The 114,452-nt window shown below is 46.4% G+C and overlaps 4 protein-coding genes across 4 annotated transcripts; 3 read left to right on the top strand and 1 right to left on the bottom strand.

Annotated features, from left to right (window-relative positions):
* Window positions 1–3,535: 3,535 nt before the first annotated feature.
* LOC144602587 (zinc-binding protein A33-like) lies at window positions 3,536–16,624 on the top strand. Its single transcript, XM_078415716.1, has 4 exons — window positions 3,536–3,946; window positions 4,024–4,119; window positions 9,248–9,475; window positions 16,100–16,624. Exons 1-4 carry the CDS (start codon window positions 3,536–3,538, stop codon window positions 16,622–16,624), a joined length of 1,260 nt encoding a protein of 419 aa, XP_078271842.1.
* An 8,885-nt stretch (window positions 16,625–25,509) lies between these two features.
* LOC144603018 (zinc-binding protein A33-like) lies at window positions 25,510–38,595 on the bottom strand. Its single transcript, XM_078416142.1, has 6 exons — window positions 38,179–38,595; window positions 33,580–33,675; window positions 33,256–33,489; window positions 31,373–31,395; window positions 31,171–31,289; window positions 25,510–26,523 (listed from the first exon to the last, which is right to left on the bottom strand). Exons 1-6 carry the CDS (start codon window positions 38,587–38,589, stop codon window positions 25,991–25,993), a joined length of 1,416 nt encoding a protein of 471 aa, XP_078272268.1. The 5' UTR covers window positions 38,590–38,595; the 3' UTR covers window positions 25,510–25,990.
* Window positions 38,596–48,999: 10,404 nt separating this feature from the next.
* Window positions 49,000–63,053, top strand: LOC144602586 (zinc-binding protein A33-like). Its single transcript, XM_078415714.1, has 4 exons — window positions 49,000–49,410; window positions 49,488–49,583; window positions 50,294–50,527; window positions 62,529–63,053. Exons 1-4 carry the CDS (start codon window positions 49,000–49,002, stop codon window positions 63,051–63,053), a joined length of 1,266 nt encoding a protein of 421 aa, XP_078271840.1.
* Window positions 63,054–69,739: 6,686 nt separating this feature from the next.
* LOC144602585 (E3 ubiquitin-protein ligase TRIM39-like) lies at window positions 69,740–112,837 on the top strand. Its single transcript, XM_078415713.1, has 13 exons — window positions 69,740–70,150; window positions 70,228–70,323; window positions 71,017–71,250; window positions 72,479–72,515; window positions 82,062–82,084; window positions 83,286–83,836; window positions 87,188–87,215; window positions 92,032–92,127; window positions 96,583–96,642; window positions 101,640–101,662; window positions 101,755–101,873; window positions 108,787–108,971; window positions 112,772–112,837. Exons 1-13 carry the CDS (start codon window positions 69,740–69,742, stop codon window positions 112,835–112,837), a joined length of 1,929 nt encoding a protein of 642 aa, XP_078271839.1.
* The last annotated feature ends 1,615 nt before the right edge of the window (window positions 112,838–114,452 follow it).

The raw sequence follows: 114,452 nt of genomic DNA, 5'->3' as shown, positions 1-114,452 counted from the left end.
TCTGCTTCTCCCCCCAGTCTCCGTCACCCTGGATGTGGAAACAACGCATCCGATAGTCGATGTGTCTGAGGATCGGAAGAGGGTGAGACGGACCGGGACCCGGAGGAGTCTCCCTGACACCGGGAAGTGGTTCACAAACATTCTGTGTGCGCTGGGATCGGAGGGATTCACATCGGGGAGACATTACTGGGAGGTGGATGTGGCGGGGACTACGTACTGAAGTCTGGGAGTCGCCACAGAGTCTGTGGAGAGGAAGAGACAGGTCGAACTGACCCCGGAGACTGGGGTCTTGAGCATCAAGCGGGATGGTAATGAGCTTAATGCACTCACCTTCCCTCAGTTTATCTCAGTTAGGAGTCCGGGACAGTTTCCTTTTACGACGCGGGCACCAAGTCCCATCTCCACTACTTCATCGGGAATAAATTCACGGAGAAAGTTTTTTCTTTCATTGGGCCTTGGCAAGAAACCTAGTGGCTGAGAATCTGCTCCGGTTCCGCTCCGGGTGTGTGAAATGGTCTGGTCCCGGGACCGGTGACAGGAGCGGCGCTCAGGGGCTGTGGGGCAGAAACCCGGTGGACAACAGGTCGGCGCTGAACGGCTCCCATTTAATTCCCAAATTCCGCGTCGTAAAACCCCAGTGAGCGCGGAAATAAAACCAGGGGGAATGTCAATGTGGGAAGAGTGAAATAAACAGCAACTGCGTTTAGAAGTGTTGATCCGCCTCTATTTTAAACGTGTTATCGGATCCCGTCAACTGAACTTTTATTTAAAAATCTAAGGATTGATACACTTGATACGCCCCGCTCATACTTGACCCATGGGATCTCGATCTCATCAGGATCATAAATGGTCGGAAATCTTCATCGGGACACGGAAAAGTTGGACATTGAACAAATTTGACATTGCAGTTGAACTTATTAGATGTGAAGAGAATCATAGGTGATAGGAGCAGGATTAAGCCATTCGGCCCTTCAAGTCTACTCCGCCATTCAATCATGGCTGATCTATCTCTCCCTCCGAACTCCATTCTTCTGCCTTCTCCCCATAACCCCTGACACCCGTACAAATCAACAATCTGTCTATCTCTGCCTTAAAAATATCCATTGACTTGGCCTCCACAGCACTCTGTGGCTAATAAATCCACAGACTCACCACCCTCTGACTCAAGATATTCCTCCTCAATTGCCTAAAGGAACAGCCTTTAAATCTGGGGCTGTGCCAGTCCAGTCCCAGTCGCTCCAGTTTTTCAACATATGACAGTCCCGCCATTCCGGGAATTAACCTAGTAAACCTACGCTGCACGCCCTCAAAAACAAGAATATCCTTCCACAAATTTGGAGACCAAAACTGCACACAGTACTCCAGGTGCGGTCTCACTAGAGCCCTACAGAAGTACCTTTTTGCTCCTATACTCAAGAGACGAAGAGCTGTTCCTCGAGAACCCATGGAAACGTTCATTGTCCGTGGGATTCGGAGAGTTCTCGGAGTTTAACTTCATGAAGTAGAAACAAGGAACCGCAACATGCTGGAGTAACTCGGCGGCCAGGTAGCGTCCCTGAAGAACATGGATAGGCGAGGTTTCCGGACGGGATCTTTATTGGGATAAAACATGGGTAGATGACGTTTCGGGTGCGGGTCCATCTTCAGACCGAAGATGGGTCCCAACCCGAAACATCACCGATACGTTTTCCAGAGATGGTGCCTGACCCGCCGAGTTACTCCAGCACGTTGTGTAATTCTGTGAATCTGTGTGGCTTCTCGTCAAGCTCTCAAACACCCGTTTAAACTAATCCCAGTTTAGCTTGCCCCGTGTTCCGCTAAATCCCTTCAATCGTTACCAAAGAACAGAAGCAACTGTATTTTTTTAGTGCGGCTAAACAGGAGTATCGAGGAGAGGTCCGCGAGGTTAGAGCGAGAACGTGCAAACTCCACACAGTGAGCACCAGTTCGAAGCCAACACTGGGTCGTTGTATCTGTGCGACAGCAGGTCATTTTAGCTGTACCACAATAGTGCCCGCATGCGATGGAAAACTAAAGGGCAGACAACGGGAATGTCACAGTCACCCCCGGTGATGCTGCCTGACCTGCTGAGTTACTCCAGAATTTTGTGAATAAATACCCAGCTAACAATGGCCTGTTTCCGTTAACACCCTAACTTTTTTTTGCATATTTTTCATTCATGTGTTCTACATCTCTCTGCATCCTCGTCTATATCTATCGTTTCTCTTTCCCCTAACGCTCACTCTGAAGAAGGGTCTCCACCCGAAACGTCGCCCATTCCTTTTCTCCAGAGGTGCTGTCAGACCCGTTGAGTTACTCCAGCTTTTAGTGTCTATCTTCGGTTTAAACCAGTATCTGCAGTTCCTTCCTACACGTGTAGATTACACAGAGAGACTGTGGAACGCCACATTTCACCGGTGTTCGCACGTTACCATTTAACAGTCGCTCTAAATTTATATGACACCATCGTTTCCCATCCACGTATGGCACCATTTTGGCCTTGACGCCCATGTTCTGCTTTACACTGTCCCAGGTCCATATCTCTGGTATGTATATACACTTTCAAGAACGAACGGCCCCTCCCTCCTGTGAGATTAGTTGCAGGTTTGCTCGGACAACTTCACAATGAACCCTTGCAGTTTAATGTGGATAAATGTGAGCTTATCCACTTTGGTGGTAAGAATAGGAAGACAGATTATTATCTGAATGGTGTCAAGTTTGGAAAAGGGGACGTACAATGAGATCTGGGTGTCCGAGTGCATCAGTCACTGAAAGGAAGCATGCAGGTACAGCAGGCAGTGAAGAAAGTCAATGGCATGTTGGCCATCATAACAAGGGGAGTTGAGTATAGGAGCAACGAGGCCTTTCTGCAGTTGTTCATTGCCCTAGTGAGAACGCACCTGGAGTGCTGTGTGCAGTTTTGGTCTCCAAATGTGAGGAGGGATATTCTTGCTATTGAGGTTGTGCAGCTTAGGTTCACTAGGTTAATTCCCAGAATTCTGGGACTGTCGTATGTTGAAAGATAGGAGCGAATTGACTTGTATACACTGGAATTTAGAAGGATGAGAGGGGATCTTATTGAAATATATAAGATTATTAAGGGATTGGACACGTTGGAGTCCAGAACCAGGGGCCACAGTTTAAGACTAAAGGGTAGGCCATTTAGAACGGAGATCAGGAAAAAGTTTTTCAGTCAGAGAGTTGTAAATCTGTGGAATTCTCTGTCTCAGAAGGCAGTGGAGGCCAATTCTCTGGATGCATTCAAGAGAGAGCTAGATAGAGCTCTTAAGGATAGTGGAGTCAGGGGATACGGGGAGAAGGCAGGAACGGGGTACGGTTTGAGAATGATCAGCCATGATCACATTGAAAGTTGGTGCTGGCTCAAAGGGCTGAATGGCCTCCTGCCGCGTCTATTGCAGTCAATTAACATTCATTATACGAAGTGGGAGGGTGGGGAGTGGTAAGGCGATACTGCAGGAATCCAGCCGCACCCAAAAGCAAATAGACTTCGAACCGGAAATTGCCGGGAATTAAAATGGCTTCGAAAGACCAGGTCGAGAGTTGGTCCAAGGAGGTAGTTTGTCCCATCTGCCTGGATTTCTTCACCGACCCGGTTACACTGGAGTGCGGCCACAACTTCTGCCACTCCTGTATCATACAGAGTTGGGGCAGGAAGGAGAGAATCTCCTGCCCGGAATGTAGAGAGGAGTTTACAGACCGCAGCCTCAGGGTAAATCGGGCCTTGGCGAGACTGTCTGAAAAAGCTCGAGCACTGAACCTGAATACAGAAGAGAAGGGAAGTAAACTTTTCTGCGAGGAACATCAGGAAGAAATGAAGCTGTTTTGCGAAAATGACAAGAAACTGATCTGTCTGGTTTGTCGAGATGCGCTGGAACACAGAAACCACAGCTTCAAGCCGATTAAAGAAGCTGTTGACATCTACAAGGTCAATGCAAACAGACTTGTATCTTTATTTACCTTGTTGATTCTTTGTTGTCTAACGCCTTTATTCTTTGATCCTAGGCTCGGGTAAAAACGGCCATAGATTCTGTCACAAAAAATAAATCTGATATCGAAGAAATAAAACAACAACAACTACGAAAGATTTCCAAAGTTCGGGTGAGGCCTTTCTTTTTTTTTAATGCTTATTTTTTTAATTTTTAATTTAATTAATTACAGTGCATATAACATCAACAGTAAACCCCATCCCTCCCCTTCCCTACATCATCATGAAAACAAACAAACAAAAACAAACAAATAAATAAATAAAAATAAATTTTAAAAAAACATAACTACAATGTGACAAAAAAAGGCAAAAGCACAAAAACATGAGGCAAGGTAATTTTCACAAGTCAAATACTTCAGTATTTTCACTGGTGGATTCAAAGAAGGTACAAAAGCATGTGGCATTGAGGGGATAGTTTTACTTGTCCTTAATATGCTGCAGCACTGGGTTCCAAATGTTGAAGAACTTTTGTGGGTTGCCAGACAATTCATATCTCAACCTCTCTACGTGTAAGATGCCCATTAATTCTCCTAACCAAGTCTCAAACTGAGGAGTAGAGTCTGATTTCCATAGTTTCAAAATACATCTGTTGGCAATTACCATACCATAAACCAAGATTGTGCGAGCATTATTGTCTAGCTTCTCAAGCGTTGTGGAATACCTGAATAGAGCAGTTTCAGGGTCCGGAGTTAAAGTGACGTTTAAAACAGTAGAGTACCATTGAAATAAAAGACACCAAAAGTTGTGAAGTTTTGGACAAGTCCAAAAGTGGTGAGCGAGTGTACCCTCAGCGGTCTTGCATCTATTACACAAAGGTGAGAGATCAGGAAAGATTTTGTGCACCTTAACCTTAGAGTAGTGTAATCTGTGTATAACCTTGAATTGAATCAGTTGTAGCCCAGAATTAATAGAACAGGATTTTATACTTTTCAGTACTACCTTCCAGACATCGTCATCAATTTCAATGTTAAGGTCTTCTTCCCAGGTTTGTTTTATTTTTAAAGTAGATTTATCTAGTTTGTTTGAAAAGATACCTACAAAAGATGAGATTAGGTTCTTTGCTTCCGGGGGAACCAGCAAAACTTTGAACAATGAATCGTCTTCGGGCAGGGACTCAAAAAGCGAATTGTTTTGTCGAACATAATTTTTCAGCTGTAAGTACCTGAAGAATTGAGTTTTGGGCAATGAGAACTTGGATTGCAGCTGATCAAATGATGCAAAGTGTCTATTTATGTAAAGATCTTTTATTGTAACTATCCCTTTACAGCTCCATTCTCTGAACGCTGTGTCTGTAAATGATGGGGGGAAAGCGTGGTTATGCCAGATTGGGGCGTGCATTGATGTGAGGCCATTCTATCTGGAATTTGTATGCAGCGTTGCTCATTTTAATGTGTAGTGGACATGCTGGATCAATTGACTGCTGAAATGAGGTGCGAAGGAAGGAACTGCAGATGCTGGTTTAAACCGAAGATAGGCACAAAAAGCTGGAGTAACTCAGCGGGACTGGTAGCATCTCTGGAGAGAATGAATGGGTGATGTTTCGGGACGAGACCCTTAGAAACATAGAAAATAGGTGCAGGAATAGGCCATTCGGCCCTTCGAGCCTGCACCGCCATTCAATATGATCATGGCTGATCATCCAGCTCAGTAACCTGTACCTGCCTTCTCTCCATACCCCCGATCCCTTTAGCCACAAGGGCCACATCTAACTCCCTCTTAAATATAGCCAATGAACTGGCCTCAACTACCTTCTGTGGCAGAGAATTCCACAGACTCACCACTCTCTGTGTGAAGAAATGTTTTCTCATCTTGGTCCTAAAAGACTTCCCCCTTATCCTTAAGCTGTGACCCCTGGTTCTGGACTTCCCCAACATCGGGAACAATCTTCGCGCATCTAGCCTCTCCAACCCCTTAAGAATTTTATATGTTTCAATAAGATCCCCCCTCAGTCTTCTAAATTCCAGCGAGTATAATCCTAGTCTATCCAGTCTTTCTTCATATGAAAGTCCTGCCATCCCAGGGATCAATCTAGTGAACCTTCTCTGTACTCCCTCTAAGGCTAGAATGTCTTTCCTCAGATTAGGAGACCAAAACTGTACACAATACTCCAGGTGCGGTCTCACCAAGGCCCTGTACAACTGCAGCAGAACCTCCCTGCTCCTATACTCAAATCCTCTTGCTATGAATGCTAACATACCATTCGCTTTCTTCACTGCCTGCTGCACCTGCACGCTTGCTTTCAATGACTGGTGCACCATGACACCCAGGTCACGTTGCATCTCCCCTTTTCCTAATTGGCCACCATTCAGGTAACACTCTGCTTTCCTGTTCTTGCCGCCAAAGTTGATAACCTCACATTTATCCACATTATATTGCATCTGCCATGCATTTGCCCACTCTCCTAATCTATCCAAGTCACTCTGCAGCCTCCTAGCATCCTCCTCGCAGCTAATACTGCCACCCAGCTTCGTGTCATCCGCAAACTTAGAGATGTTGCATTCAATTCCCTCGTCCAAATCATTAATATATATTGTAAATAACTGGGGTCCCAGCACTGAGCTTTGCGGTACCCCACTAGTCACTGCCTGCCATTCCGAAAAGGACCCGTTTATTCCTACTCTTTGCTTCCTGTCCACCAACCAATTCTCTATCCACCTCAACACTGAACCCCCAATACCGTGTGCTTTAAGTTTGAACCCCAATCTCCTATGTGGGACCTTGTCGAAGGCCTTCTGAAAGTCCAGATATAACACATCGACTGGTTCTCCCTTATTCACTCTACTACTTACATCCTCAAAAAATTCTATAAGATTCGTCAGGCATGATTTGCCTTTCATAAATCCATGCTGCCTTTGTCTGATGATTTCACCACTTTCCAAATGTGATGCTATCACATCTTTAATAACTGACTCTAGCATTTTCCCCACAAACGATGTTAGGCTAACTGGTCTATAATTCCCCGTTTTCTCTCTCCCTCCCTTTTTAAAAAGTGGGGTTACATTAGCTACCCTCCAATCCTCAGGAACTACTCCAGAATCTAAAGAGTATTGAAAAATTATCACTAATGCATCCACTATTTCTGAGGCTACTTCCTTAAGCACTCTGGGATGCAGCTTATTTGGCCCTGGGGATTTATCGGCCTTTAATCCATTTAATTTACCTAACACCACTTCCCGACTAACCTGGATTACCCTCAGTTCCTCCATCTCGTTAGACCCCCGGTCCCCTGCTATTTCCGGCAGATTGTTTATGTCTTCCCTAGTGAAGACAGAACCAAAGTAGTTGTTCAATTGGTCTGCCATCTCCTTGTTCCCTATGATCAATTCACCTGTTTCCGACTGCAAGAGGCCTACATTTGTCATTAACTAGTCTTTTACTCTTCACATATCTATAAAAGCTTTTGCAGTCAGTTTTTATGTTCCCTGTCAGTTTTCTCTCAAAATCTATTTTCCCTTTCCTAATTAAGCCCTCCTCTGCTGGACTCTGAATTTCTCCCAGTCCTCTGGTATGATACTTTTTCAGGCTAATTTATATGCTTCATCTTTTGTTCTAATACTATCCTTGATTTCCCTTGTTAGCCATGGATGCACTACCATTCCTGGATTGTTCTTTTGCCAAACTGGGATGAACAATTGTTGTAGTTCATCCATGCAATCTTTAAATGCCTTCCATTGCATGTCCACCGTCAACCCTTTAAGTATAAATTGCCAGTCTATCTTGGACAATTCACGCCTCATACCCTCAAAGTTACCTTTCTTTAAGTTCAGAACACTTGTTTCTGAATTGACTTTGTCACTCTCCATCCTAATGAAGAACTCCACCATATTATGGTCACTTTTGCCCAAGGGGCCTTGCACAACAAGACTGCTAACTAACCCTTCCTCATTACTCAATACCCAGTCTAGAATGGCCTGCTCCCTCGTTGGTTCCTCGACATGTTGGTTTAGAAAACCATCTCGCAAACATTCCAAGAAATCCTCTTCCTCAGCACCCCTGCCAATTAGGTTCACCCAATCTATATGTAGATTGAAGTCACCCATTATAACTGCTGCACCTTTAGTGCACACATTCCTAATTTCCTGTTTGATGCCATCCCCAACCTCACTACTGCTGTTAGGTGGCCTGTACACAACTCCCACTAGCGTTTTCTGCCCCTTAGTGTTTCACAGCTCTATCCATATCGATTACACATCCTCCAAGCTAAGGTCCTTCCTTTCCACTGCGTTAATCTCCTCTCTGACCAGCAACGCTACCCCACCTCCTTTTCCTTTCTGTCTATCCCGCCTGAATATAGAATATCCCTGGATGTTGAGCTCCCAGCCTTGGTCACCCTGGAGCCATGTCTCCGTAATCCCAACTACATCATAATCATTAACAACTATCTCCACATTTAATTCATCCACCTTATTACGTATACTCCTTGCATTGAGACACAAAGCCTCCAGGCTTGTTTTTATAACACTCTTGCCCCTTATATAATTATGTTGCAAAGTGGTCCTTTTTGATTTTTGCCCTGGATTTGTCTGCCTGCCATTTTTACTTTTCACCTTGTTACCTATTGTTTCTACCCTCGTTTTATACCCCTCTGTCTCTCTGCTCTTGTTCCCATCCCCCTGCCATATTAGTTTAAATCCTCCCCGACAGCACTAGCAAACACTCCTCCAAGGACATTGGTTCCATTCCAGCTCAGGTGCAGACCGTCCTGTTTGTACAGGTCCCACCTCCCCCAGAACTGGTTAGACTGGTTAGAGATAAGGGGAACGAGGGACATAGAGTAGAGGATGACGCAGAGAAATAAAGAACAATGAATAAAAGATATGCAAACAAGTAACGACGATAAAGGAAACAGGCCATTGTTAGCTGTTTATGGGGTGAAAGCGAGAAGTTAGTGCGACTTGGGTGGGGGAGGGATAGAGAGAGAGGGATTGCCGGGGCTACCTGAAGTGAGAGAAGTCAATATTAATGGGCTGAAAGCTGCCCAAGCGAAATATGAGATGCTGTTTCTCCAATTTTGCAATTAGCCTCCCTCTGACAATGGAGGAGACCTAGGACAGAAAGGTCAGTGTGGGAATGGGAAGGAGAATTAAAAGAGAATTAAACTTAGTTTCTGGAAAATTTGAGAGAATTTGATTGATTAGATAATTCTGAGAACCGGACGCTGATGGGCTAACTGGTCACTTATTCTGTAAGCAAACACAATACAGAAATATATTATGTTAATCTTCAGCATTCATTTGACAGGAAGAGTCACACAGCCTTCAGTCCCATGTCACATCCCAGTTTGCTGAACTGCACCAGATTATCACGGAGAAAGAAAAGTACTTCCTCAAAGATATACGCGAAGATGAGGAGCAGATTCTAAATCCAATGGAGAAAAATCTTCGGGAGATTCAAGAGAATTTAAATTCTATCCAGGAGGAACTCCTGCGTTTACAGGAACGGATGGAACAAAAAGACAGCGTGAAATTTCTAGAGGTAAGGAAGTCTATTTAAATTTGCTTCTATAAATGTGCACTATCACAAAATGGCGTCTAATATATTTGAAACAAATTCAACTATGTTGTCTATTGTCTATGCATCTGCAGTTCCTTCCTACATATCACTAACATCATATTCAATAGACAAGAGACAACAAGTGCAGAAGTAGACCATACAGCCCTTCGAGCCAGCAACTCCATTCAATGTGATCATGGCTGATCATTCTCAATCAGTACCCCGTTCCTGCCTTCTCCCCATACCCCCTGACTCCGCTATCCTTAAGAGCTCTATCTTGCTCTCTCTTGAAAGCATCCAGAGAAATGTCCTCCACTGCCTTCTGAGGCAGAGAATTCCACAGATTCACAACTCTCTGGCTGAAAAAGTTTCTCCTCATCTCCGTTCTAAATGGTCTACCCCTTATTCGGCTGAAACGCACACCCTGTCCAGACTATCCTGTCAGCATCGTGTAATTTTTAGAATAATTTTTATACTTCCTTCATCGGTTCTATGTCTGCAATATCATTATACTTCTCTGTGTGTCAGTGGGGGTGAGAGTGGAGAAATGGGATTTTTTAACACCTCGTAATAATCTGGGTGAAATTCGTGCTCTCAGTAGTTCCTTCTTGGTCAATTCAGTCTTGTGTTTTATTTATTTCAGGAGGAAGCTGTTCGCAAGCGAAGGTAGGGCATGTTCTTCACTGAAACTCTGCATGTAACATATTTCCTCATAAACATCAATGCACAATTTGTAATCAGCTATTTAATATTTGCAGGATTAGTGATGAGATCCATACATTGTCAGTGACAGATGGTGCCATAACGGCTGAAAAATTCAACCACCTCTTTTTGTTGAAGGCAGCGCTGATAGAAACGTTTGACTCCATTAAACAAGGTAAAACATATGGACTTATTTCACTTGGTTTGTGGGAACACATTGATGTTTTTATGTGATGCAAAGAGTGGAATTGTATAGACAATAGACAATAGGTGCAGGAGGAGGCCATTCGGCCCATCAAGCCAGCACCGCCATTCAATGTGATCGTGGCTGATCATTCACAATCAGTACCCCGTTCCTGCCCTCTCCCCACACCCCCTGACTCCACTATCCTTAAGAGCTCTATCTAACTCTCTCTTGAAAGCATCCAGAAAATTGGCCTCCACTACCTTCTGAGGCAGAGAATTCCACAGATTTACAACTCTCTGAGTGAAAAAGTTTTTCCTCATCTCCGTTCCAAATGGCCTACCCCTTATTATAGACAATAGACAATAGGTGCAGGAGTAGGCCATTCAGCCCTTCGAGCCAGCACCGCCATTTAATGAGATCATGGCTGATCACTCTCAATCAGTACCCAGTTCCTGCCTTCTCCCCATACCCCCTCACTCCGCTATCCTAAAGAGCTCTATCCAGCTCTCTCTTGAAAGCATCCAACGAACTGGCCTCCACTGCCTTCTGAGGCAGAGAATTCCACACCTTCACCATTCTCTGACTGAAAATGTTCTTCCTCATTTCCGTTCTAAATGGCCTACCCCTTATTCTTAAACTGTGGCCCCTTGTTCTGGACTCCCCCAACATTGGGAACATGTTTCCTGCCTCTAATTTGTCCAATCCCCTAATTATCTTATATATTTCAATAAGATCCCCCCTCATCCTTCTAAATTCCTGTGTATACAAGCCTAATTGCTCCAGCCTTTCAACATACGACAGTCCCGCCATTCCGGGAATTAACCTAGTGAACCTACGCTGCACGCCCTCAATAGCAAGAATATCCTTCCTCAAATTTGGAGACCAACACTGCACACAGTGCTCCAGGTGCGGTCTCACCAGGGCCCGGTACAACTGTAGAAGGACCTCTTTGCTCCTATACTCAACTCCTCTTGTTATGAAGGCCAACATTCCATTGGCTTTCTTCACTGCCTGCTGCACCTGCATGCTTCCTTTCAGTGACTGATGCACTAGGACACCCAGATCTCGTTGAACATCCCCTCTTCCTAACTTGACACCATTCAGATAATAATCTGCCTTTCTATTCTTACTTCCAAAGTGAATAACCTCACACTTATCTACATTAAACTGCATCTGCCATGTATCCGCCCACTCACACAACCTGTCGAAGTCACCCTGCAGCCTCATTGCATCTTCCTCACAATTCACACTACCCCCCAGCTTAGTATCATCTGCAAATTTGCTAATGGTACTTTTAATCCCTTCATCTAAGTCATTGATGTATATCGTAAATAGCTGGGGTCCCAGCACCGAACCTTTTGGTATCCCACTGGTCACTGCCTGCCATTCCGAAAGGGACCCATTTATCCCCACTCTTTGCTTTCTGTCTGTCAACCAATTTTCTATCCATGTCAGTACCCTACCCCCAATACCATGTGCTCTAATTTTGCCCACTAATCTCCTATGTGGGACCTTGTCGAAGGCTTTCTGAAAGTCGAGGTACACCACATCCACTGATTCTCCCCTGTCAATTTTCCTAGTTACATCCTCAAAAAATTCCTGTAGATTTGTCAAGCATGATTTCCCCTTCGTAAATCCATGCTGACTCGGAATAATCCTGTTACTGCTATCCAAATGCTCAGCAATTTCGTCTTTTATAATTCTCCAGCATCTTCCCCACCACTGATGTCAGACTAACTGGTCTATAATTACCCGTTTTCTCTCTCCCTCCTTTCTTAAAAAGTGGGATAACATTTGCTATCCTCCAATCCACAGGAACTGATCCTGAATCTATAGAACATTGAAAAATGATCTCCAATGCTTCCACTATTTCTAGAGCCACCTCCTTAAGTACCCTGGGATGCAGACCATCAGGCCCTAGGGATTTATCAGCCTTCAGTCCCATCAGTCTACCCAAAACCATTTCCTGCCTAATGTGGATTTCCTTCAGTTCCTCCATCACCCTAGGTTCTCCGGCCCCTAGAACATTTGGGAGATTGTGTGTATCTTCCTCAGTGAAGACAGATCCAAAGTAACGGTTTAACTCGTCTGCCATTTCTTTGTTCCCCATAATAAATTCCCCTGCTTCTGTCTTCAAGGGACCCACATTTGCCTTGACTATTTTTTTCCTCTTCACATACCTAAAAAAACTTTTGCTATCCTCCTTTATATTATTGGCTAGTTTACCCTCGTACCTCATCTTTTCTCCCCGTATTGCCTTCTTAGTCATCTTCTGTTGCTCTTTAAAAGAGTCCCAATCCTCTGTCTTCCCACTTATATGTGTGATACACATATATACCCAGAGGGAAATCAGCATCACTCACCCTGTCTCACCTGTCAGTGACCGCAGACTCATGTTAACTCAGGTCTGTCCCCTGTTGGACTCCTGGCTGGTGACCTTTCTGGCCCAGGTCTCCATTGTCAGAGTGACGCTGAACGCAAATTGGAGGAACAGCATCTCATATTTCGCTTGCGCACCTTGCAGCCCAATGGTCTGAATGTCGATTTCTCTCACTTCAGGTTGCCCCGGCATTCCTTCTCTCTCTATCCTTCCCCCACCCATGTCGCACTAGGTTCTCGTTGTCACCCGGCAAACAGCTAACAATGGCCTGTTTCCTTTATCATCGTTACTTTTTTTGCATATCTTCCATTGATTGTTCTTTATCTCTCCACGTCATCGTCTATATCTCTCGTTTCCCTTCTCCCTAACCAGTCTGAAGAAGGGTTTGGACCCGAAACGTCACCCATTCCTTCTCTCCAGAGATGCTCCCTGTCCGGCTGAGTTACTCCAGCTTTTTTGTGTCTGTCTTCGGTTTAAACCAGCATCTGCAGTTTCTCCTTCTTACACACATATATACAAACAGATCAATGCACAAACACGTCGAGGTATACAGAAACACAGAAACAGATTGTGAGACAAACGGACAGAGTGGGACAACTGGTCATAAAAACAGACACATGGTTCCAGTGGTAATATTGTGGTATGATGATGAAAGGGAAATAATTGGCGGATAATTAATGCAGCAAAGATTGACGTCTAGTTTTAAAGGTGATAATTTTGCTATATGAGGAGTGTTTGAGTGGCCTAGGCCTGTATTGCGGAGAGTTTAGAAGGTGTAAATCGTAGAGGGCATATGATCAAGGAAACAGTACGAAAATATAACGGAGGATTGTAAGGATTTTAAAAATACACGTAACATCTAAGAATATGCTTCCAGAGGGCACTGCAGTAGCAGCGATCACACCGATGTTTAAGAGTTATTTACACAGCCACTCCAGGGAACGTGGGATAGGCACGGGCAAGGAAAAGAGGGAAACGGGCCATGTGCAACCAAATGGGATTAGTTTATGTTCATAGGCATAATGGATGGCGCTGATATGCTGGGCCAAAGGGCGTGTACCTGTTCTGTATGTTTCTATTGGGGGAAGGATATTCTTGCTATTGAGGGCGTGCAGCGTAGGTTTACTAGGTTAATTCCCGGAATGGCGGGACTGTCATATGTTGAAAGACTGGAGTGACTAGGCTTGTATACACTGGAATTTACAACGATGAGAGGGGACGTTATCGAAAAATATAAGATTATTAAGGGATTGGACACGTTAGAGGCAGGAAACATATTCCCAATGTTGGGGGAGTCCGGAACCAGGGGCCACAGTTTAAGAAAAAGGGGTAGACCATTTAGAAAGGAGATGAGGACAAACTTTTTCAGTAAGAGAGTTGTAGATCTGTGGAATTCTCTGCCTCCGAAGGCAGTGGAGGCCAATTCTCTCAGTGCATTCAAGAGAGAGCTAGATAGAGCTCTTAAGTATAGCGGAGACAGGAGGTGTGGGGAGAAGGCAGGAACGGGGTACTGATTGAGAATGATCAGCCATGATCACATTGAATGGTGGTGCTGGCTCGAAGGGCCGAATGGCCTACTCCTGCGTCTATAGTCTATTGTCTATGTTCTATGTTAAAGAGAAAGTGAGGAGATCTCAGTGAAACACAAAGTTCTACTTGACTTAACAGGCAGCATGATGGAAGGATCTTTCCCTTTCCTGGGGTGTCCAGAGCAGAGGTTATTATCTCAGAATAGGAAGTAGGTTTTATAGGACAGAGATAAGGAGATATTTCCGCTCTCAGAGGATGGTAGACCTTTGGGATTCGCCACATCGGATGGCAGTAAAGGCTCAGTGATTCACTTCATTCAGTCCCAGTCTACTGCAGAGAAATGGACCCTTCGACCCACTATCTCTATTCCGATCTTATTACACACCTACATCAATCCCATTGGTTCACAACATGTCAACGCCCTTATATACCTCGTACAAGTGTCTGTCTAAATGACTCTTGAAATTAGTGATTCCACCTCCTCCAACGGAATCACGTTCCAGGTATCAACTACTCTCTGTGCAAGAGATTTATCCCTCACATCTATATACTAAAACTCTCGCTTGTTTGTTTGTTTGTTCCTGAACTACAGCCAAAACGGTACACGATAGCGCCCCAATTTGTGGCCCACCTTACTCACCGTCGTCCCTTTGGTGCTAATGGAAGAAGTTTCATTGAAATCAGTGTTATATTTTTAAAGTTATTCCCATTTTAAAGTTTAAATCTATCTCCTAGGGAGGGTGGAGGATGGAGGATAAGGGGGGTTGATGGGGGAGGGGAAGGGGAGAGGGGAGGGTGAGTGGAGGGAGTGGGGTGGGGGATGGTGGGTTGGAGGAGGGGAGCGGGTAGAGGGAGGGGGAAGGAGGGGGGAGGAGAGGGTGCTGCACCAATGCAGTATAGATTTGGGTCCAACGGGTCCACTTGGTCTATTCTTCTTTAAAACTCCTTCCTCTCAGTTTAAACCAATAACCTTGTTTTTGATACCATTAAGATGGAGAACTGAATCTGACTAACTAACCCCTCTCTGTTTCTCGTAAACTTGTAAAGTTATCCCAGGTCTCCAAATCAGCATTATTCAAGTCCTCCAATGGAGGCAACATCCTGGTGAATCTCCTTTGCACTCTCTCCAGCACAGCCACATCTTTCCTCATTTTTAATAACCTCCAGTAAACATTTAACTCCTCAACTGCCCCGCCAATCTAGCCCCCATTTTCACCACCATAAGCAAAAGCACTCAATATCACGCCCGCACACCCATCCGCCCACTATTTCTCCTATCTCCTCTCTCCCAATTCCATCTGCTTGCCCACGACATATCAGCATGGAGGCAACCAATGGAGGCAACTTCCCGGTGAATCTCCTTTGCAATCTCTCCAGCACAGTCACATCTTTCCCCCTGTATTACCAAAATATAACGACCTAATTTTTAATTACCTCCAGTAGACATTTAACTCCTCAACTGTCCCGCCAATCAAGCCCCCATTTTCACTCAATATCACGCCCGCACACCCATCCGCCCACCATTTCTCCTACCTCCTCTCTCACAATTGCATCTGCTTGCCCACGACATACCACAACTCTCGCCTCCACCTCACGAGAAAAATATCCGGGAAGGATTTCTGTTGTCCATCTTACGTGGTAGGGGGAGGGGGAAAGAAAACTCCGGACAGATTTTCAGTTGTCCGCCCGCCTGTGCCTGAGGCCGAGCGGCTTCTCCCCCGGTCCCGGGGCCGCGCTGCCCGAGTCTCCCCCCGACCCCCGGGGACTCTCTGATTCTCTGCTTCTCCCCCCAGTCTCCGTCACCCTGGATGTGGAAACAGCGCATGCGCGGCTCGAGGTGTCTGAGGATCGGAAGAGGGTGAGACGGACCGGGACCCGGAGGAGTCTCCCTGACACCGGGAAGAGGTTTACAGTCCAGGCGTGTGTGCTGGGATCGCAGGGATTCACATCGGGGAGACATTACTGGGAGGTGGAGGTGGCGGGGAGTGAGAGCTGGAGTCTGGGAGTCGCCGTAGAGTCTGTGGAGAGGAAGAGACCGGTCAGACTGACCCCGGAGAATGGAGTCTGGAGGATCAGGCGGCGGGATGACGCGTTTTTTGCATTCACCTCCCCTTCATCCCGTCTCCCCGCCCGTCCCATCCCCGGGAGGGTGGGAGTTTATCTCAGTTACGAGTCCGGGACAGTTTCATTTTACGACGCGGACACCAAGTCCCATCTCCACACCTTCACTAGGAATAAATTCACGGAGAAACTTTATCCTTTTTTCGGGATCTGGGATGTAAACCAGTGGCTGAGAATCTGCTCCGGTTTCGCTCCGTGTCAGTAATTAACAAATTCTATCAATCCTTCACCAGCACCTGGAATATAGTTAAATCACCTCTGTTCCGGGAATCGATGACCATAAAACTCCTGGACTGCCGCCTGTGATGATAATAATAATAATAACAATAATAATAAATTCATTTAATTGTCCCACACCGTGGAAATTTGCAGTGTTACAGCAGCAATGTGGATAACAGGAGACACTCATTATAAATAAAAAATAAAGACAAGGATAAATTGTCATCAGTTTATTGTGTATTCCTTAACTGTTGACTGGTCTGTTGGGAGCAGTGCTGGTTGTGCAGTCTCACAGCAGCGGGAAGGAAGGACCTCAGATATCTCAAGTTAAAGAGCAAATCGGAGCTCGGTGCCTCTGTAGTCACAAGAGACTGCAGATACTGGAATCTTCAACAAAAGACAAAGTGCTGGAGTAACTCAGTGAGTCACACAGCGTCTGTGGAGGGAATTGGACAGACGAGGTTTCAGATTGGGACCCTTCTTCAGCTTATCCGCCCCCTTGTACTCCGCCTTTTCCTCGTCCTCTTAGATTGCGTTATTGTCACAGGCGCTGCTCTCGGGTCGGTGAATTCACCCAGCATCCAAATCTGCTCGTTCTCTCGACCTAAGGCCCCGACCCCCCCCCCCCCTCACCCCGACGCGCCCCGGCAACTGTCCAACAACTAATAAGAAAGGCAATGGGATGTTGCCTTCATTACGAGAGGATTTGAATTGAGCAAGGAGGTCCTACTGCAGTTGTACAGAGCCCTGGCGAGACCACACCTGGAGTATTGTGTGCAAGTTTGGTCCCCTAATTTGAGGAAGGACATTATTGCTATTACCAGAGTGCTGCGTAGGTTCACCAGGTTAATTTCCGGGATGGCGGGACAGACGTAAGATGAAAGACTGGGCCGACTGGGCTTGTATTCGCTGGAATTTAGAAGAATGAGAGGGGATCTTACAGAAACATATAAAATTCTTAGAGGATTGGACAGGGTAGATGCAGGAAAAATGTTCCCGATGTTGGAGGAGTCCAGAACCAGGGGTCAAAGTTTGAGAATAAGGGGTCGGCCATTTAGTACTGAGATGAGGAAAAACCTTTTCACCCAGAGAGCTGTGAATCTGCGGAATTCTCTGCCACAGAAGGCAGTGGAGGCCAATTCACTGGATGTTTTCAAGAGAGAGTTAGATTTAGCTCTTAGGGCTCAGGGAATTAAGGGATATGGGGAAAAATCCAGAGTACTGATTTTGGATGATCAGCCATGATCATATTGAATGGTGGTGCTGGCTCGAAGGGCCGAACGACCTACTCCTGCACCTATTTTCTATGTTTCTATAATCGAGCAATTATTTCTTCATTGTCGCGAAGTTTCAAGAGTTTTATTGTCATGTGTCTAGCGACGGAATAAATATTTGCAGCAGGCCAACAGATATGTTGATATATTACCCTGTTAAAAAAAAACCATAATAAACCATGATGTACTTACTTCTGTGTTTATCTTCTTCTTACCATCCGCCAAGAAGCAAATGGCCCTTCCTGATGGAGCAATGACTCACTTGTGACGTCTCCTAATTCCGTGAGCTGCCAATAGACAATAGGTCCCGGAGGAGTACATTCGGCCCTTCGAGCCAGCACTGCCATTCAATGTGATCATGGCTGATCATTCTCAATCAGTACCCCGTTCCTGCTTTCTCCCCATACCCCCTGACTCCGCTATCCTTAAGAGCACTATCTAGCTCTCTCTTGAATGTATTCAGAGAATTGGCCTCCACTGCCCTCTGAAGCAGAGAATTCCACAGATTCACAACTCTCTGACTAAAAAAGTTTTTCCTCATCTCTGTTCTAAATGGCCTACCCCTTATTCTTAAACAGTGGCCCCTGGTTCTGGACTCCCCCAACATTGGGAACATGTTTCCTGCCTCTAACGTGTCCAACCCCTTAATAATCTTATACGTTTCGATAAGATCCCCTCTCATCCTTCTAAATTCCAGTGTATACAAACCTAGTCGCTCCAGTCTTTGAACATAACCTAGTCGCTCCAGTCTTTCAACATACAGTCTTTCAACAGATGAGCATTTTCAGTTGACAACGCACTGAATGGAAAATGATTAATAGAACTTTATGTATAGGTCTTTAGAACAGATGTAACCCCCTTGCCAATTAGCTTATTACTACTTGAGCTCTATAGCTCTTCCAGTGTTCATTCCTATCAACTTGCATTATACTGTGTAACTAAAAATTATGACTGCAAAAAAACATTGAGGATACCAGATAAAGTTTATCAATTAATAAAAGAAATGCCCCCACCACTCACAGATGTGAAATAATTCCCTCTGATCCAATTATATTGACTAAAATCAAAGGTACATGAAAATTTATTTTCTGCTCACTTCACTTGAATGTTATTGGGTTATAATTTGTATTTTTCTCATTCTGAGGATAGAACATGCGATCATAGTTATTCTTTGCCCTATATTTCATTTTCCTGATCCAAAACTATGTCCCTTGAACTCCTTTAATATCCAGGAATCTATGAAACTGCATTTTGAATGAAGTCAGCGGGTCAGACTGCATCTCTGGCGAACAAGGATTGGTGATGCTCCAGGTCGGAACCAGACTGATTGTGGTGGGGAGAGAAAAATAGAAGAGAGGGGAGTAGTTCAAGGGCTGGTAAGATAGGTGGATATAGGTGAGGGGGGGTGGCGGGGGGTTGATAGGCAGATGGTTGGACAAATGCCAGAGTTCAAAAACAGATTGTGAAGTCAGAGGAAGGAATGCAGGTGGAGGGGATGTGGCAGTGGAGAAATGGGTGCGAGTAGTCCAGGTGGGGCACAGGGGAGAGGGGAAAAGGGAAGCAAAAAAGGAGTTGTATGTAGGTTGGCTAAATAAGATTAGAGAATTCAGTGTTCATAATGTCAAGTTGTAAGGTACCCAAGCGGAATATAAGGTGGACACAAAATACTGGAGTAACTCAGCAGGTCAGACAGCATCTCTGGAGAAAATGAATCGTTGACGTTTCAGGGGACACACTCCTTCAGCAACGGAATATAAGGTGCTGCTCCTCCCTTTGCATGTGGCGGCACTCAGGCAATGGAGGACAAACCAGCATCTGCAATTCCTTTGTCTATGCTAAACCTGCACAGCCCTCCTGGAGAGATAATTCCAAGGATTTGAATTCTGAAGAATTCTCCCCTCCAGCTCTTCAAGAAATAGAAACATTGAAAGTAGGTGCAGGAGTATGCCATTCGGCCCTTCGAGCCAGCACCACCATTCAATATGATCATGGCTGATCATCCAGAATCAATATCCTATTCCTGCTTTTTCCTCATATCCCTTGATTTCATTAGCCCTAAGAGCTATATCTAACTCTCTCTCTCTCTCTCTCTCTCGAATGAATGAATGAATGAATAAGTGTATTGGCCAGGTACGTACACATACAAGGAATGGGTCTTGGTGCCCTGCTCACAAGTAATAACACGAACATACAGTAAACAATTAAGAATAAAGCATAAAACATTAAGACTACAACATTACGGTTTAAACATGTGAGTGAAATAAACCAGAGTAAAAAGAGACTACTGACTTTTGGTTATTGAGTAGAGCTACTACTCACGGAAACAAAGCTGTTTTTATGTCTGGCTGTGGCTGCTTTGACAGTCTTGAATACATCCAGTGACCTGGCCTCCACTGCCTCCTATGCCAGAGAATTCCACAGATTCACAACTCTCTGGGTGAAAAAGTTTTTCCTCATCTCAGTCCTAAATGGCCTACCCCTTATTCTCAAACTATGACCCCTGGTTCTGGACTCCCCCAACATCGGGAACATTTTTCCTGCCCCTAGCCTGTCCAATCCCTCAAGAATTGTATATGTCTCTATAAGATCCTCTCTCATCCTCCTATATTCTAATAAATACATGCTTTTGGTTCTAATAAAGGACTTCTGAATGGATTGTATTTTATAGATTATGGGAGAAGATGGATATGATCGAGAACAAACTGGTGATTTAGCATATTCCAGTCATGCTGTTAGTTGGCCTTTGTCAGGTTGCAACAGGGAACTTTAACTGAGTGCAGTTGGCATTCCCAATTGCTGAGCAATAACTCCTGCTGAAATTCAATGCATGTAGAAACCAGGATGGTGACACTCAGACGTGAATAACGGCACTAAACGTTATTCATGTTTATCATGTATCTGCACACTTTGGATGGCTCTTTCCACTGACTGGTTAGCACACAGCAAAAGCTTTTCACTGTACCTCTGTACACATGACAATAAACTAAACTCAGACTTAGACTCAAACTCAACTGTGACACCTTCGACAATTAAATTAAGATTCACTTATGTTTTGTGTTCTGCCTATTAGCCTTATTCTTTTCACTGAAGAAAAGAATCTCGAATTTGAGTTTTCTTGGGTTGTCTGGGTCCATATGCCTGTGTTGCTGCTGCAAGAAAGATTTTCATTGTACCTGCACCCGACCTTGCTTGTGCGTATGACAATAAACTTGTGAAGACAGGTATAAGAATATGAACCGTTACATTTAGAAAAGGTGCATGGATTCAAGTATCGGTGCAACAGGGACTGCAGTCCTTGAAGCAAAATATATTTGATTTCCAGTTGAGTAGAAGTAATTTTTTTGTTGTTGAACGGCATCCAGGCCATGCTGACAGCTTGCCAAGCAAACCGATTGTGTTTCTAATTGCCAATCTGTTGATGATTGCAGCTGGTCAGATCTGCTTGCATTGTCAGAGAGGATTTTGAGGATAAGCTTGAGTGATTCCACAGCTCAGGTGTCACTCGGTGTCACAATGACTCAGCTTGGGAGGATCCAGGGAGTTACATCCAGAAAATAGCTTTTGGGCTCTATCAATATTTAATCGGTGAAATCCAAAGCCAGCATTCTTTTTTATCAAGGAACTGCGAAGTGGCACAGTGAGGAGGGCCACTCACTCAGTGCTGGAGATAAGGGTTTGATCCTGACCTTGGGTAATGCCGAGTTTGGAGTTTTGCATGTTCTCTCTAAGACCACATGGGTTTCCCCTCGGACCTAGGGTGGTCGGTGTATGAAATGAATTGCCAGAGGTGGTATTGTAGGAAGGAACTGCAGATGCTGGTTCAAACCGAAGATAGACTGAGTCTGAAGAAGGGTCTCGACCCGAAACATCACCCATTCCTTTTATCCAGAGATGCTGCCTGTCCCACTAAGTTACTCCAACATTTTGTGCCAGAGAAGGAAGTTGAGGCAGGTACTATTGCAAGATTTAAGAAACAATTAGACAGTTACATAGATAGGGCAGGTTTAGAGGGATACGGGCCAAATCAAGGCAGGTGGGACTAATGTAGCTGGGACATGTTGGCCGGTATGGGCAAGTTGGGCCGAAGGGCCTGTTTTCACACTGTATGACTCTTTGACCATGACTCTATGACACGAATTCCGATTTTGTTCCCACATCCCAAAGACATGTGGGTCGTAAAGTTAAATGGCCTGTGTAAAATTCCCCCAACATGTCGCTGAGTGATAGAATCTGGGGGGGGAGTTGATGACAAAGTAGTGGGTAATAAAAAAAGGATTAATGCAGGATTAGTGTAATTGGATGGCTGGAGAGCCTGGAAACATACTGTTTTACTCTGACTCTATATCGCTTTAAAAATATTGACTTGTTTCATTGAAAACTAGTTAAGTAAGCGTCACATTTTCCAATAAGCTCCAAGGTATGTGAAGCAAATGGTCTAATTCCAAGTAGTGCTGGATATTTCATCTTAGTTGGGGCATCACAAAAGACCTCAGGTCAATAGACAATAGGTGCAGGAGTAGGCCATTCGGCCCTTCGAGCCAGCACCGCCATTCAATGTGATCATGGCTGATCATTCTCAATCAGTACCCCGTTCCTGCTTTCTCCCCATACCCCCTGACTCCGCTATCCTTAAGAGCTCTATCTAGCTCTCTCTTGAATGTATTCAGGGAATTGGCCTCCACTGCCCTCTGAGGCAGAGAATTCCACAGATTCACAACTCTCTGACTAAAAAAGTTTTTCCTCATCTCTGTTCTAAATGGCCTACCCCTTATTCTTAAACTGTGTCCCCTGGTTCTGGACTCCCCCAACATTGGGATCATGTTTCCTGCCTCTAACATGTCCAACCACTTAATAATCTTATACGTTTCGATAAGATCCCCTGTCATCCTTCTAAATTCCAGTGTATGCAAGCCTAGTCGCTCCAGTCTTTCAACATAGGACTCTGTAAAATTGCCGATTGTGTAGAGAATGGATGAGGACATCAGATAACATAGAACTAGTGTGATCGGGTGGTCGACCGATGGCATGGACTTGGTAGGCCGAAGGACCTGTTTCCACACTGAATCTCTAAACTGAACTCAATTAGTGCGATAAAATAAATCTCTCTGTGGTTGTTGAACGGCAACAAAACCATGCTCTCCCACGGCAATGTGATGTGAGGAAAATCACGTGGCTCAGTACCACGGATTGAATTTTACCTGGTTCCCCCACCTGTAAGCCAAGAAACACACTCACTTCCAAGTTAAATGAATGATAAATATGGGCCTTGAAGCATCTCCAGCCATTATTGTGGTTGGTAAACTCCAGAGGACATGTTTGAACATATCCCTTTTAAATACAATGCCAGCCCGCATGGCTTAGTTTACATGACATCAAATCTTTCTCTCATGATCATTACCATATAACCCTGGTAATATTCAGACTGACACATTTTTGGGTTGAAAAATAATTAAGTGAAATTCATTTTAAAACTGAGTTCAAAGCATTTTTCAAAATTATACATAAATCCAGTGTGGAAAGATCTGTTATTTTATTTTAAACCGAAGGGTCTGTTTCCATGCTGAAACTCTAAAATAAAATAAAATGAATAAAGAATGAACAGAAATATATATAATGGTTGCAATTAGACTGCTTGTGCTTTTTGAATTGCATCACTGCCTGGTACATTTTATTTTTCTGCAAAGAAACAGCATGCAATCTGCTGTCTGAAATTAAACAAAATGTGATCCAAAGATGTGAGTCATAATGTGAAAATTCTGAGGAAAGAAAAAGAACTTTTCAATCTGTATTTGATAATCCGAGTTCTTTACCTTCAGCCTGAATAACATGCGTATACTGGATGAGTACAACAGATTTATTCCACAGTGGGGTTCTTCCCGTGAGGATCTCCAGATACAATGCTGTGTCTGAAAAGATCTCAACTGGGGAGAGGGAAAGAACAACTTTTCCACGATTGTTTACTTTTTATACAGAAAGGAAAAAGGGGCGTAACAGATAAAATCAAGGACCAATTACAATTCTAATACAATTCCCATGGTTACAGAGAAAACAAAACCATTAATACAAGTCACATACTTTTGGGGAAACACATCAATTTACCTAGAGTGGATTCAAAACTTTTCCTACTTTCACACGCACCCATATAAGGAGTTGTTAATGAGAAATAAACTTTTCATCTACTATATAGGAGCAATCTCGCAGCTGCACGACCTTGCTTCTAACTGTTTTAGTACACAAGCTAACACTATCAGACAATGGAGTACTTTAAGAACAAAGAACCCCTATACTCCTCTGTCTACTCCCTATCACTCGCAAAGGGACAAACACATTCCATTCCCAATGATAACATTTCTGCCACAAGCATCCATCTTACTGCTTTCTACTGAAAATAAGCATTCATTTTATATTAGCTAAAACAACAACAAAATAAACCATCTTCGACCATCTACAACAAAATATCAATATCTCTAATTAACTATATCAGCTAACAGCATAGATTCTCATTTTGATCAGCTTTATCATTAATGGGTTCCACCCACGGCATAGTGCATGTGGCTATTGTTGCCTGACGACAACAGTAATCCAGCTGTGACCTTGGGAAGCATCCCCAGACAATAGCACATCACGCAGTGCATTTAACATTACATCACCACAGTTAGTTACTCCATCCCAGCATTCACACAACTTGTCCGCCCTGCAGCGCCTTCACGAGTTGGCAAGCTCGCACCCGTGCCGACGTCCCGCCACGGGACATTCCGCCCGCACGGGCTATCGGCCCTCCGGGTTTGCCCCTATACTTTCCAGTGCCGTGACGCCCACCAGGCACCGCTCCAGAGGCCGTATGAGGGCCCGTATCGGGTGCTGGAGCACGGGCAGACAACCTTTGTGCTGGGCATGGGGGGGGGGGGGGGGTCGTGTCGACTGACCGCGTAAAGCCGGCACATTTGGACATTGACCAGCCTGGGCTGATTGCCCAGTCTCGGCCGCGAGGTCGCCCCCCCCCCCCTTCGCGGCTCCCTCAACCTGTGCCTCCGCCGGCCGACATCCGTACGCGGTCCGGTCGGGATGTGCGCCCGCCGGTGCGTTTCGTGCCTCCTGTTCTGTGGGGGAGGTGGCTCCCAAGGGTCGGGCCATATCACTATCGAGCACCTCGGTACGGACCAGTCCGGGAGCGGCCCTTAGCGACAGGGATAAAGGCCAGGGGGGGTTAGGGCACGATCGTTCCCTTGCAGACCCGACTGGACAAAAGATCAACAGCTAATAAAGTCCCTCCCGAAACACCTGGCTCCTCGCCTTCATTTCGGGCTTATCGACGCGCCACAACTTCAAATATTTTCTGTACCTTCCCATTGCCAGCGTTCATCTTTATTCTTCTCACTCCATGTAATTTCTCACTCCGTTCGTCCTTCCTATCTACACCTCGAATGTATCGCAAAATGCTGGAGTAACTCAGCAGGTCAGGCAGCATCTCAGGAGAGAAGGAATGGGTGACGTTTCGGGTCGAGACCCCACTTCAGACTGAAGGATCTCCACACGAAACGTCACCCATTCCTTCTCTCCTGAGATGCTGCCTGACCTGCTGAGTTACTCCAGCATTTTGTGATACCTTCGATTTGTCCCAGCATCTGCAGTTATTTTCCTATTTACACCTGGTCAGTCGGACCTATACCGCCCTCTCCCGGATAAAATCAGCGCCACTTCATTATACCACAGACGGGCATTAGAATCAGGGGGAGCCCGGAGCTCAGGACCCGCCGCCCGCGGCCGCTGCCGAACCCGCGGGAAGGGCGATGGTTTCAATCTTTATATTTTCACAAAAGTAATTTCTGTTCCGTTGCCGGACGCACTGAACGCGTTAAAATGAACGGATCGACAGTTCTGATTTCAGTAGCACTTTATTTCTCTCTTCCCACCTTTACATTCCCCCTGGTTTTATTTCCGCGCTCACTGGGGGTTTTTACGACGCGGAATTTGGGGATTAAATGGGAGCCGTTCAGCGCCGACCTGTTGCCCACCGGGTTTCTGCCCCACAGCCCATGAGCCCCGCTCCTGACGCCGGTCACGGGACCCGACCCCCTTCACACACCCGGAGCGGAACCGGAGCAGATTCTCAGGCACTGGTTTCCAACCCACGTCCAGAAAAAAGGATACAGTTTCTCCGTGAATTTATTTCCAGTGAAGGTGTGGAGATGGGACTTGGTGTCCGCGTCGTAAAATGAAACTGTCCCGGACTCGTAACTGAGATAAACTCCCACCCTCCCGGGGATGGGCTGGACGGGGAGACGGGATGGAGGAGAGGTGCCTACGTTAACGTCATTACCATCTCGCCTGATGCTCCAGACTCCAGTCTCTGGGGTCAGGACGCCCGCACCTTTCCTGTCCACAGACTCTGTGGCGACTCCTAGACTCCAGCCCTGATTTGACCCGATCCCCACCTCCCAGTAATATCTCCCCGATGTGAATCCTTCCGATCCCAGGACGCACATATTTTGCATAAACCTCTTCCCGGTGTCAGGGAGACTTCGCCAGCCACCGTCATATTGCATGCTCTTGCGATCATCAGACACTTGGAGATACCGATGCGCTGTTTCCACATCCAGGGCGACGGAGACTGGGGAGAGAAGCAGAGAATCAGAGAGTCCCCGGGGGTCGGGGGGAGACTCGGCCTCGGGCACAATGGAATGTTGGCCTTCATAAGAAGGGGAGTTAAGTATAGGAGCAAAGAGGTCCTCCTGCAGTTGTACAGGGCCCTCGTGAGACCGCACCTGGAGTACTGTGTGCAGTTTTGGTCTCCAAATTTGAGGAAGGATATTCTTGCTATTGGTAGCGTGCAGCGTAGGTTTACTAGGTTAATTCCTGGAATGGCGAGACTGTCCAATGTTGAAAGACTGGAGCGGCTAGGCTTGATACACTGGACTTTAGAAGGATGAGACGGGATCGTATCAAAACATATATGATTATTAAGGGGTTGGACACGTTAGAGGCAGGAAACATGTTCCCAGTGTTGGGGGACTCCAGAACCAGGGGCCACAGTTTCAGAATAAGGGGTAGGCCATTTAGAACGGAGATGAGGAAAAACTTTTTCAGTCATAGAGTTGTAAATCTGTGGAATTCTCTGCCTCAGAAGGCAGTGGAGGCCAATTCTCTGAATGCATTCAAGAGAGAGCTAGATAGAGCTCTTAACGATAGCGGAGTCAGGAGTTATGGGGAGAAGGCAGGAACGGGGTACTGATTGAGAATGATCTGCCATGATCACATTGAATGATGGTGCTGGCTCGAAGGGCCGAAAGGCCTACTCCTGCACCTATTGCCTATTGTCTATTGAATCGAATGCCCTCGTCTACACCTGATGGGTTTGTGTTTGGTGTAGATGTGGTAATCTACGTCGAGCCGACCATTTAACATTTTGTAAAAACAGGTCAAACAGTGGGCTTTACGTCTGTCTTGGAGAGTGTTCCCCCCAATGAATTTAGAAGTTCGGTAACACTCGCTTCTCTCTCATAGGTATTTGTAACAAAACGAGCTGCCTGTACCTTTGGACACGTTCGATGGAAGAAATGTTTTTATTTGTGTATGGGTCCCATGCTATTCACGTTGTTCCCTTTATCACGCATCTGTTCACTATGGGTGGCTGGATTGTAATCGTGTATTGTCTTTCTGCCGACTGGTTGGCACACAACATAAGCTTTTCATTGTACCTCGGTGAGCCCGGTGATGGGGGACAATGAGCCGTGTTAGGATGAAGAGGAAGGAACTGAGTGGGATAGAAAGACGAGGAGGAGGAGTTTCGGGATTGCGGGAAGGAGAATCGGGGATGGGAATGATGGACTGCGTTGACTACAAATTGGCATCAAGAACTCCAACAACATCAAACCAGCATTCGGATTGAGCGGATGTGGAGTGGATGTTTACCTAGCAGGACAGTCTGGGATTAGAGCCAAAAGCTTCGTAATAAAAGGACAAATGTTTTGAATGTCTTCAGTCACAGGGTGGCGAATCTGTGGAATTCATGGAAGCAAAAAGCTGTGGAGGCCAAATCGATGGATATTTTTAAGTCAGAGAACGACAAAGTCTTGATTAGTAATGTGGTCCTGATAAGGCGTGGAAAAAGGACCTTCGGCTCAACTTGCCCATAGCATCCGCCATGTCCCAGCTACACCAGTCCCACCTGCCTGCGTTTGACCCATATCCTTCCAAACCTGTCCTATCCATCTACCTGTCTAACTTTCTTGAACGTTGGAATAGTCCCTGCACCAACTACCTCCTCTGGCAACCCGTTCCATACACCCATCACTCTTTGTTAGGACTCAATAGACAATAGACAATAGGTGCAGGAGTAGGCCATTTGGCCCTTCAAGCCAGCACCGCCATTCAATGTGATCATGGCTGATCATTCTCAATCAGTACCCCGTTCCTGCCTTCTCCCCATAACCCCATACTCCGCTATTCTTAAGAGCTCTATCTAGCTCTCTCTTGAATGCATTCAGAGAATTGGCCTCCACTGCTTTCTGGGGCAGAGAATTCCACAGGTTCACAACTCTATGACTGAAAAAGTTTTTCCTCATCTCCGTTTCTAAAGGGCCTACCCCTTATTCTTAAACTGTGGCCCCTGGTTCTGGACTCCCCCAACATTGGGAACATGTTTCCTGCCTCTAATGCGTCCAACCCCTTAATAATCTTATACGTTTCGATAAGATCCCCACTCATCCTTCTAAATTCCAGTGTATACAAGCCTAGTCGCTCCAGTCTTTCAACATATGACAGTCCCGCCATTCCGGGATTTAACCTAGTAAACCTACGCTGCACGCCCTCAATAGCAAGAATATCCTTCCTCAAATATGGAGACCAAAACTGCACACAGTACTCCAGGTGCGGTCTCACTAGGGCCCTGTACAACTGCAGAAGGACCTTTTGCTCCTATATTCAACTCCCCTTGTTATGAAGGCCAACATTCCATTGGCTTTCTTCACTGCCTGCTGTACCTGCATGCTTCCTTTCAGTGACTGATGCACTAGGACACCCAGATATCGTTGTACATCCCCTTTTCCTAACTCAGATTCCTATTAAGTCCTTACTCCCTCATCTTAACCCGATGTGTTCTGGTCGCCGATTCACTCACTTTGTTTGTTGTTAAACAGGTTTCAAAAATGCAGTCAACGCTGCCGCAATCTCTTCGCTTGCCACGCCCAATATCCTGGAATATGTTGCAACAGACATGGCGAAATACCACTTGGGCATCTTACAACTCAGCGGTATGAATATTAATCTCAATATCTTCAAGTAACCCTTGCGTAGGAAGGAACTGCAGATGCTGGTTTAAACCGAAGATAGACAGAAAATATTGGATTAGCTCAGCGGGACAGGCGGCCTCTCTGGATAGAAGAAATGGGTGAGGATTCGGGTCTAGACCCTTCTTCAGACTGAAGTCAGGGGAGAGGGAGATACAGATATAAGGTAGTGTAAGGTGTGAAAACGAGACAAAGGGGTTGGAGATCAAGGAATATGTGGAATCAAAGCAAACAGAGACAAAATGTAATCGGAGACAGTCAGACTGGTTGGAGAACTGGGAAGGGGTAGGGTTCGAGAGAGAGGGGGAAAGCAAGGGTTACTTGAATTTAGCGAAGTCAATATTCATACCGCTGGGGTGAAAGCTGCCCAAGCGAAATAGGAAGTGCTGTTCCTCCAAACCCTCACTCTGACAGTGGAGGAGGCCCAGGACAGAAAGGTCAGAGTAGGAATGGGAGGGGGAGCTAAAGTGTTTAGCAACTGGGAGATCAGGTAGGCAGAGGCGGACTGAAGAAGGGTCTCGACCCGAAACGTCAGACATTCCTTCTGTCCAGTGATGCTGCCTGTCCCGCTGAGTTACTCCAGCATTGTGTGTATATCTTCGGTTTAAAGCAGCATCTGTAGTTCCTTCCTCCACATCAGTTCAGATATTGAACCTTTGTTACCACCGTACTCTATCCGTACTCTATTGCCTCGTCAGTCTAGGATAATCTCTCTCAGTGCAGTTGCGACATTTTCTATCATCAGTGGCACAGTTCTTTAACATCCTTCCCTATCACATCGGAAACACCTGGATCCTGATTCGTTGAGCTATCTGTCCTTCGCCTCTTATCAACAATGTCTTTGCAATGCCTTCAACATCAGAGATCCCTTTAGTAATCGTGACCATACATTCACCCGCTTCACTGCATTGAAATCAGTAGCTTTTAGCACATCAACCCCATTCATGAAACCGGCCTTGCGTGTCCGTACTTTCAAATGCATTTGATCCACTCTCCACATTGTCCTCAATCTCCCCCTTGCTGACCTACAAGGTTCCTTGGCGAGTAGGGCTGAAGACAATTCGAAAGTGTGTTATACATACGTTGAATCAAGAGGGTATCAATGGAGAGAGGGTAACAGCTGTTGGACAAAGGAAGTAATTCGTGTCTGAAGTGCCTCACCAGTCCGGTATTAAAGGTATCACAAAATGCTGGAGTAACTCACCGGGTCAGGCAGCATCTCTGGAGAGAAGGAATGGGTGACGTTTCGGGTCGAAACCCTTCTTCAGACTAATGATTCCTTTCCCCTGCAACCGCAGGAGATGCAACACCTGTCTCTTTACCTCCCCCCTCAACTCCATCCAAGGACACAAACAGTTTTTCCAGGTGAGACAGAGGTTCACCTGCACCTCCTCCAATCTCATCTATTGTATCCGCTGCTCTAGATGTCAACTTCTTTACATCGGCGAAACCAAACGCAAGCTCGGCAATCGTTTCGCTCAACACCTTCGCTCAGTCCGCCATAACCAACCTGATCTCCTGGTGGCTGAGCACATCAACACCCCCTTCCACTCCCAGTCTGACCTTTCTGTCATGGGCCTCCTCCAGTGCCATAGTGAGGCCCACCGGAAATTGGAGGAACAGCACCTCATATTTCGCATGGGCAGCTTGCAGCCCAGCGGTATGAACATTGACTTCTCCAACTTTAGACAGTTCCTCTGTCCCTCTCTTCCCCTCCCCCTTCCCAGTTCTCCCTCTATCTTCCTGTCTCCAACTTTATCCTTCCTTTGTCCCGCCCCCCCTGACATCATGTCTGAAGATGGGTCTTGACCCGAAACGTCACCCATTCCTTCTCTCCTGAGATGCTGCCTGACACGCTGAGTTACTCCTGCATTTTGTGAATAAATACCTTCGATTCCGGTAGTAAATAGACCCTTTACATATAACTGATACTTCAATATCTCCAATGGGGTTTTTTTTTTAGGTATTACCTCTTGTAATGCCATCGGGCACTTCCGTGAACACCGTGTTCAACAAAAATGGGTGATCGAACTTTTCAACGGCCAGGGCACCCTCTGCTACTGACAGCGTCAGGGCTTCATCACTCACCCTGCATTAATTAAACAACTAGTTAGAAGACCAACGTCCAACGTTTCCTGAGTTATATTCCAAAAACAACACAGCGAGCCTCACCTCCTCTTCCGAAGAGTTTCCTCCTGAAATACATAACAACAGAAAGACCAGTTAATTTCCACATCGTGACAGCAGGAAGTTCAGCCAAATTGTTACAATTTGCCAACAGATCCTGGCTTCCACTGCTGGTGTAGCTTCTCGACCCAGAACATCTACCAACCTTTACCCCCACCTCTTTGTATTCACTGGAGTTTAGAAGAATGAGAGGGGATCTTATAGAAACATGTAAAATTATAAAAGGACTGGACAAGCTAGATGCAGGAAAAATGTTCCCAATGTTGGGCGAGTCCAGAACCAGGGGCCACAGTCTCAGAATAAAGGGGAGGCCATTTAATACTGAGGTGAGAAGAAACTTTTTCACCCAGAGAGTTGTGAATTTGTGGAATTCTCTGTTTTTGCGGTTGCAGCTCCTAGACTATGGAACAGCATCCCTCTCCCCATCAGAACTGCCCCCTCCATCGACTCCTTTAAGTCCAGGCTCAAAACCTATTTCTACTCCCTAACGTTTGAGGCCCTCTGAGGGGGCGCTGTGAACTGTTTATGTATGTGCTGCTATGTTTGTGTGCCATTGTATGTTCGTTTCTTAGTACCTCAACTGATGTGCGGCACTTTGGTCAATGTGGGTTGTTTTTAAATGTGCTATACAAATAAAATTGAATTGACTTGACTTGACTTGATCGAGGGCAGTGGAAGCCAAATCACTGGATGCATTTAAGAGAGAGTTTGATAGAGCTCTGGGAGCTAGTGGAATCAAGGGATATGGGGAGAAGGTAGGCACGGGTTATTGATTGTGGACAATCAGCCATGATCACAATGAATGGCGGTGCTGGCTCGAAAGGCTGAATGGCCTCCTCCTGCACCTATTTTCCATGTTTCTATGCTTGCAAAAGTTATTTCGCCAGCTTGTGAGGAGATATTACGTGAGTCTGCGTGAGAATTAGGCCCAGTTAACATGGAAAGATATTACTAGCTCAGTGTCATAACTGCTGATCCAGAGTAGAGTGCAGCTGTGCTTGTGTAAGGAAAGCAGTAACTATGGCCCTGGAACAAATGCACCATTTATTCAGAGACACAAGACATGGCGGATTCGGGAGCAGGCATGTACCGATGATGCTTCGGTACTGGAGCCTTCTTGTGTCTTGTGGAGTAGAGGGGGTAGAGCTGGAAAAGAGGGGCAAGGGGAAGGACTCAGGGCAAGTATTGGCAATTGACAGGTGGATTCGGCTGAGGAAGGACGTTGATGAGATGGGCGGAGATATCCACCGCCGATGGAGATAGGGACAAAGATGGCCTCAGGATTGGAATATGTTCAGGATGAAAGATGGTGAATGGAACAAAATGCTTGTCAAAATGTAACGTTGGAATCACTCCCATTCTTGACTGAAATGGCACAGAGGCTTAGGGTAGGTAATGACTGTGTCAAAGGAACATTGAAAATATGGTCAGAAGTACAAAAGAAATTAAAACTGTCGAATTCCATTCGTACGGCCACTAAAATAGTGATAAACCCAGATTTTTTACCTTCTACTATGGACTCAGGGTATAACAATTGGTCAAACAAGGGGTTAATATATATCGCACAAGTGTTTAATGGACAGATCACGAAGTCATTCGAACAACTTGCACAGGAATTTAATCTACCAGCTCATGACTTTTTATAAATTCCTACAACTACGACATTACCTTCAGAAACATAAGGAATGGGAGAATATTTGTAAAAAAACATCCTAATTAGAGGAACTGTTAAGTATAAGAAAATAACTGCAGATGCCGGTACAAATCGAAGGTATTTATTCACAAAATGCTGGAGTAACTCAGCAGGTCTGAAGAAGGGTCTCGACCCGAAACTTACTCTAAACCAAACTGAAAATGTAACCCCTTACCTTCAGAAACATCAAACTGTCCGTTAGGTTCAGCTGATCCTGTAGCTTCAAGCATTTCTCTGGCATAGAGTTTATCTCCTCTTGAATCGCTCGGAGATTCTTTTCCATTGGATTTAGAACGCTGTTCTCTTCTTCCAGAAGATCCTTGAGAAAGAGCAGCTCTTTCTCATTGAGAATCTGGCGCAGTTCAGCAAATACCGATGTGATGTAGGTCACCAGGTTCTGATACTGTTCCTGTCAAATGAAAGGTGAAGGTCAATATTATCGAGCCTGGAATCTAAGACAAATAGCACAAGATCAGAGAAGGGAAACTGGAAACTTTACCTGGACTCCAGAAATCTTCTCTTTCTGTTGCTGCTCCATTTCCTCCATCGCTGATTTATTTTTTGTGAGAGTTTCCAAAGATGTTTTAATCTTCTCCTGGGATTGAGGTTCAGATTCAGTCAGGAAAAGAATTAGACCAGACGGAAACAATGAACTGCAGACACGGAACTGTACATGAACGTTTCCAAAAAGACACAGACTGCTGGGGAACTTGGCGGGTCAGGAAGCATATCGGTGGAGAGCTCTAGGCGACATTTTGGGTCAAAATCTTTCTTTGGACTGATTGGAGTAGGTGGGAAAGATGGGCCAGGAATACATCTGGCCAAGTGATGCCCCCATCACTTGTATCCACCTATCACCTAGCAGATGCATTCCTGGCCCATCATTCCTCCCTCTGGGGAGGAATCTATCTCCGAGGGAGGGAGGGAGGTGGAGGGAGGGAGGGAGGATAAGGGGGTTGAGGGGGATGCAGTGGGGGAGGGGAAGGGGAGAGGGAAAGGGAGGAGGGGTGGGGAGGGGGAGGGGGTTGTGAGCTGGGGCAGGGAGGGGGAGGGGAGGAGGGAGGGAGGGAGGGGAGGCGGGGGGGAGGGGGAATAGGGGGATGGGGAGAGGAGAGGGGGAAGGGGGCGAGGGATGGAGGAGAGGGTGCTGCACCAATGCAGGACAGGTTTGGGCCCATTAACTCGGTCTAGTAAGGCAAGGCAAGTTTATTTATATAGCACATTTCAATAGACAATAGACAATAGGTGCAGGAGTAGGCCACTCAGCCCTTCGAGCCAGCACCGCCATTCAATGCGATCATGGCTGATCACTCTCAATCAGTACCCCGTTCCTGCCTTCTCCCCATACCCCCTCACTCCGCTATCCTTAAGAGCTCTATCCAGCTCTCTCTTGAAAGCATTCAACGAACTGACCTCCAATGCCTTCTGAGGCAGAGAATTCCACACCTTCACCACTCTCTGACTGAAAAAGTTCTTCCTCATCTCCGTTCTAAATGGCCTACCCCTTATTCTTAAACTGTGGCTCCTTGTTCTGGACTCCCCCAACATTGGGAACATGTTTCCTGCCTCGAATGTGTCCAATCCCCTAATTATCTTATATATTTCAATAAGATCCCCCCTCATCCTTCTAAATTCCAGTGTATACAAGCCTAATTGCTCCAGCCTTTCAACATACGACAGTCCCGCCATTCCGGGAATTAACCTAGTGAACCTACGCTGCACGCCCTCAATAGCAAAAATATCCTTCCTCAAATTTGGAGACCAAAACTGCACACAGTACTCCAGGTGCGGTCTCATGATGGCCCTGTACAACTGCAGGAGGACCTCTTTGCTCCTAATAATAATCTGCCTTTCTATTCTTACTTCCAAAGTGAATAACCTCCCACTTATCTACATTAAACTGCATCTGCCGTGTATCCGCCCACTCACACAACCTGTCCAAGTCACCCTGCAGCCTTATTGCATCTTCCTCACAATTCACACTACCCCCCAGCTTAGTATCATCTGCAAATTGGCTAATGGTACTTTTAATCCCTTGATCTAAGTCATTAATGTATATCGTAAATAGCTGGGGTCCCAGCACCGAACCTTGCGGTACCCCACTGGTCACTGCCTGCCATTCCGAAAGGGACCCATTTATCCCCACTCTTTGCTTTCTGTCTGTCAACCAATTTTCTATCCATGTCAGTACCCTACCCCCAATACCATGTGCTCTAATTTTGCCCACTAATCTCCTGTGTGGGACCTTGTCGAAGGCTTTCTGAAAGTCGAGGTACACCACATCCACTGACTCTCCCCTGTCAATTTTCCTAGTTACATCCTCAAAAAATTCCAGTAGATTTGTCAAGCATGATTTCCCCTTCGTAAATCCATGCTGACTCGGAATGATCCTGTTACTGCTATCCAAATGCTCAGCAATTTCGTCTTTTATAATTGACTCCAGCATCTTCCCCACCACTGATGTCAGACTAACTGGTCTATAATTACCCGTTTTCTCTCTCCGTCCTTTCTTAAAAAGTGGGATAACATTTGCTATCCTCCAATCCACAGGAACTGATCCTGAATCTATAGAACATTGAAAAATGATCTCCAATGCTTCCACTATTTCTAGAGCCACCTCCTTAAGTACCCTGGGATGCAGACCATCAGGCCCTGGGGATTTATCAGCCTTCAGTCCCATCAGTCTACCCAAAACCATTTCCTGCCTAATGTGGATTTCCTTCAGTTCCTCCATCACCCTAGATTCTCCGGCCCCTAGAACATTTGGGAGATTGTGTGTATCTTCCTCAGTGAAGACAGATCCAAAGTAACGGTTTAACTCGTCTGCCATTTCTTTGTTCCCCATAATAAATTCCCCTGCTTCTGTCTTCAAGGGACCCACATTTGCTTTGACTATTTTTTTCCTCTTCACGTACCTAAAAAAACTTTTGCTATCCTCCTTTATATTATTGGCTAGTTTACCCTCGTACCTCATCTTTTCTCCCCGTATTGCCTTTTTAGTTAACTTTTGTTGCTCTTTAAAAGAGTCCCAATCCTCTGTCTTCCCACTCTTCTTTGCTATGTTATACTTCCTCTCCTTAATTTTTATGCTGTCCTTGACTTCCCTTGTCAGCCACAGGTGTCTCTTACTCCCCTTAGAGTCTTTCCGCCTCTTTGGGATAAATTGATCCTGCAACCTCTGCATTATTCCCAGGAATACCTGCCATTGCTGTTCTACCGTCTTCCCTGCTAGGGCCTCCTTCCAGTCACTTTTGGCCAGCTCCTGCCTCATGCCTCTGTAATCCCCTTTGCTATACTGTAATACTGCAATGGTAATTCAAAGTGAGCATAAAAATACAGAACAAGGAGAAAAGGTAGGAAAACACAGATAATAAGAGTAAGAAGATAAATAAATAAGTTATAAGTAAGATTAATAGAGGAATGATTAATAGAGTAATAGTTGGGAATTAAAGTGTTGTGGGTGGTGTGGGTTTGTTATGTATGGATGTAGTTTGGTTACCTACAAACTGTAAATGTTAATGTTTATGCTGAAGGAATTACACGAGAAATTCCGAGCTTCACAAGCGGAATTTGAGGCGCTATTCCTTCAGTTTGCAATCAAGCAAAACACAAGCCCAGGGCAGAAAAGTCAGCGTAGGAATGCAAAGGAGAGTTGAACTGGTTAGCAACCGGTAGATCCATCGGGGCTTGGCAGGGGTACTCGCGGAACCGGTGGCTCAATCTACCCTCTCGCCTCGCCGGTGTAATGGAGGCCTCGCCGGGAACACGGGATGCAGTGGGTGAGGGTCACAGGTGGTGCACGAAAACCCCTCTCTCTCTCTCTCACTGTCAGGGGTCCCTTGATGGGTGTAAGACAGACAGAAAGCAAAGAGCGGGGATAAATGGGTCCCTTTCAGAATGGCAGGCAGTGACTAGTGGGGTACCGCAAGGCTCAGTGCTGGGACCGCAGCTATTTACAATATACATTAATGACTTGGATGAAGGGATTAAAAGGACCATTAGCAAATTTGCAGATGATACAAAGCTGGGTGGCAGTGTGAACTGTGAGGAAGATGCTATGAGGTTGCAGGGTGACTTGGACAGGTTGTGTGAGTGGGCGGATGCATGGCAGATGCAGTTTAATGTGAATAAGTGTGAGGTTATCCACTTTGGTGGTAAGAATAGGAAGGCAGAGTATTATCTGAATGGTGTCAAGTTAGGAACAGGGGACGTACAACGAGATCTGGGTGTCCTAGTCAGTCACTGAAAGGAAGCAAGCAGGTACAGCAGGCAGTGAAGAACGCCAATGGAATGTTGGCCTTCATAACAAGAGAAGTTGAGTATAGGAGCAAAGAGGTCCTTCTGCAGTTGAACAGGGCTCTAGTGGGACCGCACCTGGAGTACTGTGTGCAGTTTTGGTCTCCAAATTTGAGGAAGGATATTCTTGCTATTGAGGGCGTGCACCGTAGGTTTACTAGGTTAATTCCCGGAATGGCGGGACTATCATATGTTGAAAGACTGGAGCGACTAGGCTTGTATACACTGGAATTTAGAAGGATGAGAGGAGATCTTATCGAACCGTATAAGATTATTAAGGGGTTAGACACATTAGAGGCAGGAAACATGTTCCCAATGTTGGGGGAGTCCAGAACAAGGGGCCACAGTTTAAGAATAAGGGGTAGGCCATTTAGAACTGAAATGAGGAAAAACTTTTTCAGTCAGAGAGTTGTGAATCTGTGGAATTCTCTGCCTCAGAAGGCAGTGGAGGCCAATTCTCTGAATGCATTCAAGAGAGAGCTGGATAGAGCTCTTAAGGATAGCGGAGTCAGGGGGTATGGGGAGAAGGCAGGAACGGGGTACTGATTGAGAATGATCAGCCATGATCACATTGAATGGCGGTGCTGGCTCGAAGGGCCGAATGGCCTCCTCCTGCACCTATTGTCTGTTGTAAGGGAGAAGGTATAGCCACAGGTGTCTCGTGTCTTACTGTAGGTGGGGCGGGTACATGGGGAAGGGGTGGTTCGTGTGGGAAACTGAGTGCAAAACAGCAGTCGCCGAGGGTGCGGTCTCTGCGAAAGGCGGAAATGGAAAATCACCAGATGCTCTTTGCTTTTTTTACCTTGAAGATTTCCACTGCTTCTTTAATCGGCATGAAGAGGTGCTCTCTGTGTTCCCGCGCGTCTCGGCAGATCAGGCAGATTAGTTGTTTGTCTGTTTCGCAAAACAGCTTCAGTTCTTCCTGGTGTTCCTCGCAGTGAAGTTTACTTTTCTTGCTTTCCGTTTTCGGGCTGAGTGTTCGAGCTTTCTCGGTGATACTCACCAGGGCCCGATTCATCCTGAGGCTGCGGTCTGCAAACTCCTCTCTGCACTCCGGGCAGGAGTTTCTCCCCTCCCTGTCCCAACTCTGCGTGATGCAGGAGCGGCAGAAGTTGTGCCCGCACTCCAGTGACACCGGATGGGTGAACAAATCCAGGCAGATGGGACAAACCACGTCCTCGGTCCAACACTCGGACTGAGCCATCGAAGCCATTTTCAATTCCCGGAACTTCCTAATTCACGCCGAGCCCTGGAGTATCGCGAGTGTTCAAATGTGCGCTGGCAGCAAAGGCTGAACAATACTAATAAACCACACCAAGCACACCACCGCGTGTGGGCGGGGCCATGGAGCGGTTGGAGCAGCGTGTGGGCGGGGCCCAGGAACGGTTGGAGCAGCGTGTGGGCGGGGCCCAGGACGGTTGGAGCAGCGTGTGGGCGGGGCCCAGGACCGGTTGGAGCAGCGTGTGGGCGGGGCCCAGGCGCGGTGGAGCAGCGTGTGGGCGGGGCCCAGGAGCGGTGGAGCAGCGTGTGGGCGGGGCCCTGGAGCGGTTGGTTCAGCGTTGGTTTAAAAACGTTCCCTCACACTTCAAAAGAAGTGGTCTTTAGGAAGCCGCTGATTGGTGGAAGCGGACTAGAGGAAGCAGCTGATTGGTGGAAGCGGACTAGAGGAAGCAGCTGATTGGGCGTAACCCCAGGGTTGTATTTCTGCTTTTTGTTCGTACTTTTAGTTCAGGGTTCAGTGAGTTCAGGGTTCAGTGAGTTCAGGGTTCAGTGAGTTCAGGGTTCAGTGAGTTCAGGGTTCAATGAGTTCAGGGTTCAGTGAGATCAGGGTTCAGTGAGTTCAGGGTTCAGTGAGTTCAGGGTTCAGTGAGTTCAGGGTTCAGTGAGTTCAGGGTACAGTGAGTTCAGGGTTCAGTGCTTTTTAGTAAAGGTACAGTTTAAAGCAGTGGTTCCCAACCTGTGGGTCGCGACCCCAAACGGGGTCGCGACACCAATGCCATGGGGTCGTTAAATGATTTTGAGCTGATATGAATATTATATAAAACACGGTGAAATGCATATTAAGATAGTTATATAAATTCATACTATGAAACTAAATGTAACAGTTCCCTAAGTCACTCAACACAACGTGTTGTCACTCAAGCCAGTATTGAACATGTTTGGTTTCTGTTTTGTCTTGGTCGCGCCACCGCTGTCGCTCCTCCCACTTACCTAGTGTTGTACGCACGCTTGCAGTGACACGTAGTTAGTTTTGTTCGAGTGATTCTTAACCCTTTAAAAATGAGTGTAAGAAAGAGAAAGTACAGTGATGATTTCTTGAAATGGGGATTCACTGACATAGTTAATGCAGGTGTGGAAAGACCACAGTGTGTAGTATGTTTGGAAGTTCTTGCTCATGAGTCTATGAAACCAGCTAAACTTCAAAGACATCTCGAAACTAAGCACCCTGATTTGAAAGATAAAAGTATTGACTTTTTTAAAGCAAAAGTTGTTGGTGTCAAAAGCCGCCGGCTTGATAGCAGTGGATTATTTCAAAACAAAAATGTAGCCGCCATTGAAGCTTCATACACGGTTGCATTAAGAATAGCACGTGCTAAAAAGCCACACACAATAGCTGAGAATCTTATTTTTCCATGCACCAAAGATATTGTACGTCTCATGATCGGTCCTGAAGCGGTAAATAAATTATCGCTTCTATCCGTGTCAAACAATACGGTAAAACGAAGGATAACAGATATGTCCGAGGATATTTTATGCCAAATTATTCAAGAATTAAAAGAAACTCCAACTGGGCTGTTCAGCATACAGCTTGATGAAACTACTGATGTGACAAACTTTGCACAACTTCTTGTGTATGTTCGTTATTATAAAAATGAAAAAATTAAAGAAGAATTCTTGTGTTGTAAGCCTCTGCAAACTTCAACTACTGCTGCTGATATTTTTGATTTAATTGATGATTTCTTTAATGAACATTCAATTGAATGGAAGAAATTATGCGGAGTTTGTACTGACGGGGCACCTGCAATGCTCGGCTGTAAGTCTGGCTTCCAATCGTTGGTTAAAAAAGTGACTCCAGAAGTAATTGGGACTCACTGCATGATTCATCGACAAGTATTAGCTACCAAGACGTTACCTGAACCATTGAAAGAAGTGCTTAACCGAGTGATTAAAGCAGTAAATGTCGTTAAATCAAGGCCACTTGCAACACGGCTCTTCAAAGTTTTATGTGAGGATTTGGGATCAACGCATGAAGAACTATTGTTTCACACAGAGGTAAGATGGCTCTCGAAAGGAAAGGCGTTGAAGAGATTTTTTGAATTAAGAGGAGAGCTTCAAATATTTCTCGATTCTCAAAATGCAAGCGAATATGAATCATTGTTGACGGATGAATTTACGTTGTGCAAATTGGCATACCTGGTCGACATTTTTGAGATATTTAATAGTGTTAATACAGGATTACAGGGTAAGGAAAGTACGATAATATCTTTGTCTGAAAACATATCGTCTTTCAAAATGAAATTGGAACTCTGGATCACCAAAATTAACCATAAGAAATTATACATGTTCCCAACACTTGTCCAATTTGTTGAAGAAGCGGCAAATGAAATTAACATCGATGACTTATATAGCTTGATACAAGAGCATTTGGAAATTCTTACTATTCGATTAAGAAGTTATTTTCCTGATGAATGTTGCAAATCTTTCTCCCTTACAATCAACCCATTCAATGCCAATGTATCTAATATCCCTGAAGCAGCAGAAGAAGAGTTCATCGACTTAAAAAACAATTTTGAAGCTAAATCATGGTTTGGTGAATTGCAACTACAAGAATTTTGGGCAAAAAGTTTCCAAAAATTCCCAGTAATATCAGAAATCGCGATAAGGAATTTATTGCCCTTCCCAACAACTTACTTATGTGAAGCAGCATTCTCCCAACTTCTCATCCTTAAAAACAAATACCGAAATAAATTAAATCTGGAAGACGACTTGAGGTGTGCCATATCGACAACGGAGCCCAGGATAGAATTGCTAGCTAAAAAACTGCAATACCAGCCGTCTCATTAAAGTCAGTTCATAAACATATTTTACATAACGGTGGAAATTTGTGTGTTCGAACAATTTTGAATTGATTTGCAATTAATTAATGTTTGTAGGAGCTTTGGAATTTTTTATGAATAAATAATCTATAATTCAATAATCGCAATATATGGCAGTTTGTTGTACAAAAACCGAATGTATATATAAGATATTTTAAGGGTTGGGGTCGCTTCATGATTGCTTGTTCTAAAATGGGTCGCTATATTTGAAAGGTTGGGAACCACTGGTTTAAAGCAAGGGTGTCAAACTCATTTTCACCCCGGGCCACATCAGCATTATGGTTGCCCTCAAAGGGCCGTTTGTAACTGTAAGACTGTATAAATGTAACTAATCCTTAACATATTGTTAAATAACTGTCTGCATTTGATTATTATTTATTGAAATGAACAAATATTGTACATGCATTAACATAAATGTAAAAATATACATTGACAAATTGGGCCCGTTCTTCGTAGGGTTTCCATTTCGACCTGGGGAAATCGCGTTTTTTCTTTAAAATAAATTGTCTCTTAAAAAAAAAAAAAGAATCTCAAAGGGGGGGGGGGGGGGGGGGGGAGGTGGAGAGGGGAGGGATGGGTGAGATGGGGAAAGGGGAGAGGGATCCTCTGACACCATCCTGCCAGCGGCCATCTTCTTTCTCCTTCACTGTGGTTCCGTGCTCCTCCAGGGGAGGGGGAGCGCTATTAAAGGCGGTACAGGGAAGGGGAGAGGGTGTGACCGAGGAGCCTTGGACCCAAAGCCTCTCCTGTATTGGTGTAGCATCCCCCACTCTCTCCTCCCCTCACCCCCCTCCCACCCCTCCCCTCCACCCACTCGCCCCACCTGCATTCTCACCGTCCACCTCTCCCCCACCCCCACTGTCCCCCTCCCCCTACCCCCATTCTCTTCCCCACCACCACCCCCTTCCCCCCGCACTCCCTCTCTCCTCCCCCACCCTCCCCCTCCTTTCACTCTCACTGTCCCCTTCCCCATCATCCACCTTTCCCTCCCTCTCCCACTCCCTCCCCCCACTCTCCCCTCTTCCCTGACCCTCAGTCCCCCTTCCCTCCCACCCCCACTCTCTCTTCCCCCCACCACCCCCCTCCCCCCACCAGCACCCCCTCCCCCCACCCCCCTCTCCTCCCCACCCCTCCCTCCTCCTCCACCCCCTCCTCCCCCTTTCACTGTCACTGTCCCCACCCACCCACCTTCTCCTTCTTTGCTTCCCCCCACTCTTCCCTGACCCCCACTATCCCCCTTTCCCCCACTCTCTCTTCCCCCCACCACCACCCCCCTCCCCAGTCCCACTCTCCCACCCACGCCCACTCTCTGCTCCTCCCACCCTCCCCCTCCCCCCAACTCTCCCCCCTTCCCTGACCCCCACTGTTCCCCTTCCCCCCACCCCCACTCACTCTTCCCCCAACCACCCCCGCTGTCCCCCTCCCCAGTCCCACTCTCCCCCTACTCTCTCCTCACCCACTCCCCCCTTTCCCCACCACCCCTTTCCCCCACTCTCTCCTCCCCCCATTCTCTCCTCCATCATTCCTCAAATTTGGAGACCAAAACTGCACACAGTACTCCAGTTGCGGTCTCACTAGAGCCCTGTACAACTGCAGAAGGGCCTCTTTTCTCCTATACTCAACTCCTCTTGTTATGAAGGCCAACATTCCATTGGCTTTCTTCACTGCCTGCTGTACCTGCATGCTTCCTTTCAGTGACTGATGCACTAGGACACCCAGATCTCGTTGTACGTCCCCTGTTCCTAACTTGACACCATTCAGATAATACTCTGCCTTCCTATTCTTACCACCAAAGTGGATAACCTCACACTTCTCCACATTAAACTGCATCTGCCATGCATCCGCCCACTCACACAACCTGTCCAAGGCAACCTGCAACCTCATAGCATCTTCCTCACAGTTCACACTGCCACCCATCTCCCGGTGACTCAGCACTTCAACTCCCCCTCCCATTCCCAATCTGTCCTTTCTGTCCTGGGCCTCCTCCATTGTCAGAGTGAAGGAACAGCAAATTGGAGGAAGAGCACCTCATATTTAGCGTGGGTAGTTTACACCACAACGGTATGAACATTGACTTCTCTAACTTCAAATAGCCCTTGCTTTCCCTCCCTATCCCGTCCTCCTCCCCAGTTCTCCCACCAGTCTTTCTGTCTCCGACTACATTCCATCTCTGTCCCACCTACTCCACTGGCATCAGTCTGAAGAAGGGTCTCGACTCGAAACGTCACCCATTCCTTCTCTCCAGAGATGCTGCCTGGCCCGCTGAGTTACTCCAGCATTTTGTGTCCACCAGTGAATTTATTCGTTCGACTAGTCTACAGGCATACAGCACACACTCTCACCAACACACACCTTACATGTGGGGACACACCATGACTTACACAATCATCCATGAACACACTCACCAACGCAGGATACATGCACCCACTGATATTTAATACGGCCATTACATTAACTCAGTCTGACGCACACACGTATCCAGCCGCAACTTCGCCATCCTCGTCTCCCATTTCGCTCTCCCCGTCCGCGACAACCAAAACATTTCACTTCCACTTCCCGGAAGAAAAGTAGCGGAAATGCATTTCTCTTTTCCATCTCGCGCAATTGTGGAAAATCCCCCATGGGAAAATTTCAGTTGTCCGCCCGCCTGTGCCCGAGGCCGAGCGGCCTCTCCCCCGGTCCCGGGGCCGCGCTGCCCGAGTCTCCCCCCGACCCCCGGAGACTTTCTGATTCTCTGCTTCTCCCCCCAGTCTCCGTCACCCTGGATGTGGAAACAGCGCATCCGCTACTCGATGTGTCTGAGGATCGGAAGAGGGTGAGACGGACCGGGACCCGGAGGAGTCTCCCTGACACCGGGAAGTGGTTCACAAACATTCTGTGTGCGCTGGGATCGGAGGGATTCACATCGGGTAGACATTACTGGGAGGTGGATGTGGCGGGGACTACGTACTGAAGTCTGGGAGTCGCCACAGAGTCTGTGGAGAGGAAGAGACAGGTCGAACTGACCCCGGAGACTGGGGTCTTGAGCATCAAGCGGGATGGTAATGCACTCACCTTCCCTCAGTTTATCTCAGTTAGGAGTCCGGGACAGTTTCCTTTTACGACGCGGGCACCAAGTCCCATCTCCACTACTTCATCGGGAATAAATTCACGGAGAAAGTTTTTTCTTTCATTGGGCCTTGGCAAGAAACCTAGTGGCTGAGAATCTGCTCCGGTTCCGCTCCGGGTGTGTGAAAGGGTCTGGTCCCGGGACCGGTGACAGGAGCGGCGCTCAGGGGCTGTGGGGCAGAAACCCGGTGGACAACAGGTCGGCGCTGAACGGCTCCCATTTAATTCCCAAATTCCGCGTCGTAAAACCCCAGTGAGCGCGGAAATAAAACCAGGGGGAATGTCAATGTGGGAAGAGTGAAATAAACAGCAACTGCGTTTAGAAGTGTTGATCCGCCTCTTTTTTAAACGTGTTATCGGATCCCGTCAACTGAACTTTTATTTAAAAATCTAAGGATTGATACACTTGACCGCCCCGCTCATACTTGACCCATGGGATCTCGATCTCATCAGGATCATAAATGGTCGGAAATCTTCATCGGGACACGGAAAAGTTGGACATTGAACAAATTTGACATTGCAGTTGAACTTATTAGATGTGAAGAGAATCATAGGTGATAGGAGCAGGATTGAGCCATTCGGCCCTTCAAGTCTACTCCGCCATTCAATCATGGCTGATCTATCTCTCCCTCCGAACTCCATTCTTCTGCCTTCTCCCCATAACCCCTGACACCCGTACAAATCAACAATCTGTCTATCTCTGCCTTAAAAATATCCATTGACTTGGCCTCCACAGCACTCTGTGGCTAATAAATCCACAGACTCACCATCCTCTGACTCAAGATATTCCTCCTCAATTGCCTAAAGGAACATCCTTTAAATCTGGGGCTGTGCCAGTCCAGTCCCAGTCGCTCCAGTTTTTCAACATATGACAGTCCCGCCATTCCGGGAATTAACCTAGAAAACCTACGCTGCACGCCCTCAAAAACAAGAATATCCTTCCACAAATTTGGAGACCAAAACTGCACACAGTACTCCAGGTGCGGTCTCACTAGAGCCCTACAGAAGTACCTTTTTGCTCCTATACTCAAGAGACGAAGAGCTGTTCCTCGAGAACCCATGGAAACGTTCATTGTCCGTGGGATTCGGAGAGTTCTCGGAGTTTAACTTCATGAAGTAGAAACAAGGAACCGCAACATGCTGGAGTAACTCGGCGGCCAGGTAGCGTCCCTGAAGAACATGGATAGGTGAGGTTTCCGGACGGGATCTTTATTGGGATAAAACATGGGTAGATGACGTTTCGGGTGCGGGTCCATCTTCAGACCGAAGATGGGTCCCAACCCGAAACATCACCGATACGTTTTCCAGAGATGGTGCCTGACCGGCCGAGTTACTCCAGCACGTTGTGTAATTCTGTGAATCTGCGTGGCTTCTCGTCAAGCTCTCAAACACCCGTTTAAACTAATCCCAGTTTAGCTCGCCCCGTGTTCCGCTAAATCCCTTCAATCGTTACCAAAGAACAGAAGCAACTGTATTTTTTTAGTGCGGCTAAACAGGAGTATCGAGGAGAGGTCCGCGAGGTTAGAGCTAGAACGTCCAAACTCCACACAGTGAGCACCAGTTCGAAGTCAACACTGGGTCGTTGTATCTGTGCGACAGCAGGTCATTGTAGCTGTACCACAATAGTGCCCGCATGCGATGGAAAACTAAAGGGCAGACAACGGGAATGTCACAGTCACCCCCGGTGATGCTGCCTGACCTGCTGAGTTACTCCAGCATTTTGTGAATAAATACCAAGCTAACAATGGCCTGTTTCCGTTAACACCCTAACTTTTTTTTGCATATTTTTCATTCATGTGTTGTACATCTCTCTGCATCCTCGTCTATATCTATCGTTTCTCTTTCCCCTAACGCTCAATCTGAAGAAGGGTCGCGACCCGAAACGACGCCCATTCATTTTCTCCAGAGGTGCTGTCAGACCCGTTGAGTTACTCCAGCTTTTAGTGTCTATCTTCGGTTTAAACCAGTATCTGCAGTTCCTTCCTACACGTGTAGATTACACCGAGAGACTGTGGAACGCCACATTTCACCGGTGTTCGCACGTTACCATTTAACAGTTGGTCTAAATTTATATTTCACCATCGTTTCCCATCCACGTATGGCACCATTTTGGCCTTGCTCCCCATTGTTCTGCTTTACACTGTCCCAGGTCCATATCTCTGGTATATTCACTTTCAAGAACTAACGGCAACTCCCTCCTGTGAGATTAGTTGGAGGTTTGCTCGGACAACTACACAATGAACCCTTGCAGTTTAATGTGGAGAAATGTGAGCTTATCCACTTTTGTGATAATAATAGAAAGGCAGATTATTATCTGAATGGTGTCAAGTTAGGAAAAGGGGACGTACAATGAGATCTGGGTGTCCGAGTGCATCAGGCACTGAAAGGAAGCATGCAGGTACAGCAGGCAGTGAAGAAAGCCAATAGCATGTTGGCCATCATAACAAGGGGAGTTGAGTATAGGAGCAAAGAGGTCCTTCTACAGTTGTACTGGGCCCTGGTGAGACCGCACCTGGAGTGCTGTGTGCAGTTATGGTCTCCAAATTTGAGGAGGGATATTCTTGCTATTGAGGGCGTGCAGCTTAGGTTCACTAGGTTAATTCCCGGAATTCTGGGACTGTCGTATGTTGAAAGACAGGAGCGAATTGACTTGTATACACTGGAATTTAGAAGGATAAGAGGGGATCTTATTGAAATATATAAGATTATTAAGGGATTGGACACGTTGGAGGCAGGAAACATGTTCCCAATGTTGGGGGAGTCCAGAACCAAGCGCCATAGTTTAAGAATAAGGGGTAGGCCATTGACAACGGAGATGAGGAAAACCTTTTTCACTCAGAGAGTTGTAAATCTGTGGAACTATCTGCCTCAGAAGGCAATGGATGCCAATTCTCTGGGTGCTTTCAAGAGAGAGCTAGATAGAGCTCTTAATGATAGCGGAGTGGGGGGTTATGGGGAAAAGGCAGGAACGGGGTAGTGTTTGAGAATGATCAGCCATGATCACATTGAATGTTGTTTGACTTCATACACTTCACTTCCAATTTCCATCCTGCCCTTAAATATACGTGGACTATCTCTGTTATCTCCCTCCCGTTTCTGGACCTCACCATCTCAATCACAGGAGACAGACTGGTGCCTGACATCTACTATAAACCCACTGACTCGCACAGCTATCTGGACTACACTTCTTCCCACCCGGTCTCCTGCAAAAAGTCTATCCACTACTCCCAGTTTCTCCGTCTACGCCGCATCTTTGCCCGGGATGAGGTCTTTTCACACTCGGGCATCAGAGATTACCTAATTCTTCAGGAAACGGGGCTTCCCCTCTTCCATTATAGATGAGGCTCTCACTAGGGTCTCTTCTACATCCCGCAGCTCCATTCTTGCTCCCCCTCCCCCAAACCGTAACAAGGACAGAATCCCCCTCGTTCTCACCTTCCACCCCACCAGCCAGCGGATCCAACAAATCGTCCTCCAATATTTCCGTCACCTACAACGGGACCCCACCACTGGCCATATCTTCCCATCCCCTCCCCTTTCTGCGTTCCGCAGAGACCATTCCCTCCTTGTCCCTTGTCCACACGTCCCTTCCTACCCAAACCACCCCATCCCCGGGCACTTTCCCCTCAACCGCAGGAGATGCAACACCTGTCCCTTTACCTTCCCCCTCAACTCCATGCAAGGACCCAAACAGTCTTTCCAGGTGAGACAGAGGTTCACCTGCACCTCCTCCAACCGCATCTATTGCATCCGCTGCTCCAGGTGTCAACTTATTTACATCGGCGAAACCAAACGCAGGCTCGGCGAACGCTTCGCTCAAAACCTGCGCTCAGTCCGCATTAGACAATCTGATCTCCCGGTGGCTGAGCACTTCAACTTCCCCTCCCATTCCGAGTCTGACCTTTCTGTCATCGGCCTCCTCCAGTGCCATAGTGAGTCCCACCGGGAATTGGAGGAACAGCACCTCATATTTTGCCTGGGCAGCTTGCAGCCCAGCGGTATGAACATCGACTCTGTCCCTCGCTTCCCCTCCCCTTCCCAGATCTCCCATTGTCTTCCTGTCTCCATCTATATCCTTCCTTTGTCCCGCCCCCTGACATCAGTCTGAAAAAGGGTCTCGACCCGAAACGTCGCCCATTCCTTCTCTCCTGAGATGCTGCCTGACCTGCTGAGTTACTCCAGCATTTTGTGAATAAATACCTTCGATTTGTAGCAGCATTCGCAGTTATTTTCTTACACATTGAATGGTGGTGCTGGCTCGAAGGGCTGAATGGCCTCCTCCTACGTCTATTATCTATTGCAGTCAATTACCATTCATTATACAACGTGGCAGGGTGCGGAGTGGATAACGCGATACTGCAGGAATTCAGCCGCTCCCAAAAGCAAATAGACTTCGAACCTTTGTGCCGGGAATTAAAATGGCTTCGAAAGACAAGGTCGAGAGTTGGTCCGAGGAGGCAGTTTGTCCCATCTGCCTGGATTTCTTCACCGACCCGGTTACACTGGAGTGCGGGCACAACTTCTGCCGCTCCTGTATCACACAGAGTTGGGGCAAGGAGGGGAAAAACTCCTGCCCGGAATGTAGAGAGGAGATTGCAGACCGCAGCCTCAAAGTCAATCGGGCCTTGGCGAGACTGTCTGAGAAAGCTCGAGCACTGAGCCTGAACACAGAAGAGAAGGGACGTAAACTTTTCTGCGAGGAACATCAGGAAGAAATGAAGCTGTTTTGTGAGAATGACGAGAAACTGATCTGTCTGGTTTGTCGAGATGCGCTGGAACACAGAAACCACAGCTTCAAGCCGATTAAAGAAGCTGTTGACATCTACAAGGTCAATGCAAACAGATTTGTATCTTTATTTACCTTGTTCATTCTTTGTTGTCTAACGCCTTTATTCTTTGATCCCAGGCTTGGGTAAAATCAGCCATAAAATCTGTCACGAAAAATAAATCTGATATCGAAGAAATAGAACAGCAACAACTACGAAAGATTTCCAAAGTTCGGGTGAGGCCTTTCTGTCTGGAATTTTTATGCAGCGTTGCTCATTTTAATGTGTAGTGGACATGCTGGATCAATTGACTGCTGAAATTAGGTGCGTTGGGAGGAACTGCAGATGCTGGTTTAAACCGAAGATAGACACAAAAAGCTGGAGTAACTCAGCGGGACTGGCAGCATCTCTGGAGAGAATGAATGGGTGATGTTTCGGGACGAGACCCTTCTTCAGACTGGTTAGAGATAAGGGAAACGAGGGACAGGGAGTAGATGCTGATGCAGAGAAATAAAGAACAATGAATAAAAGATATGCAAACAAGTAACGATGTTAGCTGTTGATGGGGTGAAAGCGAGAAGTTAGTGCGACTTGGGTGGGGGAGGGATAGAGAGGGAGGGAATGCCGGGGCTACCTGAAGTGAGAGAAGTCAATATTCATATTACTGGGCTGAAAGCTGCCCAAGCGAAATATGAGATGCTGTTTCCCCAATTTTACAATTAGCCTCCCTCTGACAATGGAGGAGACCAAAGACGGAAAGGTCAGTGTGGGAATGGGAAGGAGAATTAAAGGAGAATCAGACTTCATTGTTTCAGGAAAATGTGAGAGAATTAGATTGATTAGATAATTCTGACAACCGGACGCTGATGGGCTATATGGTCACTTATTCTGTTAGCAAACAAAATACAGAAATATATTATGTTAATCTTCAGCATTCATTTGATAGGAAGAGTCACACAGCCTTCAGTCCCATGTCACATCCCAGTTTGCTGAACTGCACCAGATTATCACTGAGAAAGAAAATTACTTCCTCAAAGATATCCGTGAAGATGAGGAGCGGATTCTAAATCCAATGGAGAAAAATCTTCGGGAGATTCAAGAGAATTTAAATTCTATTCAGGAGGAACTCCTGCGTTTACAGGAACGGATGGAACAAAAAGACAGCGTGAAATTTCTAAAGGTTAGGAAGTCTATTTAAATTTGCTTCTATAAATGGGCACCATCACAAAATGGCGTCTGATATATTTGAAACAAATTCAACCATGTTGTCTATTGTCTGCATCTGCTGTTCCTTCCTACACATCACTAACATCATATACAATAGACAAGAGACAACAAGTGCAGAAGTAGACCATGCAGCCCTTCGAGCCAGCAACTCCATTCAATGTGATCATGGCTGATCATTCTCAATCAGTACCCCGTTCCTGCCTTCTCCCCATACCCCTGACTCCGATATCATTAAGAGCTCTATCTTGCTCTCTCTTGAAAGCATCCAGAAAATTGGCCTCCACTGCCTTCTGAGGCCGAGAATTCAACAGATTCACAACTCTCTGACTGAAAAAGTTTTTCCTCATCTCCGTTCTAAATGGCCTATCCCTTATTCGGCCGAAACGCACAACCTGTCCAGACTATCCTGTCAACATCGTGTAATTTTCAGAATAATTTTTATACTTCCTCCATCGGTTCTATGTCTGCAATATCATTATTCTTCTCTGTGTGTCATTGGGGGTGAGAGTGGAAAATGGGAATTTTTGACACCTCGTAATAATCTGGGTGAAATTCGTGCTCTCAGCAGTTCTGTCTCGATCAATTCAGTCTTGTGTTTTATTTATTTCAGGAGGAAGCTGTTCGCAAGCGAAGGTAGGGCATGTTCTTCACTGAAACTCTGCATGTAACATATTTCCTCATAAACATCAATGCACAATTTGTAATCAGCTATTTAATATTTGCAGGATTAGTGATGATGGGCATTTATTGTCAGTGACAGATGGTGCCATAACGGCGGAAAAATTCAACCACCTCTTTTTGTTGAAGGCAGCGTTGATAGAAACGTTTGACTCCATTAAACAAGGTAAAACATATGGACTTATTTCACTTGGTTTGTGGGACACATTGATGTTTTTATGTGATGCAAAGATTGGTCAGGATAAAGCACTGAATGGTAATTGGAGATTCATTCCTGCACCAACCCACTGACTGAGAAGCCTCACGCACACATGGTCAGCTGGAGATGTTAGATCCTGGAACACATGCAACACAGGAGCACGATAGACAATAGACAAGAGGTGCAGGAGGAGGCCATTCGGCCCTTTGAGCGAGCACCGCCATTCAATGTGATCATGGCTGATCATTCTCAATAAATACTTCATTCCTGCCTTCTCCCCAGACTCCGCTATCCTTAAGAGCTCTAACTAGCTCTCTCTTGAATGTATTCAGAGAATTGGCCTCCACTGCCTTCTGAGGCAGAGAATTCCACAGATTCACAACTCTCTGACTGAAAAGGTTTTTCCTCATCTCAGTTCTAAATGGGCTATCCCTTATTCTTAAACTGTGGCCCCTTGTTCTGGACTCCCCCAACATTGGGAACATGTTCCTGCCTCTAACGTGTCCAACCCCTTAATAATCTTATACGTTTCGATAAGAACCCCTCTCATCCTTCTAAATTCCAGTGTATATAAGCCTAGTCGCTCCAGTCTTTCAACATATGACAGTCCCGCCATTCCGGGAATTAACCTAGTAAACCTACGCTGCACGCCCTCAATAGCAAGAATATCCTTCCTCAAATTTGGAGACCTAAACTGCACACAGTACTCCAGGGGCGGTCTCACTAGGGCCCTGTACAACTGCAGAAGGACCTCTTTGCTCCTATACTCAACTCCCCTTGTTATGAAGGCCAACATTCCATTGGCGTTCTTCACTGCCTCCTGTACCTGCATGCTTCCTTTCAGTGACTGATGCACTAGGACACCCGTTGTACGTCCCCTTTTTCTAACTTGACACCATTCAGATAATACTCTGCCGTCCTATTCTTACCACCAAAGTGGATAACCTCACACTTATCCACATTAAACTGCATCTGCCATGCATCCGCCCACTCACACAACCTGTCCAAGTTACCCTGCAACCTCATAGCATCTTCCTCACAGTTCACACTACCACCGAACTTTGTATCATCTGCAAATTTGCTAATGGTACTTTTAATCCCTTCATCCAAGTCATGAATGTATATTGTAAATAGCTGCGGTCCCAGCACCGAGCCTTGCGGTACCACGCTAGTTACTGCCTGCCATTCTGAAAGGGTCCCATTTATCCCCATTCTTTGCTTTCTTCCTGTCAACCATTTGTCTATCCATGTCAGTACCCTACCTCCAATACCTTGTGCTCTAATTTTGCCCACTAATCTCCTATGTGGAACCTTGTCGAAGGCTTTCTGAAAGTCAAGGTACACCACATCCACCGGCTCTCCCCTGTCTATTTTCCTAGTTACATCCTCAAAGAATTCCAGCAGATTAGTCAAACATGATTTCCCCTTCGTAAATCCATGGTGACTCGGAACGATCCTGTTACTGCCATCCAAATGCTCTGCAATTTTGTCTTTTATAATTTACTCCAGCATCTTCCCCACCACTGATGTAAGACGAACTGGTCTATAATTTCCCGTTTTCTCTCTCCCTCCTTTCTTAATAAGTGGGACAACATTAGCTACCCTTCAATCCACAGGAACTGATACTGAATCTATAGAACATTGGTAAATGTTCACCAATGCGTCTACAATTTCTAGCGCCACCTCCTTAAGTACTCTGGGATGCAGACCATCAGGCCCTGGGGATTTATCAGCCTTCAGTCCCATCAGTCTAACCAACACCATTTCCTGCCTAATGTGGATTTCCTTCAGTTCATCCGTCACCCTAGGATCTCTGGCCACTAGAACATCTGGGAGATTGCTTGTATCTTCCTTAGTGAAGACAGATCCAAAGTACCGGTTCAACACGTCTGCCATTTCCTTGTTCCCCATAATAAATTTCCCCGCTTCTGTCTTCAAGGGACCCACATTTGCCTTGACTATTTTCTTCCTCTTTACATACCTAAAAAAGATTTTACTATCCTCCTTTATATTATTGGCTAGTTTACCCTCGTATCTCATCTTTTCTCCCCGTATTGCATTTTTAGTCATCTTCTGTTGCTCTTTAAAAGAGTCCCAATCCTCTGGCTTCCCACTCTTCTTTGCATGGTTGTACTACTTCTCTTTTATTTTTATGCTGTCCTTGACTTCCCTTGTCAGCCACCGGTGCCTCTTACTCCCCTTAGAATCTTACCTCCTATTTGGGATAAATTGATCCTGCAACTTTTGAATTATTCCCAGGAATACCTGCCATTGCTGTTCCACTGTCTTCCCTGCTAGGGCCTCCTTCCAGTCAATTCTGGCCAGCTCCTGCCTCATGCCTCTGTAATCCCCTTCGCTATACTGTAATACACTTCCGATTTTCCCTTCTCCCTCTCAATTTGTAGAGTAAAACCTATCATATTGTGATCACTGCCTCCTAATGGCTCTTTTACCTCGAGTCCCCTTATCAGATCAGGTTCATTACACAACACTAAATCCAGAATTGCCTTCTCCCGAGTAGGCTCCAGTACAAGCTGTTCTAAGAATCCATCTTGGAGACACTCCACAAACTCTCTTTCCTGGGGTCCATTACCAACCTGATTTTCCCACTCTACCTGCATGTTGAAATCTCCCATAACCACCGTAGCATTACATTTGCGACATGCCAATTTTAGCTACTGATTCAACTTGCACCCTATGCAAGGCTACTGTTTGGGGGCCTGTAGATAACTCCCATTAGGGTCTTTTTGCCCTTACAATTCCTCATTTCTATCCATACTGATTTTACATCTCCTGATTCTATGTCACCCCTTGCAAGGGAGTGAATATCATTCCTCACCAACAGAGCGACCCCACCCCCTCTGCCCACCTGTCTGTCTTTTCTATATGTTGCGTACCCCTGAATATTCAGTTCCTAGCCCTGGCCCTCTTGTAGCCATGTCTCAGTGATTCCCACATAGAAACATAGAAACATAGAAAATAGGTGCAGGAGTAGGCCTTTCGGCCCTTCGAGCCTGCACCGCCATTCAATATGATCATGGCTGATCATCCAGCTCAGTAGCCTGTACCTGCCTTCTCTCCATACCCCCTGATCCCTTTAGCAAAAAGGGCCACATCTAACTCCCTCTTAAATATAGCCAATGAACAGGCCTCAACTACCTTCTGTGGCAGAGAATTCCACAGACTCACCACTCTCTGTGTGAAGAAATGTTTTCTCATCTCGGTCCTAAAAGACTTCCCCCTTATCCTTAAGCTGTGACCCCTGGTTCTGGACTCCCCCAACATCGGGAACAATCTTCCCGCATCTAGCCTTTCCAACCCCTTAAGAATTATATGTTTCTAAAAGATCCCCCCTCAGTCTTCTAAATTCCAGTGAGTACAAGCCCAGTCTATCCAGTCTTTCCTCATATGTAAGTCCCGCCATCCCAGGGATCAGTCTGTTGAACCTTCTCTGTACTCCCTCTAAGGCAAGAATGTCTTTCCTCAGGTTAGGAGACCAAAACTGCACACAATACTCCAGGTGTGGTCTCACCAAGGCCCTGTACAACTGCAGCAGAACCTCCCTGCTCCTAAACTCAAATCCTCTTGCTATGAATGCCAACATACCATTCGCTTTCTTCACTGCCTGCTGCACCTGCATGCTTGCTTTCAATGACTGGTGCACCATGACACCCAGGTCACGTTGCATCTCCCCTTCTCCCAATCGGTCACCATTCAGGTAATACTCTGCTTTCCTGTTCTTGCCGCCAAAGTGGATAACCTCACATTAATCCACATTATATTGCATCTGCCATGCATTTGCCCACTCACCTAATCTATCCAAGTCACTCTGCAGCCTCCTAGCATCCTCCTCGCAGCTAACACTGCCACCCAGCTTCGTGTCATCCGCAAACTTAGAGATGTTGCATTCAATTCCCTCGTCCAAATCATTAATATACACTGTAAATAACTGGGGTCCCAGCACTGAGCCTTGCGGTACCCCACTAGTCACTGCCTGCCATTCCGAAAAGGACCCGTTTATTCCTACTCTTTGCTTCCTGTCCGCCAACCAATTTTCTATCCACCTCGACACTGAACCCTCAATACTGTGTGCTTTAAGTTTGTACACCAATCTCCTATGTGGGACCTTGTCGAAGGCCTTCTGAAAGTCCAGATATAACACATCGACTGGTTCTCCCTTATCCACTCTACTAGTTACATCCTCGAAAAATTCTATAAGATTTGTCAGACATGATTTGCCTTTGGTAAATCCATGCTGACTTTGTCCGATGATTTCACCACTTTCCAAATGTAATGCTATCACATCTTTAATAACTGACTCTAGCATTTTCCCCACTACCGATGTTAGGCTAACTGGTCTATAATTCCCCGTTTTCTCTCTCCCTCCCTTTTTAAAAAGTGGGGTTACATTAGCTACCCTCCAGTCCTCAGGAACTACTCCAGAATGTAAAGAGTTTTGAAAAATTATCACTAATGCATCCACTATTTCTGAGGCTACTTCCTTAAGCACTCTGGGATGCAGCCTATCTGGCCCTGGGGATTTATCTGCCTTTAATCCATTTAATTTACCTAACACCACTTCGCGACTAACCTGGATTTCCCTCAGTTCCTCCATCTCATTAGACCCCCGGTCCCCCGCTATTTCCGGCAGACGGTTTATGTCTTCCTTAGTGAAGACAGAACCAAAGTATTTGTTCAATTGGTCTGCCATCTCCTTGTTCCCTATGATCAATTTACCTGTTTTATGACTGCAAGGGACCTACATTTGCCTTAACTAATCTTTTTCTCTTGACATATCTATAAAAGCTTTTGCAGTCTGTTTTTATGTTCCTTGCCAGTTTTCCCCTCATAATCCCACAATTCCCTCATAATCTATTTTCTCTTTCCTAATTAAGCCCTTTGTCCTCCTCTGCTGGACTCTGAATTGCTCCCAGTCCTCTGGTATGCTACTTTTTCTGGCTAATCTGTATGCTTCATCTTTTGTTTTAATACTATCCTTGATTTCCCTTGTTAGCCACGGATGCACTACCTTTCCTGGTTTGTTCTTTTGCCAAACTGGGATGAACACTTGTTGTAGTTCATCCATGCGACCTTTAAATGCCTTCCATTGCATGTCCACCGTCAACCCTTTCAGCATCAATCGCCAGTCTATCTTGGACAATTCACGCCTCATACCCTCAAAGTTACCTTTCTTTAAGTTCAGAACACTTGTTTCTGTATCGACTTTGTCACTCTCCATCCTAATGAAGAACTCTACAATATTATGATCACTCTTGCCCAAGGGGCCTCGCACAACAAGACTGCTAACTAACCCTTCCTCATTAATCAATACCCAGTCTAGAATGGCCTGTTCTCTCGTTGGTTCCTCGACATGTTGGTTTAGAAAACCATCTCTCAAACATTCCAAGAAATCCTCTTCCTCAGCACCCCTGCCAGTTTGGTTCACCCAATCTATATGTAAATTGAAGTCACCCATTATAACTGCTGCGCCTTTAGTGCATGCATTTCTAATTTCCTGCTTGATGCCATCCCCAACCTCCCTACTGCTGTTAGGTGGCCTGTACACAACTCCCACTAGCGTTTTCTGCCCCTTAGTGTTTCGTAGCTCTACCCATATCGATTCCACTTCCTCCAAGCTAATGTCCTTCCTTTCCACTGCTTTAATCTCCTCTCTAACCAGTAACACTACCCCACCTCCTTTTCCTTTCTGTCTATCCCGCCTGAATATAGAATATCCCTGGATGTTGAGCTCCCAGCCTTGGTCACCCTGGAGCCATGTCTCCGTAATCCCAACTATATCATAATCATTAATAACTATCTCCACATTTAATTCATCCACCTTATTACGTATACTCCTTGCATTGAGACACAAAGCCTTCAGGCTTGTTTTTACAACTCTGTTACCCCTTGTACGATTATGTTGAAAAGTGGCCCTTTTTGATTTTTGCCCTGGATTTGTCTGCCTGCCACTTTTACATTTCACCTTGCTACCTGTTGCTTCTACCCTCAATTTACACCCCTCTGTCTCTCTGCTCCAGCTCCCATCCCCCTGCCACATTAGTTTAAATCCTCCCCGACAGCACTAGCAAACACTCCCCCTAGGACATTGGTACCATTCCAGCTCAGGTGCAGACCATCCTGTTTGTACTGGTCCCACCTCTCCCAGAACTGGTTCCAATGTCCAAAAAATGTGAATCCCTCCCCATTGCACCATTTTTCAAGCCACGTATTCATCTGAAATATCCTCCTATTCCTACTCTGGCTAGCACGTGGCACTGGTAGTAATCCAGAGATTATTACCTTTGAGGTCCTACTTGTTAGTTTATCTCCTAGCTCTCTAAATTCACCTTGTAGGACCTCATCCCATTTTTTACCTAAATCGTTGGTGCCAACGTGCACCACGACAACTGGCTGCTCACCCTCCCCCTTCAGAATATCCTGCAGCCATTCAGAGATATCCCTGACCCTTGCACCAGGGAGGCAACATACCATCCTGGAGTCTCGTTTGCGGCCGCAGAAACGCCTATCTATTCCCCTTACAATTGAATCCCCTATCACTATAGCCCTTCCACTCTTTTTCCTCCCCTCTTTTGCCGCAGAGCCGCCCACGGTGCCATGAACTTGGCTGCTGCTGCCTTCCCCTGATGAGGCATCTCCCCCAACAGTATCCAAAATGGCATATCTGTTTAGGAGGGAGATGACCGCACGGGACTCCTGCACTACCTGCCTACTGCTACGCTGGCTAGTGGCCACCCGTTTCCTTTCTGTCCGCTTATCTTTTACTTGTGGTGTGGCCAACTCACTATACGTGCTATTCACGACCTTCTCAGCATCGTGGATGCTCCAGAATGAGTCCAACCGCAGCTCCAACCGTTCAATGCGGTTTGCCAGGAGCTGCAGCTGGACACACTTCCTGCACACGTAGTCATCAGGGACACCGACAATATCCCTGATCTCCCACATGTTGCAGGATGAGCATTCCACGGTGCCGATCTCATCTGACATGTCTTACCCCCAAATTAAATCAAATCCCTCTTAATCCTTTAAACTGTACCTTTACTAAAAAGCACTGAACCCTGAACTCACTGAACCCTTAACTCACTGAACCCTTAACTCACTGAACCCTTAACTCACTGAACCCTGAACTCACTGAACCCTGAACGAAAAGTACGAACAAAAAGCAGAATTACAACCCCGGGGTTACGCCCAATCAGCTGCTTCCTCTAGTCCGCTTCCACCAATCAGCGGCTTCCTCCAGAACACTTCTTTTAAAGTGTGTGGGAACATTTTTATCTCCAACCGCCTCTGGGCCTCTGGGTGAACAAAGCCCCACGCTGGGTTTTTAAACCTACCGCTGCTCCAACCGCTTCTGGGCCTCTGATACTTGCCAATGTCTAAATAAGCAACATCATACTTGCCAATGTCTAAATAAGCCTCGGGCTCATCCACTTCATTTTTTGTACTTCGCGCATTTAAATACAACACTTTAATTTCGGTATTCACCTCCCCTCTCACACCGGTCACAATTGGCCCTGACCTTACTCTCTTATCCCTTCTCGAACTTCCCTTCCCATTCATTCGAGATTCCTTTGCAATTTCTCCTCTATTCGCTTCCCCGTTAACTCCATCTTCATATTCCCAGTTTGTCAACCCCTCCCCCCCACTACTTAGTTTAAAGCCACACTTGTAGCACTAGCAAAACTACCTGCCAGAATGTTGGTCCCCTGTTGTTAAGGGGTAACCCATCCCTTTTGTACAGGTCACCCCTACCCCAGAAGAGATCCCAGTGGTCTAGAAATCTAAATCCCAGCTCCCTGCACCAGCCCCTCAGCCATACATTCATATCCCCGATCTCTCTGTTCCTGCCCTCACCAGCACGAGGTACAGGTAGGAGTCCAGAGACAACCACCTTTGACGTCCTACTTTTCAGTCTTCTTCCTAACTCTCTAAACTCACGTTGCAGTATCTCCTTCCTCCTCCTCCTGACGTCGTTCGTGCCCACGTGCACAACTATGTCTGGTTGATCACCTTCCCTCGCTAGGATGTTCTGAAGCCGCTCCGTGATGTCTTGAACCCTGGCACCAGGGAGGCAGCAGACCATCCTCGAGTCCCGCCATCCGCCAAAGAATCTACTGCCCGTACCTCGGTAGTCAGGAAATTGGAAGTAACGGAATTAAATTATAATGAACAACGAATGAGCAGTATTGTCATGGGGATACGAGGGCGTCCTGTGGAGATCTGTGCCATGGGCCCTGCCTAACCTGTGAGTGACTATCGTTGACTCTGGTTGACTCAGGTCTGCCCCCTGTTGGACCCTTGAGCCGCACAGACGTTCTCAAACCCCATACTGATGCATTGTAAGAACAAGACCGGATAGATCTCGGCCCAAGATCTAGTCTCGGAAAAGCACGCACAGTTTCATCGGCCTGACATAGATACCCTTAAGCACATTCACAAGGAAAAACTCCTGTTCGTGGGCACAACCTCCTCAATATACGTTCCCAATGTAAACTGGAATTGATAATCTTTAGACACCGTGAATATATTAAAATTTAACGGAGGATTGTAAGGCTTTTTAAAAGTACACCTAACTTCTAAGAATATGCTTCCAGGGGGCACTGCAGTAGCAACGATCACACCAATGTTTAAGAGGTATTTACACAGCCAATACAGGGTACGTGGGATAGGCACGGGCAAGGAAAAGAGGAAAACGGGCCATGTGCAACCAAATGGCATTAATTTATGTTCATAGGCATCATGGATGGCGCTGATATGCTGGGCCAAAGGGTGTGTACCTGTTCTGTATGTTTCTATTGGGGGAAGGATATTCATGCTATTGAGGGCGTGCAGCGTAGGTTTACTAGGTTAATTCCCGGAATGGCAGGACTGTCGTATGTTGAAAGATTGGAGTGTCTAGGCTTGTATACACTAGAATGTAGAAGGATGAGAGGGGATCTTATCGAAACATATAAGATTATTAAAGGGTTGGACACGTTAGAGGCACGAAACATGTTCCCAATTTTGGGGGAGTCCAGAACGAGGGGCCACAGTTTAAGAATAAGGGGTAGGCCATTTAGAATGGAGATAAGGAAAAACATTTTCAGTCGGAGAGTTGGAAATCTGTGGAGTTTTCTGCCTCAGAAGTCAGTGGAGGCCAATTCTCTGAGTGCATTCAAGAGAGAGCTAGATAGAGCTCTTAAGGATAGCGGAGTCAGGGGGTATGGGGAGAAGGCAGGAACGGGGTACTGATTGAGAATGATCAGCCATTATCATATTGAATGGTGGTGGTGGCTCGAAGGGCCGAATGGCCTACTCGTGTGTCTATTGTCTATGTTCTATATTAAAGAGAAAGTGAGGAGATCTCAGTGAAACACAAAGTTCTACTCGACTTAACAGGCATGATGGGAGGATCTTTCCCTTTCCTGAGGTGTCCAGAGCAGAGGTTATCGTCTCAGAATAGGGAGTAGGTTATATAGGACAGAGATAAGAAGATAGTTCTGCACTCAGAGGATGGTAGACCTTTGGGATTCTCTGCATCGGATGGCAGTGAAGGCTCAGTGATTCACTTCATTCAGTCCCAGTCTACTGCAGGGAAATGGAACCTTCGACCCACTATCTCTATTCCGATCATTTTGCACACCTACATCAATCCCATTGGTTCACAACACGTCAACGCCCTTGTATACCTCGCGTGTACAACTGTCTGTCTAAATGACTCTTGAAGTTAGTGATTCCACCTCCTCCAATGGGAGCACGTTCCAGGTATCAACTACTCTCTGTGCAAGAGATTTATCCCTCACATCTATATACTAAAACTCTCGCCTGTTTGTTTGTTTGTTCCTGAACTACAGCCAAAACGGTTCACGATAGCACAACAATTTTAGGCCCAGCTTACTCACCGTCGTCCCTTTGGTGCTAATGGAAGGAGTTTCATTGAAATCAGTGTTATATTTTTAAAGTTATTCACATTTTAAAGTTTAAATCTATCTCCTAGGGAGGGAGGGAGGGTGGAGGAGGGAGGATAAGGGGGTTCAAGGGGATGGAGAAGGATTGAGGGGAAGCTGGAAGGAGAGGTTGTGTGGAAGGAGTGGGGTGGGGGGATGGAGGATTAGAGGAGGGGAGTGGGTAGGGTGAGGGGGGGGGAGGTGGAAGGAGAGGGTGCTACACCAATGCAGTAGAGGTTTGGGCCCACTTGGTCTAGTCTTCTTTAAAACTCCATCCTCCATCCTCTCACTTTAAACCAATAACCTTGTTTTTGGTACCATTAAGATGGGGAACTTAATCTGACTAACTACCCCCTCTCTGTGTCTCGTAAACTTGTAAACTTCTCCTATGTCTCCAAATCAGCATTATTCGAGTCCTTCAATGGAGGCAACTTCCCGGTGAATCTCCTTTGGACTCTCTCCAGCACAGTCACATCTTTCCTCATTTTTAATTACCTCCAGTAAACATTTAACTCCTCAACTGCCCCGCCAATCTAGCCCCCATTTTCACCACCATAAGCAAAAGCACTCAATATCACGCCCGCACACCCATCCGCCCACCATTTCTCCTATCTCCTCTCTCCCAATTCCATCTGCTTGCCCACGACATATCAGCATGGAGGCAACCAATGGAGGCAACTTCCCGGTGAATCTCCTTTGCAATCTCTCCAGCACAGTCACATCTTTCCCCCTGTATCACCAAAATATAACGACCTAATTTTTAATTACCTCCAGTAGACATTTAACTCCTCAACTGTCCCGCCAATCAAGCCTCCATTTTCACTCAATATCACGTCCGCACACCCATCCGCCCACCATTTCTCCTACCTCCTCTCTCCCAATTGCATCTGCTTGCCCACGACATACCACAACTCTCGCCTCAACCTCGGGAGAAATACCCGGGAAGGATTTCTGTTGTCCTTCTTACGTGGTAGGGGGAGGGGGAAAGAAAACTCCGGGCAAGGTTTCAGTTGTCCGCCCGCCTCTGCCTGAGGCCGAGCGGCCTCTCCCTCGGTCCCGGGGCCGCGCTGCCCGAGTCTCCCCCCGACCCCCGGGGACTCTCTGATTCTCTGCTTCTCCCCCCAGTCTCCGTCACCCTGGATGTGGAAACAGCGCATGCGCGGCTCGAGGTGTCTGAGGATCGGAAGAGGGTGAGAGCGACCGAGACCCGGAGGCGTCTCCCTGACACCGGGAAGAGGTTTACAGGCAGTCTGTGTGTGCTGGGATCGGAGGGATTCACATCGGGGAGACATTACTGGGAGGTGGAGATGGCGGGGAGTCGGCGCTGGAGTCTGGGAGTCGCCGCAGAGTCTGTGGAGAGGAAGGGACTGGTCACACTGACCCCGGAGATTGGAGTCTGGAGCATCTGGCGGGGGGATGACAAGTTTGATGCACTCACCTCCCCTCCATCCCGTCTCCCCGCCCGTCCCATCCCCGGGAGGGTGAGAGTTTATCTCAGTTACGAGTCCGGGACAGTTTCATTTTACGACGCGGACACCAAGTCCCATCTCCACACCTTCACTGGGAATAAATTCACGGAGAAACTTTATCCTTTCTTCGCACTCTGGAGTAAAAACAAGTGGCTGAGAATCTGCTCCGGTTCCGCCCCGTGTCAGTAATTAACAAATTCTATCAATCCTTCACCAGCACCTGGAATATAGTTAAATCACCTCCGTACTTTTCATCCCCAACTGCCGGTATGACATTAACCGCCTCCAATTCTCCACTCCCCTGACTAACACTAACCTCTCCCCTCTTGAACGTGCAGCCCTCCACTCACTCTGCACAACCCGGACTTAATCATTAAACCCGCTGACCTCTACCGGACCGAGGCCAGACGACAACTCTCAGACACCTCTTCCTACTTATCCCTGGACCATGGCCCCACCGACAAACACCAGACCTTTATCATCAGCACCATCACGGACCTCACCATCTCCGGCGCTCTACCCTCCAATGCCTCCAAACTTATCGTTCCCCAGCCCCGCACGGCCCGATTTTACCTCCTACCTAAAATCTATAAACAGACCTGTCCCGACAGACCCATTGTCTCTGCCTGTTCATGTCCCACCGAACATATTTCCACCTACCTCGACTCCATCCTATCCCCCCTGGTCAAATCCCTCCCCACCTACGTCAAAGACACCTCACACGCTCTCCAGCTCCACGATAACTTCCGGTTTCCAGGCCCCCACTCCCTCATCTTTACCATGGATGTCCAGTCACTCTACACTTCCATCCCCCACAAGGATGGTCTCGAAGCCCTCCATTTCTTCCTCGACCGTAGAACCAGCCAATCCCCATCTATTAACACTGTCCTCTGCCTAGCAGAGCTGGTTCTTACCCTCAACAACTTCTCCTTTGTCTCCTCCCACTTCCTCCAAACCAGAGGCGTAGCTATGGGCACACGCATGGGCCCTAGCTATGCCTGCCTCTTTGTCGGGTACGTCGAACAATCCCTGTTCTGGACGTACACTGGCCCCATCCCCGAACTGTACCTCCGCTACATCGACGACTGCATTGGTGCTACCTCTTGTACCCATGCAGAACTCACTGACTTCATACACTTCACTTCCAATTTCCATCCTGCCCATAAATATACTTGGACTATCTCCGACATCTCCCTCCCGTTTCTGGACCTCACCGTCTCCATCACAGGAGACAGACTAGTGACTGACATCTACCATAAACCCACTGACTTGAACAACTATCTGGACCACAATTCTTCCCTCCCTGTCTCCTGCAAAAAGTCTATCCCCTACTCCCAATTCCTCCGTCTACGCCACATCTGTGCCCTGGATGAGGTGTTTCACACTAGGGCATCAGAGATGTCCTCATTCTTCAGGGAACGGGGCTTCCCCTCTTCCATTATAGATGAGGCTCTCACTAGGGTCTCTTCTACATCCTGCAGCTCTGCTCTTGCTCCCCCTCCCCCCATTCGTAACAAGGACAGAATCCCCCTCATTCTCACCTCCACCCCACCAGCCAGCGGATCCAACAAATCATCCACCAACATTTCCGTCACCTACAATGGGACCCCCACCACTGGCCAAATCTTCCCATCCCCTCCCCTTTCTGCGTTCCACAGAGACCGTTCCCTCCGTAACTCCCTGGTCCACTCATCCCTTCCTACCCAAACCACTCCATCCCCGGGCACTTTCCCCTGCAACCGCAGGAGACGCAACACCTGTCCCTTTACCTCCCCCCTCAATTCCATCCATTGACCCAAACAGCCTTTCCAGGTGAGACAGAGGTTCACCTGCACCTCCTCCAACCTCATCTATTGTATCCGCTGCTCTAGATGTCAACTTCTTTACATCGGCGAAGTTTCTAGAGTTTTATTGTCATGTGTCTAGAGACGGAATAAATGAAATACTTACAGGAGGCCAACAGATATGTTGATATATTACTCTGTAAATAAAAACATAATAAACCACGATATACTTACTTCTGTGTTTATCTTCTTCTTACCATCCGCCAAGATGCAAATGGCCCTTCCTGATGGAGCAATGACCCACTTGTGACCTCTCCCAATTCCGTGAGCTGCCTTTGCCGCTCACACTGTTGTCCGCTCTCCACGTCGACATCGACATTGTTGTTGTCAGTGCAGGGTTCCTGACCTGACCATGAAGGCTCATTGTCTTGGCAGCGTTGCAGGGTCGGCCTGGCCAAGCGTAGTACATCCCATTCTACGTCACAGACAGACCATTCAGTCCATCTTCTCCTGTCAATTCTGCGGCACCAGATAAACCCCCTTCCACCCATTCACCGCACTGACCAACAATGTCCTGAACTCGATAGACCCACACGAGTTTCTCCAACAGCCCCACCCACCCCATCACCCCATAACACATACGCTCTGCCTCAACCACATCTGTGGTGGCAGGTTCCACTTTCTCATTGCTGAATTCGTTAAGGAATATATTGAAGACCATTTTATTTTTTTAAATATATATAAATATATATTTTATCTTTGTCATTTGGTGTCTCCACAAGTAACGATACTTTCTCCGTTCCCTCTTGGTCAAATTCATCACTAATCCAAAATTACACTATCCGATCATCACGGACGTCTTACCCGGCTAAAACGCACAGCCACAACCTGTCCAGTCTATCCCGTCAGTATGGTATCATTCTAATTATCATTTTAATATTTTCTCCCTTTCTTTGGGCCTTGATATGTGAAGAGGAAAAAAATAGTCAAGGCAAATGTGGGTCCCTTGAAGACAGAAGCAGGGGAATTTATAATGGGGAACAAGGAAATGGCAGACGAGTTGAACCGGTACTTTGGTAGACTATTCCCCTCGGCTGAAGATTCTAAAACTAGATTCCCGCGATACCCCCCCCCTTCCCAACACCGGGTCTCCCACCGTCCCTCACGCCGCTCCCCCCACGCTGAGTCCACCATAGTCTTCCCCTTCCCGTCTCACGCGCCGATCGCGGGTCGATTCCGATCCCCCCTTCCCTCCGCCGCCGAGGCTCAGGTTTCCTAACGCGCCTACTCAATAGACAATGGACAATAGGTGCAGGAGGAGGCCATTCGGCCCTTCGAGCCAGCACCACCATTCAGTGTAATCATGGCTGATCATTCTCAATCATTACCCCGTTCCAGCCTTCTACCCATACCACCCGAATCCGCTATCCTTACGAGCTCTATCTCGCTCTCTCTGGAATGCATTCAGAGAATTGGCCTCCACTGCCTTCTGAGGCAGAGAATTCGACAGATTCACAACTCTCTGACTGAAAAAGTTTTTCCTCAACTCAGTTATAAAAGGCCTACCCCTTATTCTTAAACTGGCCCCTGGTTCTGTATCCCCCAACATTGGGAACATGTTTCCTGCCTCTAACGTGTCCAACCCCTTAATAATCTTATACGTTTCGATAACATCTCCTCTCATCCTTCTAAAATCGAGTGTATACAAGGGGGAATAAAACCAGGCGGAATGTAAATGTAGGAAGAGTGAAATAAACAGCAACTGCATTTAGAAGTGTTGATCCGACTCTTTTAAAAACATGGTATCGGATCCCGTCAACTGAACTTTTACACAAATCTAAGGATTCATACACTCATATTTGACCCATGGCATCCAGATCTCATCAGGATCATAAATGGTCGGAAATTTTCATCGGGACACGGAAAGGTTGGACATTGAACAAATTTGACATTGCAGTTGAACTTATTAGAAGTGGAGAGAATCATAGGTGATAGAAGCAGGATTAAGCCATTCGGCCCTTCAAGTCTACTCCGCCATTCAATCATGGCTGATCTATCTCTCCCTCCGAACCCCATTCTCCTGCCTTCTCCCCATAACCCCTGACACCCGTACGAATCAAGAATCTGTCTATCTCTGCCTTAAAAATATCCATTGATTTGGCCTCCACAGCACTCTGTGGTGAAGAAATCCACAGATTCACCACCCTCTGACTCAAGATATTCCTCCTCAATTGCCCAAAGGAACATCCTATCAATCTGAGCCTGTGACCTCTGTCGTAGATTCAATAGACAATAGGTGCAGGAGGAGGCCATTCGGCCCTTCGAGCCAGCGCCGCCATTCAATGTGATCATGGCTGATCATTCTCAATCAGTACCCTGTTCTTGCCTTTTTCCCATCCCCCCTGACTCCGCTATCTTTAAGAGCTCTATCCAGCTCTGTCTTGAATGCATTCAGAGAATTGGCCTCCACTGCCTTCTGAGGCAGAGAATTCCACAGATTCACAACTCTCTGACTGAAAAAGTTGTTCCTCATCTCAGTTCTAAATGGCCTACCCCTTATTCTTAAACTGTGGCCCCTTGTTCTGGACTCCCCCAACATCGGGAACATGTTTCCTGCCTCTAACGTGTCCAACCCGTTAATAATCTTATATGTTTCGATAAGAACTCCTCTCATCCTTCTAATCCTTCGAGTAGAAATATCTTCTCCACGTCAACTCTATCCAAGCCTTTTTCACTTATCGGTAAGTTTCAGATCGCCGGGCAGGCCACGGGTGCAACCCACGGGAATGTGAATAACACGAATGGGGTTTTATGTTGGCAGGAAGAACGTGGCAATGGTGAGCCTGGGAACAATTTAAGAAGGAGATGGTAACTGCACAATTACCAATAGCGATACGATACGATAAATCTGTATTTATCCCCGGAGGGAAATTGGTCTGCCAATTGGTCACGACAAACAACAAGGTACACGAAAAACATGAAATTAAAATTAAAATTTTAAAAGTGGAAAAGAGATAGAACGAGGGTACAACGAGATCTGGGTGTCCTAGTGCATCAGTTACTGAAAGGAAGTATGCAGGTACAAGCAGGCTGTGAAGAAAGCCAATGGAATGTTGGACTTCATGAAAAGAGGAGTTGAGTATAGGAGCAAAGAGGCCCTTCTGCAGTTGTACAGAGCCCGAGTGAGACCGCACTTGGAGTACTGTGTGCAGTTTTGTTCTCCAAATTTGAGGAAGGATATTCTTGCTATTGTGGGCGTGCAGCGTAGGTTTACTTGGTTAATTCCCGGAATGGCGGGACTGTCACATGTTGAAAGACTGGAGCGACTAGGCTTGTACACACTGGAATTTAGAAGGATGAGAGGGGACCTTATTGAAACATATAAGATTATTAAGGGGTTGGATGTAACTAGTAGAGTGGATAAGGGAGAACCAGTGGATGTGTTATATCTGGACTTCCAGAAGGCTTTCGACAAGGTCCCACATAAGAGATTAGTATGCAAACTTAAAGCACACGGTATTGTGGGTTCGGTATTGATGTGGATAGAGAACTGGCTGGCAGACAGGAAGCAAAGAGTAGGAATAAACGGGTCCTTTTTAGAATGGCAGGCAGTGACTAATGGGGTACCGCAAGGCTCAGTGCTGGGACCCCAGCTATTTACAATATATATTAATGATTTGGACAAGGGAATTGAATGCAACATCTCCAAGTTTGCGGATGACACGAAGCTGGGGGGCAGTGTTAGCTGTGAGGAGGATGCTAGGAGGCTGCAACGTGACTTGGATAGGTTAGGTGAGTGGGCAAATGCACGGCAGATGCAGTATAATGTGGATAAATGTGAGGTTATCCACTTTGGTGGCAAGAACAGGAAAGCAGACTATTACCTGAATGGTGGCCGATTAGGAGAAGGGGAGATGCAACGAGACCTGGGTGTCGTGGTACACCAGTCATTGAAAGTAGGCGTGCAGGTGCAGCAGGCAGTGAAGAAAGCGAATGGTATGTTGGCATTCATCGCAAGGGGATTTGAGTATAGGAGCAGGGAGGTTCTGCTGCAGTTGTACAGGGCATTGGTGAGACCACACCTGGAGTATTGCGTACTTTTTTGGTCTCCTAATCTGAGGAAAGACATTCTTGCCATAGAGGGAGCACAGAGAAGGTTCACCAGATTGATTCCTAGGATGGCAGGACTTTCATATGAAGAAAGACTGGATAGACTCGGCTTGTACTCGCTGGAATTTAGAAGATTGAGGGGGGATCTTATAGAAACTTACAAATTTCTTAAGGGGTTGGACAGGCTAGATGCAGGAAGATTGTTCCCGATGTTGCGGAAGTCCAGAACAAGGGGTCACGGTTTAAGGATAAGGGGGAAGTCTTTTTGGATCGAGATGAGAAATTTTGTTTTCACACAGAGAGTGGTGAATCTGTGGAATTCGCTGCCACAGAAGGTAGTTGAGGCCAGTTCATTTGCTATATTTAAGAGGGAGTTAAATGTGGCCCTTGTGGATAAAGGGACCAGGGGGTATGGAGAGAAGGCAGGTACGGGATACTGAGTTGGATGATCAGCCATGATATTGAAAGGCGGTGCAGGCTCGAAGGGCCGAATGGCCTACTCCTGCAACTATTTTCTATGTTTCTATGACACGTTAGAGGCAGGAAACATGTTCCCAATGTTGGGGGAGTCCAGAACCAGAGGCCACAGTTGAAGAATAAAGGGTCGGCCATTGAGAACGGAGATGAGGAAAAAAAATCACTCAGAGTTGTAAATCTGTGGAATTCTCTGTCACAGAAGGCAGTGGAGGCCAATTCCCTGGATGCTTTCATGACAGAGCTAGATAGAGCTCTTAAGGATAGTGGAGTCAGGGGTATGGGGAGAAGGCAGGAACGGGGTACGGTTTGAGAATGATCAGCCGTGATCACATTGAATGGTGGTGCTGGCTCGAGGGGCCGAATGGCTTCCAGCAGCTTTTTTTGCAGTCAATTAGCATTCATTATACGACGTGGCAGGGTGCGGAGTGGACAACGAGATACTGTAGGAATTCAGCCGCACCCTAAAGCAAATAGACTTCGAACCGCAAAGTGCCGGGAATTAAAATGGCTTCGAAAGACAAGGTCGAGAGTTTAACCGAGGAGGCAATTTGTCCCATCTGCCTGGATTTCTTCACCGACCCGGTTATACTGGAGTGCGGGCACAACTTCTGCCGCTACTGTATCACACAGAGTTGGGACAGGGAGGGGAGAAACTCCTGCCCGGAATGTAGAGAGGAGATTGCAGACCGCACCCTCAAAGTAAATCGGGCCTTGGCGAGACTGTCTGAGAAAGCTCGAGCACTGAGCCTGAATACAGAAGAGAAGGGAAGTAAGCTTTTCTGCGAGGAACATCAGGAAGAAATGAAGCTGTTTTGTGAAAATGACAAGAAACTGATCTGTCTGGTTTGTCAAGATCCGCTGGAACACAGAAACCAGAGCTTCCAGCCGATTAAAGAAGTTGTAGACATCTACAAGGTTAATGCAAACAGATTTGTATATTTATTTACCTTGTTCATTCTTTGTTGTCTAACGTCTATATTCTTTGATCCCAGGCTCGGGTAAAATCGGCCAAAGAATCTGTCACGAAAAATAAATCTGATATCGAAGAAATAGAACAGCAACAATTACGAAAGATTTCCAAAGTTCGGGTGAGGCCTTTCTGTCTGGAATTTTTATGTAACGTTGCTCATTTTAATGTGTAGTGGACATGTTGGATCAATTGACTGCTGAAATTAGGTGCGTTGGGAGGAAATGCAGATGCTGGTTTAAACCGAAGATCATGACAAAAAGCTGGAGTAACTCAACGCGTCTCTGGAGAGAATGAATGGGTGACGTTTCGGGACGAGACCCTTCTTCAGGCTGGTTAGAGATAAGGGAAACGAGGGAAAGGGAGTAGACGATGATGCAGAGAAATAAAGAACAATGAATAAAAGATATGCAAACAAGTAACGACGATAAAGGAAACATGCCATTGGGATGGGGTGAAAGTGAGAAGTTAGTGCGACTTGGGTGGGGGAGGGATAGAGAGAGGGAATGCCGGGGCTACCTGAAGTGAGAAAAGTCAATATTACTGGGCTGAAAGCTGCCCAAGCGAAATATGAGATGCTGTTCCTCCAATTTTGCAATTAGCCTCCCTCTGACAATGGAGGAGACCTAGGACAGAAAGGTCAGTGTGGGAATGGGAAGGAGAATTACACTTCTTTGTTTCAGGAAAATGTGAGAGAATTTGATTGATTAGATAATTCTGACAACCGGACGCTGATGGGCTATATGGTCACTTATTCTGTAAGCAAAAACAATACAGAAATATATTATGTTAATCTTCAGCATTCATTTGACAGGAAGAGTCACACAGCCTTCAGTCCCATGTCATATCCCAGTTTGTTGAACTGCACCAGATTATCACTGAGAAAGAAAAGTACTTCCTCAAAGATATCCGCGAAGGTGAGCAGCGGATTCTAAATCTAATGGAGAAAAATCTTCGGGAGATTCAAGAGAATTTAAATTCTATTCAGGAGAAACTCCTGCGTTTACAGGAACTGATGGAACAAAAAGACAGCATGAAATTTCTAAAGGTAAGGAAGTCTATTTAAATTTGCTTCTATAAATGTGCAACATCACAAAATGGCGTCTGATATATTTGAAACAAATTCAACTATGTTGTCTATTGTCTATGCACCTGCAGTTCCTTCCTACACATCACTAACATCATATTCAATAGACAAGAGATAACAAGTGCAGGAGTAGACCATTCAGCCCTTTGAGCCAACAACTCCATTCAATGTGATCATGGCTGATCATTCTCAATCAGTACCCCGTTCCTGCCTTCTCCCCATAACCCCTGACTCCGCTATCCTTCAGAGCTCTATCTAGCTCTCTCTTGGATGCATTCAGAGAAATGTCCTCCACTGCCTTCTGAGGCAGAGAATTCCACAGATTCACAACTCTCTGACTGAAAAGGTTTTCCACATCTCCGTTCCAAATGGCCTACCCCTTATTCTTAAACTGTGGCCTCTGGTTCTGGACTCCCCCAACATTGGGAACATGTTTCCTGCCTCTAACGTGTCCAACCTCTTAATAATCTTATATGTTTCGATAAGATCCCCTCTAATCCTTCTAAATTCCAGTGTGTACAAGCCTAGTCGCTCCAGACTTTCAACATACGAGAGTCCCGCCATTCCGGGAATTAACCTAGTAAACCTACGCTGCACGCCCTCAATAGCAAGAGTATCTATCCTCTATCTAGCTCTCTCTTGAAAGCATCCAGAGAATTGGCCTCCACTGCCTTCTGAGGCAGAGAATTCCACAGATTCACAACTCTCTGGCTGAAAAAGTTTCTCTTCATCTCCGCTCTAAATGGCCTAATCCTTATTCGGCTGAAACGCACACCCTGTCCAGACTATCCTGTCAGCATCGTGTAATTTTTAGAATAATTTATATACTTCCTTCATCGGTTCTATGTCTGCAATATCATTATTCTTCTCTGTGTGTCAGTGGGAGTGAGAGTGGAGAAATGGTAATTTTTAACAGGTATTAATCTGGGTGAAATTCATGCTCTCAGTAGTTCCGTCTCGGTCAATTCAGTCTTGTGTTTTATTTATTTCAGGAGGAAGCTGTTCGCAAGCGAAGGTAGGGCATGTTCTTCACTGAAACTCTACATGTAACATATTTCCTCATAAAAATCAATGCACAATTTGGAATCAGCTATTTAATATTTGCAGGATTAGTGATGAGATCCATTCATTGTCAGTGAAAGATGGTGCCATAACGGCTGCAAAATTCAACCACCTCTTTTTGTTGAAGACAACGTTGATAGAAACGTTGGACTGCATTAAACAAGGTAAAACATATGGACTTATTTCAGTTGGTTTGTGGGACATATTGATGTTTTTATGTGATGCAAAGATTGTTCAAGGTAGTGCACTGAATGGTAATTGGAGTTTCATTCCTGCGCCAACCCACGGGCTGAGAAACCTCACGCACACATGGTCAGCTGGAGATGTTAGATCCTGGAACACATGCAACACAGGAGCACGATACAACAAATACCCAGGCTGTTGGATGAACCAATGCATCCCGACCCACCCACTCCGCAAAAACACGCTGACCTATGAGTTTGAATTCTACCACGGTAGTCAGGAAATTGGAAGTAACGGAATTAAATTATAATGTACAACGAATGAGCAGTATTGTCATGAGGATACGACGGTGTCCTGTGGAGATCTGTGCCATGGGCCCTGCCTAACCTGTGAGTGACTGTCGAAAACTCTGGTTGACTCGGGTCTGCCCCCTGTTGGACCCTTGAGCCGCACAGACTTTCTCAAACCCCACACTGATGCATTGTAAGAACGAGACCGGATAGATCTCGGCCCAAGATCTAGTCTCAGAAAAGCACGCACAGTTTCATCGGCTTGACATATATACCCTTAAACACATTCACAAGAAAAAAAACTCCCGTTCGTGGGCACAACCTCCTCCATTTACGTTCCCACTGTAAACTGGATTTGATCATCTTTAGGCACAGTGAATATATTTACCTGAGTAACCCACAGACTCTGTAGTAACATACACTAAGAGTCAGGAAATTATGTTTCAGGTTTCCAGGACTTGGAGTATTTTGTGCAGTTCTGGTCATCCCTTTGCAGGAAGAATGTGGATGCCTTGGGAAATGTGCAGAAGAGGTTTACTAGAATGCTGCCTGGATTAGAGGGAATTAGCTATTAGGAGAGGTCGGATACATTTGCTTGTTTCATATGGAGTGTCAAAGGCTGAGAGGAAACTGATAGAATTATTTTTAATTATGAGAGGCATAGACAGGGTTGACAGTCAGAACCCTTTTCGCAGAGTGGAATTGTATAGACAATAGACAATAGGTGCAGGAGTAGGCCATTCGGCCCTTCAAGCCAGCACCGCCATTCAATGTGATCATGGCCGATCATTCACAATCAGTACCCCGATCCTGCTCTCTCCCCACACCCCCTGACTCCACTATCATTAACAGTTCAATCTAACTCTCTCTTGAACCAAGCATCGAGAAAATTGGCTTCCACTGCCTTCTGAAGCAGAAAATTCCACAGATTTACAACTCTCTGAGTGAAAAAGGTTTTCCTCATCTCCGTTCTAAATGGCCTACTCCTTATTCTTAAACCGTGGCCCCTGGTTCTGGACTCCCCCAACATTGGGAACATGTTTCCTGCCTCTAGCGTGTCCAATCCCTTAATAATCTTATATGTTTCAATGAGATCCCCTCTCATCCTTCTAAATTCCAGTGTAGCCAAGACTACAGAGCATAGCTTTCTGTTGTCCATCTTAGGTGGCAGGGGGAGGGGAAAGAAAACTCGGGGCAAATTTTCAGTTTTCCGCCCGGCTGTGCCTGAGGCCTAGCGGCTTCTCCCCCGGTCCCGGGGCCGCGCTGCCCGAGTCTCCCCCCGACCCCCGGGGACTCTCTGATTCTCTGCTTCTCCCCCCAGACTCCGTCACCCTGGATGTGGAAACAGCGAGTCCGCTGCTCGAGGTGTCTGAGGATCGGAAGAGTGTGAGATGGACCGGGATGTGGAGGAGTCTCCCTGACACCGGGAAGAGGTTTACAGACTGGCCGTGTGTGCTGGGATCGGAGGGATTCACATCGGGGAGACATTACTGGGAGGTGGAGTTGGCGGGGAGTCTGGAGTCCCAGATCTGGAGTCTGGGAGTCGCCTCTGAGTTTGTGGGGAGGAAGGGACCGGCCGCACTGACCCCAGAGAATGGAATCTGGAGCATCAGGCGGATGGGTGACGAGTTTGATGCACTCACCTCCCCTCCATCCCCTCTCCCCGCCCGTCCCATTCCCGGGAAGGTGGGAGTTTATCTTAGTTACGAGTCCGAGACAGTTTCATTTTACGACGCGGACACCAAGTCCCATCTCCACACCTTCACTGGGAATAAATTCACGGAGAAACTTTATCCTTTCTTCGGGATCTGGGATGAAGACCAGTGGCTGAGAATCTGCTCCGTTTCCGCTCCGTGTCAGTAATTAACAAATTCTATCAATCCTTCACCAGCACCTGGAATATAGTTAAATCACCTCCGTTCTTTAAGATGTTAAACAAGTCTGTTCCGGGAATCGATGACCATAAAACTCCTAGACAGCCGCCTGTGATGATGATGATGATGATAATAATAATAATAATAATAATAATAATAATAATAATAATAATAATAATAATAATAATAATAATAATAATAATAATAATAATAATAATAATAATAATAATAATATTAATAATAATAATAATAATAATAATAATAATAATATTAATAATAATAATAATAATAATAAATTCCTTTATTTGTCCCACACCGTGGAAATTTACAGTGTTACTGCAGCAAAGTGGATAACAGGAGATATTCATTATAAATAAAAATAAAGACAAGGATAAATTGTTATCAGTTTACTGTGTATTCCTTAACTGTTACTGTTGACTCGGCTGTTGGGAGCAGTGCTGGTTGTGCAGTCTCACAGCAGCGGGAAGGAAGGATCTCCGATATTGCTCCTTCACGCACTTGGGGTGAGGCAGTCTGTCACTGAAGGAGCTATTCAGTGCAGTGACTGTGTCCTGTATCTCGTTTAATATGTTTGATCCTGAAATGTCCTTGGAAATGGCCGAGGGAACCGTTGAGAGGGCATGTGGGATGTGCAATAAATGCAGGTTCTACAGATGTGCCCGGCGTGTAATTTAGCTCATGGGTTCAATTTATTTCCTTAAAAACGATAGCTGGTGTTATTAATGTCAATATTCTGTTAAGTGTCGTTTCAATTTAGTTCAGTTTATGGTTGCGTGAACCGAGGTACTGCGAGACGTTTTCGTTGCGTGCTATCCAGTCAACAATACAATACAATACAATACAATGTATCTTTATTGTCATTGTACAGGGGTACAACGAGATTGGGAATGCGCCTCCCATACGATGCAATAATTTAATTAATTTAAACAACAACAACCCAACGAGATTGTAACAGTTTTAAGACAGAATAAACTGCAAGTAGATCTGTGCCGGATCACTGTGCGATGTGACCATCGGGCTCAGCAGGACCGGTTCATAGCAGCTATGGCCCTGGGAATGAAGCTGTTCCTGAGGCTGGAGGTGCGGGCGTAGAAGGCCTTGTATCGTCTGCCCGATGGAAGGAGTTCGAACAGACTGTTGCAGGGATGTGAAGAGTCTTTGTGGATGCTGGTGGCTTTTCTGAGGCATCGTGTGTTATAAATGCCCACCAAGGCTGGTAGCTGTGTTCCGATGGTCCTCTGAGCTCTATGGACTACCCGCTGAAGTGCTTTCCTTTCTGCCTCCGTGCAGCTGAGGTACCACACAGGGATGCCATGTGTTAGGATGCTCTCTATGGTGCAGCGGTAGAATGTCGTCAGCAGCTGTTGGGGTAGACCAGACTTCTTCAGTGTTCTTAGGTAAAGACTGCACATGATTACAATCGAGCCGTTCACAGTGCACACGTAAACGATAAAGAGAATAACGTTTAGTGCAAGATAAAGTCCAGTAAAGTCCGATTAACGATAGTCCGAGGGTCTCCAAAGAGGCAAATGGTCGTTCAGGGCCGCTTTCCAGTTGGTGAGAGGTTGGTTCAGTTGCAGATGGACATGATAAGGGAATAACGTTTAGCCCAAGTTAAAGCCAGCAAAGTCCGATCAATTGTAGGAAATAAAACTGCAGATGCTGGTTTAAATCGAAAGTAGACACAAAATGCTGGAGTAACTCAGCGGGTCAAGCAGCATCTCGGGAGAGAAGGAATGGGTGACGTTTCGGGTCGAGACCCTTCTTCCGACGGGATCAAGTCCGTTCAAGGATCGCCCGAGCGTCACCAATGATTTAGGGCGTAGTTCAGCGCGGCTTTAGATCTGAAAGGATAATTAACGCTAATATCAAAAGCATTTTAAAGAGGAAATCGGAACTCGGTGTCTATAGTCACAAGAGACGGCAGATACTGGAATCTTCAACAAAAGACAAAGTGCTGGAGTAACTCAGTGAGTCGGACAGCGTCTGCGGGGGGAACTGGACAGACGAGGTTTCAGATTGGGACCCTTCTTCAGCTTGTCCGCCTCCTTGTTCTCCGCCTTTTCCTCGTCCTCCTAGATTGCGTTCATGTCACCGGCGCTGCTCTCGGGTCGGTGAAGTCACCCGGCATCCAAATCTGCTCGATCTCTCTACCTAAGCCCCCTGCCCCTCCCCCTCACCCCCCTCAACCCACCCCTCACCCCGCCACGCCCCGGTGACTGTCCAAACTGATTAATCCAGCAATTATTTCTTAATTGTCGCGAAGTTTCAAGAGTTTTATTGTCATGTGTCTAGAGACGGAATAAATGAAATACTTGCAGGAGGCCAACAGATATGTTGATATATTACTCTGTAAATAAAAACATAATAAACCATGATGTACTTACTTCTGTGTTTATCTTCTTCTTACCATCCGCCAGGATGCAAATGGCCCTTCCTGATGGAGCAATGACCCACTTGTGACCTCTCCCAATTCCGTGAGCTGCCTTTGCCGCTCACACTGTTGTCCGCTCTCCACGTCGACATCGACATTGTTGTTGTCAGTGCAGGGTTCCTGACCTGACCATGAAGGCTCATTGTCTTGGCAGCGTTGCAGGGCCGGCCTGGCCATTCGTAGTACATCCCATTCTACGTCACAGACAGACCATTCAGTCCATCTTATCCTGTCAATTCTGCGGCACCAGATAAACCCCCTTCCACCCATTCACCGCACTGACCAACAATGTCCTGAACTCAATAGACCCACACGTGTTTCTCCAACAGCCCTCCCACCCCATAACACATACTCTCTGCTTCAACCACATCTGTGGTGGCACGTTCCATTTTCTCATTGCTGAATTCCTTAAGGAATATATTGAAGACCATTTTATTTTAAATATATATATTTTTATATTTATTTTATCTTTGTCATTTCGTGCCTCCACAAGTAAAGATACTTTCTCCGTTCCCTCTTGGTCAAATTCATCACAAATCTAAAATTACACTATCCGATCATCACGGACATCTTACCCGGCTAAAACGCACAACCACAATTTGTCCAGTCTATCCCGTCAGTATGGTATCATTCTAATTATAATTTTAATATTTTCTCCCTTGATTCACTGTCTGCAATATATCTGCTTTGCCCTGTGAATCCGAGGGAGTGAGAGTTGGCAATGGGACTGTTTAACACCTTGTAATAAATAGGGTAAACTTCCTGGTTGCGAGGATGTCGACGGTCTGTCTCAGTCAATTCAGATTTATGTTTTATTTATTTCAGGAGGAAACTGATTGTAAGAGGAGGTAAGACTTGCTATTCACTGACACTCTGCATGGACCCGTAACATATTTCCTAGAAAAATCATTGCTCAGTTTGTAATCAGCTATTAAATATTTGTTGGGTCAGAGGTGACGAGCAGCCACTGTTGGTGAGAGATGATTCCATACCCGTTGAGAAATTCAACCATCTCTTTTTGTTGAAGACAGTTTTGAAGAAAACGTTTGACTCCATTAAGCAAGGTAAAACATATAGATTTATTTCATTAATATATATTGTAAATAACTGGGGTCCCAGCACTGAGCCTTGCGGTACCCCACTAGTCACTGCCTGCCATTCCGAAAAGGACCCGTTTATTCCTACTCTTTGCTTCCTGTCCGCCAACCAATTCTCTATCCACCTCAACACTGAACCCCCAATACCATGTGCTTTAAGTTTGTACCCCAATCTCCTATGTGGGACCTTGTCGAAGGCCTTCTGAAAGTCCAGATATAACACATCGACTGGTTCTCCTTTATCCACTCTACTAGTTACATCCTCGAAAAATTCTATAAGATTCGTCATACATTATTAATGATTTGGACGAGGGAATTGAATGCAACATCTCTAAGTTTGCGGATGACACGAAGCTGGGTGGCAGTGTTAGCTGCGAGGAGGATGCTAGGAGGCTGCAGAGTGACTTGGATAGATTAGGCGAGTGGGCAAATGCATGGCAGATGCAATATAATGTGGATAAATGTGAGGTTATCCACTTTGGCGGCAAGAACAGGAAAGCAGAGTATGACCTGAATGGTGACCGATTGGGAGAAGGGGAGATGCAACGGGACCTGGGTGTCATGATGCACCAGTTATTGAAAGCAAGCATGCAGGTGCAGCAGGCAGTGAAGAAAGCGAATGGTATGTTGGCATTCATAGCAAGAGGATTTGAGTTTAGGAGCAGGGAGGTTCTGTTGCAGTTGTACAAGGCCTTGGTGAGACCGCACCTGGAGTATTGTGTGCAGTTTTGGTCTCCTAACCTGAGGAAAGACGTTCTTGCCTTAGAGGGAGTACAGAGAAGGTTCACCAGATAGATCCCTGGGATGGCGGGACTTACATATGAGGAAAGACTGGATAGACTGGGCTTGTACTCGCTGGAATTTAGAAGACTGAGGGGGGATCTTATAGAAACATATAAAATTCTTAAGGGGTTGGAGAGGCTAGATGCGGGAAGATTGTTCCCGATGTTGGAGGAGTCCAGAACCAGGGGTCACAGCTTAAGGATAAGGGGGAAGTCTTTTAGGACCGAGATGAGAAAACATTTCTTCACACAGAGAGTGGTGAGTCTGTGGAATTCTCTGCCACAGAAGGTAGTTGAGGCCAGTTCATTGGCTATATTTAAGAGGGAGTTAGATGTGGCCCTTTTTGCTAAAGGGATCAGGGGGTATGGAGAGAAGGCAGGTACAGGCTACTGAGCTGAATGATCAGCCATGATCATATTGAATGGCGGTGCAGGCTCGAAGGGCCGAATGGCCTACTCCTGCACCTATTTTCTATGTTTCTATGTTTCTATGTTTCATAAATCCATGCTGATTTTGTCCGATGATTTCACCACTTTCCAAATGCGATGCTATCACATCTTTAATAACTGACTCTAGCATTTTCCCCACTACCGATGTTAGGCTAACTGGTCTATAATTCCCCGTTTTCTCTCTCCCTCCCTTTTTAAAAAGTGGGGTTACATTAGCTACACTCCAATCCTCAGGAACTACTCCAGAATCTAAAGAGTTTTGAAAAATTATCACTAATGCATCCACTATTTCTGAGGCTACTTCCTTAAGCACTCTGGGATGCAGCCTATCTGGCCCTGGGGATTTATCGGCCTTTAATCCATTTAATTTACCTAACACCACTTCCCGACTAACCTGGATTACCCTCAGTTCCTCCATCTCGGTAGACCCCCGGTCCCCTGCTATTTCCGGCAGATTATTTATGTCTTCCCTAGTGAAGACAGAACCAAAGTATTTGTTCAATTGGTCTGCCATCTCCTTGTTCCCTATGGTCAATTCACCTGTTTCCAACTGCAAGGGACCTACATTTGTCTTAACTAGTCTTTTTCTCTTCCCATATCTATAAAAGCTTTTGCAGTCAGTTTTTATGTTCCCTGCCAGTTTTCTCTCATAATCTATTTTCCCTTTCCTAATTAAGCCCTTTGTCCTCCTCTGCTGGACTCTGAATTTCTCCCAGTCCTCTGGTATGATACTTTTTCTGGCTAATTTATATGCTTCATCTTTTGTTTTAATACTATCCTTGATTTCCCTTGTTAGCCACGGATGCACTACCTTTCCTGGTTTGTTCTTTTGCCAAACTGGGATGAACAATTGTTGTAGTTCATCCATGCAATCTTTAAATGCCTTCCATTGCATGTCCACCGTCAACCCTTTTAGTATAAATTGCCAGTCTATCTTGGACAATTCACGTCTCATACCCTCAAAGTTACCTTTCTTTAAGTTCAGAACACTTGTTTCTGAATTGACTTTGTCACTCTCCATCCTAATGAAGAACTCCACCATATTATGGTCACTTTTGCCCAAGGGGCCTCGCACAACAAGACTACTAACTAACCCTTCCTCATTACTGAATACCCAGTCTAGAATGGCCTGCTCTCTCGTTGGTTCCTCGACATGTTGGTTTAGAAAACCATCTCGTAAACATTCCAAGAAATCCTCTTCCTCAGCACCCCTGCCAATTTGGTTCACCCAATCTATACGTAGATTGAAGTCACCCATTATAACTGCTGCACCTTTAGTGCACGCATTTCTAATTTCCTGTTTGATGCCATCCCCAACCTCACTACTGCTGTTAGGTGGCCTGTACACAACTCCCACTAGCGTTTTCTGCCCCTTAGTGTTTCGCAGCTCTACCCATATCGATTCCACATCCTCCAAGCTAATGTCCTTCCTTTCCACTGCGTTAATCTCCTCTCTAACCAGCAACGCTACCCCATCTCCTTTCCCTTTCTGTCTATCCCGCCTGAATATAGAATATCCCTGGATATTGAACTCCCAGCCTTGGTCGCCCTGGAGCCACGTCTCTGTAATCCCAACTACATCATAATCATTAACAACTATCTCCACATTTAATTCATCCACCTTATTACGTATACTCCTTGCAATGAGACACAAAGCCTTCAGGCTTGTTTTTATAACACTCTTGCCCCTTATATAATTATGTGGCAAAGTGGTCTTTTTTGATTTTTGCCCTGGATTTGTCTGCCTGCCACTTTTACTTTTCACCTTGCTACCTATTGTTTCTACCCTCATTTTATACCTCTCTGTCTCTCTGCTCTTGTTCCCATCCCCCTGCCATATTAGTTTAAATCCTCCCCGACAGCACTAGCAAACACTCCCCCAAGGACATTCGTTCCATTCCAGCTCAGGTGCAGACCGTACTGCTTGTAACAGTCCCACCTCTCCCAGAACTGGTTCCAATGTCCCAGAAATTCGAGATATATTTGAATCAAATTCAACCATGTTGTCTATTGTCTATGCATCTGCAGTTCCTTCCTACACATCACTAACATCATATTCAATAGACAATAGACAACAAGTGCAGAAGTAGACCATGCAGCCCTTCGAGCCAGCAACTCCATTCAATGTGATCATGGCTGATCATTCACAATCAGTACCCCGTTCCTTCCTTCTGCCCATACCCCATGACTCCACTTTCATTAAGAGCTCTATCTAACTCTCTCTTGAAAGCATCCAGAGAATTGGCCTCCACTGCCTTCTGAGGCAGAGAATTCCACAGATTCACAACTCTCTGGCTGAAAAGTTTTTTCCTCATCTCCGTTCTCAGTGGCCTACCCCTTATTCGGCCGAAACGCACAATCTGTCCAGACTATCCTGTCAGCATCGTGTAATATTCAGAATAATTTTTATACTTCCTCCATCGGTTCTATGTCTGCAATATCATTATTCTTCTCTGTGTGTCATTGGGGGTGAGAGTGGAGAAATGGGAATTTTTAACACCTCGTAATAATCTGGGTGAAATTCATGCTCTCAGTAGTTCTGCCTCGGTCAATTCAGTCTTGTCTTTTATTTATTTCAGGAGGAAGCTGCTCGCAAACGAAGGTAGGGCATGTTCTTCACTGAAACTCTGCATGTAACATATTTCATCATAAACATCAATGCACAATTTGTAATCAGTTCTTTAATATTTGCAGGATTAGTGATGAGGCGAATTCATTTTCATTGACAGATGGTGCCTTAACGGCTGAAAAATTCAACCACCTCTTTTTGTTGAAGGCAGTGTTGATAGAAAAGTTTGACTCCATTAAACAAGGTAAAACATATGGACTTATTTCACTTGGTTTGTGGGACACATTGATGTTTTTATGTGATGCAAAGATTGGCCAGGATAAAGCTCTGAATGGTAATTGGAGTTTCATTCATGCACCAACACACGGGCTGAGAAGCCTCACGCACACATAGTCAGCTGGAGATGTGAGTTCCTGGAACACATGCAACACAGGAGCACGATACATCAGATACCCAGGCTGTTGGATGAACCAATGCATCCCGACCCACCCACAGCGCAAAAACACGCTAATCTATCAGTTTGAATTCTATCACGGTAGTCAGGAAATTGGGGGGATGGAGATGGGGGGAGGGGAAAGGGGGGAGGGGAAGGTGCTGCACCAATGCAGTAGAGGTTTGGGCCCAAAGGGTCCACTTGGTCTAGTCTTCTTTAAAACTCCTTCCTCTCACTTGAATCCAATAACCTTGTTTTTGATACCATTAAAATGGGGAACTGAATCTGACAAACTACCCCCTCTCTGTCTCTCGTAAACTTGTAAAGTTCTCCCAGGTCTCCAAATCGGCATTATTCAAGTCCTCCAATGGAGGCTACATCCCGGTGAACCTCCTTTGCACTCTCTCCAGCACAGTCACATCTTTCCTCCTGTATCACCTAAATATAGCGACCTCATTCTTAATTACCTCCAGTAGACATTTAACTCGTCAACTGTCCCGCCAATCAAGCCCCCATTTTCACTCAATATCACGCCCGCACACCCATCCAACCACCATTTCTCCTACCTCCTCTCTCCCAATTGCATCTGCTTGCCCACGACATACCACAACTCTCGCCTCTACCTCAGGAGAAATATCCGGGAAGGATTTCTGTTGTCCATCTTACGTGTTAGGGGGAGGGGGAAGAAAACTCCGGACAAATTTTCAGTTGTCCGCCCGCCTGTGCCTGAGGCCGAGCGGCCTCTCCCCCGGTCCCGGGGCCGCGCTGCCCGAGTCTCCCCCCGACCCCCGGGGACTCTCTGATTCTCTGCTTCTCCCCCCAGTCTCCGTCACCCTGGATGTGGAAACAGCTGGTTCGTGGCTCGAGGTGTCTGAAGATCGGAAGAGGGTGAGAGGGACCGGGACCCGGAGGCGTCTCCCTGACACCGGGAAGAGGTTTACAGGCAGTGCATGTGTGCTGGGATCGGAGGGATTCACATCGGGGAGACATTACTGGGAGGTGGAGGTGGCGGGGAGTGAGTACTGGAGTCTGGGAGTCGCCGCAGAGTCTGTGGAGAGGAAGAGACCGGTCACACTGACCCCGGAGACTGGAATCTGGAGCATCTGGCGGCGGGATGACGAGTTTGCTGCATTCACCTCCCCTCCATCCCGTCTCCCCGCCCGTCCCAACCCCGGGAGGGTGGGAGTTTATCTCAGTTACGAGTCCGGGACAGTTTCATTTTACGACGCGGACACCAAGTCCCATCTCCACACCTTCACCGGGAATAAATTCACGGAGAAACTTTATCCTTTCTTCGGGATCTGGGTTGCAGGCCAGTGGCTGAGAATCTGCTCCGGTTCCGCTCCGTGTCAGTAATTAACAAATTCTATCAATCCTTCACCAGCACCTGGAATATAGTTAAATCACCTCCGTTCTTTAAGATGTTAAACAAGTCTGTTCCGGGAATCAATGACCATAAAACTCCTAGACTGCCGCCTGTGATAATAATAATGATAATAATAATATAATAATAATAATAATAATAATAATAATAATAATAATAATAATAATAATATATTCCTTTATTTGTGGAAATTTGCAGTGTTACAGCAGCAAAGTGGATGAGGAGACATTCATTATAAATAAAAATAAAGACAAGGATAAATTGTCATCAGTTTACTGTGTATTCCTTAACTGTTACTGTTGACTCGTCTGTTGGGAGCAGTGCTGGTTGTGCAGTCTCACAGCAGCGGGAAGGAAGGACCTCCGATATCTCTCCTTCACGCACTTGGGGTGAGGCAGTCTGTCACTGAAGGAGCTACTCAGTGCAGTGACTGTGTCCTGCATCTCGTTTAATATGTTTGATCCTGAAATGGCCGAGGGAACCGTTGAGAGGGCATGTGGGATGTGCAATAAATGCAGGTCCTACAGATGTGCCCGGCGTGTAATTTAGCTCATGAGTTCAATTTATTTCCTTAAAACCGATAGCAGACGTTATTAATGTCAATATTCTGTTAAGTGTCGTTTCAATTCAGTTCAGTTTATTGTTGCGTGAACCGAGGTACAGTGAGACGTTTTCGTTGCGTGCTACCCAGTCAACAATACAATACAATACAATATATCTTTATTGTCATTGTACAGGGGTACAACGAGATTGGGAATGCGCCTCCCATACGATGCAATAATTTAATTAATTTAAACAACAACAACCCAACGAGACAAATTGTAACAGTTTTAAGACAGAATAAAGTGCAAGTAGATCTGTGCCGGATCACTGTGCGATGTGACCATCCGGCTCAGCAGGACCGGTTCATAGCAGCTATGGCCCTGGGGATGAAGCTGTTCCTGAGTCTGGAGGTGCGGGCGTAGAAGGCCTTGCATCGTCTGCCCGATGGAAGGAGTTCGAACAGACTGTTGCAGGGGTGTGAAGAGTCTTTGTGGATGCTGGTGGCTTTTCTGAGGCATCGTGTGTTGTAGATGCCATCCAAGGCTGGTAGCTGTGTTCCGATGGTCCTCTGAGCTCTACGGACTACCCGCTGAAGAGCTTTCCTTTCTGCCTCCGTGCAGCTGAGGTACCACGGAGTGAGGGGGTATGGGGAGAAGGCAGGAACGGGGTACTGATTGAGAGTGATCAGCCATGATCGCATTGAATGGCGGTGCTGGCTCGAAGGGCTGAATGGCCTACTCCTGCACCTATTGTCTATTGTCTATTGTCACATAGGGATGCCATGTGTTAGGATGCTCAATATGGTGCAGCGGTAGAATGTCGTCAGCAGCTGTTGAGGTAGACCAGACTTCTTCAGTGTTCTTATGTAAAGACTGCACATGATTACAATCGAGCCGTTCACAGTGCACACGTAAACGATAAAGGGAATAACGTTTAGTGCAAGATAAAGTCCAGCAAAGTCCGATTAAAGATAGTCCGAGGGTCTCCAAAGAGGCAAATGGTCGTTCAGGGCCGCTTTCCAGTTGGTGAGAGGCTGGTTCAGTTGCAGATGGACATGATAAGGGAATAACGTTTAGCCCAAGTTAAAGCCAACAAAGTCCGATCAAGTGTAGGAAATAAAAACTGCAGATGCTGGTTTAAATCGAAAGTAGACACAAAATGCTGGAGTAACTCAGCGGGTCAGGCAGCATCTCGGGAGAGAAGGAATGGGTGACGTTTCGGGTCGAGACCCTTCTTCAGACTGGACCAAGTCCGATCAAGGATCGTCCGAGCGTCACCAATGAGATACGGCAGTAGTTCAGCGCGGCTTCCGATCTGAAAGGATAATTAACGGCAATATTAAAAGCATTTATTATCCCAAGTTAAAGAGCAAATCGGAGCTGGTGTCTATGCAGTCACAAGAGACTGCAGATGCTGGAATCTTCAACAAAGGACAAAGTGCTGGAGTAACTCAGTGAGTCGGACAGCGTCTGCGGGGGGAACTGGACAGACGAGGTTTCAGATTGGGACCCTTCTTCAGCTTGTCCGCCTCCTTGTTCTCCGCCTTTTCCTCGTCCTCCTAGATTGCGTTCTTGTCACCGGCGCTGCTCTCGGGTCGGTGAAGTCACCCGGCATCCAAATCTGCTCGATCTCTCTACCTAAGCCCCCTGCCCCTCCCCCTCACCCCCCTCATGTGTCTAGAGACGGAATAAATGTAATACTTGCCGCAGGCCAACAGATATGTTGATATATTACTCTGTAAATAAAACCATAATAAACCATGATGTACTTACTTCTGTGTTTATCTTCTTCTTACCATCCGCCAAGAAGCAAATGGCCCTTCCTGATGGAGCGATGACCCACTTGTGACCTCTCCCAATTCCGTGAGCTGCCTTTGCCGCTCACACTGTTGTCCGCTCTCCACAACGACATCGACATTGTTGTTGTCAGTGCAGGGTTCCTGACCTGACCATGAAGGCTCATTGTCTTGGCAGCGTTGCAGGGTCGGCCTGGACAATCGTAGTACATCCCATTTTACGTCACAGACAGACCATTCAGTCCATCTTCTCCTGTCAATTCTGCGGCACCAGATAAACCCCCTTCCACCCATTCACCGCACTGACCTACAATGTTCTGAACTCGATAGACCCACACGTGTTTCTCCAACAGCCCTCCCCCCACCCCATAACACATACTCTCTGCTTCAACCACATTTGTGGTGGCAGGTTCCCCTTTCTCATTGCTGAATTGCTGAATTCCTAAAGGAATATGTTGAAGACCATTTTATTTTTAAAAAAATTAAAAATTATATTTATTTTATCTTTGTCATTTGGTGTCTCCACAAGTAAAGATACTTTCTCCGTTCCCTCCTGGTCAAATTAATCACTAATCTAAAATTACACTATCCGATCATCACGGACATCTTACCCGGCTAAAACGCACAACCACAACCTATCCAGTCTATCCCGTCAGTACGGTCTCATTCTAATTAACATTTTAGTATTTTCTCCCTTGTTTCTCTGTCTGCAAAATATCTGCTTTGCCCTGTGAATCCGAGGGAGTGAGAATTGGCAATGGGACTGTTTAACACCTTGTAATAAATAGGGTAAACTTCCTGGTTGTGAGGATGTCGACGGTCTGTCTCAGTCAATTCAGATTTATGTTTTATTTATTTCAGGAGGAAACTGATTGTAAGAAGAGGTAAGACTTGCTATTCACTGCCGCTCTGCATGGACCGGTAACATATTTCCTAGAAAAATCATTGCTCAGTTTGTAATCAGCTAATAAACATTTGCAGGGTCAGAGGTGACGAGCAGCCACTGTCGGTGAGAGATGATTCCATACCCGTTGAGAAATTCAACCATCTCTTTTTTTGTTGAAGACAGTTTTGAAGGAAACGTTTGACTCCATTAAACAAGATAAAACATATAGATTTATTTCACTATGTTTGTGAGACACATTGCTGTTTTTTTATCAGATGCAAAGATTGGCCAGGATAACGGACTGAATGGTGATTAAAGTTTCATACCAACTCCAGCTCCACGGGATGAGAAGCCTCACGCACAATGATCAGCTGGAGATGTTCGATCCTTGAGCACATCCAACACAGGAACACGATACAACCAATACCTAGGCTGTTGGATAGGTCCTACAATGGGACTCGCACAGCCACACACACACACATCGAGATATGAGTTTGAATTCTACCACAGTGGCCAGGAAATTAAAATTAAAATTAACTGAAATTATAATGATTAAAAGTAGGTATCAGGGTGATGTCCAGGATAGACATCAAGGTATATGGTGGTTCTTCAGAGATGGAAATCTGCCACTAACCCTGTCTAACATGTCAGTGACTGCAGATTTAGGTTAACTCAAGTCTGCGCCCTGTTGGACTTTTAAAACTCGCAGTTTCATTCAAACTGCACATTGAAGCATTTGAGAGATCTGGGCCCATGACCTGAGCTATGAGAAACTCACACATTCTCATCGGCCTAGAAAAGATCCCCATAAACACATTCACGGGACAAAATGGCAGTTCGTGGGTACAACCTCCACAATCTACGATCTCTTTGTAACAAAGAATACATACAATAGACAATAGACAATAGGTGCAGGAGTAGGCCATTCAGCCCTTCGAGCCAGCACCACCATTGAATGCGATCATGGCTGATCACTCTCAATCAGTACCCCGTTCCTGCTTTCTCCCCATACCCCCTCACTCCGCTATCCTTAAGAGCTCTATCCAGCTCTCTCTTGAAAGCATCCAACGAACTGGCCTCCACTGCCTTCTGAGGCAGAGCATTCCACACCTTCACCATTCTCTGACTGAAAAAGTTCTTCCTCATCTCCGTTCTAAATGGCCTACCCCTTATTCAGACGCAGTGAACTTAATTCATACATATACTGTAATTCTCCAACATTTTCACCACCTCCAACTGGATCCCACTACAGGCCACATCTTCCCATCTCCACCCCTTTCTGCAGAGACCATTCCATACGAAACGCCCTGGTCAACTGGTCCCTTCCCAACCAATCCACCCCCCCCCCCGTACTTTCCCATCAACCGCAAGAGATGCAACACCTGTCCCTTTACCTCCCCCCCCTCAACTTCATCCAAGGACCCAAACAGTCTTTCCATGTGAGGCAGAGGTTCACTTGCACCTCCTCCAACCTCATCTACTGTATCTGCTGTTCTTGGTGTCGACTTCCCTACATCGGCGAGACCAAGCGCAGGCTCGGCGATCATTTCGCTGAACACCTTCGCTCAGTCCGTCTTAACCTCCCTGATCTCCCGGTGGTTCAGTATTTCAACTCCCCCTCCCATTCCCAATATGTCCTTTCTGTCCTGGGCCTCCTCCATTGTCAGAGTGAAGGAGCAGCAAATTGAAGGAACGGCACCTCATATTTCGCGTGGGTAGTTTACACCTAGGCGGTATGAACATTGACTTCTCTAACTTCAAATAGCCCTTGCTTTCCTCTCTATCCCCCCCTCCTCCCCAGTTCGCCCACCAGCCTTTCTGTCTCCGACTACATTCCATATCTGTCCCACCCACTCCCCTGGCATCAGTCTGAAGAAGGGTCTCGACTCGAAACGTCGCCCATTCCGTCTATCCAGAGATGCTGCCTGGCCCGCTGAGTTACTCCAGCATTTTGGGTCTACCAGTGAATTTATTCATTCGACTAGTCCACAGGCATACAGCACACACTATCACCAACACACACCTTACGTGTGAGGACACGCCATGACTTACACAACCATCCATGAATACACTCGCCATCGCAGGACACATGCACCCACTGATATTTAATACGGCCATTACAATAACTCAGTCTGACGCACACATGTACCCAGGCGCAACTTCGCCATCCTCGTCTCCCATTTCGCTCTCCCCGTCCGCGACAACCAAAACATTTCACTTCCACTTCCCGGAAGAAAAGTAGCGGAAATGCATTTCTCTTTTCCGTCTCGCGCAATTGTGGAAAATCCCCCACGTGAAACTTTCAGTTGTCCGCCCGCCTGTGCCCGAGGCCGAGCGGCCTCTCCCCCAGTCCCGGGGTCGCGCTGCCCGAGTCTCCCCCCGACCCCCCCGGGGACTCTCTGATTCTCTGCTTCTCCCCCCAGTCTCCGTCACCCTGGATGTGGAAACAGCGCATCCGCTGCTCGAGGTGTCTGAGGATCGGAAGAGGGTGGGACAGACCGGGACCCGGAGGAGTCTCCCTGACACCGGGAAGAGGTTCACAAACTGGCTGTGTGTGCTGGGATCGGAGGGATTCACATCGGGGAGACATTACTGGGAGGTGGATGTGACGGGGAGTGAGTACTGGAGTCTAGGAGACGCCGCAGAGTCTGTGGAGAGGAAGCGACAGGTCGAACTGACCCCGGAGACTGGAGTCTGGAGCATCGAGCGGGATGGCAATGAGCTTAATGTAGTCACCTCCCCTCTATCCCGTCTCCCCGCCCGTCCCATACCCGGGAGGGTGAGAGTTTATCTCAGTTACGAGTCCGGGACAGTTTCCTTTTACGACGCGGACACCAAGTCCCATCTCCACACCTTCACTGGGAATAAATTCACGGAGAAACTTTATCCTTTCTTTGGGCCTTGGCAAGAAACCCAGTGGCTGAGAATCTACTCCGGTTCCTCTCCGGGTGTGTGAAAGGGTCAGGTCCCGGGACCGGCGTCAGGAGCGGGGCTCAGGGGCTGTGGGGCAGAAACCCGGTGGACAACAGGTCGGCGCTGAACGGCTCCCATTTAATCACCAAATTCCGCGTCGTAAAAACCCCAGTGAGCACGGAAATAACACCAGGGGGAATGTTTATCTTTCCCCTAACGCTCACTCTGAAGAAGGGTCTCGACCCGAAACGTCGCCCATTCATTTTCTCCAGAGGTGCTGTCAGACCCGTTGAGTTACTCCAGCTTTTAAACCAGTATCTGCAGTTCCTTCCTACACGTGTAGATTACACCGAGAGACTGTGGAACGCCACATTTCACCGGTGTTCGCACGTTACCATTTAACAGTTGGTCTAAATTTATATTACACCATCGTTTCCCATCCACATATGGCACCATTTTGGCCTTGTTCCCCATTGTTCTGCTTTACACTGTCCCAGGTCCATATCTCTGGTATATTCACTTTAAGGAACTAACGGCCGCTCCCTCCTGTGAGATTAGTTGGAGGTTTGCTCGGACAACTACACAATGAACCCTTGCAGTTTAATGTGGAGAAATGTGAGCTTATCCACTTTGGTGATAAGAATAGGAAGGCAGATTATTATCTGAATGGTGTCAAGTTAGGAAAAGGGGACGTACAATGAGATCTGGGTGTCCGAGTGCATCAGTCACTGAAAGGAAGCATGCAGGTACACCGGGCAGTGAAGAAAGTCAATGGCATGTTGGCCATCATAACAAGGGGGGTTGAGTATAGGAGCAAAGAGGTCCTTCTGCAGTTGTTCATTGCCCTAGTGAGAACGCACCTGGAGTGCTGTGTGCAGTTTTGGTCTCCAAATTTGAGGAGGGATATTCTTGCTATTGAGGGCGTGCAGCTTAGGTTCACTAGGTTAATTCCCGGAATTCTGGGACTGTCGTATGTTGAAAGACAGGAGCGAATTGACTTGTATACACTGGAATTTAGAAGGATGAGAGGGGATCTTATTGAAATATATAAGATTATTAAGGGATTGGACATGTTGGAGGCAGGAAACATGTTCCCAATGTTGGGGGAGTCCAGAACCAGGGGCCACAGTTTAAGACTAAAGGGTAGGCCATTTAGAACGTAGATCAGGAAAAAGTTTTTCACTCAGAGAGTTGTAAATCTGTGGAATTCTCTGGCTCAGAAGGCAGTGGAGGCCAAATCTCTGGATGATTTCAAGAGAGCTAAATAAAGATCTTTAGGATATCGGAGTCATGGGGTATGGGGAGAAGGCAGGACCGGGGTACTGATTGAGAATGATCAGCCACGATCACATTGAGTGGTGGCGCTGGCTCGAAGGGCTGAATGGCCTCCTCCTGCGTCTATTGCCTATTGTCTATTGCAGTCAATTAACATTCATTATACGAAGTGGGAGGGTGCAGTGTGGATAACGCGATACTGCAAGAATTAAGCCTCTCCCAAAAGCAAACAAACTTCGAACCCGGAAATGCTCGGAATTAAAATGGCTTCGAAAGACCAGGTCGAGAGTTGGTCCGAGGAGGCAGTTTGTCCCATCTGCCTGGATTTCTTCACCGACCCAGTTATACTGGAGTGCGGGCACAACTTCTGCCGCTCCTGTATCACACAGAGTTGGGGCAGGGAGGGGAGAAACTCCTGCCCGGAATGTAGAGAGGAGATTGCAGACCGCAGCCTCAGAGTAAATCGGGCCTTGGCGAGACTGTCTGAGAAAGCTCGAGCACTGAGCCTGAATCGGACAGAGAAGGGAAGTAAACTTTTCTGCGAGGAACATCAGGAAGAAAAGAAGCTGTTTTGTGAAAATGACAAGAAACTGATCTGTCTGGTTTGTCGAGATGCGCTGGAACACAGAAACCACAGCTTCCAGCCGATTAAAGAAGCTGTTGACATCTACAAGGTTAATGCAAACATATTTGTATCTTTATTTACCTTGTTGAGTCTTTGATGTCTAACGCCTTTATTCTTTGATCCTAGGCTCGGGTAAAATCGGCCATAGAATCTGTCACGAAAAATAAATCTGATATCGAAGAAATAGAACAACAACAATTACGAAAGATTTCCAAAGTTCGGGTGAGGCCTTTCTATCTGGAATTTTTATGCAGCGTTGCTCATTTTAATGTGTAGTGGACATGTTGGATGAATTGACTGCTGAAATTAGGTGCGTTGGGAGGAACTGCAGATGCTGGTTTGAACCGAAGATAGACACAAAAAGCTGGAGTAACTCAGCGGGACTGGCAGCATCTCTGGAGAGAATGAATGGGTCATGTTTCGGGACGAGACCCTTAGAAACATAGAAACGTAGAAAATAGGTGCAGGAATAGGCCATTCGGCCCTTTGAGCCTGCACCGCCATTCAATATGATCATGGGCTTGTATACACTGGAATTTAGAAGGATGAGGGGGGATCTTATTGAAACATATAAGATAATTAGGTGATTGGACACATTAGAGGCAGGAAACATGTTCCCAATGTTGGGGGAGTCCAGAACAAGGGGCCACAGTTTAAGAATAAGGGGTAGGCCATTTAGAACGGAGATGAGGAAGAACTTTTTCAGTCAGAGAGTGGTGAAGGTGTGGAATTCTCTGCCTCAGAAGGCAGTGGAGGCCAGTTCGTTGGATGCTTTCAAGAGAGAGTTGGATAGAGCTCTTAAGGATAGCGGAGTGAGGGGTATGGGGAGAAGGCAGGAACGGGGTACTGATTGAGAGTGATCAGCCATGATCGCATTGAATGGCGGTGCTGGCTTGAAGGGCTGAATGGCCTACTCCTGCACCTATTGTCTATTGTCTATTGTCTATGGCTGATCATCCAGCTCAGTATCCCGTACCCCATACCCCCTGATCCCTTTAGCCATAAAGGCCACATCTAACTCCCTCTTAAATATAGCCAATGAAATAGCCTCAACTACCTTCTGTGGCAGAGAATTCCACAGACTCACCACTCTCTGTGTGAAGAAATGTTTTCTCATCTCGGTCCTAAAAGACTTCCCCCTTATCCTTAAACTGTGACCCCTGGTTCTGGACTTCCCCAACATCGGGAACAATCTTCCCGCATCTAGCCTCTCCAACCCCTTAAGAATTTTGTATGTTTCAATAAGATCCCCCCTCAGTCTTCTTAATTCCAGCGAGTATAAGCCTAGTCTATCCAGTCTTTCTTCATATGAAAGTCCTGCCATCCCAGGGATCAATCTGGTGAACTTCTCTGTATTCCCTCTAAGGCTAGAATGTCTTTCCTCAGATTAGGAGACCAAAACTGTACACAATACTCCAGGTGCGGTCTCACCAAGGCCCTGTACAACTGCAGCAGAACCTCCCTGCTCCTATACTCAAATCCTCTTGCTATGAATGCTAACATACCATTCGCTTTCTTCACTGCCTGCTGCACCTGCACGCTTGCTTTCAATGACTGGTGCACCATGACACCCGGGTCACGTTGCATCTCCCCTTTTCCTAATTGGCCACCATTCAGGTAATACTCTGCTTTCCTGTTCTTGCCGCCAAAGTGGATAACCTCACATTTATCCACATTATATTGCATCTGCCATGCATTTGCCCACTCTCCTAATCTATCCAAGTCACTCTGCAGCCTCCTAGCATCCTCCTCGCAGCTAACACTGCCACCCAGCTTCGTGTCATCCGCAAACTTAGAGATGTTGCATTCAATTCCCTCGTCCAAATCATTAATATATATTGTAAATAACTGGGGTCCCAGCACTGAGCCTTGCGGTACCCCACTAGTCACTGCCTGCCATTCCGAAAAGGACCCGTTTATTCCTACACTTTGTTTCCTGTCCGCCAACCAATTCTCTATCGACCTCAACACTGAACCCCCAATACCATGTGCTTTAAGTTTGTACCCCAATCTCCTATGTGGGACCTTGTCAAAGGCCTTCTGAAAGTCCAGATATAACAAATCGACTGGTTCTCCCTTATCCACTCTACTAGTTACATCCTCGAAAAATTCTATAAGATTTGTCAGGCATGATTTGCCTTTCATAAATCCATGCTGACTTTGTCCGATGATTTCACCACTTTCCAAATGCGATGCTATCACATGTTTAATAACTGACTCTAGCATTTTCCCCACTACCGATGTTAGGCTAACTGGTCTATAATCCCCCGTTTTCTCTCTCCCTCCCTTTTTAAAAAGTGGGGTTACATTAGCTACCCTCCAATCCTCAGGAACTACTCCAGAATCTAAAGAGTTTTGAAAAATTATCACTAATGCATCCACTATTTCTGAGGCTACTTCCTTAAGCACTCTGGGATGCAGCCTATCTGGCCCTGGGGATTTATCGGCCTTTAATCCATTTAATTTACCTAACACCACTTCCCGACTAACCTGGATTACCCTCAGTTCCTCCATCTCATTAGACCCCCGGTCCCCTGTTATTTCCGGCAGATTGTTTATGTCTTCCCTAGTGAAGACAGAACCAAAGTAGTTGTTCAATTGGTCTACCATTTCCTTGTTCCCTATGATCAATTGACCTGTTTCCGACTGCAAGGGACCTACATTTGTCTTAACTAGTCTTTTTCTCTTCACATATCTATAAAAGCTTTTGCAGTCAATTTTTATGTTCCCTGCCAGTTTTCTCTCATAATATATTTTCCCTTTCCTAATTAAGCCCTCCTCTGCTGGACTCTGAATTTCTCCCAGTCCTCTGGTATGACTTTTTCTGGCTAATTTATATGCTTCATCTTTTGTTTTAATACTATCCTTGATTTCCCTTGTTAGCCACGGATGCACTACCTTTCTTGGTTTGTTCTATTGCCAAACTGGGATGAACAATTGTTGTAGTTCATCCATGCAATCTTTAAATGCCTTCCATTGCATGTCCACCGTCAACCCTTTAAGTATAAATTGCCAGTCTATCTTGGACAATTCACGCCTCATACCCTCAAAGTTACATTTCTTTAAGTAATGAAGAATTCCACCATATTATAGTCACTTTTGCCCAAGGTACCTCGCACAAAAAGACTGCTAACTAACCCTTCCTCATTACTCAATACCCAGTCTAGAATGGCCTGCTCTCTCGTTGGTTCCTCGACATGTTGGTTTAGAAAACCATCTCGCAAACATTCCAAGAAATCCTCTTCCTCAGCACCCCTGCCAATTTGGTTCACCCAATCTATATGTAGATTGAAGTCACCCATTCTAACTGCTGCACTTTTAGTGCACGCATTTCTAATTTCCTGTTTGATGCCATCCCCAACCTCGCTACTGCTGTTAGGTGGCCTGTACACAACTCCCACTAGCGTTTTCTGCCCCTTAGTGTTTCGCAGCTCTACCCATATCGATTCCACATCCTCTGAGCTAATGTCCTTCCTTTCCACTGCGTTAATCTCCTCTCAAACCAGCAACGCTACCCCACCTCCTTTTCCTTTCTGTCTATCCCGCCTGAATATAGAATATCCCTGGATGTTGAGCTCCCAGTCTTGGTCACCCTGGAGCCATGTCTCCGTAATCCCAACTACATCATAATCATTAACAACTATCTCCACATATAATTCATCCACCTCATTACGTATACTCCTTGCATTGAGACACAAAGCCTTCAGGCTTGTTTTTATGACACTCTTGCCCCTTATATAATTATGTTGCAGAGTGGTCCTTTTTGATTTTTGCCCTGGATTTGTCTGCCTGCCACTTTTACTTTTCACCTTGTTACCTATTGTTTCTACCCTCATTTTATACCCCTCTGTCTCTCTGCTCTTGTTCCCATCCCCCTGCCATATTAGTTTAAATCCTCCCCGACAGCGCTAGGAAACACTCCCCCAAGGACATTGGTTCCATTCCAGCTCAGGTGCAGACCGTCCTGTTTGTACTGGTCCCACCTCCCCCAGAACTGGTTAGACAGGTTAGAGATAACGGAAACGAGGGACATAGAGTAGAGGATAACGCAGAGAAATAAAGAACAATGAATAAAAGATATTCCAACAAGTAACGACGATAAAGGAAACAGGCCATTGTTAACTGTTTATGGGGTGAAAGCGAGAAGTTAGTGCGACTTGGGTGGGGGAGGGATAGAGAGAGAGGGAATGCTGGGGCTACCTGAAGTGAGAGAAGTCAATATTACTGGGCTGAAAGCTGCCCACGCGAAATATGAGATGCTGTTTCTCCAATTTTGCAATTAGCCTCCCTCTGACAATGGAGGAGACCTAGGACAGAAAGGTCAGTGTGGGAATGGGAAGGAGAATTAAAGGAGAATTAAACTTTGTTTCAGGAAAATGTGAGAGAATTTGATTGATTAGATAATTCTGAGAACCGGGCGCTGATGGGCTATATGGCCACTTATTCTGTAAGCAAACACAATACAGAAATATATTATGTTAATCTTCAGCATTCATTTGACAGGAAGAGTCACACAGCCTTCAGTCCCATGTCACATCCCAGTTTGCTGAACTGCACCAGATTATCACGGAGAAAGAAAAGTACTTCCTCAAAGATATACGCGAAGATGAGGAGCGGATTTTAAATCCAATGGAGAAAAATCTTCGTTCGATTCAAGAGAATTTAAATTCTATTCAGGAGGAACTCCTGCGTTTACAGGAAAGAATGCAACAAAAAGACAGCGTGAAATTTCTAGAGGTAAGGAAGTCTATTTAAATTTGCTTCTATAAATGTGCACTATCACAAAATGGCGTCTAATATATTTGAAACAAATTCAACTATGTTGTCTATTGTCTATGCATCCGCAGTTCCTTCCTACATATCACTAACATCATAATCAATAGACAAGAGACAACAAGTGCAGAAGTAGACCATGCAGCCCTTCGAGCCAGCAACTCCATTCAATGTGATCATGGCTGATCATTCTCAATCAGTACCCCGTTCCTGCCTTCTCCCCATACCCCCTGACTCCGCTATCCTTAAGAGCTCTATCTTGCTCTCTCTTGAAAGCATCCAGAGAAATGGCCTCCACTGCCTTCTGAGGCAGAGAATTCCACAGATTCACAACTATCTGGCTGAAAAAGTTTCTCCTCATCTCCATTCTAAATGGTCTACCCCTTATTCGGCTGAAACGCACACCCTGTCCAGACTATCCCGTCAGCATCGTGTAATTTTTAGAATAATTTTTATACTTCCTTCATCGGTTCTATGTCTGCAATATCATTATTCTTCTCTGTGTGTCAGTGGGGGTGAGAGTGGAGAAATGGGAATTTTTAACACCTCGTAATATATAACATATATAACATATATATAACATATAACAACTACAGCATGGAAACAGGCCTGTCCGGCCCTACCAGTCCACGCCGACCATTCTCACTGACCTAGTCTCATCTACCTGCACTCAGACCATAACCCTCCAATCCCCTCCTATCCATATACCTATCCAATTTACTCTTAAATAATAAAATCGAGCCACCCTCCACCACTTCCACCGGAAGCCCATTCCATACAGCCACAACCCTCTGAGTAAAGAAGTTCCCCCTCATGTTACCCCTAAACCTTTGTCCCTCAATTCTGAAGCTATGTCCCCTTGTTGGAATCTTCCCCACTCTCAAAGGGAAAAGCCTACCCACGTCAACTCTGTCCGTCCCTCTCATAATTTAAAAAACCACTATCAAGTCCCCCCTCAACCTTCTACGCTCCAAAGAATAAAGACCCAACCTGTTCAACCTCTCTCTGTAGCCCAAGTGCTGAAACCCAGGCAACATTCTAGTAAATCTCCTCTGTACCCTCTCCATTTTGTCGACATCCTTCCTATAATTTGGCGACCAGAACTGCACACCATACTCCAGATTCGGCCTCACCAATGCCCTGTACAATTTCAACATTACATCCCAACTTCTATACTCGATGCTCTGATTTATAAAGGCAAGCATACCAAACGCCTTCTTCACCACCCTATCCACATGAGATTCCACCTTCAGGGAACAATGCACAGTTATTCCCAGATCCCTCTGTTCCACTGCATTCCTCAATTCCCTACCATTTACCCTGTACGTCCTATTTTGATTTGTCCTACCAAAATGCAGCACCTCACACTTATCAGCATTAAACTCCATCTGCCATCTTTCAGCCCACCCTTCCAAAAGGCCCAAGTCTCTCTGTAGACTTTGAAAATCTACCTCACTATCAACTACTCCACCTATCTTAGTATCATCTGCATATTTACTAATCCAATTTGCCACACCATCATCCAGATCATTAATGTAAATGACAAACAACAGTGGACCCAACACAGATCCTTGGGGCACTCCACTAGACACTGGCCTCCAACCTGACATACAATTGTCAACCGTTACCCTCTGGTATCTCCCATTCAGCCATTGTTGAATCCATCTTGCAACCTCACTATTAATACCCAACGATTTAACCTTCTTAATCAACCTTCCATGTGGAACCTTGTCAAATGCCTGACTGAAGTCCATATAGACAACATCCACAGCCTTGCCCTTATCAATTTCCCTGGTAACCTCTTCAAAAAATTCAAGAAGATTAGTCAAACATGACCTTCCAGGCACAAATCCATGTTGACTGTTTCTAATCAGGCCTTGATTATCCAAATCATTATATATATTGTTCCTAAGTATCTTTTCCATTAATTTTCCCACCACAGACGTCAAACTAATAGGTCTATAATTGCTAGGTTTACTTTTAGAACCTTTTTTAAACAAAGGCACAACATGCGCAATGCACCAATCTTCCGGCACCATCCCTGTTTCTAATGACGTTTGAAATATTTCCGTCATAGCCCCTGCTATTTCTGCACTAACTTCCCTCAATGTCCTAGGGAATATCCTATCAGGACCTGGAGACTTATCCATTTTTATATTCTTCAAAAGTGTCCGTACCTCCTCTTCTTTAATCATCCTAATTTCCATCACTACTCTACTTGTTTCGCTTACCTCACATAATTCAATATCCTTCTCTTCGGTAAATACCGAAGAAAAGAAATTGTTTAATATCTCCCCCATTTCTTCCGGCTCAGCACATAGCTGTCCACTCTGACTCTCTAATGGACCAATTTTATCCCTCACTATCCTTTTGCTATTGACATATCTGTAGAACCCCTTGGGGTTTACTTTTACATTACTTGCCAAAGCAGCCTCATATCTTTTTTCGCTTTTCTAATTTCCTTTTTAAGATTCCTTTTACATTCTTTATATTCCTCAAGAACCTCATTTACTCCCTGCCGCTTATATTTATTGTATATCTCCCTCTTTTTCCGAACCAAGTGTCCAATTTCCCTGGAAAACCACGGCTCTTTCAAATTATTATTCTTTCCTTTCCACCGAACAGGGACATAAAGACTCTGTACTCTCAAAATTTCACCTTTAAATATCCTCCATTTCTCTATTATATCCTTTTCATAAAACAACAATTTCCATTTCACTCCTTTTAAATCCTTTCTCATCTCCTCAAAATTAGCCTTTCTCCAATCCAAAATCTCAACCCTTGGTCCAGATTTGACCTTCTCCATAATGATATTGAAACTAATGGCATTATGATCACTAGACCCAAAGTGCTCCTCAACACATACCTCCGTCACCTGACCCATCTCATTTCCTAACAGGAGGTCCAACACTGCCCCTTCTCTGGTAGGCACCTCTACGTATTGCTGCAAAAAACTATCCTGCACACATTTTACAAACTCCAAACCATCCAGCCCTTTAACAGAATGTGATTCCCAGTCTATATACGGAAAATTGAAATCACCCACAATCACCACTCTGTGCTTACTACTAATATCTGCTATCTCCTTACATATTTGCTCTTCCAATTCTCGTTCCCTATTTGGCGGTCTATAATACACCCCTATAAGTGTTGCTAAACCTTTCTCATTTCTGAGTTCCACCCAAACAGCCTCCTTAATCGAGCCTTCTAGTCTGTCCTGCCAAAGCACTGCTGTGATATCCTCCCTGACAAGCAATGCAACACCCCCACCTCTTGCCCCTCCGATTCTATCACATCTGAAACAATGAAATCCTGGAATATTTAATTGCCAATCGCAACCCTCCTGCAACCATGTTTCACTGATCGCCACAACATCATACTTCCAGATGTCAATCCAGGCTCTAAGCTCATCTACCTTTCTTACAATGCTCCTAGCATTAAAATATACACATTTAAGGGACCCATCATTTCTTATTCTCAGTTTATTTCTTTTCCCTTCTTTCTCTCCTACATATTGGGTCTGAGTGTTTCCCTTTTCTGCCTCCTGCCTCACACACTGCCTATTAGCTATCTGTGTTTGAGTCCCTCCCCCCAACCGTACTGGTTTAAAGTCTCCGCAGTTATTTTAGCAAATCTCCCCGCCAGGATATTGGTTCCCCTCGGGTTCAGATGCAACCCGTTCTTTTTGTACAGGTCATACTTCCCCCAGAAGAGGTCCCAATGATCCAGAAACTTGAAACCCTGCTCCCTGCACCAGTTCCTCAGCCACGTATTTATCCTCCACCTCACTCCATTCCTATTCTCACTATCGCGTGGCACAGGCAGTAAGCCTGAGATTATTACTTTGGAAGTCCTTTTTTTTAACTCACTTCCTAGCCCCCTGAATTCTCTTTTCAGGACCTCTTCCCTTATCCTACCTATATTGTTGGTACCTATATGTACCACGACCTTTGGCTCCTCTCCCTCCCCTTTCAGGATATCCTGGACACGCTCAGACACATCCCGGACACCGGCACCAGGGAGGCAAACCACCATCCGGGTCTCCCGACTGCGTCCACAGAAACGCCTATCTGACCCCCTCACTATAGAGTCCCCTATTACTACTGCTCTCCTCTTCCTTTCCCTACCCTTCTGAGCAACAGGGCCGGACTCCTTGCCAGAGGCCCGGGCACCGTCGTTGCCCCCAGGTAGGCTGTCCCCCCCAACAGTACTTAAACAGGAGTACTTATTTCCAAGGGGTACAGCCACAGGGGTACTCCCTAGTCCCTGCCTCTGTTCCTTGCCCCCCCTAACAGTGACCCACTTGTCTACCTTCCGTGGTCTAGGAGTGACCACCTCCCTGTAACTCCTATCTATAACCTCCTCACTCTCCCTGATCAGACGGAGGTCATCAATCTGCCGCTCCAGGTTCCTAATACGGTCCCTTAGGAGCCCCATCTCGTCACACCTGGCGCAGATGTGGATGTCTGGAAGACTATCAGACTCCCAGATTCCCCACATCTGACACCCAGAACAAAAAACTGCCCTGGCAGTTATACTCTCCAAACAAAGCCCCGCGCTCGGTTACTAAACCTACCGCCCGGCCGCTACTCCAACTGCTCCAACCGCCCACCCAAAAGAACTGAGTGATCTCCTGGGAGAGGCGAAAAACCGGATAAAAAACCCAGGCCAATTTGGGAAAAAATCCGGGAAATTCCTCTCCGACCCCAAGCTAGGCGATCGAAACTAGTCCGGGAGATCACACAGGTCTTACTCCTTACTATCCCCACACAATCCCCACACACTACTTCCCAAGCAACACAGCTTGGTGCTGCTTGCTGCTGCTTGCTACTGCTGCTACTGCTGCTTGCTGCTGCTGCTACTGCTGATTGCTGCTGCTGCTGCTGCAATAATCTGGGTGAAATTCGTGCTCTCAGTAGTTCCTTCTCGGTCAATACAGTCTTGTGTTTTATTTATTTCAGGAGGAAGCTGTTTGCAAGCGAAGGTAGGGCATGTTCTTCACTGAAACTCCGCATGTAACATATTTCCTCATAAACATCAATGCACAATTTGTAATCAGCTATTTAATATTTGCAGGATTAGTGATGAGGTGAAATCATTGTCAGTGACAGATGGTGCCATAACGGCCGAAAAATTCAACCACCTCTTTTTGTTGAAGGCAGAGTTGATAGAAACGTTTGATTCCTTTAAGCAAGGTAAAACATATGGACTTATTTCACTTGGTTTGTGGGAAACATTGATGTTTTCATGTGATGCAAAGATTGGCCAGGATAAAGCACTGAATGGTAATTGGAGTTTCATTCCTGCACCAACCCACTGACTGAGAAGCCTCACGCACACATGGTCAGCTGGAGATGTTAGATCCTGGAACACAGGTAACACAGGAGCACAATAGACAATAGACAATAGGTGCAGGAGGAGGCCATTTGGCCCTTCGAGCGAGCATTGCCATTCAATTACCCCATCAAGTACCCCGTCCCTGCCTTCTCCCCTGACTCCGCTATCCGTAAGAGCTCTATCTAGCTCACTCTTGAATCCATTCAGAGACTTGGCCTCCACTGCCTTCTGAGGCAGAGAATCCCACAGATTCACAACTCTTTGACTGAAAAGGTTTTTCCTCATCTCATTTCTAAATGGCCTACCCCTTATTCTTAAACTGTGGCCCCTTGTTCTGGACTCCCCCAACATTGGGAACATGTTTCCTGCCTCTAACGTGTCCAACCCCTTAATAATCTTGTACGTTTCGATACGATCCCCTCTCATCCTTCTAAATTCCAGTGTATACAAGCCTAGTCGCTCCAGTCTTTCAACATATGACAGTCCCGCCATTCCGGGAATTAACCTAGTAAACCTACGCTGCACGCCCTCAATGGCAAGAATATCCTTCCTCAAATTTGGAGACCAAAACTGCACACAGTACTCGAGGTGCGGTCTCACTAGGGCCCTGTACAACTGCAGAAGGTCCTCTTTTCTCCTATACTCATCTCCCCTTGTTATGAAGACCAACATTCCATTGGCTTTCTTCACTGCCTGCTGTACCTGCATGCTTCTTTTCAGTGAATGATGCACTAGGACACCCAGATCTCGTTGTACGTCCCCTTTTTCGAACATGACACCATTCAGATAAAACTCTGCCTTCCTATTCTCACACTTATCCACATTAAACTGCATCTGCCATGCATCCGCCCATTCACACAACCTGTCCAAGTCACCCTGCAACCTCTTAGCATCTTCCTGACAGTTCACACTACCACCCAGCTTTGTATCATCTGGAAATTTGCTAATAGTATTTTTAATCCCTTCATCCAAGTCATTAATGTATATTGTAATTAGATGCAGTCCCAGCACCAAGCCTTGCGGTATCCCACTAGTTACTGCCTGCCATTCTGAAAGGGACCCATTTATCCCCACTCTTTGCTTTCTTTCTGTCAACCAATTTTCTATCCATGTCAGTACCCGACCTCCAATACCATGTGCTCTAATTTTGCCCACTAATCTCCTATGTGGAACGTTGTCGAAGGCTTTCTGAAGGTCAAGGTACACCACATCCACCGGCTCTCCCCTGTCAATTTTCCTAGTTACATCCTCAAAGAATTCCAGAAGATTAGTCAAGCATGATTTCCCCTTCGTAAATTCATGGTGACTCGGAACGATCCTGTTACTGCTATCCAATTTTGTATTTTATAATTTACTCCAGCATCTTCCCCACCACTGATGTAAGACGAACTGGTCTATAATTATCTGTTTTCTATCTCCCTCCTTTCTTAACATTTGGACAACATTAGCTACCCTCCAATCCACAGGAACTGATGCTGAATCCATAGAACATTGGAAAATGATCACCAATGCGTCTACAATTTCTAGCGACACCTCCTTAAGTACTGTGGGATGCAGACCATCAGGCCCTGGGGATTTATCAGCCTTCAGTCTCATCAGTCTACCCAACACCATTTCCGGCCTAATGTGGATTTCCTTCAGTTCCTCTGTCACCCTAGGATCTCTTGCCACTAGAACATCTGGGAGATTGCTTGTATCTTCCTGAGTGAATGCAGATCCAAAGTATCGGTTCAACTCGTCTGCCATTTCCTTGTTCCCCATAATAAATTCCCCTGCTTCTGTCTACAAAGGACCCACATTTGCCTTGACTATTTGTTTTCCTCTTTACATACCTAAAAAGCTTTTACTATCCTCCTTTATATTATTGGCTAGTTTACTTTCCTTCCTCATCTTTTCTCCCCGTAATGCCTTCTTTGTCATCTTCTGTTGCTCTTTAAAAGAGTCCCAATCCTCTGGCTTCCCACTCTTCTTTGCATGGTTGTACTTCTTCTCTTTTATTTTTATGCTGTCCTTGACTTCCCTTGTCAGCCACGGGTGCCTCTTACTCCCCTTAGAATCTTTCCTCCTCTTTGGGATGAATTGATCCTGCAACTTCTGCATTATTCCCAGGAATACCTGCCATTGCTGTTCCACCATCTTCCCTGCTAGGGCCTCCTTCCAGTCAATTCTGGCCAGCTCCTGCCTCATGCCTCTGTAATCCCCTTTGCTATACTATAATACTGACACTTCCGATTTTCCCTTCTCCCTCTCAATTTGTAGAGTAAAACTTATCATATTGTGATCACTGCCTCCTAATGGCTCTTTTACCTCGAGTCCCCTTATCAGATCAGGTTCATTACACAACACTAAATCCAGAATTGCCTTCTCCCGAGTAGGCTCCAGTACAAGCTGTTCTAAGAATCCATCTTGGAGACACTCCACAAACTCTCTTTCCTGGGGTCCATTACCAACCTGATTTTCCCAGTCTACCTGCATGTTAAAATCTCCCATAACCACCGTAGCATTACATTTACAACATGCCAATTTTAGCTCCTGATTCAACATGCACCCTATGTCGAGGCTACTGTTTGGGGGCCTGTAGATAACTCCCATTAGGGTCTTTTTACCCTTACAATTCCTCATTTCTATCCATACTTGCAAGGGAGTGAATATCATTCCTCACCAACAGACCGACCCCACCCCCTCTGCCCACCTGTCTGTCTTTTCTATATGTTGTGTACCCCTGAATATTCAGTTCCCAGCCCTGGTCCTCTTGTAGCCATGTCTCAGTGATTCCCACAACATCATACTTGCCAATGTCTAACTGCGCCTCAAGCTCATCCACTTTATTTTTTATACTTCGCGCATTTAAATACAACACTTTAATTTCGGTATTCACCTCCTCTCTCACACCGGTCACAATTGGCCCTGACCATACTATCTTATCCCTTCTCGAACTTCCCTTCCCATTCATTCGAGATTCCTTTGCAATTTCTCCTCTATTCGCTTCCCCGTTAACTCCATCTTCATATTCCCAGTTTGTCAACCCCTCCCCCCCCACTACTTAGTTTAAAGCCACACTTGTAGCACTAGCAAACCTACCTGCCAGAATGTTGGTCCCCTGTTGTTAAGGGGTAACCAGTCCCTTTTGTACACCCCTACCCCAGAAGAGATCCCAGTGGTCTAGAAATCTAAATCCCTGCTCCCTGCACCAGCCGCTCAGCCATACATTCATATCCCCGATCTCTCTGTTCCTGCCCTCACCAGCACGAGGTACAGGTAGGAGTCCAGAGACAACCACCTTTGACGTCCTACTTCTCCGTCTTCTTCCTAACTCTCTAAACTCACGTTGCAGTATCTCCTTCCTCCTCCTCCTGACGTCGTTCGTGCCCACGTGCACAACTATGTCCTGTTGATCACCTTCCCTCGCTAGGATGTTCTGAAGCCGCTCCGTGATGTCTTGAACCCTGGCACCAGGGAGGCAACAGACCACCCTCGAGTCCCGCCATCCGCCAAAGAATCTACTGCCCGTACCTCGGTAGTCAGGAAATTGGAAGTAACGGAATTAAATTATAATGAACAACGAATGAGCAGTATTGTCATGGGGATAGGCGGGCGTCCTGTGGAGATCTGTGCCATGGGCCCTGCCTAACCTGTAAGTGACTATCGTTGACTCTGGTTGACTCAGGTCTGCCCCCTGTTGGACCCTTGAGCCGCAAAGACTTTCTCAAATCCCATACTGATGCATTGTAAGAACGAGACCGGATAGATCTCGGCCCAAGATCGAGTCTCGGAAAAGCACGCACAGTTTCATCGGCCTGACATAGATACCCTTAAACACATTCACAAGGAAAAACTCCTGTTCGTGGGCACAACCTCCTCAATCTACGTTCCCACTGTAAACTGGAATTGATAATCTTTAGACACCGTGAATATATTTACCTGAGTAACCCACAGACTCTGTAGTAACATACGCTAAGAGTCAGGAAATTATGTTTCAGCTTTGCAGGACTTAGGCATAATTTGGAGTATTTTGTGCAGTTCTGGTCGTCCCTTTGCAGGAAGAAAGTGGATGCCTTGGGAAATGTGCAGAAGAGGTTTACCAGAATGCTGCCTGGATTAGAGGGCATTAGCTATTGGGAGAGGTCGGATACATTTGCTTGTTTTTTGTGGACTGTCAAAGGCTGAAGGGAAACTGATAGAATTATTTTAAATTATGAGAAGGTGTAAATCGTAGAGGGCATATGTTCAAGGAAACAGAATGAAAATTTAACGGAGGATTGTAAGGCTTTTTAAAAGTACACCTAACTTCTAAGAATATGCTTCCAGGGGGCACTGCAGTAGCAGCGATCACACCGATGTTTGAGAGGTATTTACACAGCCAATACAGGGTACGTGGGATAGGCACGGGCAAGGAAAAGAGGAAAACGGGCCATGTGCAACCAAATGGGATTAGTTTATGTTCATAGGCATCATGGATGGCGCTGATATGCTGGGCCAAAGGGCGTGTACCTGTTCTGTATGTTTCTATTGGGGAAGGATATTCATGCTATTGAGGGCGTGCGGCATAGGTTTACTAGGTTAATTCCCGGAATGGCAGGACTGTCGTATGTTGAAAGACTGGAGTGCCTAGGCTTGTATACACTGGAATTTAGAAGGATGAGAGGGGATCTTATCGAAACATATAAGATTATTAAAGGGTTGGACACGTTAGAGGCAGGAAACATGTTCCCAATTTTGGGGGAGTCCAGATCAAGGGGCCACAGTTTAAGAATAAGGGGTAGGCCATTTAGAACGGAGATGAGGAAAAACATTTTCAGTCGGAGAGTTGTAAATCTGTGGAGTTTTCTGCCTCAGAATTCAGTGGAGGCCAATTCTCTGAATGCATTCAAGAGAGAGCTAGATAGAGCTCTTAAGGATAGCGGAGTCAGGGGGTATGGGGAGAAGGCAGGAGCGGGGTACCGATTGAGAATGATCAGCCATGATCATATTGAATGGTGGTGGTAGCTCGAAGGGCCGAATGGCCTACTCGTGTGTCTATTGTCTATTGTCTATGTTCTACATTAGAGAGAAAGTGAGGAGATCTCAGTGAAACACAAAGTTCTACTCGACTTAACAGGCAGCATGATGGGAGGATCTTTCCCTTTCCTGAGGTGTCCAGAACAGAGGTTATCGTCTCAGAATAGGCAGTAGGTTATATAGGATAGAGATAAGAAGATAGTTCTGCACTCAGAGGAAGGTAGACCTTTGGGATTCTCCGTATCGGATGGCAGTGAAGGCTCAGTGATTCACTTCATTCAGTCCCAGTCTACTGCAGGGAAATGGACCCTTCGACCCACTATCTCTATTCCGATCATTTTGCACATCTACATCAATCCCATTGGTTCACAACACGTCAACGCCCTTATATACCTCGCGTGTACAACTGTCTGTCTAAATGACTCTTGAAGTTAGTGACTCCACCTCCTCCAATGGGAGCATTTTCCAGGTATCAACTACTCTCTGTGCAAGAGATTTATCCCTAACATCTATATACTAAAACTCTCGCCTGTTTGTTTGTTTGTTCCTGAACTACAGCCAAAACACTTCATGATAGCACAACAATTTTATGCCCAGCTTACTCACCGTCGTCCCTTTGGTGCTAATGGAAGGAGTTTCATTGAAATCAGTGTTATATTTTTAAAGTTATTCACATTTTAAAGTTTAAATCTATCTCCTAGGGAGGGAGGGAGGGTGGAGGAGGGAGGATAAGGGGGGTTCAAGGGGATGGAGTAGGATTGAGGGGAAGCTGGAAGGGGAGGTTGTGTGGAAGGAGTGGGGTGGGGGATGGAGGTTTAGAGGAGGGGAGCGGGTAGGGTGAGGGGGAGGGGGGAGGGTGGAAGGAGAGGGTGCTGCACCAGTGCAGTAGAGGTTTGGGCCCACTTGGTCTAGTCTTCTTTAAACTCCATCCTCTCACTTTAAACCAATAACCTTGTTTTTGGTACCATTAAGATGGGGAACTGAATCTGACTAACTACCCCCTCTCTGTGTCTCGTAAACTTGTAAACTTCTCCTAGGTCTCCAAATCAGCATTATTCAAGTCCTTCAATGGAGGCAACTTCCCAGTGAATCTCCTTTGGACTCTCTCCAGCACAGTCACATCTTTCCTCATTTTTAATAACCTCCAGTAAACATTTAACTCCTCAACTGCCCCGCCAATATAGCCCCCATTTTCACCACCATAAGCAAAATCACTCAATATCACGCCCGCACACCCATCCGCCCACCATTTCTCCTATCTCCTCTCTCCCAATTGCATCTGCTTGCCCACGACATATCAGCATGGAGGCAACCAATGGAGGCAACTTCCCGGTGAATCTCCTTTGCACTCTCTCCAGCACAGTCACATCTTTCCCCCTGTATCACCAAAATATAACGACCTCATTTTTAATTACCTCCAGTAGACATTTAACTCCTCAACTGTCCCGCCAATCAAGCCTCCATTTTCACTCAGTATCACGCCGGCACACCCATCTGCCCACAATTTCTCCTACCTCCTCTCTCCCAATTGCATCTGCTTGCCCACGACATACCACAACTCTCGCCTCTACCTCGGGAAAAAAGATCCGGGAAGGATTTCTGTTGTCCATCTTACGTGGTAGGGGGAGGGGGAAAGAAAACTCCGGGCAAGGTTTCAGTTGTCCGCCCGCCTGTGCCTGAGGCCGAGCGGCCTCTCCCCCGGTCCCGGGGCCGCGCTGCCCGAGTCTCCCCCCGACCCCCGGGGACTCTCTGATTCTCTGCTTCTCCCCCCAGTCTCCGTCACCCTGGATGTGGAAACAGCGCATGCGCAGCTCGAGGTGTCTGAGGATCGGAAGAGGGTGAGAGGGACCGGGACCCGGAGGAGTCTCCCTGGCACCGGGAAGAGGTTTACAGGCAGTGTGTGTGTGCTGGGATCGGAGGGATTCACATCGGGGAGACATTACTGGGAGGTGGAGGTGGTGGGGAGTCGGGGCTGGAGTCTAGGAGTCGCCGCAGAGTCTGTGGAGAGGAAGGGAAAGCTCACACCGACCCCGGAGACTGGAGTCTGGAGCATCTGGCGGGGGGATGACGCGTTTGTTGCAGTCACCTCCCCTTCATCCCGTCTCCCCGCCCGTCCCATCCCCGGGAGGGTGGGAGTTTATCTCAGTTACGAGTCCGGGACAGTTTCATTTTACGACGCGGACACCAAGTCCCATCTCCACTCCTTCACTGGTAATAAATTCACGGAGAAACTTTATCCTTTCTTCGCGCTCTGGGATGAAAACCACTGGCTGAGAATCTGCTCCGGTTCCGCTCCGTGTCAGTAATTAACAAATTCTATCAATCCTTCACCAGCACCGGGAATATAGTTAAATCACCTCGGTTCTTTTAGATGTTAAACAAGTCTGTTCCGGGAATCAATGACCATAAAATTCCTAGACTGCCGCCTGTGATGATAATAATAATAATAATAATGATAATAAATAAATTCATTTAATTGTCCCACACCGTGGAAATTTACAGTGTTACAGCAGCAAAGTGGATAACAGGAGACATTCATTATAAATAAAAATAAAGACGTATAAATTGTGATCAGTTTACTGTGTATTCCTTAACTGTTGACTGGTCTGGTGGGAGCAGTGCTGTTTGTGCAGTCTCACAGCAGCGGGAAGGAAGGACCTCCGATATCTCTCCTTCACTTAAATATACCTGGACTATCTCCGACATCTCCCTCCTGTTTCTGGAGCTCACCATCTCCATCACAGGAGACAGACTAGTGACTGACATTTACTATATACCCACCGACTCGCACAGCTATCTGGACTACATTTCTTCCCACCCGGTCCCCTGCAAAAAGTTTATCCCCTACTCCCAATTCCTCCGTCTACGCGGCATCTATGCCCGGGATGAGGTGTTTCACACTAGGGCATCAGAGATGTCCTCGTTCTTCAGGAAACGGGGCTTCCCCTCCTCCACTATCGATGAGGCTTTCACTAGGGTCTCTTCTACATCCCGCAGCTCCGCTCTTGCTCCCCCTCCCCCCACTCGCAACAAGGACAGAATCCCCCTCGTTCTCACCTTCCACCCCACCAGCCAGCGGATCCAACATATCATCCACCAACATTTCCGTCACCTACAATGGGACCCCACCACTGGCCATATCTTCCCATCCCCTCCCCTCTCTGCGTTCCGCAGAGACCGTTCCCTCCATAACTCCCTGGTCCACTCGTCCCTTCCTACCCAAACCACCCCAACCCCAGGCACTTTCCCCTGCAACCGCACGAGATGCAACACCTGTCCCTTTACCTCCCCCCTCAACTCCATCCTAGGACCCAAACAGTCTTTCCAGGTGAGACAAAGGTTCACCTGCACCTCCTCCAACCTCATCTATTGCATCCGCTGCTCTAGATGTCAACTTATTTACATCGGCGAAATCAAGCGCAGGCTTGGCGATCGCTTCGCTGAACACCTGCGCTTGGTCCGCATTGACAAAACTGATCTCCCGGTGGCCGAGCACTTCAACTCCCCCTCCCATTCCCAGTCTGACCTTTCTGTCATGGGCCTCCTCCAGTGCCATAGTGGGGCCCACCGGAAATTGGACGAACAGCACCTCATATTTCGCCTTGGCAGTTTGCAGCCCAGTGGTATGAACGTCGACTTATAACCATATAACCATAATAACAACTACAGCACGGAAACAGGCCCGTTCGGCCCTACCAGTCCATGCTGACCACTCTCTCTGACCTAGTCTCATCTACCTGCTCTCAGACTATAACCCTCTAATCCCCTCTTATCCATATACCTATCCAATTTACTCTTAAATAATAAAATCGAGCCTGCCTCCACCACTTCCACCGGAAGCCCATTCCATACAGCTACCACCCTCTGAGTAAAGAAGTTACCCCTCATGTTACCCCTAAACTTTTGTCCCTCAATTCTGAAGCTATGTCCCCTTGTTGGAATCTTCCCCACTCTCAAAGGGAAAAGCCTACCCACGTCAACTCTGTCCGTCCCTCTTAAAATTTTAAAAACCTCTATCAAGTCCCCCCCTCAACCTTCTACGCTCCAAAGAATAAAGGCCCAACCTGTTCAACCTCTCTCTGTAGCTTGAGTGCTGAAACCCAGGCAACATTCTAGTAAATCTCCTCTGTACCCTCTCCATTTTGTCGACATCCTTCCTATAATTTGGCCACCAGAACTGCACACCATACTCCAGATTCGGCATCACCAATGCCCTGTACAATTTTAACATTACATCTCCAACTTTAGATAGTCCCTCTGTCCCTCACTTCCCCTCCCCCTTCCCAGATCTCCCTCTATCTTCCTGTCTCCACCTATATCCTTCATTTGTCCCACCCCCCTGACATCAGTCTGAAGAAGGGTCTCGACCTGAAACGTCACCCATTCCTTCTCTCCCGAGATGCTGCCTGACCTGCTGAGTTACTCCAGTATTTTGTGAAAAAATCGATTTGTACCAGCATCTGCAGTTATTTTCTTATATTATCTTGCAATACAATACAATATATCTTTACAGTCATTGTACAGGGGTACAACGAGATTGGGAATGCGTCTCTCATACGATGAAATAATTTAATTAATTTAAACAACAACCGCCCAACGAGACAAATTGTAACAGTTTTAAAACAGAATAAAGTGCAAGTAGATCTGTGCCGGTTCACTGTGCGATGTGACCATCCGGCTTAGCAGGGCCGGTTCATAGCAGCTCTGGCCCTGGGGATGAAGCTGTTCCTGAGTCTGGAGGTGCGGGCGTAGAAGGCCTTGTATCGTCTGCCCGATGGTAGAAGTTCGAACAGACTTTTGCAGGGGTGTGAAGAGTCTTTGTGGATGCTGGTGGCTTTTCTGAGGCATCGTATGTTGTAGATGCCCTCCAAGGCTGGTAGCTGTGTTCCGATGGTCCTCTGAGCACCATGGACTACTCGCTGAAGAGCTTTCCTTTCTGCCTCCGTGCAGCTGAGGTACCACACAGGGATGCCATGTGTTAGGATGCTCTCTATGGTGCAGCGGTAGAATGTCGTCAGCAGCTGTTGGGGTAGACCAGACGTCCTCAGTGTTCTTAGGTAAAGACTGCACATGATTACAATCGAGCAATTCACAGTGCACACGTAAACGATAAAGGGAATAACGTTTAGTGGAAGATAAAGTCCAGTAAAGTCCGATTAAAGATAGTCCGAGGGTCTCCAAAGAGGCAAATGGTCGTTCAGGGCCGCTTTCCAGTTGGTGAGAGGCTGGTTCAGTTGCAGATGAACATGATAATGGAATAACCATTTAGTCCAAGTTAAAGCCAACAAAGTCCGATCAAGTGTAGGAAATAAAAACTGCAGATGCTGTTTTAAATCGAATGTAAACACAAAATGCTAGAGTAACTCAGCGGGTCAGGCAGCATCTCGGGAGAGAAGGAATGGGTGACGTTTCGGGTCGAGACCCTTCTTCAGATTGGATCAAGTCCGATCAAGGATCGTCCGAGCGTCACCAATGAGATAGGGCAGTAGTTCAGCGCGGCTTTCGATCTGAAAGGATAATTAACGCTAATATCAAAAGCATTTATTATCCCAAGTTAAAGAGGAAATCGGAGCTCGGTGTCTTTGTAGTCACAAGAGACTGCAGATGCTGGAATCTTCAACAAAAGACAAAGTGCTGGAGTAACTCAGTGAGTCGGACAGCGTCTGTAGAGGGAACTGGACAGACGAGGTTTCAGATTGGGACCCTTCTTCAGCTTGTCCGCCTCCTTGTTTCTTTCGCCTTTTCCTCGTCCTCTTAGATTGCGTTCTTGTCACCGGCGCTGCTCTCCGGACGGTGTCCAAATCTGCTCATTCTCTCGACCTAAGCCTCCAACCACGACCCCTCCCCCTCACCCCCTCACCCCGCTACGCCCCGGTAACTGTCCAACAACCAATAAGAAAGGCAATGGGATGTTGCCTTCATTACGAAAGGATTTGAGTTGAGCAAGGAGGTCCTACTGCAGTTGTACAGGGCCCTGGCGAGACCACACCTGGAGGAGTATTGTGTGCAAGTTTGTTCTCCTAATTTGAGGAAGGACATTATTGCTATTGCCAGAGTGCAGCGTAGGTTCACCAGGTTAATTTCCGGGATGGCGGGACAGACGTATGATGAAAGACTGGGACTTATGATGAAAGACTGGGACTTCCGGTTGAACGAGCCACGAGATGGCAGATTAGGGTAAGAGCTCCCGACATTTTGAGTTAATATTTACCCACTACAACTCGAATATTTCCAAAACTTTTGTGGCAGTTTCGTAAATATTGTGGGTCAGGATTATGCCTAGAGGAAAGAGTAAAAAGTCGACGCAAATGGAGTTTTTCGACGGTGAGGGGGAGGGGGCTAGCCGAGCCTCCTCAGCTAGCAGTGCAAGGGAGGACGATGATAAGCAAATGCACCCAGATAAGGAACGAGAGAGAGCGGACCTCAGCCTCATATTGAAAGAGTTGAGAGAGTTTAGAAAGGACAATAGTGAGCAGCTGAATGGAATTTGGGAAGAAATTACTAAGACGAACACCAGAATCGGGGAGGCGGAAGAGAGGATTGACGCGGCTGAAAACAGGCTACAGGTGGCAGAGGACGTAGTGACGGAGCTGCTGCAACTCCAAATATACCTAGATGCCAAATTGACGGATATAGAGAGCCGCTCCAGACGTGAAAATATCCGAATTCATGGAGTTAAAGCGGGAGCAGAGGAGAACTCCCCGTCAATGGTGGATTTTGTGGAAAGTTTGTTGAGGGAAGGACTGGGGCTTCCGGCCGCCTTTAAACTACGGGTAGAGAGAGCGCACCGAGCTCTGATGTCAAAGCCACCCGGGGATGCCCGACCGAGGTCCATGGTGGCCAAGTTGTCAAGTTACAGGATGAAAGAGGAGCTGCTTAGACTGGCCTGGCAGAATAGAGGATTTCAATACCTCGAGAAGAGAGTTAACCTGGATCACGATTATGCGCCAGATGTGTTAAAAAAACGGAGGGAATACACCGAAGCGAAAAGAGTCCTGAAGGAGAAGAAAATCAGATTTCAAACTCCATTTCCGGCCAAGTTAAGAGTTTTCTACCAGGAGGGAACAGTGGTATATGGATCGGCGGAGGAGGCGACGGAGGATATGGCGAAGAGGGGACTCCCAGTGTCGGTCATCAAACACCCGGAGTCCCTTTTGGAGCGGATCCAGCATCTCACATGGCGTAGTGCCGGGAGACCGGGGAACCGGGAGAGAACGGTCAGGAAAGTGGATTTCAAGGAAAAGTTACAGGCTTTTAGACGCCAGGACTCGGGATAATGACTGAACCGAAAGGTTCGAACGGCAGAGGTGACCAAAGGAAGCGGGTGAGTCGAGTTTTGATGTTGGGGAGTTTCAGGACCCGTCTCCCATCGGAGGACAGACTTTAAGGCCTTGTTTTTACTCGTTACATTAAACGAGCATGGTATAGGCTATGAACAC

This window comes from Rhinoraja longicauda, chromosome 19 (genome assembly GCF_053455715.1).
Source record: "Rhinoraja longicauda isolate Sanriku21f chromosome 19, sRhiLon1.1, whole genome shotgun sequence".
Taxonomy (NCBI): domain Eukaryota; kingdom Metazoa; phylum Chordata; class Chondrichthyes; order Rajiformes; family Arhynchobatidae; genus Rhinoraja; species Rhinoraja longicauda.
This window is presented reverse-complemented; position numbering and strand designations above follow the sequence as displayed.

What these genes read in the sequence shown, in the direction of transcription:
- LOC144602586 (XM_078415714.1), top strand. Translation starts at nt 49,000, where the DNA reads ATGGCTTCGAAAGACAAGGTCGAGAGTTGGTCCGAGGAGGCAGTTTGT. An exon ending in AAGCTGTTGACATCTACAAG is followed by an intron (nt 49,411 to 49,487) that starts GTCAATGCAAAC and finishes CTTTGATCCCAG; the next exon opens with GCTTGGGTAAAATCAGCCAT. An exon ending in ACAGCGTGAAATTTCTAAAG is followed by an intron (nt 50,528 to 62,528) that starts GTTAGGAAGTCT and finishes CCAGTCTCCGTC; the next exon opens with ACCCTGGATGTGGAAACAGC.
- LOC144603018 (XM_078416142.1), bottom strand. Translation starts at nt 38,589, where the DNA reads ATGGCTTCGATGGCTCAGTCCGAGTGTTGGACCGAGGACGTGGTTTGT. An exon ending in AAGCAGTGGAAATCTTCAAG is followed by an intron (nt 33,676 to 38,178) that starts GTAAAAAAAGCA and finishes CCTCAATCCCAG; the next exon opens with GAGAAGATTAAAACATCTTT. An exon ending in GCCCGATGGCATTACAAGAG is followed by an intron (nt 26,524 to 31,170) that starts GTAATACCTAAA and finishes TTCTCTCCCCAG; the next exon opens with TCTCCGTCGCCCTGGATGTG.
- LOC144602587 (XM_078415716.1), top strand. Translation starts at nt 3,536, where the DNA reads ATGGCTTCGAAAGACCAGGTCGAGAGTTGGTCCAAGGAGGTAGTTTGT. An exon ending in AAGCTGTTGACATCTACAAG is followed by an intron (nt 3,947 to 4,023) that starts GTCAATGCAAAC and finishes CTTTGATCCTAG; the next exon opens with GCTCGGGTAAAAACGGCCAT. An exon ending in AAAAAGACAGCGTGAAATTT is followed by an intron (nt 9,476 to 16,099) that starts CTAGAGGTAAGG and finishes CCAGTCTCCGTC; the next exon opens with ACCCTGGATGTGGAAACAGC.
- LOC144602585 (XM_078415713.1), top strand. Translation starts at nt 69,740, where the DNA reads ATGGCTTCGAAAGACAAGGTCGAGAGTTTAACCGAGGAGGCAATTTGT. An exon ending in TCCGGTTCCGCTCCGTGTCA is followed by an intron (nt 83,837 to 87,187) that starts GTAATTAACAAA and finishes AAACATTTGCAG; the next exon opens with GGTCAGAGGTGACGAGCAGC. An exon ending in GTGACGAGCAGCCACTGTCG is followed by an intron (nt 87,216 to 92,031) that starts GTGAGAGATGAT and finishes CTTTGATCCTAG; the next exon opens with GCTCGGGTAAAATCGGCCAT.